This window comes from Archocentrus centrarchus, chromosome 4 (genome assembly GCF_007364275.1).
Source record: "Archocentrus centrarchus isolate MPI-CPG fArcCen1 chromosome 4, fArcCen1, whole genome shotgun sequence".
In the NCBI taxonomy this organism is placed as follows: Eukaryota; Metazoa; Chordata; class Actinopteri; order Cichliformes; family Cichlidae; genus Archocentrus; species Archocentrus centrarchus.
Genome location: NC_044349.1, coordinates 9,722,963 through 9,867,141, shown reverse-complemented (window position 1 = coordinate 9,867,141; position 144,179 = coordinate 9,722,963). Strand labels below are relative to the sequence as shown.

General features: G+C 40.0%; 6 protein-coding genes and 1 long non-coding RNA gene across 9 annotated transcripts; 4 read left to right on the top strand and 3 right to left on the bottom strand.

Moving 5' to 3' along the window:
- The first annotated feature begins 572 nt into the window (after positions 1-572).
- Positions 573-4,170, top strand: dmrt2b (doublesex and mab-3 related transcription factor 2b). The gene is made up of 3 exons (XM_030728171.1): positions 573-962; positions 2,077-2,179; positions 3,081-4,170. Exons 1-3 carry the CDS (start codon positions 573-575, stop codon positions 3,929-3,931), a joined length of 1,344 nt encoding a protein of 447 aa, XP_030584031.1. The 3' UTR covers positions 3,932-4,170.
- A 36,563-nt stretch (positions 4,171-40,733) lies between these two features.
- cfap144 (cilia and flagella associated protein 144) lies at positions 40,734-46,754 on the top strand. The gene is made up of 4 exons (XM_030727409.1): positions 40,734-40,906; positions 44,379-44,438; positions 45,604-45,707; positions 46,649-46,754. The coding sequence occupies exons 1-4, from the start codon at positions 40,786-40,788 to the stop codon at positions 46,742-46,744; spliced, it is 381 nt and encodes a 126-aa protein (XP_030583269.1). The 5' UTR covers positions 40,734-40,785; the 3' UTR covers positions 46,745-46,754.
- A 21-nt stretch (positions 46,755-46,775) lies between these two features.
- ebna1bp2 (EBNA1 binding protein 2) lies at positions 46,776-51,148 on the bottom strand. The gene is made up of 9 exons (XM_030727407.1): positions 50,948-51,148; positions 50,610-50,693; positions 50,239-50,411; positions 48,736-48,859; positions 48,309-48,398; positions 48,090-48,165; positions 47,861-47,951; positions 47,566-47,728; positions 46,776-47,470 (listed from the first exon to the last, which is right to left on the bottom strand). The coding sequence occupies exons 1-9, from the start codon at positions 51,041-51,043 to the stop codon at positions 47,423-47,425; spliced, it is 945 nt and encodes a 314-aa protein (XP_030583267.1). The 5' UTR covers positions 51,044-51,148; the 3' UTR covers positions 46,776-47,422.
- Positions 51,149-84,352: 33,204 nt separating this feature from the next.
- LOC115779542 (uncharacterized) lies at positions 84,353-95,664 on the top strand. The gene is made up of 3 exons (XR_004019903.1): positions 84,353-84,558; positions 90,682-92,148; positions 95,538-95,664. It is a non-coding gene; the product is annotated as an uncharacterized LOC115779542 (long non-coding RNA).
- A 293-nt stretch (positions 95,665-95,957) lies between these two features.
- Positions 95,958-97,777, top strand: tmem125a (transmembrane protein 125a). Its single transcript, XM_030728120.1, has one exon. It carries the CDS (start codon positions 95,958-95,960, stop codon positions 96,654-96,656), a length of 699 nt encoding a protein of 232 aa, XP_030583980.1. The 3' UTR covers positions 96,657-97,777.
- A 3,647-nt stretch (positions 97,778-101,424) lies between these two features.
- ap1m3 (adaptor related protein complex 1 subunit mu 3) lies at positions 101,425-133,742 on the bottom strand. The gene is made up of 12 exons (XM_030728237.1): positions 133,548-133,742; positions 125,068-125,224; positions 124,356-124,423; positions 123,477-123,607; positions 116,677-116,824; positions 115,097-115,223; positions 111,314-111,456; positions 109,724-109,795; positions 109,271-109,429; positions 106,803-106,928; positions 106,180-106,255; positions 101,425-103,337 (listed from the first exon to the last, which is right to left on the bottom strand). Exons 1-12 carry the CDS (start codon positions 133,587-133,589, stop codon positions 103,315-103,317), a joined length of 1,272 nt encoding a protein of 423 aa, XP_030584097.1. The 5' UTR covers positions 133,590-133,742; the 3' UTR covers positions 101,425-103,314.
- Positions 133,743-134,713: 971 nt separating this feature from the next.
- On the bottom strand, positions 134,714-142,855 carry c4h1orf210 (chromosome 4 C1orf210 homolog). 3 transcript variants are annotated; one of them, XM_030728121.1, is made up of 5 exons: positions 142,725-142,855; positions 137,202-137,731; positions 136,816-137,001; positions 135,747-135,860; positions 134,714-134,845 (listed from the first exon to the last, which is right to left on the bottom strand). In XM_030728121.1, exons 2-5 carry the CDS (start codon positions 137,248-137,250, stop codon positions 134,727-134,729), a joined length of 468 nt encoding a protein of 155 aa, XP_030583981.1. In that variant the 5' UTR covers positions 137,251-137,731; positions 142,725-142,855; the 3' UTR covers positions 134,714-134,726. The 3 variants fall into 3 exon arrangements, 2 of the variants coding, with proteins under 2 accessions (XP_030583981.1, XP_030583982.1); XR_004019897.1 differs by lacking the exon at positions 134,714-134,845 and having other exon boundaries at positions 134,852-135,860; positions 137,593-137,731; XM_030728122.1 differs by lacking the exon at positions 134,714-134,845 and having other exon boundaries at positions 134,852-135,860.
- Positions 142,856-144,179: the final 1,324 nt, after the last annotated feature.

The following is a 144,179-nucleotide window of genomic DNA, read 5'->3' as shown; positions in this document are numbered from 1 at the left end:
GGAAATGCTTTTCGCTGTAGATGGGCTTCCCCAAATCTTTGCGCATGGGTCCCGCGCCAGGAGCTCGGCATTGTGGCCCGGTCTCCTATCTACTTCTTCTTGGAAACGGCGTCAGACAGCAGCTGAACAAGGCTTAACATTTCAAACGTCTGGCGGTAGGCTGTAAAGTTTCCACCCTGAAAACAGTGTCATGCGGCAGTAGCAGCAGGTTGGCGCAGGACACCTCACCACATGGGTTGGTGTTATAGGAATTAGTTTTCTGTAAAGCTATGCGCGCAGCCACTCCAAGCCAGGGGCCACACTCACTTTGAATGCCTCGATTTATTTTTACTCGATTAGGAAGGGGCTGTTTCTTTTAACGCCTGTTAAAAAAAAAAAAAAAAAAAAAGTAATCCTCCTGATTTAATTATTATATATTGTTTAGAAGATTTATATTCAAACACCCTCCTATTATAACTAAACTGCAGCGTATTGTGCCTCAAGAATCCTGTTTGAGCATTTGTGTAAAAGTTAACTCAGTTAAAAACCAGCAAAACAGATTAAAAGTGGAATTCCCTTAGTATTAGTCATAGATGTCCGCTCAGCTGGAAGGAGGCCTGCCGCCGGAGACCACAGTAAAACTTGAGGAATTAAAATCTGAAGAAGTTTTTGATGTGACAAGTCCTGACGGATGCGCTGGTCAGCGCGGCTGCCCCGGGGACGGAGGAGAAAATAAAGTGGTTCTGCCCCCAGAGGGTCAGCAGCAGCCGCAGAAGCCTCGCAAGATGACTCGGAGCCCAAAATGCGCCCGTTGTCGAAACCATGGCGTCGTGTCTTGTTTGAAAGGCCACAAACGCTTCTGCCGCTGGAGGGACTGCCGCTGTGCCTGCTGCTTGCTGGTGGTGGAGCGCCAGCGCGTCATGGCAGCGCAGGTCGCGCTCAGACGGCAGCAGGCTGCGGAGGTGAGAAGAACACAAGGGCAGGTCAGTGAAGGAGAAATGATGGAGGAAAACAAATGGCTAAACCATGAACTCCTGTAGGTGATTATTTAGGAGCAAGTTCGCACATTGGATAGTGCATCAAAAGGTGAACTATTTCTAGAGGAAAGTGAAATTAGTGGAAAGAATGAGCTTGATGAGCCCGAAACAGTGAGGGTCAAAATATATGTTTCAATATCACATTTGTATACTTGTCCCTGTATCTGTTTCTATAGAGAGAAGTACATATTCTACATTTTACAGGTGTTCTTTAGAAAAAAACGGTTCACCGTCTGTATTGTGCAGTTAGGACTACTGTCTGCCTTTTCAACCGATACAATGATTATATATAAAGAAAGGCACGACTTTCTAAATCTCAGTAAATGTGCAGAACTGTATGAGGTTGAGTTGCATGTTTTATATTTTAAATTCTCGTATTGTTTTCATTTGACGGTATTTAGATGCAAAAAGTATCCACTCGTTTTTGCTCAAATTTTGAAAATTGTGAATCCGAGCAGAGTGAGCTGCGGCTCAGCTTCCTTTAAAGAGCGCTTTAAGTGGACGATAAGATTTTAGAAAAGTGCAAGGTAAATACCAGCTCAGTCCAGTATATCACAAATAAAAATAAAAGGATATAAATACAAAGAAACAAATTACATATGCTAATTAAAAATAATGAAGATATTATAAAAATATTTTGTTAACATCCCTTAGCTTAATGAGCGCCTCCAAACTTAGTAGTTTTGCAGTTTGGACAAATTTGTTTGATTTTATTGCTGAAGACAAAATCCTTAATGATCAGTTTTTATGTATTTTACATATAAATGTGTGTGCATATATATATATATATATATATATATATATAATTTAGTAAAATAGCAGCTATAGATACAACAAGATACTTAGGTGCTTCTCTATGCAAAATAGCATACCAATTACATGTAGTAGCAATCCTAGTAATAGCAGTGCTCCTAGAGTAAAAAGGACAGATTCTCCCATTCTTTAATCTTCTTCTTGCGTCTTACACCATGTATTATTTCCCCTTTAATTAACTAGGGAATGTCTCATTGTAAGATAATTCTGTCCAAGTGTCTTATTGCTGTTCACATTTTTCTCTCAGGGTAAGAAGGGGGTCAGGTGTGCAGCTCCACTGCGCAGGACGGCATATCAGTGTTATACCAGAGCAGCCGAGTCGAGCATTGTGGCCAAGAGCATCCTGCAGGGTAAAGTTTAATTAATATCTCCTTTATCGTGTATCTCTTTAGTCCCAGATAATGATGCTCTGTAGATGAATGAATCTTCACATATAGACAACTTCTGCAACAGCTGCATTTGCTTTAATGCTTTCAAGTTCATACAACATCGTCAATTAATCACCTTTACACAAAGCATCATCTGCTGGTAGTCATTCACCTGCATGCTGACACGGCAAACTTTTTGCACGAATGCAGGAAGAGAATTGTGTGCAGACATAGATTCCCTGCAGGTTTACCCTAACATTAACCAGTAAAAGCTCAGTTTTAACTGTAACCAAAAGCCAAGTCTTGAGCCTGTTGCTGACCTTGTAGGAAACAGCTTTTTGAGCCCAAATTTAATGTTAGTTCCTCACAAGTCCATCAATAAATGTATGTTTGTCCCCACGAGGTGACAGTGACACCTTCACACATGTGTGTCCCCTGGAGCTAGAGACGTGTACGGTGTACATGTCCAAACACTGTAATTACATCTGCATTTACATGCCCTTTTTTGTACTCAGTGCGCCACCAGGGTTCCTTCTTGGTTGGACTAGACACACTTTATTTATCCAAACAAACCTCCATCATTGCGACTTCACTATTTCATAACAACAGGCCATTATTGTAATACACTGTGTGCATTATTACCTGCTGGCTTGCAGTCAAGTCCTGCTGGAGGCTTTGTCTTCTTTATAGCCCACTCAGTCTTCCAGTGCTCTGAGTAAAGCAACAATGACATGGCTAACCAACTGCATTATTAAAATAATAAACAACAAAGTGTTCAAACGTAAACACAGCAATTAATTGGTTGGAACAATATCATTATCCATAAATTGACTATATAAATGAATGTGTAACAGCAGTAATGCAGCTTTGCTCCCCCATTCAGGTATGAAACCTGCTGTGCCTCCAGAGGACGACACCCCCTGCTGGTCGAAGCAGACACAACGTGACCAAACACACTTTACGTGCCCCTCCATCAGCACCCGGATGAGGAAGAGACGAGCTTTTGCAGACAAAGAGCTGGAGAATGTGATGCTGGAGCATGAATTGAGACAGAGGGAGCTGCAGAATGACCTATTCCCCCCCTCGGCCCTCATTCCCATGCTTCACCCTCCACCCCTGCCCATCTCCCCTGGTCTCCACTGCTGCCCTCCCAGCAAGAACCCCACGACTGCAGGCCCACCCAGCTATGTGCCCATGTGTAAATACAAGCCTTTTTATGAGTGTGACTTTCAGTTTTATCAGTTCTTTCACCTAAAGAGCAGGTCCTCCACAGGGAATGACTATAATGACTTCTTGTTATGTCAGAGCTCAGAGCAAAGCAGACGGGATAACGAGGCACAGAATGGATGGAAGGACAGTGAGAAGAAAACACAACCGGAGTTCATTCCTTCAACATCCAAACAAAGACTCAGAAATGATGGCAAGCCCATGTCATGTGCTAGTCCTGTCAAATCCCCTTCAAAGGCGACAGAAATAATGGACTCAAATGGCTCTTCAGCAGTCACACTTGCTATTTCTGCATCAGATCAGGGTGTCCTGGGTCAGCCAGGCATCAGTGCACCCAGCAGGACTTTTGATCCCAGACCTTTGACAGCTAAGAGCTGGAGCACAGACACTCCTGCCGCCCAGACAGCTCCTCGTGCCGACTCTGTTAAGAGCCCTCATGGCAGCTCAATCAGGACTCCGGCTGTGAGGCCATTACCTTTCTCTGTAGAGGCTTTGCTGAGGGCCTGACAGACAACTGGAAGCAGAGTATAGTGCACTTAATTATGCACAAGCTAAGCTCAACTGTCTGACTATAATTGCAAAAACTGATATTTTGTTGTACAGGTTTGGAAACACTTTTCTGTAAAGTGCCAAAAGGGAAAGATTTTTTAAAAAATTATTTCTATTAAGTAAATCAAAGTATTTGTATTTTTTAATTCCCATGAAAATGTATTTTACTATATTTTATCTATAAAAGAATGACACTAAAAGATATACAGTATATATGTACTACAGCACCATATTTGTATTTACATCCTGGGCTGATCACATTTTGTACCATGCATACTTTGAAAAAGTTTATTGTTTATTATTGTCCTGTCAATAGTACCATAAAAAAAAACGAACCACTCTGCTTGGCCCTCTTTCATCAGTCATACTTTATTTTCTTTGTCCTCAGAAGAAGTGTGGAGTCCAACCATAAAACAAAGTCAATGAAAAAGTCAAGTGGCTTTTGAACTTGTGCCCGTTCCTTATTTTATGCTCTGATTTTGAACTCACAGTATAAGATGGGCCTGGCTCTGCAGTGCCTAAACAAAGTGCTGCTACTCAGAAATCTCTCTTAACTCAGAGCAGAAACTAGCAATGAAAGGACCATTAGGTGAAGCTGGTTGTTTTTCAAGGAGACAGTTAAAGTACAAAAGTGTCCATAAACTGTTTCTGTGACACACTGAATTTATCTACTCCTTTTTACCAAGGAAAAAAATACAGTAGGTATTCAATATTTATCAGTATTTGATAAGCTTTACTATTCAGATGGAATACACATTGCCAATTCTGACATGACTGCATAAAATGCAAAAATATTGATCATGCAGCACACAGTTCAGTATTTCAAACAGTATCATTTTATCACACCAGCAGACTGAGGGGATATGGGAAATGCTCACCAAAAGGTTGAATGGGAGGCTGCCAGTGTTGCCTAGGCGACATTGTTCTTTATTGTATGCTGAGCCTGACGCCAGCCGAGTTTGTTTGAACACGCATTTGATCTATATCCGCTTTTTTACTTTTTTCTTCTTTTCTTTTTTTCTTTTCTCCAGTTTTTTTTTGTTCTGCTCTGTAATCTCACAGAGATGGAGGTCAGATACTTTTGACAACTCGGGACCTTGTGGCGTCAACACAGAGGCTTTGTTTGCGAGTGTCTACCAGCATATCGGAGCGCCTCTCTCCCCATCTTTTCACAGACTTGGAAGGGAGACTGGCATAAAAAAAGAAGATGAGGTGTTGGGCATGAAATCAGCGAAGCTGTGGCGTTCTGTTTTATTGCGTGCTATCTGTGTCAATTTGGCAAAAAATTAAAATCTGCTCGTTCCAGGGAGCACAAATGGCCAATTTCACTAAAGATAAGCATCAGTCACCAAGAGCTGATAATGGCTTCTGTGGAGAATAATACGGAGGATATAAATCAGCTTTTCCTCACCTGGAGGAAAAAAGCCAATTCATTCATTTCTGTGTTTCATTTTGGAGTGTCCATGGCCAAGCTGTGTGTCGGCTTAATAGATAGCTCTGAGATGTCAATCACTTTCCAAAGTTCTTGTTAGGATTAGTCTCAATAATCTGTCCTCTTTTGATACATACAATCTCATGTAGTTTTAACCGTAAATAGGTTTGTACCTCCCACCCCACCCTCTCAAGGCAAAGAAAAACAAAAATCAAACATATACAGAATGATTGGCACATACAGCCTCTTAAACAGGGCTAATTGTTTTGAGTCTGTTTAAAGTAAAGCTCATAACTTGGTTTACATTGTGAAACACAGTGAAAATAAACAATTTAAAAATAAAAGATCTTAATGTCAAAATAATAATAATAATAACAATTTTAAAATATATGTATTTCTTAAATCCACTGGTATCTCTCTACTGAACGGACAAGTCCAGAACTGGAGACTGAATGATCCTGAGTTTTGGGACCTCAGGGTGGCACCACATTAAAAAAAAAAAGACACTCCTGCAGTGCCAATCACTTCACAGGCTCAGGAACACTTCTGCAAACCCACATTTCATTGCTGCATGTTAAAAACCCAACTATTTATAACCCAGATTCAAGTGCCGCTGCCATCCGTGGACCCGAGCTAATTTAAGATGAGGTGAGGCGAAGAAACTGCTCCAAATTTGAAAAGGTTTTTGGAAATTATGAAATTATTCCCTCTCCTAAAGAGTAGAGGAAACATCTGGCATGATGGCAAATAAGAACAGGAGAACAGCAAATGATCTCATCAGTTCCTAAACAGTTCCAGTGTTCTTAAAAGCAGTAATGATGCAAAACAGTCATAAATATGCTCCAGTCCCAACTTTAATAAAATGCTTTGCAAGCATCAATTCAAAGTGACTTTCAACATTTGATATATTGTCCTTGCATGTTTACTTAAGTAAACAAAAGGGGGGGGGGGGGTTGAAAAAAATTGCAAATCACTGCTTTTTATTTTATTATTAATAGTTTATTTTTATTTTAACCTACACAATAGCCCAACTATTTTTTAAAACAACTACCAGCTTATTAAATTTTTATTTTGGGGCAAGGACAGGAAAAATGGAGAAAGAATGTGTGTGTGTATGTGTGTGTGTGTGTGTGTGTGTGTGTGTGTGTGTGTGTGTGGGTGGTGGGGTGGTCTTTGGATTCAGGCCAGTTAGCTGACAAAGCCATTTCAACAGGTTAAAACACGTTTTTGAGTCTTCTCTCCTTAACTCTTGCCCCCCCCCCCCCTTTGGTCGGCCATCTCTTGCACTCCTGCGGTTCATTCTTGCGTTGTGTCTCATTTCCATTTGAGCCAGATCAATTTCACTCAGTCCAGGCTAGAAAAGCGTTGCTTTGGCATTTCCTGTCAATCTGATATTTATATTTTCATCTTACAGACTCTAAGGGCAGCAGTGGTCGCTGTAAACTTCGGAGAAGCCATAATGCAGGAGCCCGAAAGAGCTGATGGAGGAGGGAGACATGGCCAAGAGCAACCTTCAGTTTATATGCATTCAAAAACAATCCAGTTCACCTCCAACCTGTTATTTCACACTCAAAGTTGCTCTTTTTTCCCCTTCCATCTATAACCAAGAATTGCAGTGTGCACCTACACCAGCATAGGCCTGTTCCTGATCTAGCATGAAGCCATCACACTACAGCTGTGCTGTACAGAGCTATCAAAATGATCTTTTTCCCCTATTGCCTTCATTTACCTTACCACCTTTCTATGTTTATGCTAGCTGTGTACACAAGCAGACGTGCAGGGAAGGTAAATTCTCATAAAGGGATTTTTTTTTTTTTTTTTTTTAACCAGACTCCAGTCTCACTTTAAGAACACACTGACACAGCCTGAACTCTCTACTTGTTTGGTATGATCGGTTAGCTCCCCTCTTGGACAGATCATGAGCAACATTTAGTATCAGGGTTCAGTGGAAAGCTTTTGATCGCCCTGCCAGCTCCCCTCATTACAGAATGAGAGTGGGCTGAGAGCATATGTCTTGGCCTGGCAAGGTCATTACCCTTGGCACTTCTAAAAGAGACACAATCTGAATTTAATGGTGTTGTTATGGGATGTGTGGGGAGGGAAAATGACTCTCCAGGTTGGTGAGGATCCTCTGGTTTGAATAGACATAAACAGTTTTCCTGCTCAAAGGTTCTTTAATAGTGATCTTGTTGGTCTGTTAAAAATAAGTACATTAGACAAAGTGTGAAAACTCTGGTATTAAATTTGGTATATTAGGATAATAAATGCAACATTTCAAACATATTTTATTGAACCAAACCTGCAGTTCTACTGCTGTCTGAAGCTTTACTTCCCACCTAGTTGTTCTCACTCATATATCACAGAGATGATAGAATTCTGTAGCTTCCCTATAGACTGAATAATATATTAATTTAGATTCTTCACAGTTTTAATAATCATTGTGGGACAAGTGGTTGATTTAAAATAAAAACAGAAAATTAAAATCCATAATCATGTGGATTTAGTTCATGTTGATACATAGTAATTGCTTTGGTATGAGTGTGGCTTAGGTATCAATCCTGTGACCTCACCTGTTACACTCGGCTGGTTCTAAGTGAGTGTATAGGGAAATCACTTAATCCCTCATGGCATTCAGCTGTGCAGAGCAGTTTGTTGTGCTCCCTCTTTGTCAGTTCCAACTAACCAAAATGCTGCTTTATGATATTTGAATTGAATTTCAATTCTAAATAATTTGATGCAAATCCATTTTTACCCTCGGAGATGCAGTAATTTATAACTTTGGTTCATTTAGTGTGTTTTATTTTTTTCTTGTTTTCTTTTCGAATGAGCTTCGAACAGAGATTGGTCTTTTGGGGTATATCTTATTTGGTTACTAATGCTGGTTATTGAGTTGATTATCAGTTTCAGTGTTTTATCACTTCTGGGTGTTTTCCAAACCTAAACCTCGCTCATTAAAATCAAACAAACAAACAAAAGAAATCCTCATTATAATCCTTCACATCTTGTGTCCTCTGAATACTAAATTAACTTTAGTCCTGGTATGTCTGACTGTAACTAAATTACACATATTTAAAAAGAAACATTACAGAAGTACACATTGCACACTTTTTTCCAATACAAAATCTTGAATTTCCCACATGTCTTATTTGTTTGTCTATCTCTGAGACATGACACTTGGTGTTCTGATTAATGTTATCATTACATTCCAACCTGTGTTCCCTCTATTTATTTTTAACAAGTAGAATGCAACATTGAGTATCGTGGTTCAGGGCAATGCGTTTGTTCTGTCTGCCAACTTGCACTTTGGATTTACTCCTCTCCTACCCTGCCCTACAACAGCCCTGCATGCTCTCTGGTGTTTGGTAGCCAAGCCTGACTCAGAGATACTGGTGTAGGGTTACGTTGGACTTGTGCTTGTCTGTGTAAGTGTGCGTGTGTGTGTGTACTGTATGTGTTACAGACATGGGTGCAGCGATCTTGCTTCGATTTGTAGATACAGACCGACGATGAAAGCATGTTCTGTGCCACGCTGCACGAATCAGCTCACAATCATGACCTCTAAAAATAATAGCAAATAATCTGCTGTTTGACTGCTTCTAAAGCATAACTGGAGCCAAATACACATCTTTGGCTAAAAAGGCTCAGTGTTTCACAGCTTGTCTTTCTGAAAAGCAACATTTTAATCATAGTGGCCCCTTCCAGCCAGTGGAATAATTTATTTAAATGCTGGAGAACCATGCTGGGAATCATTCATGGAGGATTTCCTAAATTTGACAAAGATAACTGAGATCTTTGTGTTTCATTTCTTTATCTGCAGAGTTCAAATCTTGCAATTTTTTTTTTCAAAGTCTGGATAATGGTAAGAAGATATATGATCTCTGCAAGTATCAGACCAGGACGTGACATGAAACACCTTATGAGGGATGGTGAGACAAACGGAAAAACATGACAAGATCGATCACCAGGCAGTCTACTTAAATCTGACCGCACAGAACAGACCGATTTGTGCACTGCAGTCCTTACTTTTATAGCAAGGAGAATTCAACAGAAAAGAAAGAAAGAAAAGAAAGTAGGAAACAGGTTAGTCCATTCTCCATGTTAGTTAAGGTTTTATACAAAGTGAGAAAAATGTTTTCTGACAGTAGCTTCTTATCTTTCACAAAAGTGGTTCTTGTAACTAAAAACAAAAACAAAAAAAAATCAAACATATGTCATTGCTTTGTGAGATTGTTTTACTCAAGCCTATATTTGTTCTGCATGAGCAGATTTATTCTTAAGGATGAGACAATTCAGTTGCATGCAAACTTTGTAACTTTTAAACTTTTCAAACTACTTCAAGGTTGCAAATTCTCCGTGAATTCATACCGATTCTCACCAGAAGACAGAAACAACGAGGCTCTAACAGCAAACAAGAGTCTGCTCTGCCCTGTGACACAGACATTCCTAATTGAATGTAGTTGGGTTCCCGTCTGACCACCGCCACCCTTCATTTAACAGAAGAACAAACATACAGGCTCTCAGCTTAAAAGACATCCCTGTGTGTAACTGAGTCTGCCGTGGTTGGACTAGAAATTTCACAGCTTTAAAAACATCTTTGAAACAGGCAGTATAGAGTTCTCTCCCCACTTACCCCCATCCTGTACTATTTGGGATTTTCCATCCGCTGATGTGGGCGTGTGTACAGTATTTGTGTGCTCGCATGTGTGTGCGTGGAGCGGCCCTGTCACAATTCCAGCGGCCTTGGGGACGACCGAGGGTGCCCGTGGCTGCAGCTGTGTGGCGATCCAGTTACCATCACATGGTGCTGCTTGGCTGCTGAAGAACTACCTCTGCAATATTAGAAACCGAAGGAGACCACAAGACCGGGCTTCCTCTCACCTCTCTCACTCTCACTCACTAGTTGTCTCTGCCTCCAAAGAGCATTATAACACACATTATAACGGCCTGCACCAAGCTAGAAATCCTGTGTAACCATAACATAAAAGTTTAAGTGAAAACTATGCAATATTTAGCATTTGTCAACAACTTATATGGGTTAAGGTGGATGCTAGTGAATGAGGCTGTCTAATCCTTCAGTCCGTTACCAACTGTTTACCCCTTTCCTTCTCATGAATATGATTTTTTCCCCTGCTTATCATTGCTCATCCCTTCCTTGCCCTCAGTACAGAGAATGAGGTGCTTTTGGAGAAGTGGACCCAAATAGAGTGAAGGGAAAAGGGAAATAGCGCAGTAAATCTCTTTCATCAGATATGAATATTTAGCATATAAATACATTGTAATGCAGGTTATAAATGTCAGCACTTTCCGTGGAGACTTTCCAAAGCTTCTAGCTGTGATCAGCTCCACTCAGCTTTAGCATAACCTTTGCAATTCTGAACCTTAGCCTCAGGGCTCTTACTTTTATAACACAAAACCAGCACATGCCAGGCAAGTTCAGGAACTTTATAGACCGAGGGTGGCAGCAATAACATTAATGTGAAAACAGCTCAAACTGCCCCCTTCATTAAAGCAGTGTTTATCCAGCTTGGTTCAGATTTTATTCTATAGAAAATTCTGCAAACCCAAATTTAAACAATCCCACTGACCACATTCTGACTCCCGGTAATCCAATCCACCGCGATGTTATTAGTGTCCCGATCTGTACCCCCCAATATGCTAACATATTGGCACCCTTTAACAAGTGATTGATTATCCCTGAGGCCTATGAGGAAAGGACAGTGGAGTTTAATGACATATAAAACTGTGTTTTGATGTAAGGTTCACGGACCTTTAAGAATAACAGCTGGCACAGGCAGAGCACTGGGAGGGAGTGGCAAGTGTTCAAGGAAAAGTGTCAAGTTAAGATGGCGTGATAGCAGGAACCCTGTGGCTCGCCATAACCCATGACAACCTGCCAAGATCAGCAACATGTTTTAAAGCATTTTACTTTCCCTTTTAGTCAAAACAGATTATGCTCAGAGACGAACCCCTCGACCATGCGAGTGTCTAAGGTATTAAAAACACAGAGGGGAAAGAGGATGACATACAATTGACTCTAATAGCGTTTACAATATAAATAGAGTAGGTAAAAAGATGTTATTAAACCTCTCGAGTTTCAGCAGAGCACGTGTTAAAACCATTTATGGGGAACAAAGCGTCTATTTCAAGTTGCTGTTTTGACTGCTGGTGGAGCAGATGCCACCGTGTCTGTCTCCCCTGCTCATTTCCCTCACGAATGGTTTTAAGATGTTTTTCTGTTTTGAAATGAAACATTTTCCTGAATTCAGACGTGCATCCTCCTGAGAAATACAACCATCACAGATCCTAGAACTATTACCCTTGCTCCCTCTCAGCCAAACATGGTACATTTAAAAATTCTCCGGGAGATCTATCAGGGGGCAAAAACATTAAAACAGTGCATTTTCTTCCCCTGGAATGCAGCATGTAAGCAATGAACTATAGAGCGATTGTTAGAATATGGTCTGACTAATGGAAATTTTTCACTGGTTTCACAAATGCTGTAGTACTAAATCAGAATTAATCACTATAGTTATGCAGGAAATGTACATACTGCAGGTGCAGCACACTCCTAATTCAGTTTACATTATTACTCCTGAATCCTGTACCAGTCCTAGTGGAAGCCATACTTTGAACTTACTACACATATGAGATGGTAATAGGGGCTGATGGAGGAGTGAGCAGAGGGGGATTTTTATGCTCTTGACCACATGACTAAGCTCAGCTGATGTCTATTGCAATCCAATTTGTACCTCTCTCTGGTCCAGTGGACTGCTGACTTTGAACCAACATGATGTTATGAATCATGGATCTAAGTTTAATGATGCTCTTTGAAATGGGCATCAGTGTATAAAGAACTTCCAAAAAGCAAACAGGTGGAATACAAGATACAGGATGAAAGAAGCTCTCCCATAAATATGGTCTGAGGTTTAAATGTAAAAATTAAAAGAAGAGGAAACATGAAATATTAGATTAAGTAAAATGGGACGCTCCACACTGAGGAACAAACTGAAAACAAACACGATATATAAGACGGAATAATTCATGCTGGAGTTACAACTCATTCCCAGTGCAGCACCTTGCGCACTGGGATTAGAAGGAGGCCAAAAAAAATTTTTCATTTCAAAATGTATTTTACACACAAGTTTCAGACACTCATAACATTCATCATAAAATTAATGAATTAAAGTGTGGGTTTTTAGGGTCAAATGATTGAAGGTGCAAATGCTTTGTGAGATATTGCATCACCGTGCCATCATGTAACTTGTTGAGGTCACATGGGTCATGGTGCTTAGGAAGGGATCTCAAGAGGCAGTCATAGATGCTAATAGCTGGTGTCATAGGCCACCACCTCTATTCACTGATGGTCATTCACAATCTTCTCGGTCCACAATGTGATCGTCGGCATTCTCGTCGATGTTCAGCTGAGTCTTGCCCTGATGATCTTAAGACTACCATGACTCAAGTGACTGAGAACCTACACAGAAATAAGGAGTAGTACACAGCCTGTGAAAACAGTTGCATAATATGTCCTAAAGAGATTTCCTAATTAAAAAAAAAACTGCAATAAAACAAATCAAGTAATTTTGGTATGACCACATTAAAGCTGAGGTAAAGTGGAATGAATAATGGTTCAAATAAAAGCTAAATCGGTGGAATGCCACTTCAAATGAGTAATTATTAAACCACAATACCTTGCCTGGTTACAAGGATTGAGCTTCATGACTGCTCCTAAGGTTGGAGCTACAAGTGTTTGGATTTCATGACCCCAGACATTGTGCACAATTAGTAAATGAAATCTTGGGGGAAAAAAAAAAAAAAAAACCCTGTCTGACAGGTTTATTTCTTTCCAACAACATCTTAAATCACAGGAGCAAACCAGCAGTGCTGTGAAACAAAGTGAGTGGTATTCACCGTGATGTGTGTGGTTTGATGCTGGAGCTCTGCCTCTCCCAAACCCTGGTGCCTGAGGAAAATGCAGCTGTGTCTCAATCCACTTGAGTGGAATTGCCTCCTGTTTCAGAGTAACAAGATTTTTCAAGGTGGTGGTGTGTTAGGGGTGAGGGAGAGCAGCATCTGTGGAGGAGAAATTGTAGATTTCCACAACCACGCTTCAAATAAAGTGTTTTTGAGCATGCTTGCATGGATATAGGAGCATGACTGCTGTCATGCTGTCTTGTTATTCAGTCTCTCTTAAGTCTCTCGCTCCCTTTCTCCTTCTCACACTCTCTCACACACAAAACTCTTGTAAGACAATAATAGGAATGAAACAGCACTTTTGTCTTTCTTTTTTAACAGCCAGCTCTGTGTCAATATTACTCTTTCCCTACCAGTGATCACACACAGCTCTATGTCTCAATTTCCTTCTACACACAGCCAGCTCCCAAATCCAACACTCACACAAATGTGCACTCTGTCTTTTTCTAATATTCCCATTAAGTTGAGCGCCTAAGTATCCTAGGTGTATCACACACATACGCACACACACTTGACTGCTACTCTTGCCACTGATGGATTTTTTCCCCAAAATATTTGCTCTGTAACACAAGCCAGTCTGTCTTGTGTTTTCACTTCAAACAAAGCTATTAATCACCTTAATCGCCCTCAATTAACCCCTTATGCCAGATGCTCGCTCTGCACGTCATACCAGTAACTGCTCATTCAGTCACCTCTGCCAAACAGGTGATGAATCACCACCACAAGGCAATCTCCGCCACAGGCTAATTCACATGATATCACCGCTTCAGACGACAAAACATTAGCTGGAAGGAAATGGTGGAAACAGCCGAAAGGGGAGGGGGGGGAGGGGGGGGGACCAATAGAGATTAGTGACACAAAAGGGAAAAGCATGCGCACATGGCTGTATGTATCTACATGTCGTATTTAGCAAGTGAGGGAATCCCTGAAGCACAGAAACACAAAACACTCAAGAGTATAGTGCCAGAAAAGAGAGAAGCACATTTTCACTTTCCAAATTTTTTAAAGCAGTTTAGTTTCGATCTTTACTTTCCCACAGATTTTATTTTTCCCAGCACTGCAGCCAGAAAAACATTAAAAAAGGGAGGAAAACGAAAGAACAATATAAGATAGCGAACAAGACAACACTCCATGAGATAAGTGAGGCTGTAATTTTAGCTTTCTGAGATGTTCACATTTCTATTCTGTTTTCAACGACAACCAAAACTACATCAACAATTACAATTAAATTACTGAGAATAACTTGAAGCAACAATTGCTATGTCGATATAAAAAAGCTCTCTGAATTCATTCTAACAGCTGCCACCAAAACAACCGCGCAGATAATTTGTTCTGACACTCACATAGAAACCACACATACTGGCAACAATGTTGTTTAGCAATACAGAAAATTCATTTAATGCCCTTTTCATGATGTGACACTACTATTAGACACTACTACTACTATGTAGAAGGCACAAAAACACCTTGGTTTAGGAAAACCTCATGGTTTAGGTTAGAAGACCTTGTTTCACGACTAACCATTTGACTACATTTATTGAACATTCACGATTTAAAGGAAAACTGACTTTTGGTTGGAAACAGAAACTGGTCTCCCCCATTAAAGTTTTGTTGACCCATCCATCCACCCTGACCTCATTCCTGTGTATACTTTGAGGCATCAAAATAACTTCACCTGACTTCCTCTAAGATGTTCTCAATGGAGAAACAGTGAAAAGTAAGCAGCATCTCTCTTGGAAGACCACCCTTTTTCAGAGTCCTCAGAAAGAACAGCCGCTGCTGTGCCTTCTTCACTTGTGCAGTGGTGTTTTTGGTCCACTTTGAGGTCCTCTGAAATATGAACTCCCAGGAACCTGATATTGGACACCTGCTCCGTAATCGCACTGTAGATGAGGACCGGAGTGTGATCTGCAAATTGTGACCCTTCTGAAGTTGACGATGAGTCTTTGCAGTATTCAGAGACAGATGATTTTCCGAGCACCAGTCAGCCAGATTCTTTACTTCTCCTTTGTAAGCCCGTTTGTTGTTGTCAGTGAAGAGCCCAATCACTCTTTGACACAAACTTCACTGCAGCGTGTTGTATGTGGGAACACAGTCATGGGTAAAGAGGTGTAAGTTCCTCCAACAGTGTTTCTGTCACACTGTTGGAAGATTAATTAATTTAGTTTCATATTACAACTGTAGGGCTGCACGGTGGTTAGCACCATCGCCTCATAGCAAGAAGGTTCCTGGGTTTGAATCCAGCCTAGGTCCTTTCTGTGTGCAGTTTGCATCTTCTCCCCGTGTCTGTGTGGGTACTCTGGCTTCCTCCCACAGTCCAAAGACATGCATGGGTTTTGGTTGATTGGTGATTCTAAATTGCCTGTAGGTGTGAATGGTTGTCTGTCTCTCTATGTTTTAGCCCTGAAACTAATTGGTGATCTGTCCAAGGTGCATCTTGCCTCTGGCCCTGTGACAGCTGTTTTGGATAAGTGGAAGAAAATAGATGGATGAAATCCAAGTCTACCTATTCACTGCTCAATTGCAGAATTACTAAATGTAACTTACAGTAGCCTGTTTAATGTTATTTAGCTAAGATTGATTAACTAACATCTGTCACCTTTTTAATCCACTACAACGGCCAGCCTTTGTACAGAAATGGTTCAAGTTGGATGTAGGGAAGAAGGGATGTGCTTAGCCTATATTTTTGGACTTTGTGGCATACTCACTGCCAGTGATGATAGGATATTATCAAGAACTAACTACAAACTGTAAGAGAGTTCTATACAAATACCAAATTAAAATTTCTCCTCTGCTTTAAAAAAAAATACTGCAGCACATCAGTTTAAGGCTCAGCTTGACCCATAAAGACACACGGGATAACCAGCTTTTTTTAGAGATTAGGTATGTTACCCACAGGATCAGCTTTTATCCTCGTACTGCTGATTGCTCATTGGGTTACTCGCACTGGGTCTGCTGCCAAATGTTTGATATCCAAGATGGAAGTATGCTCCTTTGAACACAGCTTGCGGCACTCTTCTGCTATAGCCTTGCATGAGCTGGATCACCACAGATGATGCCAACCGTGCTTGTTGACAGCCAGGAAGACAAGTGCAGATTTAATCAGACCCACATGTAGCAGTCCCTGGGTGATATTTACATTGTAGGGTGTAGGTCTCACTTTATGAAACATCAAGGAGAATTCAAAGAATTAAATACTTTAACAACACTTTTAGGACAGAGCAGCTAAACCTAACATGCCTTCAGGAACTCAGTCAAGCAGTTTGGTGCCTTGCTCAGTAGACATGAACAGTTTTAAATATTCAAAGAAACAAAATATCACGTAAAATGCTAATTAGCTGAGCAAGGGATTGCAAAGTGGATAATTCATCACCTGCTTACCTGGTATTAAATGTGCAAAGATTAGAAGGAGCTTTGAATCCACTCCCACCTATCCGAGCTGGGTTTGAAACCATCTGTCAGAACAATAACAATAAATACTCCCACAAATATGTGACTAAAAAAAGAACAGAAAAGTGGGAAAAAACAAAACAAAAACAAAGCAAAGTCAAAATCCACAAGGACCTCAAAACATTACATTTTTGTGACTGCAATGGGTCATATATATATATATATATATATATATATATATATATATATTATATACACATAGTATTGTTTTGCATTTTGCAAATTCCCCTTTACATTGGTCAGTGGGTTGTAAATCTTTAAGCTTCAAGGTGCGTGCATCAACAGATTGATTTAAGAATGCCTTTTTTCATATTGACTCTTGTGCTTTTTGTGAGTTAATCCTGCAGTGCTCTGACAATAATTCGATTCCACATATAATAGTTATATACAGATATGTCTCCCAAGGTGGTCATGTGGATTTTGATCCAAGTGTTTACAGTGGAAATAAATGTCTGATGACTGATGTTCATTATGAATTTGATCGTATTTTATTTTAAACCAGCTTGCAGTACTTTGATTTCCAATTTTGTAGAAAAGTGAGCTTTTGCTTTGAGTCCAGTTCATAATGGATCCACAGTCCATGTCCAGGCGAAACTGATGTAAGTTTAAGGTGGCCTAAATTGGCTTGAAATTGCAGTGTGTGGTTACCACTATTTTCTAACAATCAATCAAACTGATGAGTGTGGCAGAAAAAGCCTCAAAGTCTAACAAAAAAACTGTAGTCATTCCAGATTAGGAACATATTCACAGACAGTGGCTACACTGTTACAGGCAAAAAGAAAAGAAAGATGGAAAGACAGCAGACTGGGAGACAGCAGTGGAAGGATTTAGTTGCGTGTCTCTCCTCACTACGTAACTGGTTATTACAGCAGGGCAGTAAAGGCTTGGAGGCCCCCTGACTATCATTTATCAATCATCATAGGAGGGGGGGAAAGACCTTCTTTCCCTCTGTGAGTTTCCACTTGCAGTAGTTATGTTCCTGAGCACTAAATCACTGCCCTATAGCGAGTCACTGACACCCTAGCAAGAGCGGACCGTGAGTGAATGAATGGCGGGAATTAGGTTGCTGTTAACTCACTGAGCCGAATCACTGACAGATAAATGAGAAAACATAGTAGTGACGGTGCTGACAAATGGGGCCACTTTCCTCTCAGAAAATTAGAGAGCATTATAGTTTGTGGATGGATTGGTGGCAAAAATAGGACTGACGTTACCAAACCCCGCTCAACTTTCAGAGGGTTCAACCATTAGCAAGGATACTAAATAAACTGAGATCATATTGCATGAAAGTGAATGTCAAATATATGTTGTAACACTTTATCTGCTTTAGAAGTGTTTTTTTCTTGGAATTCAGACCATTCTTCTTATGGCCACCAGATATGGCTATAATGGTATTGCTTGCATTCATGTATGAGACGTTTAATGTGAGCATGTTTAGTTCTTACTGTGAATCATCAAAATGAGCTCCTCAAAGAACTTTAAACATCTGATTTGCCATTTTTTCCTAGAAAAAAAAAAAGGAATCATCATCATCATTATCAGCTTCTTTTCTTATGCGCCAGACTCTAAAACAGTGCTTGTGTGTGCAAGTGAAAGCAAATGTGAGGGGGAGGATAGAGACAGACAGATAGAAATGAAGAGAGTGGAGACAGCAAGGCTGCTGATTGTCAGACTGCGTGTCAGACCCGACGCCTGCCCCTCTTCCCCTGCTCTTTCACTGTCATCCAACAATCTGCCCATCACCCCCCAATCTCAGATGCATCACTGTTCTCACACACACAAAAAAAAAATTTAGACTCAGGTACTCTGACTTTTTGTGTGAGAAGAATACGTGTTCAGTCTGAGAAATGTTTTTGCAGCGGCAGATGAGCTTTTGCTGAGATGAAATAATCAAAAATGTATTTAAAAATAAGAAGGGACATATATTTTGAGAGCTGAGAGTGTTTGTTACAAAATAAACACGACCTAAGAGGACCATAAAGATATGTTTCCTAAAAGAAAATTGTTCTTATTTTGGTCTGGTGCAAAGAAGTAAAGGAGACATGGGAAAGATTAGATAATCTTGATCGCTTAGATTCACAGAAATGGATGTTGGTTGTTGCCTGGTGACTCCTTTGTTTATTCTAGGTTTACGCTATCCATCTTCTGTACTAAATATATATCCAGGCTGATGGTGAAGAAGATGAGAAACAGACAAATCATAAAACAAAAGGAATGCAGTTCTTAAAACGAGTCATTATTCTGCGGGAATTATCAGGCCAAGGGCAAAAGGGAATGCTTCTGACTCTAATGAAGAAAGACATTTGTCAGGGGAAAACCACAGAAGCAACCCGCTATTACTCAGCAGTGATGCCCGAAGGTGGGTTTGTTTATCACATGTCTTGTTCTGGGTCCTGCAAAGCCAATGCCATTGCCTGAGCAATATTTGAAAACTCAAACACATGCACGGAGACAAATTTACCTCTGTAAGTTACACAGAGAGAAGTTAGTCTTCCACAGACACGCACTGTCTCTCCAGCTGTGTCAACAGGTGCACATTTATTTAGCCATGATGGCAGTTACATAGGGACTGTGTTTAAATGTGTGTTTTGGGGGTGATAGGTATAATGAGTGTAATTGATGATACTGCTCCACTGGCAATACCTCACGATTTGTCACCACTTACTGCCATTGAGTTCAAATACACAGCATATAACTAATAACTTCCGTTAGCAAGTATACCAATAGTGCATGTAGAGTCATGTGAACAAGAGAGTTTTCACAGAGGTCTATGAAGTGCTATGTACACTCTTACTGCATCCATAGGAATTAAGAGGATAAGTAGCAGCAGCTGTTAATCAAATGCACTTGGTTAACTGATCATTAGCAAGTATGAGCACCTCTATAAAAGCAAACATTTTGGCAGTTTGCTGATCTGGAGCATTCAGGGGGGTGTGCTGACGCATTGTCACAATCTTCACGCGACTGGATGTTCCAGCAAAGATCAGACCAGGCAATGTTCAGAGAAGCTGCAACAAAACAAAACCAAAGTGGAAATGTTTGGCCAAAATGCACAGCGCCATGTTAGGGAAAAGCCAAACACAGCAACAGCACAGCTCATCTGTCAAGTAGGGTGGTAGAAAAGTGAGGATTTGGGCTTGTCTTGCACCCAAAAGACCTGGGCACCTCACAGTCACTGAGTCAACCATGAACTCCTCCAGATACTAAAGTATTCTGTAATCAAATGTGAGGCCATCTGTCTGACAGCTAAAGCTTGGATCATGCAATAGGACAGCAGCAAATCTACAACAGAATGGCTGAAAAAGAAAAGAATCAAGGTGCTGTAACGGTCCAGTCAAAGTCCAGACCTCAACCCAACTGAAATGTTGTGGTGGGACCTTAAGAGAGCTGTAGATAAACTATTGCAATTGCAATGTTATAACAAAGAGTGAGCCAAATTTTTCCACAACAATGTGAGAGACTGATAAAGTCATACAGAAAACAATTGCTTCAAGTTACTGCTAAAGGTGGTACAAGCTACTGAGTCACGGTGTGTACTTAGTTTTACACAGAAACAGTGTCTTCGTTCGTGTGTATAAGAATCTTAGTGAGTGTATCAATGTATGTTTGAACACGGTCTATGTCTGTGTATGTGTGTGTGTGTGTGTGTGTGTGTGTGAGAAGAAAATGAAAGAAATAGAGGGAGGAAGAGAGACAGGAAAAATGTAGCTCTGGGACTGAGCTCTCAACATCTGTCATTTTGGAGAGCATCACAGCTGCCAGGAGGGAATGGACGATAATCCATGTGGGACAAATTCTCACCAAAGAGAGAGAAAAAATAAAAACAAAAGCCCCTCGATGATGGCATTTTTGCTGAAGTGTGCCACTGAGCCTTGCTAATAAATGGGCTTTATTTTCTAATTGGTGGTGCCTCGAAAACCTTGTGGGTTTCAATAATAAAACTTCACACTGTTGTTCCTCAGGGAGAAATTTCCCCTGGACATGTTACTGCTGGGTGAAATTAATGTGACAGTATAATAGTACAACACAATGTAAATAATATAATGTAATACAATACACATCACCTTTGGCACATAGTTTGAAATAAGGGTTTTGGCTTTTTGGGAAAATGATTTCTTTGTGATTTATGCTCTTGTGTGAGATTGATTTTTTACATATTGAAATTTAATTCCAATGCAAACAGAGGTATTGCTCATGTACTGGTTAGAATGGTGAAACGCCACCAAAACTTTTTACTACATCATATACACTCACGTGAGGCAACTGAGTTGTCCTGTTTGCTGTAACACACAAGAAGACCACTGAAAGCTGTATTATATGTCAAAGTGCACACTGTAACCGCATTTTATTGAACCCAAAGGACATTGGGTTTGTGATTTTCATTACACAGTCCAAGGAAAATAAGCAGTAATTAGAGAGGTGTGAATGTTAGTTTGAAAATGAAAATGTGCTTGGTTATGTGTATCCACACATGCTATATATATTTGGTTACAGAAATCGTGAAAGACTCCAGACCTTGCACACTTGCACGCACGCACACACAGATCCAGAGGGAATGCAATGAGTGTGTCTATGCTCTCCAGAGAGATATACAGAGATATATTCTTTCACAAACCCACCCAGCTGTCACATTACTGGCTTCAAGCTGTTACTTGGTAGATAAGAAATTTAAATAAAATGCTTCTGTTACATGAAAAAAGAAGAAAAAAAAAAAAGATCCTCAAACTTTAAAGTTAGTCTAGGAGCCAAACTGTATCTGTATTTGAAATCTGCACACACTAACAAAGAGTGAGCGATAAATAGCTGATTACATGCCATACAAGCCTCTAAGCTGCTGTAACAAACCACAGAGATACAGCAGACTTTGAGCCACCAGTTTCAAGACTTCCGTGTGGCAATAGGTTTCATTTTTTTAATTCCACTGAAATCAGAAAAGGTTCAAATGAAAGTTTAGAGTCCTTTTGATGAAACAGACAAAAAAAATGTAATGAGAGTGTTTTATAAAATTAGGTATACAAGCCGCCCACTGACAGACAAATGAATAGTAGCTGAATATATTTTCAGTACTTGAAGATAATAACTTCTTTCAAACCTGTTTTTGAATGATGAGAAATCTGAATGAGAAATCTAAAGCTTCATTTCATTAAAATACATGTGTTGGCCCTCTCCATGTGCACCAGGAAATGTATTAATTTTACACGCATAGCCCGTTTTTATGCGATCAAGATCAAGTCCTGTCTTGATCGCATAAAAACTGGTTAGCATTTCTTGTCCAGTGTGTTTGAAAGTTTGGGGAACAAAAATTGTTGATAAATCTACAGAATGGGTGGCGTTGTGCCTAAATGGTCAAATTAATCAGCAGAGCAGTAGCTGTGTATGTGTGCGTCTGTCAGAAATGACAGGTAATAATAGCGGCATTATTTACCCCAAACTGATGTTTATCTGCTTATGTAAATTAATCCTTTTGCCCAAGAATTATAGAGCATGCTTATGAGCTCTAAATGTGTTGCATCACCCAATTGATCCTTCATTATCATTATTCCATACAGAAGCCTGCAAGGATCAAAAGGTTTCTACACGTCATACCAGCAAATGCAACCCCACTTTGTAGCGCACACACACACATACACACACAGTCTTGATTGCTGTGCCCTTTGCTGTCTTTAGAGGCCAGTCATGGCAGAACACATGCCCCATCGCTGACATGCCTGGACAAAGGAGGTCTCTCCAGATGAATCTGTGTGTGAAGTGGGGGTCATCGGTGTTGGTTGTAATATAATCTCTGTGTTTGGTTGGTGAAGAGTGACAGAAAGCAAGATGACCAGTGATCCCAGACAAGAATGAAAGGAGGGAAATGACGGAGGAGTTATGTTCGTACCTGGGTGCCACTTTAGTGCAACTGAAGATTATTTTCATTCAGTTTCAAGAACAAATGTCTTAATGCCATTTCAACATGGTTTATCAGGAGTGACTGAACTTGTTGAGTGACCAACACCATCTTCATAACTAGTCATTTGGTTAAATAATGAATCACTCAGACTTAGGAGGTGTTTTTTTGATGGCAAAGTTTGGACTCACGAAGTCATCATTTTTAAACCGACTAACCGATCAATTCTTAAAAGAGTAGTAGATCAATCCTTCAGACATGCTGTTGTCATCTTCTGAATTCTGTTCCCTAATCCTAAACTTTTACCTCTCTCTCTGTCTCTCTCTGTATTCAAAGCAACACAATACAAATGTATATAGCGAAGTAATACATTACTGGCAGCTGCTGTTGTGTCAACAAATGCAATCAGTTAAATATGAAACCTACTACAAGACATTATATGGCTGGAATGAAGCCCTGCACACAAACAGCCTTCACTGTTGTTCCATGTCTCAGCATACAACTCGGTTTGCAAGCACTTTATTTTTTGACACACTACCATATCAGAGACACACACATACACACATAGGCCCATTTTAATGGGAGAGCTGAAAAAGGATGGACTATCGAGACACTGCCAGGTGAAAAGTGTGATGATGGGTTGTTGGCTGCAGCAGTTGGCTGAGTACCAGCAATCCATGTAAAGCCATGTAAGCCCTCCAGGTGTGTGTGTATGCTGGACGTGCATGTGTGTGAGTATATGAAGATATGTATTGTACATGTTCTCAGTCTCAGTGCTGGAAAATGCCAGTCAGCGATTTAACCAACCTGGGAGAGCACAGGGGAATGTTTAACCCGCTCCACACTGCTGTTGCCCCCCCCCCCCCCCCCCCCCCCGGACACACACACACACATACACCCATCCTATTCTGCATGTCGTTGCCACACATCATACAACATACATACCAAATGTGAGCTAAGCCATTTTTCTCCTGATGTTTGCATCTGAAGGAGCTGTGATCTGGATATGGATGAGACAGTTTGTTCGCTTTTTGCAGTTAAGCCAGCACTTTGAAAGCCGGGAATCCTTACTGGGAAAAGTCCTCTGCATCAATCTGGAAGGGCGTGTGAAGACGACAGAAGTGGAGCAATGGCTGACCTACGAGTTCACCTAAAGACTAGCTCTGCACTGATCAATCTCCACTCTCATGGCTCTGAGACACAAATACAACACATTATTTCAGAATAAAGAAAATCAAAGGATAAGCGCGATTTCTGGAAACACAGAAGACAGTCATTACAGTTAAAAAAAATAATAAATCATTGCTACTTTAACATTTCTCTCAACGAATGAGAATTTTTTTTTTTGGGTGTGTGTGTCTGTGTGTGTGTGTGTGTGTGGGGGGGGGGGGGGGGGGGCACGCTCACTATCACTGAGATGACACACCTTGACCACACAAAAATAAAAACATCTGACAAATATGTCCATTAAAGTCTTCTTTCAAGTACTTACCCTGACAGATGAAAAGCAATCTGGATTTTTTTTTTTTAAATGTCTTGAATTTCTTTATGATGGACAAGCTCGATTTCTAGCGGCTACTTCACGACTGACCTGCATTGTGAAGGGCTCCAAACGCTGTAGTTTTAATGAGCTGTCTGTCTGGGAGTCCATTTGGTTTTAATAAGCTCATCAATCTCTATCTGCTCTCCTCCAGGCACAGCCAAATCAAAAAACGATTGTGGTTCCCATCTTTCACCTTACAGTCCGCCACTCTTATTGATAAATAGTCGAGCTTAATTGAAGTCTAGAGAAGAAGTTGTTTATTTTCCTTTTTTTTTGGGCCTGTATTCAGCCTCAAGGTTTTCTGGTTGAAGTGTTTTTGAGACAGACAGTGTCTGAATGGCAGAATATGAAAGAAACGATGAGTTTGTGGGTGGTAGTGAAAGATGAAGAGGAGAAAATGAGAGGGGAATTGCATCACCTTTTCCTGGCTGATGAAACAGCTAAAAACTTAAGGTGATGACACCATGCCTGGCCGCCTCTTTATGAAAGTCTGGTCAGCTATTTTCTTACTCTGCAGCAGATAATGATTATTCAAACAGGGTCTGACAGCACCTGTCTTCATGTATCTCGGTGGAAGCCACTGGAAGCATCGTCTAAAATCTTCCATCCTGTATTAGCACAGATTAAACACATTTTCCAAATATTGAAGTGTCAGTGAGGCAAGCTTTTCCATTTTGGCTTCACAAGCACTTTTTTTTTTTTTTTAACTTTATCACACCATTGCCTAAACTGCCACTTTGAAGTTCATCTTTCATCAAACTTTGGCCAAATTCTCAAATAGCACTTTTCAAATATTTACCTGAATAACAGAAATACTGGGGATTAATTTGGAGAACGTTAGACTTCATCAGAACAACAGCAGCAACACCAAATCGTGCTTTAAATGACTGAAAAAATACAGTTCTTCCTCATTTCTCTTTCCCTCTTTGCTATTTCATTTTGGGAAGAAGAAAGTGAAAATTTAAACTAAAAAACAAAGCATGTTTGTGCAGTTAGATCTTTAAAAGCATTGAAGGTTGCATATTTTTTCTGAAAAGCAGTATTTATTTCAAGAATTTACAATGAGCTGAATTTTTATAAAAGCGGACAAAGAGCTTTATTTTTTTTTTTAAACCACATTATTTTACTCTCGAGAACGCCATGCCAATTTAGATGTCTGTTGTTGCATTGAGACGAGTATCTTTAACTCCCGAAACCAGCTTCTCAAGTGTCAAGCTTCTCCTGGTTCCTCACAAACACGGAGCCACAGCAGCAATTTGACCCCTCTTTTGTCGCTCAAGTTAAAGTGGTAGCCGTTGACAGATTTGACATTTAGCTGGACAAGAAGAGAAAGGGGACCGGGAATTTAGTTCTGATTTCTCAAACTTCCAAAACGATCCACTTACAAATGCAGGTGTGTGAAGGAAACATCCCCTTTTCAATATGTAGCACACCAAGCGTTTAGCAACAAGTTTCCTGTAAAAGTTGCAGTTTTGCCAACCTGTGCAGGTAAAAGCTCATATTTCTGATACATTTTACACTTCCTTTATCTCACTGCTTCTGCAGGTTGCTGTGACAGTGTTGTGAGTCAATTTTCTTGCATGTAGAAATGTAATCTTTTGTGTGACCTTGTGTGAGCCATCATCACACCTTATTATATCTGAGCTGATCCAGACTCAGTGATGCCCAACTCCACCTTGAACCTTACACTGTCTGCCAAGTTATATACGGCCCGTTTTAAGTTTCCTAATTGATGGCTTGACGTATTTATTATCCCAGCATGTCATGGCTGGTTTGGAGTCTTTCACTAAGCCCGTGTTGGGAGTGATTAAGTGGCCCTTTTCACTTTCACTGTCTCATATCCTTGTCAGATGAAAATCTGAAAATCTCCAAGAAGATTTGAAGGACTTTTGCAAAACCACAAGATTATTTTCTAATTGATGCCCGATTATATAAAAAAAAAATGATATCAGTGTCTTACAGCCCCATGAGCATGACACTTCTGAGCTCCTAGAGAATAGTGTAAAAAATTTCTAGTACTAGGAAAAAAAGTGTTTCAGTTTGTTTGAAACTGAAACAGCATAGTGACTGCCTATTGAGGTCTATCTTGAGCCCCTTTCACTTAAGGGGAGTGAATGACTGCCAAGCCGTGACATAGCCAGATCTTTTCCCCAAACAAAGTGGTCTCTTTGGCCAGGCATTTGACATGAGTGATAACCCCATGGCTCTCTCCCAACAGTCTCCCTATTCAAGAGATCTGAGCCATGGACACTTGGGTTTGTGTTATTAGCCCTGCAGCTACAGAGGGTTAATGATGTAAAACCAGTGAGGCAGTAAACATCACAGCGTAAGAGAGAACTTCTTTTCTTAAGCCTATAGGGACACCAACAACATTAGGCATAATTTAGATTTCACCAATTCTTATGGATTAGCAGAAAAATGAACCAGACTGCTATGACAGAAAAAAAAATTAAAATGCTCAAAACTACTGGCTACTTAATTGACCTTAAGATGTCTGCCACCAATGGTGTCAAAGTGTATGTGTGGGAATTGGTAAATGAGAGGCAGTGTTTTGTTACAAGTGCACTGTAAGTGGATATCAGCATAATTAAGTTATGCAAACATGGAATCACTTTAGCATCTTGACTATTGCAAGCGGTGTTGGTGCATGACTTGTTCACTTCTCCTTGCAAACATGCAAGAGACAGGCAATGATCACAAGCCTGCTTTAAAAATGAAATATTTCTAAAAGCACCGAAAAAGTGGATTCAAAAGCAACAAATAATGACAGGGCTGTACACAGCTCTAAGCTCATTCACCTACCTGGGTGAGGAGATGGAGCGTGAAAAATACAAAGCTTGATCCAATGAGTTTCCAAATGCACAAACATTTTTTTTTTAAGCAAAGTTAGTTCCCCAATTTATCATTTCATGCTGAAAATAAGTTTCCAGTTGCAAAAACAAATTGAATGTCATGTCAGTTCTGGCTCCACTGGTTGGACTTTTTAAAACTGCAGGGTTTTTTTCTCTTTCTGGTATGAATAAGTCACTGAGCTATACTTTTATTCTCTAATTTTATATCGTGATATTTAAAGATCCCAACCTTGCATGAATAAAGCTTATCAGCCGTAAATGCTGTAAACCCAGGACTTGGTGACAGTTCTATTAAGTTAATTTCACTGTCAAGTGTCAAGCCCACCAGCAGCTTTTTTAATGATCACAATCAAAGTCCTCAGTTTCAGTTTTCCTCCATGTATCTTTTCAGTGGCACTGATACTGTCTATTGACATTTTTAGAAATAGTAGCTGGTGTAGCTTGGCCTTAATGCTGTGAATATGAAAAATTCCCTGAATGGCACGACACTTAAGCACTGGGCTTAAAAAGCAGTCATTATGGAGATGATTGTCTGAGCACATGCAATGACAGGGATTCATGGCTCACGTCTCTTTCTCAGGCTACATTTACTGGTGTTCCCCAAAATTATTCTCCCACAAGATGTTTAGAAGAGAGGAGAGGACGGCTGCTATTAAGTCTTAATAGCGATCTGTTCTGTTATTTCACAGTAGCAATGAAAACCACTGCATTGAAAATAATGTGCAATCACTTGTTTTAAAAGGGGGATTGTTTCATGTCGTGATGAGACTTTAGTGAGCTGTCAGACCTCGGTGCTGCACAGACACAAGCGTTATAAAACTTTGAAATTGTTTTTCAGTTTCCTGAGGCAACTCTTTCCCCTACTATAAATTAATTTGGATAGAATTTTTCCAAACAAATTAAAAGGTTGGCTATCCCCGCAAACTCATTTCAACTTACTGAAATGAGACTTCCACTGCTTTTGAAAATAAGCTGCACACGTTCTTATCTTCTGCTGCTTCTCCCCAACTTTTAATCTCAAAAAATAACATTGTCTTGAAGTGAAAATAACAGTTGACAGCAAAGTGATTTTGCTTTGAGGTATATAAAAGCTACTTTCGCCTGCTCCCTTATTCACAAGGGGCTGCCACAGTGGGTAGCTCTGCATGTTTATTCTTCTTTAATACACTACAGAAATGTGGGTGGAACTTTTTGTCTATTAACTTGACTGACATAGAAAATATGGTGAAAATCAGTTACAAGCACATGTAGTCATATGAGGAAAACAAATCAAATGAGGGACTGATGTAGGCAAGAAGGTAATCAAACAGGCAGCAGCAGGGTAGCAGTAGTGAAGCACAGAAGTGATTAAAGGCAGGTAACTAGAAACAGGTCCAAAAATAGTTTTGGGTGCTACAACTGCTTGTAAACACGCACAATTTAGCCAAGTGGCACAAAAAAAGTGAACTCTATTTTTGCTAGGAGGTTGATGATGGCTGCCTGAGCAGCAGCCAACTGAGTGGGTCATGATAGCCCCAGTAAAGTAGACAGGAACACAGGAGCTGTGTGCTTAACAAGTGCAACCAGAGGGTGGGATTTTCTTTTACTTGGATTAAACTATTGTTAAAATGCTTGTATTTAATCTTGTGTTTTTAGAGTATATTAAGTAATCATCCTTAACTACTGTATATACTGTACATTAGTGTACAAAACTCTCAAGCCACCCCATATGTCTTTATATTTTGCTTTCAAGAGTCAGGTTTTCTTGTAATTTTCTTAAACTGGTCTTGAGTAATATTCTCCGGAGGTCTTTCAAAGTTTTTCTTTGGACATTGGCTGCTTTTTCACTAATTTTCAGTCCAGTTCTTGTACCTGACCATCTTCAGAAGAATGTGTTTTTGTTAAGCCACTCAACACTGTCCTGTGAATCATCCAAGCATCAAAAAAGCACCTAACTCAAGGGATGAACCAGTTTTATTCTGAGAGATGAACCTGGCTCGTCACTTGATCCATCTATTTTTTGCCAAAGCCTCATCAGAAATGGTCTCAGTGGAAAGGAGGCTCTCAGGAATCCAGGTTAGAAAAACACGTTAGAAAAATACAAGCCTCTAAAATACATTGTTACATAATCATTTTAATCAGTCTGCACGAACATTTTTAGCATTTTAATGTGTAATTATTTGTAATAAATTCAGTTGTCTTCTGTGATGCGTGACTGAGCCAATAAATGTGGATTTCCACCAAGTGGTGCATAGAAAAAGCGATACATCTGAAACAAATGTGTTCAGTCACACAAGTAATTAATATTGATGCCGGAGGAGAGGCGGGACACTCACTCAAAGAAGGTGTATACCTGGCCAGGGTATCTGAACAACAGGAATGATTGTGTGTTTGAGAGCATGTTTCCACTCCTCAAAACAAATCCTTCCATCCAGCAACCCCGCATCACACACCTGCTCACATAATCAGGCCACATCTGGAGCTCTGATAAAAACAGATGAACTACTAACGCATGAGTTTGTTTGTATATGTGCAACTCTACATGTGCAATAAACCCTGGATGAGACTGTCTTCACCAGAAGACCAAACACAAGCATTAGTGGTGATAAGTGAGGCATAGGGACACAATTTCTTCAGCAGATTGATGGAGCGTGAGTCATAGAACACAAGCAGTCTCTCGCATTTAGAAACACTCATGTATTCTCTCATATGCATGCACACCACCCCACCACACCACAAAGAAACACACACAAACCCAGGGATTCTCCTATTTTGCCACCATTTACCCAGCCTATGTTCGTACCTGTCAAGTTTTGTATTTTAAAATACGGCAAATTTTCTGCTGCTGAAAATAGAGGTCACTATATGACATCTATGTCATCACCTAATTTGAATAATTGTTCATTTAGATGTACTTTAGTTGCAATCGAGGCTGCAGAAGAGAGGAAAAACATCTTTGGAGAGACAAAAAAATGAAGAAAAAAACCCCCATCATAAATATGTTTAGAACTACAAATAATCTTTATGAAATAACTTAATAACTTTAATGCTTTGCCTTAGACCCACATTACATAGATCAGTTTTGTCCCGTATAGTTTAGAATATCAAATTTAATGAAAACACTGTGGGGTGAGACTGCTAGCTACATTCAACCCTCCTCCTTTATCTGGGCCACTGTTGCCAACTTGTGTAAGAAAACTTGCTGTCACCTGACTCAAAGGTTGATAAAGGCCGAACCAAGGACCGGGGATGGGAGCGGACGGAGCGGGTGGGTAGGCTCGGTGTTTATTAAGTGAGGTTCGGGGGTTGGAGGGTGGAGGGTGGAGACAAAGTGAGGTCTGGACGACGTCAAAGTGTACGGACACAGTAAGAAGGCTTTATGTCGGCACTAACCTAGTGATACTGACAATTCAGTTTGGAGCGGCACAGGAATGCTTTAAAAAATTGAAAACTGAAAATACAGGAAAATAAAAATACGGGATGACGCCGGGACAGAGGGGTAAAATACGGGAATTTCCCAGCCAAAACGGGAGACTTGACAGGTATGCCTATGTTGAGCTAATCACTTGCTTGCGCTAGCAGCCAAAGAAGAAAAAACCCATCAACATGAAACTCTTCACTCCAGGCCATCGCTGCTAATTAAGACAAGCTTCTGCAGTCCAAAGACTAACATTTATATGAAAAAATGATGGCACAAGACAAGTAATGTTGGAGATTTTTACTCACCTTACTTCCTGGCAGTGAAAGAGCCAAATGTGTGTTGTAGCCCCCCTCTGGCCAACCCCCACAACCAATGACAAACCTTGTCAGGAATCATCTTCACAGAAGTAGAGTTATATGCAGTAACTACAGGCACAAATCCACAGCCAGAGGTTTCTGAAAGTTCTAAATGTGAACATTTCCTCATCGTACAGTTTCCTTTTCTGCAATGCTCAAGGCGGCCTCAGTTGAAAATAATTCAATTTTTGGAACAGTGATATGCTCATCAGTGTTACTTCATGGCAAGAATTCAGATAATGGCTGAGAAGAAAGAGTTTGGCTGTGAACTGCTTACACTCTAAGACTGAAGAAGTCAGATTTTTAACCTAGTGACAATAAGGTGCTGTCAGTGGATACAGATCCCTGTTTTTTTATGCAGAACCTTTTTTGAGGAACCATTGCTCTTCAGCTGTTACCACACAGACAGATAACAGTGCAACCATATAATAAACTGCTTTATCAAAAATTAAAAAAGAAAAACTTTTTCAGCCATACCAGATTTTAGTTATCAGTTGAGGTTTACACACATACCGTTTCAAGCTTGTCATGAGCAAAACGTGCTACCGCTTATCATTTGGCATATTCAAAGGGACTAGAAAAATAATTGAATGATTAGCCCAAAAATGATTTGCTCTGTAGAATTTTTAAAAAAAAATCAAACATCAGTCTGTAACTACTTGTTTCAGCCTAGTCAGCCTTTAAAAAAATGACCAATTGCTTTCTTGTATTGTGTGCTCTCAGCTCCTATTAGGTTTAGAGTCTTGGTTACAGTTTGTATTCTATGAGTTCTTGTACCCCTTCTTGTGTCAAGTTTTCTATAGTCTGTATTTTTAGTTACTCTCTCCCTATTTTATTTTGATAGTATAACCAGCACAACACTAAATACAAGCTCTCTCTTGCCTTGTATTTAGTTTTACTTCCTTGTCTTGTTTCAGCTGTGTCATGTCACCCTCCTGTGTCCACTTCCCTTGATTACCTCACATGTAAGAATCATATTTAAGGTCTCAGTTTGCCTTAGTTCTTAGTTCAACATCAATTGTGTAGACGGCACCTGCAAACACTTGCTAGTGAAACTGTGAAGAGCGTGATGAAAACTGGAAATGAAAAGAGTTGCCCTCAAAATTACATTTGTGCCTTACTGCTGAAACCAACACGTTTCAGAAGGTGCAGCTTTTACTTTGGACGATTGGTCTCGGTTTGTGTCACGTTCTTCACAGCTGAAGGGTAAATAAATATCTTCCTCTAGTGACCAGTAGTTACCATGGGGTCACTGACTGATCTCTAGGCTTGTGTGATTCAGGCTTGAGCAGTCGATTTCACATTGACTAGAAACCTCCAGCAACCACTCACAACTAGTTGGAGAATACTCCTTTTTTTTTTCTAGCAACTGGCTGTTACCAGGTGGTCGCCAACCTGTCTCTACACCTGTGTGAGTGAGGCCTTGGCCTACTGCTTTGCTTGCTGGACAACTATAGGTAGGGGCTACTGAGCAAGCTAAATTTTATTATGGTTAATAAAACTGTCAGTGTTTTTGCACTGTTGGAGGTCTACAATTTCTGCTGTCACAGAACTGACGCTGTGGCCATCTGCAGCAACGTCAATCCTAATCTTTACAGCAGTAATCTGTGTTGCTGTCTGTCCTACCTGAGAAAGTTTTCTTTACTAAGACAAAACAGTAGATTACAGACAAGAGCAATGGTGACACAGAGCTACCATCTGATGAGAAGACAGCTTTCCCATGGCCATGATGTCTCCACTTAGCCCCACACACCTGCATTACTATGAAAACAAACTGGAAAGCGCAGACATGTAAGTGTGTGTTTACGTATGTAGCAGAACATGAGATCTGCTATCACCTTTTCTTTCCAGAGCAAGGTGGACAGATAGGACAGTCGCTCATGGGAGGTGAACGTGAGCGTGCTTCTGCGTAAAGGTGCCCCGTGTCTCCAAACATGACTTGTTTAAAATAGAGAATAAAAATCCATAATCAGATAAGTAAACAACTGCGGTCTCACTGCAGGGGTGGAAAAAAAAAGAAAATGAGAGATAAAGCTGTGATAAATAATCACAGTACGTGAGGAGACAAAAGGTTGACATGAGTGGGATTTTATCTGCTGTTAGATTAGTGTTCTGGTTGATGGGTAGCCACAGATGGCGCAGCCAAGGGGGTCCAAAGGCAAACCACAAAACCACTTTCTCACGATCTTTACTAGACATATTTGTTGAGCTTCTTGTCCCTTCCCATAAAAATTCCTTATATCCTTATTGTAAAAGAAACTTAAATGAACACTGGAATTATTACACTATCCCTAGGATTTACTCTAAATAAATACCAAAGATGCAATGACCTAATCTTAGTTTTCGAGGGTTACCACACTCATTTGGTTTTCACTGGTTATACTGGTGTATTTCAATGAAAGCAGCTCTTTAAAATTCCATTCCACACTTTATTTGAGCAACAGAAAATCAATTTCCATTTTTATTAAGTGGTGCTTGATTAAAAAAAAAAAGGACAGATTCCTTTGAATCTCAGTCACAGACACTCCATACAAAGGTCACCAGTTAGAAGGATGGGGCAGGGGGGAAATGGGGGTGGGAGGGAATACAGAGGGATTTCATTAAGGGTAAAACCTCAGCAAACACTTCCTCCTCTTGAAAAATATCAGCACCTTTCATTAGCCATCATACATGTTAGAGAGGATTAGATGGAGTGTGACGAGACACAGTGTGCACCTCTCATTTGTTTTATGTCAGAGCGGTGGTTGGGAAAATGGCTGAATAATACATGACATGGTGTTTTAATTAGCAGGCAGTGGAGGGCGCTTGCTAATTAAAATAGAGTCTTGTTATGAAAGGTCAGAGGCTGGTGTTGGGGCTGGGAGTTTGTTTAAAAGGGAGCAAGCGATGTGAAGGATAAATGCAGGATCCTGAAAGAAGCCGATCACATTTCAGTTCTCATTCTGTGCGCATTTCTTATCTTTTCTTAGAGTCTGCAAGATCATTTGTAGATTATTTGCCCGAATTAAGTTGAGACAGGGTTTTGATGGTTTGATAAAAGAGCCTCCATTAAAAACGTCTCATTGCGTTTGCTGTTACTCTTTGAATATACTTTCAGATTGATTGTGTGGTGTTGTTCAGACCTACTGTCTTCTCATTTTCTCTAAATTGTATTGTTATCTGAACTGCACACACAGAATAGTTAATGAGTGGACGGAAATGTGCCTCTGGTGCATTCCAGCTCGGCTGGTAGAGTCATTGTGTTTGCTTTCCTCCTAAAATAAATTAGGAAAAAAGGCAGATAATGAAAAGTCACCTTATACCTTAGTAATTTTAATGTTTACAACTAATAGATTGAAAAGCTAATGAGTTCCAGCATAAAGCCTCCTTCAGAGCATAGTATTAGATTCCTTTTTTAAAGGCCTTAAAACACACTCAACTCTCAAAAGCAGAGAAGGATGGTACACGACCAAAGCTGTCAATGTCTGTGCAAATGCGTTAGGTTTAAAGTTTTAACCAAAGTCTCTCAAAGCACGAGTAGTGTTTAAAAGCAGGTCGCATATGTAATACTTGTATACAAGTAGTGAGTAGACCCAAACCCAGTACACAAAGACAGATTGCAAATAAACATAAGGAGAACTTCTTATTGGCTAATGGATTTTAAAAATAAACAAACAATCAAAAAGTTCCAAAAAAGAGTAACAAAGAGAATACAGGTAAAGATTTTAGAAACAGAATAAAACAGGATTATCTGACAAAAGGCAAAGAAAGACAAGACACAGGTGGGAACAGAGCAAAGGGAAAAATAATTAAATCGGAGTGGACAATTACAACAAAGAGAGTTCACAATTTGTGAAAATTGGTGAATAACAGAGGCCTGGACTTTTTTTTTTTTTTTGAGTCCCACAGGGGTCACTATTGGGACCAATTTGTTTATTGGGCACATCAATGGTATATGTAAAAAATCTGATATATTGCAGTTTATTTTATTTGCAGATGATACACATATTTTTGTGCTGGAGAGAATTCACAGTAACCTTTGGAAACTATGAAACAAGAAGTGACTTTTTCAAAACTAAAACCAGCCCCAGTGTTAGGCAATGGCACTAGTTTTTGGACATTATGCAGTTGCACTGTTTGTAAGGTTGGGTTTAAACCTGCAGTCAGCTGAAGCTGAAGAGGTCACTTGGATGAATGATGAAACATTTCTCCCACTGAAAACACTGAGTCCAGATGAACAGAATCAACTTTCTCGGATTTACTTACCCGGATGACGGAGCACGAAGTCTGGGACAACACATACTAAACTTCACTTCAACTATTATGTAAACTTCAGAAAAGAACAATCAGGAAAGTTAATCATGCATTTGGAGGCCACTTTTAAAGTCAAAAAACTTGAAGTTCACAGATCTCATAAAATATATAAAGCCACCAGGAAGGGGTGGGGTGGGACTATAACCTAAGGGGAAAGTTAAACTTGAGGACTCTAAATGCAGAAGAAATAGTGAAATGGTTAATTTCCATTTGTGGAGTTAAACTGTGGAACAGTTTCCCCGTGGGACTACAGCAATGTTCAAGCATTATTCAGTTCCAAAGGTTCTTTCAAAACATGATTTTGGAAGGATGTGAATTTGATCACTGATGGAGCTATCTGTAAAAAGATGAATTAGTACATGTACATATTCTGATTGTTTTATATATATATATATATATATATATATATATATATATATATATATATATATATATATATATATATATATATATATATATATATATATAAAATACAAAATATATATATATATATATATGTTTTTGGACATATGAATTTGGGGAGAGTGTATATAAATGATGAGGGGAAGTCAGGGTGACAATGAATGTGGTAAATTGAGTGCTGAGCATGGGGTAGGAAATAATAAGTATGTGCATACATCTTCCATTTCAGGCTTGAGGTTTGAGTTGTCTGTTATTCCATGTCATGAAACACAGAGCATGTTCCCCCGAAATGAGCTGCTCCAAGAATGTCTCAGGCAGCTGAAGACAGATGGTGTGATGAGGAACAGGAAGACAAACTATCATGGAAGACCAAGCCCCTGCATGGGATGTACCATTGACAGATTGAGGAAGTGACAGACATCAAGAAATCCTACAAGTGGCTAATAAAGACTGGCCTGAAGCACAGCACAGAGGCTGTGATCATGACAGCACAAGAACAGGTTTTAAGCACTAGATCCATAGAAACAGGGGTCTACCACAGCCAACAGGAGCCAAGTTGCAGACTGTGCAATGGTGCACATAGTAGCAGGATGTAAGATGCAAGCTGGGACTGCATACACTGAGGGGCTGGAATAGTGTACAGGAACATCTGTGATGCATTTGAACTAGAAGTCCACAAGTCTCAAAGGGAAACAACACCAAAGATGGTTGAGAACAGCAGGGCTATGGTCCTATGGGACTTCAGGTTCCAGACAGACAAGTAGCTGCTGGACAACCAACCAGACACAGTGGTGGTTGACAAGGAGCAGAAGACCACAGCTGTGATAGATGTGGCAAACTCAGTGGACAGCAACATCAGGAAGAAGGAGCACAAGAAGATAGAGAAGTACCAGTGACTGAAGAAACAACTTGAGCAGATGTGGAAGGTAAAGTCCAAAGTGGTCCCAGTGGTAATAGAAGCATTAGGAGCTGTAACCCTGAAACTGGAACAGTGGCTCCAGCAGATTCCAGGCACAGTGTCAGAGGTCGCTGTCCAGGAGTAGCTAAGATACTGTGCAGACCCCTCAAACTCAAACTCCCAGGCCTCCAATTTGAGCATAACACACACACATATCACCCCCACATTTTAGGCAGGAAAAGATAAGACACAGGTAAAAACAATCAGGGAATCTGTGGGAAGACAGAGAGAGGAGGTTAAGGTACTGGTGACTCACAGGGAAGAGAAACTAAGACAGGAACTGAAAAAAATTCACATCACTTTGTTCAATCATTAATGTCTCTTTTAAAACCATATTAAAGCCAAACAAAATGATTCCTTCTCGCTAACATTCTGGGACAACAGTGATTAGCTCCACTTTCCTAACATGAATTAGTTAACATAAATGGCATAAAATGATTCCTCTCTACCTGCATACTACACAGGGAGAACAAGAAAGAGTTGTCATATTTGATTAAATCACAAAGCATCTGTAGTACCTTCTCTTGGCAAGTAGAGTTTGAACAAACCCACAAACTGGCCTTTGACTGTTCTCTGCCTGAGGAAGTCAGTGGCTGATTTGATGATAACGTGGTCCGACACTGTGACAGGAGCCTGGGAACGAGGCTTGACACCACAAGCCCTCCCATCCTCCTTTATACATATTGCTCACTCTTCCTCGCACACATACACAAACACCACAGGGGACTTGTCACCCACCCACACTGAAATCTACTGCCCTGCCCTTGCACTGTTTGAGTTATTACCTGTTTCTATTATATCTTTCACACAGTGCCAATAAAGCATGAATCAAGTTATGAGACGGGAACCAAGAGCTGAACATTTCAGCCTTTATTAAGCTGTCTGTTACTGCAAGAAGAAGCATCCGCACACATACACACAGAGCTAAAGTTCACACAATCAACAGAGACAGAAACTGGAGAGCGTAAAAACACTGCGACTGCTGCAGAGAAGAGCAGATGGAGCGGTGTGAAGGGAGAAACGCCAGAGGAAGAGGAAGGAAAGGAGGGGAAATCAAATGAAACAGGAAATTAAATAAGATATCCTTATGCGAGGAGACAATTGGGAAGAAGTCATCAGACAGTGTAGGCGGCTGCAGCCTTGAAAGTTTATCCGTGCATTCATGAGAATCACCCAACCAAAAGTACTATTTACAAAATGCGAAAGGAGCATTATTTATGTGTGGTTTGTAACACCACAAAACACAGGGACAGTCAAGGGTGGTACAACACAATGTGAAGAAATGCCACTCTACTTTTTGTTTTGTTTTTTTTTTTACACACACACACACACACACACACACACACACACACACACACACACACACACACACACACACACACACACACACTGCACTTGTCACAGGGTCGCTTTTCTTCTTTGTCATTCTTGTTGCATCCTTAAAAATGTGCTTTCAGTTAGCGCGACACACTCAAAGCCAATAAGCCTTCACAAACATATTTGTGCAGTCACCGGATCGTGCATGTTCAGCAAAACCGTGTCAACATGTTTGTGTTTGTGCATAATTCGGATTCGGAAAGTCCTGGTGAGTGAACCGAGGAAAATGGCTGAACTGTCAGCTGTCGCCCCGAGAGAACATGTACAAACTAAGATCACACTGTAAACAGGGGTGGGTACATTTCCTCAGTGTGGACACGCAATGCAAATGATTCACTTTCACTTTGTTTTCATCAAAAAAAAAAAATAGTCAAGGCAACATAGTGCAGGCAACATACACAGCCTTGAAGAATCTCGAGATTACTTCTTAAAATTTGGATGTGATTAATGGCTACTTTATACATATGCAGTTAAGCTGTTCCCACAACACCTCAGGAGATCCACTCACTCTGCTGGCCAATATCATATATGGCTTTTTCTTTGCCTAGATGTCCAGCATCCAGAAGTCCTTTTTGAATCTGAGACTGGTATTTTGTACATATCATTTAATGATTTTACCAGCTGAGGACCTGTGAGGTGTTTTTTTTTTTTTTATCATAGTAGAGACTTTGACACTTGCCTCAGGTTTGCCTCCCACTTCTATTTCTATAGTTAGCTTGCAGTGTTCTGTAAAGAAAGTTCTGTAATAAGCTCCGTACTATGAATTCTTAAGCTTCCTTGAAATTTAACACTTGGAATAGCATTAATTTTCATAGAACAGTAACACTGAGTTTTGAACTTTTGAGTGACAGATACTCAACTGGCAGATTTTATTGCTTTGTTTCACCGAGAAATTCTCCATTTGTAGCAACCACAGGCTTAAGAACCTACATTTATATTACAATAGTCATCAATGATCATTTGCAATATTTCAGATTAATTGAATGCTGTTTTGATTGAAAAGAATAAAAGAATCTTTTGAATATAAGGATATTTTGAAACTTGTCATTCATTCAGACCTCTTCGTCTACATTTTGATGGGTGTGTTTGTTCCAGGCAAACATTTTCAGCATGGTATAGTGCTTTGGATGAAATCCAGTGTAAACTGGACCTGATCTGATGCAAGGGCATCAGAGGTCATTTGTTATCAGGCAAGAGTCACAAATAAATAAGAAGCAGGCTGGCCTATAGTCAAAGGATGTGCAGGACTTTGGACAGCCTCCACCTTTCCCGAAGGCCTGTATTCTGTAACTTAATTTTTTCCTGATCTGTAGTGAAGAAAAATGCTGGTTCTTATTAAATGTTTGTATTTTGGTTTATAGGATATTCACAAAACAGTAGGTGGTTTATTGCCTGACCCATGGACTATCCTCTTTACTTCCTTTTAAACTGATCCAGATCTGTACCAAAATTTAATAAGCTCCTCCTTTGCCAGTTCATCACAAAATTTCATGAAATCTGACATGCAAGTTTGGTGGGTCACATGGGTAATCTTGCTGATGAAGAAATGGCTCTGAAAACACAGAGAAAAATAGTTATGGACCGTAGTTCACACTGTCTGCTGTGGAATCAATCTCATCAAAGCTCTCTCAGGATGAGAGGTGGGGTAGTCCCTGGACAGGTTGCTAGTCCATCACAAACTCCACAGAGGAAGGCTCCAGCCAACCAGGAGCTTCCAAACCAGAAACTTCTTGAGGTGTTGCTGACTAAGATTAGTCAGCAGTTTCTCTGGGAAAAGTGCTCCACATTAAACATATTCTGAATCCTTGACTAAATTCCAAATGCCTCCTTTAGGCTACAATTTTCTAATCAAAGAAACAGTCTTTTTTGTTTTTTTAGAAATGAGATTAAGTAAAAGGTGTCACATCTGCTCTCTAGGAATATTTCCTTGAAACACTGAAATGTTTTTGAATGGAAGCTTTTAGCTCTTTGCAGTATTCATTATGAGGCGCTTTTCAAAAGTGATCTTGAATAACAATTGCACAGCACAACTGCTAATGTTTTAGACTGCAGAGTTCAGCTTAAAATAATCCAACAAGGCAAAACATCTTCAAAATTTTACATATAGTGTACTACAAAAGTGAGAATATATATTCAAGTGCAGAAATTGGTCTAAAACTGTAGAATCAAATAGCATGCAGTCTAACCCCAGTGTATTCAGTGTATAAATTGCAATGATCTTCATACATGGGTGAACCCCTATTAAACATCATCCAAAATAGCAGTTTCATTGTTTCAAGGATCCAGGAGCCGAGAGGAGAGGTTAAATTCAAGCAAGCAGAGAATTAACAGGCAACAATACAGGCAAGTTCATTGTGTGGGACTTTTTTATGGTACAAATGCCAAAAATTGACAATTAAAAGTTTCTAAACATAATATTGTGCATATGAATATTGTGCATATTTAAAATGGGATTTGCTTTTTGTTTGTTTTTGTTTTTTTATGGTTTGTCAAATTAAAATTCACTTTCTTCTTGACATCACAAACTGAACAATTTAAGGATTTAAAATAATAATAATAATAAAACCCGCCACTTTCAGCCTTGCAGTTCTTCTGCTTTGATTCCGTGTGTGCTTGTGTCCTAAAAGAATAAACGTCATTTGACTAAATAAGCCATCTAATATAACCTGAACCCAAATTATTGATCACTGTTCCAATCCACCATGACTAAATTTGAGCGCACGGCGCCATCGCGTGTTCGAGTCTCACTACTGCAGCCAGTCTGAGAGGGTGTTTCCTGTTGCTAGGTCACGCGCATACACATTAGAAATAGGTTGGCTTGCCATTGAAAGCTTTTCTGCGTGGGCATTTTTATTTTATTTATTTATTTTTTTTTAATAATTATTGACATGGCAGACAAAGACAAACTAGATTTGGTCCATCAGGACGCAATTCACACTGAGAGAGTCCAGAAAGAACAAAGACATCAAAAACTCCACACGGAGTTCAGCATCAATCCCTACAGGAAACGTAAGTAAGCTAATCTGCGCCCGTGCTACTTTTTTTCCCTCTGTACAGATAACAGATAAAGTTCTCAGTCACTTGGAGAAAAAAAAAAAAAACAGTATAAAAAAGTAAGATCTATCACTCATTCAAAAGCGTGAACCAGCAGAGTTTCTCCTTCAATAAGCTTTTGACTTTCACAGTATTTAAGGGAGTGTCACTTGTCAACAGGCCCAAAATAAGAGCCTTCATCAGCGCTTCTAGAAACAACGTTCACGTTACTCTGGATGATTCTGTCTAAAGTGTTAATTAGGAAGTATCAGATATTGAGCTGGGGGGCAGCGCAAGATGGCGGGTTGAGCGGTGGCAAATATTAAGAGCTCGTTGATCTTGTCCCAGACAATATTCATGACGCTGTCCACATAAGAAGGTTGAAATGAGTGCTCCAAGCAGTGGCGGCGCTAGGGGGTGCTATAGCTCGCCCTGGAAAAATCATAGCACCCCTGTAGCACCCCCAAGAAAATAGCTTGTGTCTATGTTGAGAACTGAAAGAATAAATCTTTTATAGCACCCTCTGTAAAATGCTTAGCACCTGCAGAAAAATATTTCTGGAGTCGCCACTGGCTCCAAGAGTCATAAAACCGGCCAAAACACAACTGGACCCCAAAAAACAAGAAACATTGGCATACGGTGAGAAGAAAGGCGGCAACTTGACACCAACTTGTTTTTGGAAAATGAGAAGCAGGTCCTTTTAGCGTTACAAGTGATCAGTCTCTTCTCCAAAGCTCCAGGTCTAAAACTGAATATAAATAATTGTGAGATACGAGAGCCCCCTGCAGTCAATATGCAATATACAGATTAAAAAGGAAGTAAAATATTTGGGCATTGTAGTTTCAAAGGTGTGTTAAAACTAAAATGGTTAAGATCATTTATTAAGAACAGGCACTCTTTTTGGAGCATTATTCCTAATGTAATTTTCAATGTAATGGGTGGAGTAGACTTTTTGTTGCGTTGTGATTTTGATTGGAGCAATTTATCAATCAAACTCTCAGCTTTTCATCAGCAGGTTCTTCTTTACTGGAAATTAATCTATAAACATAACTACTCCTCACAATACATGGAACAACAGATACATTCGACTTTGTAAAAAGTCTCTGTACATGGATGAATGGAGGTCCAAAGGGATTTTGGCTGTAGCTCATTTTATGGATGAGAAGGGTGATCTATTACAGCATGAGGTTTTCTTGTGAGAAGTTAAATGTTAGATGTACAGCTAAGAGGTATACAGCACTAACCACAGCCAAAGAAATTACATTTCACTTCCTCTTCCTCCTAACCCTAACCCAACTAATGAATTTCTGAGACTGAAATTTAATCTGGATATAAACACCTGTGTGTTCTTTGAAAGTGATATCGAAGGCCTGGATCATCCATCCATCCATCCATCCATTTTCTTCCGCTTATCCGGGGCCGGGTCGCGGGGGCAGAAGCCTAAGCAGAGAAGCCCAGGCTTCCCTCTCCCCAGCCACCTCCTCCAGCTCATCCGGAGGGACCCCAAGGCGTTCCCAGGCCAGCCGAGATACATAATCTCTCCAGCGTGTCCTGGGTCTACCACGGGGCCTCTTCCCGGTGGGACATGCCCGGAACACCTCACCCAGGAGGCGGCCAGGAGGCATCCTAATCAGATGCCCGAGCCACCTCAACTGGCTCCTTTCAATGTGGAGGAGCAGCGGCTCTACTCTGAGCCCCTCCCGGATGGCCGCACTCCTCACCTTATCTCTAAGGGAAAGGCCAGCCACCCTTCGAAGGAAACTCATTTCTGCCGCTTGTATTCGCGATCTTATTCTTTCGGTCACTACCCAAAGCTCGTGACCATAGGTGAGGGTAGGAACGTAGATCGACCGGTAAATCGAGAGCTTCGCTTTTACGCTAAGCTCCCTCTTCACCACGACGGACCGGTGCAGCGTCCGCATCACTGCAGAGGCAGCCCCGATCCGCCTGTCGATCTCCCGTTCCCTTCTCCCATCACTCGTGAACAAGACCCCGAGATACTTAAACTCCTCCACTTGAGGCAAGAACTCGTTCCTGAGCCGGAGATGGCACTCCACCCTTTTCCGGCTGAGGACCATGGCCTCAGACTTAGAGGTGCTGATTCTCATGCCAGCCGCTTCACACTCGGCTGCGAACCGTTCCACTGCGAGCTGGAGGCCCCCCCCTGATGAAGCCAACAGAACCGCATCATCTGCAAAAAGCAGAGATGAGACTCTGAGGCCACCAAGGAAGAAGCCTTCCGCCACCTGGCTACGCCTAGAAATTCTGTCCATAAAAATTATGAACAGAATCGGTGACAAAGGGCAGCCCTGACGGAGTCCAACACCCACAGGAAACAAATCCGACTTATTACCGGCTATACGGACCAAGCTCTCACTGTGGTTGTACAAGGACTGAATGGCCCGCAACAATGGGCCAGACACCCCATACTCCCGCAGAACCTCCCAAAGAACACCCCGAGGAACACGGTCGAATGCCTTCTCCAAGTCCACAAAGCACATGTAGACTGGTTGGGCAAACTCCCACGCACACTCGAATATCCTTGAGAGGATAAAGAGCTGGTCCAGCGTTCCACGACCAGGACAAAAACCGCATTGTTCCTCCTGAATCCGAGGTTCGACTAACGGACGCACCCTCCTTTCCAGCACCCTGGCATAGACCTTACCGGGGAGGCTGAGTAGTGTGATACCCCGAAAGTTGGAGCACACCCTCCGGTCTCCCTTCTTAAAGATGGGGACCACCACCCCGGTCTGCCAATCCAATGGCACTGCCCCTGGATCACCTGTTCTTCTATTGTCGGGGTGGTGCAGACTTTCTGGTATGACTTGGAGTTGGCTGCAGTCCAGGGGGATACAGTTACCACAGTTATCGGTCACCGTTTTCAAATATGGGACATTTATTGAGGATTTCAATTTGGACTCTTTTGTCAGGACAGTGTTGTTATTATTAGGGAGATTTTATATTCACAAATGCAGATACCTTAAAGCTAAACCACGTATGAACAGATGGCTTAATGAATTTAGACTCCTGGGTAAATCGCTTAAAATTACAAATGTCAAAAAGCCCTTAAATAGTTGCTCTGTGCAATAGGTTTTATTAATTTAAAGATGACCCCAGTTTAATTTAATTTTTATTTATATATTTATTTATTTTCCTTCTCTCGAGACATAGGTTATGACTTGTCTTTTACTGCATTTATTTTCTCATGTTTCACGCCTAACCTTTTTGCGGTTTTTTTTCCTTCTTTTATGCTCAACCTTATGTATACTGAGTTTATGAATAGCTATTGTTACTGCCTTGTTTGCTTGTACTTATGGTCATAAATAAAGTTTAAAAAAATATATATGTATATATATATTGAGCTGGCCCCTAAAGACACAAGTACTGCACACTTTATAGCATTGCTGTTTCACTTTATACACCTCTCTGCGTGTGTGTTGTCTTCTAGTGCATATCCTGCCAGACAAACCCATGTGTAGGAGACCAACAGAAGTGATTCCAGAGCATGGTAAATTTTCTTTGAAATGAAAATATTAAAATAAAATTCTCTCATCTCTGTGAGTGTGTGTGTGTGTGTGTGTGTGCGTGTGTGTGTGTGTGTGTGTGTGTGTGTGTGTGTATGTATGTATATATATATATATATATATATATATATATATATATATATATATATATATATATATATATATATGCTAAAAAAAAAACCCTTTGAAGATGCATCAGATCTCTATCCTGATATGGACTGGGTAATATAATAAATATTTTATTGATCCTGGGTAAAGGATCGATAAAATAAACATGAAGCCAGGTATTCGTCATGCACCAGGAGAAACCCAGTACCCACTGCACCAGCACAGGGTCTGGCAGTGGGTCCAAGGATTTCATCCTTATACTTAATAGCAATAATGGTACTCTTGCCTAGCCTGTAGGGGTCTGTGCATCTCTCAATGGATATGCCTTCCCAGACCATCCCTGACCCACCACCATGCCGGTTGTGCTGAAAATTGTTACCGGCAGCATATTTTATGGCAAATGCCAGTCGAGCTCCACGGTGCCAGGCAGTGAGCACAGGGTCCACTAAAGGATGTCGGACCCTCAGGCCACCCTCGTGAAGTCTGTTTCTGATTGTTGCAGACATTCACACCAGTGGCCTGCTGGAGGTCATTTTGTGGGGCTCTGGCAGTGCTCATCCTGTTCCTCCTTGTGCAAAGGAGCAGATACCGGTCCTTTTGATAGGTTAGGAACCTTCTACGTCCCTGTCCAGCTCTCTTAGAGTAACTGCCTGTCTCCTGAAATCTTCTCCATGCTCTTGAGACTGCTGGGAGACAAAGCAAACCTTCTGGCAATGACGTATTGATGTGCCGTCCTGGAGGAGCTGACTGTGAAAAACAGTCAGAACAGATGGAGGTAGGGGGTCAGTAGCCTCCACTTATAATAATTCCTGTTTTGGGGGTTGTCTCATTGTTGCCCCTCTAGAGCAGCTGCTATTAATTCCATTAATACGAAAGCAGCTGAAACTGATTAAAAACCCCCTCTGCTACTTAATATCCCAGAAGTTTGACCTGATGCTACACTCTGATTAAAAAGTGTTCTAGTATGGTCGCACATGATGCCACAGTTAGAAAATGTTCTTCCTGTGACATTTATTAGGTCCTTTTTTTTTTTGCCCCCAGCGGATTTCATCAAGGCTTTCCACAAGGCCCACGAAGTTCCAACCAAGAAGTATTCAGTGCCACTCACGGAGAGTCAAGAGATAGGATGGGTGTCAACTCCACTGGTGAGTAAAAGTCTGTCAGTTTATTTAGGAATGAAACTGCAGGACATCAGGGTCCGGTATGGGCAGAAAGCCTGTTATTGTAGCTGGGTAGCCTAGCTGCATTCAAGGTCTACGAACCTGACCGTGTGTGAAAAATTAAATGTGGAGATCCCCGTCGCTAAAGCATGAAGATGTAATGAAATGCCACCTGTATAAATTGTAAAGAATCTTTTTTCAGGTTTCATCATTTAAGTTAACTTGATACTTTCAGTGTTTAGTTTGGCACGCAATGGTGCAGTGACACATTTTTGGTAACAAGAACTCAGTAAAAGTTTGAAATGGCTTGTCCGTAACTTTTTAAAGAGCCAATATTGACACAGCTGGGGTATTTAATGTCTGTAATAAAGTTGCCACGAATGAGTCATGCTGAGTATTACAAGCATGTATTTCTATGGGAGTGCACCCCGAGAACTGATTTATGTTTCAGCAAATGCTATGACACCCAAAAATTACTTCAGTCAAGTTACTGTTATGACCTGATGTCAATTACAAAGAAATTAACTCAAAGCATACTTGTGGAATAACTTGAAAAATATGAAAGTTGTAGCACGCTGCAGCAATGGCAAAGCCAAACACAGGCTTGGTGTTTTGTTGTGCTATTATGTTTTACATTATGTTATGCTTTTGTGATTTTCATCTGTGAAATGTGCTGTATGAATAAATTTTACTCACACTGCAACCAGTTTTTAAAATGTCAAAATTTTCCATATTAATTATAGATGCACTTATTTTAAACTCCTGTCCTGATACAAATGTTTAAACACTGATGCAGATGTTAATGATCATTTGTTCTCGCCTTTTTGCCATCTGTAAATTATGATCTTTTTAAAGACCGTCAACAAGGCTAACAGGGATGTTTGGCTGATGTAATTGTGCAACTCTGTCCATTTATTTCCCCTTAGGTCCCCGAGGCTCGCTGTGACACAAGATACAACTTCTTCAGATTCATGACTGATGTGACCAAACACCAAGAATTTGCCCAACAGACAAAAAATTAAACCATAAAAAGAAAAAAAAAAAAAAAAAAGATTGAACACTTACTGAAATGTATTTTTTCCATCATTCGGGTGTCAGCACAGAAGCTGACCTGTCTTAGAAAAACACTTGCATTGGAAACATTTGCACAGGTCTGTACAAAGCACACAAGCCCATCACATACTAATCATATGAATGAATGGGAAAGGGCAAAACTGACAGCTGCTCAATATTCTAAAATGTCATGTCACAAGGGAGAGAATCAATGAGTCAAGGAGCTGAGTTTGAAAAGTAAAACAGAACACGCCAACCTCAGAAGAGCACACTGTCAGTAGAAGGTACAGATACTGAGGTGTAATCATAAAACCACCTTGTAAAAAACTATAGGGACAACTGCAGCCACAGATACGAATACCAGTGTAGCAATTAACACTGTCTTTCTCAAACTTAGGAAAACAGCTTGTAAAACTATTTTGGAGCAGTCCTTTTTTGGGGGGGGGGGCCTTTCAGGTCCTACAAATGGCTTCCTCAGCAGTCAGAAAGGCCTTAAACGGCACTTATAATGCTCCTCCATATCAATCCAAATGCATCTATGGAAGGCATATAGTACCAAAAAGTGTGGAAGAGCTCATAGTCCCCTAAGGCAAATCCTGCCAAAAAGCAGAGTCCAAAGTCCAGTCTGCTGACCCGCCTGTTCATCTCTACGATCGACCCTTCATCTTCTTGCGCACAGACTTGCCTGGACGTTTCTGAAAGTCAAAGAGAAAGAAATGAGGCATTTTGTTAGATTGATTTTCTACTTTTAGTAAAACAATGGAGTCAAAATACTGTGTGCGCGACTCACATTTTGTTTTCCTCCTTTCCCTTTCTTCCCTCCCTTGCCATGAGCTATTCTGGCACGGAAACTGGACACATCGTTGTAGCTTTCCTTGGTGTTCCACTTCTTTCCACTCTTTTTGCCTCCAAAGCCAAACTTCTGCTCCTTGAATTTTCTCTTATTATTGGGACTGTTTAAAAATTAAAAAAAAAAAAAAAAAAAAAAAAAAAAAGGGGAAATTTGAGTTTCATTGTAAAAAAAAAAAAAAAAACCTAATGAAACTAATGACTACTGTGTGCACTGTAAAAAGTTAAAGCTTTACCCCTTTTTGTTCACTGCTTTCTTTGAACCCTGAGAGGATTGATTATTCATCTTCTGGTCTCCTTCCAAGAATTCCAGTTTATCAGTCATTCCTAGAAAGAGAAGATGTCGTTCCCAGTGCTCAAATGATGCTACTGCATTTCCAACATTGATGTAATGACAAAACAATACAAAAAAGTATTTAAAAAAAAAAAAAAAAAAAGGTCCATACTAAACTTATAAACAATCACCTTTCTGGTATTTCTTTACAGCAGACATCATGGCCTTCTTCTCCTTCTGTCTCTTCTGGATCACTTCTATTTGGACCTGGCACAAAAGTAAAAAAAAAATTTTTTTTAGTCATTTATTAAACTGGTTTAAAGAGATATTTTTAGCCCACATATTGTTAACGGTGAAGAAATACACAACACTAATCACAGTAACAAGAACCTTCAAAGACACCAACAAACCTTTTTGCCAAACTTCCGTTGCTCACGCAGTTTTTTGGCCTTCTCTGACCTCTCCAGAATCATCTGCTTTGAGATCAACTTTTTCCTGATCTAAACAGACCAAAGGAAAAAAAACAAAAAAAAGAAGTACATGAATTTATTCACGATAGAAAGAACAACTAAACTCAGTTCCTGAACCAATATGTGCAATGAAATGGTAATTACGTTCCTATCTGGGTGAGAACTAAGACTTATTCACAGTGATGCTGTAATCTATCTGCTTGAGGTGTTATGGCAGAAGTAAGAAAAAACAGGTAAACACCAGATGCTGCCCTCTTTAGGTGGTTTAAGTCAATGAAAGACCTTTTCCGCTTTGATCTTGTGCATCACAACTGAACTTGTGTCATCCTGTAAGAGACTACGCTGTTGTGATGAAAAACCAGCTCACCTTCTGCATGTGCTGATCAGATTTGGCCATCTCGGCAAAGTAGTCATCGGGCCTCTTAGTGGCTATACCGTGCTTGCTTAGGAGTGGCAGCGCCTCGAGGACTGTAGCCTGAGCTTGACGGTAACTGTAAATGGAGAAAAAACAAACAAAAAAAAAAAACATGAATTGGGACAGGCTCTTTGTAGTGTGTTTTTAAGCAAATTTTTTTTTTAGCTATTCTCACAAACATGCGACACTGTATGCATGTTTGTACCCCATTAGCCAAAGTAATTTATTTCATTTTGCTCACTTGTAACCAAACCACATTTGTATGCATGATTGAACTAAAATATCTTTCTCCAAAATGCAAATATATGTGATGCTTTCAACGATAACAGTGCCAATCAAACCTTTTAACCTTTTGAGTTGAAACTGTCAGAATAACATGCCAGCACTGATCTCATAGCACCAGACTGCAAAAGGTGGCTTTTTCAACAGTTTCTACATTTAAAATAAAGTATTTCAATTTACCCCACGCATCAAGCTGGATGTTCTTTCAGTGTGCACATTCAGCAAATATGTCGGGCTACTTTCGTTCATTTGTGCAATATCTCTAAAATTACAAACATCCTGTCTCAGAGTGATGCCAAAAAGCTAATTCTAGGCTGGACTATTGTAATTCATTATCATCGTGCTGTTCCCTGAAAAGCCTTCAGCTGATCCAAAATGTTGCAGCAAGATTACTGACAGGGACTAGAAAGAGAGAGCATATTTCTCTCACATTGGCTTCTCTTCACTGGCTCCCCATTAAATCCAGAATTGAATGGAAAATCCTTTTCCTCACATACAAGATCTTGAATAGCCAGGCCCTGTCATATCTTAAAGACATTATAGTATCATATTATCCTAATAGAGAACTTCACTCAGACTGCTGGCTTACTTGTGGCTCCAAGGATACTTAAGAGTAGAATTGGAGGCAGAGCCTTCAGCTTTCAGGCCCCTCTTCTGTGGAACCAGCTCCCAGTTTGGATTCAGGAGACAGACACCCTCTCTATACTTAAGATTAGGCTTCAAACTTTTCTTTTTGACCAAGCTTATAGTTAGGGGTGGATCAGGTGACCCTGAACCTTCCCTTAGTTAGGCAGCAATGGGCCTAGGCTGCTGTGGGGTTCCCATGATGCACTGTTCTTCTTCACTCACCTCTTTTCACTCCATTTATACACCACTCTGCATTTAATCATTATTATTAAACTTTGGCTCTCCCATAGTTTGCCTTTTGTCCTGTCTCTCTCCCCTCACCCCCAACTGGTCACAGTAGATGACTGCCCCTCCCTGATCCTTGTTCTACTGGAGGTTTCTTCCTTGTACAAGGGAGTTTTTCCTTCCCACTGTCGCCAAGTGCCTACTCACAGGGAGTCGTCTGATTGTTGGGGTTTCTTTCGAATACAATATAAAGTGCCTTGACACAACTGTTGTGATTTGGTGCTATATAAATAAAACTGAATTGAATTGATGGTCACTTACAAGCACATCTCTCTCTGGAAATCATCATCAGCATCCACTTCCCCACCGGCCAGAGCTGAAGTTGTCCCTTCAACTTGAGGGAGGACATCTGCAGCTGGCAGGTTGGTCAGGCTCAATCTCTCCACCCAGGGAAGATCTTTACGAAAGTCAGCAAGACACTGTTTCAACCCCTCCTGTTTGACAACAGAAATAATAAAATACAAGTAACACTATTATTCACTTAACAGAAAATATTAAAAACTGTTTGATGACCGCATTAACATTATTGCAGTGCACCAGTTGATTAAAGTATGCATTAGTGTAATATGTTACTACCAGAGGAACATCACGTTGACCTGGGAATTGAATTACCGCTGCTCTGGCCCACTCACCACATTATTGGCGAACTTTTTGGGTTTATCCACGAGAAGGTTCATTCCAGGTTTCAACAACCCCTTCGCGAAGGCTTCTTGGAGCTAGGCCATGAAATGAAAATGGGTATACTCACTTTAACTTACTGTAAACAACTCGACATACTACAGCAAGGCTACACACAACCGTACAAAATATGAACTTTAATGCTTTCAGCTCTAAACACCTGACTAGAAAAAACAAAGATTCCGACACTTTTTTTATTATTAATAACAGGTCTCTGTTTTACTTTTTTATTAAGTAGGAGGCACGGCGATGTGGTTAGCTCACGATGCTAGCATGTTAGGAGTAAACTTACCTCATCGTCCGATAACTCACTGTTTTCCTCCTCTGAATCCTGAACGAGCAGTGCCTCCTCCTCTGCGGACTCCATTGTCCTGCAGTCGATAACCATGAAACTGGTATGTGGGAATTATCCGTATTAAAACGTGAAGAAATACAGTTTGGACGGGATGCTCCTCACATGGACCATAAGGAGCCTTTCACGTGGAGAGGAAGTGACGCCACTAAATGTTCCACCAATTCAGTCCGCCGGTGGAAAGACAGTGTAAAATAAGAGTTCCATCACAGAAAATAAATAAATAAAGGAATAAATACCGAAAACAACATGCCTTTGCAGGTGTTAGTTCAATTCACATTAGCTGACAATAAAAGGAGTGATTCTCTAGTTGAAAAGCGGGCAAAAGAAAAAATCATAAATAAGTTTTTGATGCAAATTTTCCGGTGTAACAGCTTATTTTAATTAAATTCCCGTTTTGCCCCCGATAAAAATGTTTTATAATTCTATTATAGCCTTTAAAGAGACTGTGCGTGCAGTACGAAAATACTTTCTATTACTTCTTGTGTGTAATGTCAAGTAAGTCCTCTTAGAGGAGCTGTTGTGCACCTGTGCAGATTGGAAAGCACAGTATGTACGATAGATAGATAGATAGATAGATAGATAGATAGATAGATAGATAGATAGATAGATAGATAGATAGATAGATAGATAGATAGATAGATAGATAGATAGATAGATAGATAGATAGATAGATAGAGAAACCCTCTCAGCCATGCTGTGGGGACTGTACACTTTAAAGTCTAAAATCTATTCAGCGATTCTACTTTGAATATTTATGAGTCCTACTGTGTAAAAGAATCCTCAGGATTTTCACTTGCCACCTCATCTAGAAAGAAACTATCGACATTTCTTTTCCATTAATCAATTCCTGAGTCAATTTCTGTCACTTTGGCATGACTCAGAAAAATGTCTGCAGCGCTGGCCCAGTGTCACTGGAACTGGACATTTTGCCTGTAGGGAAAACCAAGACAGTCCAAAATCTGTTACTCTGAGTAAAGTTTGTTTCTGCATTCATCAGACTGCAAAAAAAAAAAAAAAAGTTATTTCATTATTACTTTCTGTGTGCAGACAGGCATGAAACCTGTATGTGTGTTTAAGATGCAGATCTCTGCCTATGACCTCTTCCTCTTTAATCATGCTAGATCAGGTCAGATTTTACTGGGGAACGGTACCCAAGGAAGTTTATCCTTAAACTCTCCTGTGCACATCACACACATTTTGATGCTTACCTGAGAGACTCCAAGGGATGTACTGTATGCAGAAGCCATCAGCCCAAAATGTCCAAAACTGAGGAGTACGTCTAATGGGAGTCACAATCATTCACTTTAATGTTAGCAAGGGACAGTTTGTATTCATCTTATGTGATCACGTAGCAGTTGTAGAGTAGAGGGCTTGCAGTTAGAGCCAGTGTGCATATGGGCTGAATGCTAATGGTGTGCTTTTGCTCGGGACCATGGAAGTAACTTGATCTTACTCAAAATGTCACTTGAAAGGGATTCACAAGTGGTCAAGCAAGGAGCTCAACCCAACCAAGGACAATACGAAGGGCTGACATGCATTAAAAGTGTGCATGCTAAAACTAAGACCTTACTCTTTCGGGTAGTGAGAGGGTAAAACATTTCTAAATACAATTAATGGTTAGCTGTGTTATCTATATGATGTTTGTGCTGCTAAACAAATACGGTTCCCTTTGGAGAGCAAAGCAATTGCAAACCTTTATTGTAGCCATATAGCACAGAAAGTGATCATCAATAATCAGCATGCTTTTAAGAAGAAATTAAAGTAGAGAGCCTGCTGCAGTTGGTGTAATAACAGTGTCTTTCTTGTTTTTCATTGTTTTATGTGTCGCAGTGTGCACATGATTTTAAAGAAAATGCAAGACAAGTTCTCAACCTGCTTTGCAATACACTGCCATGTAAGAGAAATAATTTTGTGGTCATTACCTGCGTGCCCGCTAGTGTCCTATCTTATGTTATTCTATCGAATGCACTGTGCATCAGAATTATTAACTGAACAAAACAGCTTGTAACATCTTTGATCTTCTCTTTCATAGCCCACTGAAATAAATAAAAACTTCAAAAGACACTGAATCTTGAACTAATGCAGTGTATTAATATTTTTCTTATTTTATGCTAACTTTTTTTCTCTTTACATGACACTCTGCTGCTCTTATCTGTGTTACTGAAAGTTAAATTCATCATCTCTTTGAAGGCTGCTTTTGAGATCGAACTGGAGCAACATGAACAGGCTCATCACAGCAACTGCACTGCAAAAGACATCCAGCTGTACAGGCTTACTGACAGTACTTTGATTTGTCAGGAAAGCTCAAAGTAGTTTTGCAGAAATGTCTTATTTTTATTGACTTACAGTTGTAATAATTAGAACATACAGACATAGTAAAAGAGAAGTACACTTTCTGGCAATTCTAAAATTTTCCATATCAGGGCATGATTAAAAAAAAAAAATCATCTGGTCCTTACTAGGTCTTAAAAATAGGTACAACCCTAGATGAACAACACATGAAATATTACAGTGTCATTATTTATTTAACAGAAACAAAATGCAGAAGGAATATATGAAAAAGTTAACCCCATCATTCAGTAGCTTGTAGAACCATCTTTAGCTGTAACTTGAAGTTGTTACTTCTCTCACATTGTTGTGAAGGAATTTTGGTTCACTCTTCTTTACAATGCAGCTTCAGTTCATTGAGGTTTGCGGGCGTTCATTTATGCTCACCTCTCTTAAGGTCCCCTCACAGTATTTCGATCAGGTTGAGGTCTGGACTTTGACTGGGCCATTGCACCAGCTTAATTATATTCTTCTTCTGGCATCCTGTTGTAGATTTGCTGCGGTGCTTGGGATTGTTGTCATGCTGCATGACTTAAGCTTTGATTCTTTTGGTATACAGAAGAGTTCATGTTTGACTGGGTGACTGAAAGGTGCCCAGGTCCTGTGGCTGCAAAACAAGCCCAAATCATCACCCCATCCACCACTGTGCTTGACAGTGGGTATGGGGTGTTTGCCCTGATATGCTGTGTATGGTTTTCTCCAAATGTGGAGCTGTGCATTATAGCCAACCATCTCCACTTTGGTATGATTTGTGCAAACAACATTTTTCCAGAAGTCTTCTAGTTTGATCAGATGTAATTTTGCAAACCTAAGCTGTGCTGCCATGTTCTTTTTTAGAGGGAAAAGGCTTTCTCCTTGCAACCCTTCCAAAGAGGCCATACTTTTTCATGTTTTCGTACCATCATGAAATTAAGCATTTATCATGTTAACTGAGGCATGCAGAGTCTGATATGTAGTTTTTTTTGTTTTTTTTTCCAGTTTGTCTGAGCATTGTATGGTCTGACCTTGGGGTGAATTTGCTGGGACATCCACTCTGAGACGATTGGCAACTGTCATGAGTGTTATCCACTCAATTCTATCAAATTGTTTGGAAATGGACTTATAACCCTTCTCAGATTGATGGGCAGCAACAGTTGCTTCTTTAAGATCGTTGCTGATGTCTTTCCTCCTTGGCACTGTGATAATTCACCTGAATGGTTCAAACCAGCAAACTGCCAAAACTTTTATAGACTGCTCATACTTGCTGATGATCAGTTAATCAAGTGCATTTGCTTAGCATCCCCTGACCACTACTTACCCACTTAGTTTGCTTCTGCATTTTGGCCTAATTTTTGTTAAATAAATAAAGACACATATGTCCTGTTTTGTAGTTCATCTGAGGTTGTATTTATCTAATTTTATGGCATGCTAGGGACAGATTATTATTTTATTATATTAGAATTTAATGAGTGTGTGTGAATTACCTTTGTATGTCACTCTTGAATAATAATGAGACATTTAGTTTGGTATTACACCATGCAAATTGTATTTATTTCACAGCTCAGCAGGTTAGAAGACTTCCACTATCACTAATACCAGATGGACAGGACAGAAAGTAGACTGGAGACTTCTGTGCTGACAACCACTGTTCATTTGAGATGTCATCGGCCTCTTTCAGTGGCTTATCCTCCTAGTCCTCAAAGCAGAGGCTGTCTGAGCCCCCCTGAGAGTGACATTCATTCTATTCTGATGGAAATCGATATTTACGATTTGAACATCACCATCCTTAATTCTTCCATTCTCTGCATGGCCAGAGCCGTACTCTGAGACATCTTCAAAAGGAAAAAAAATACCATAATTTACATTTCTGTCATTGTGATCGCTTGAGCCAGACAGAAATGTGGTCTATTAAATTCCCATTCTGCTGTCACTCTTCATCTCAGGGCAACAGCCTGCTTCCTGACAGCAGATTGAAAATAAGTTGGATTCACTCTGTCAAGCTCCTCTTTTAGAGTTATTCCTGGCTGCTGGAGGATTGGACAAAAAAATAATAATACACTCATGAATGTCTGGGCCTAAGTTGGACGAGTGGTTTAGCTCCTATGGCACTCAATCAGCCTAAAGAGATTTGGGGATGTGCAAGGAAACAATAGCCTGGATGAACTGCCGGGAATACTCTTTTGGGTCATTTTGTCCTGATCTGTCCCGTCTTGAGTGGATGTTCATTCTCTCTCCCTCCATCAAAACATCTGTGAGATGACTGCTAATACCATGCATTACCCTTGCCATACACAAGCCATATTCTGTTATCTGTCCACTATAAACACAGCTGTTGAGCAGCTAAAATCCATGACCTCCATGGATTGTTGCTCACTCCTCGTCTTTTCTCTTTGCACTTTCCTCTCACCCCTACCACTTGAGGCAGACAGCTCCCTGCCCTGAGTTTAGTTCTGTTGGAGGCTTCTTTCTATTAAAATTGTGTGTTTTTAAAAAAATATTTTTTCTAACACCCTGTTGCCAAATATTTGCAAGATAAGAAACTCTTGGGTTTCTCATAATACTGTTAGAATCTGACATTAAAATGCCAGTAGATAGTTGCTGGTGTATAAATAAGATTAAATTAAATGACCAAAAAGTACTGTACAGCTAAGGCAGATGAGAATTTTTAGTATTGCAGGTATTTGGTCAAAAACCAAATTAATGAATAAGTATAGCCTTGACTAGAATCCACCCTGAATGGAACACGCATATGTAAAATTTTACATAACAATAATAATCCACGCAATGTCCTCTGAGAGATTTCTCTCAAAACCACAAATGTCAAAATTATTATAGAGAACCGGAATCACCACAGTCACCAATGTTGCTCCTCTGGCCAGGATTGGCACGCACACACCCAGCTTCATGTGATCTATACAATACTTACTAAGAGCTAAAAGCCAAAAATGTCACCATGGGGTAAAACAAAAAATACCACAAAAAACACTGGCATTAGCTTTTGAGAATAACATGGTTTATCATCAGCATTATTACCGGTGTAATAATGCCTCAACCATAAACAGGGTGTATATTTCATCACATCAGCATCCATTTTAATTGTCATTCTTAGAAGTAGCCAATAGTGCTTCAGTTCATGTGTTCATGCTATCATAGCTCATCCACCTCCTTCTGCTCAATCTTTAGTCTTTTCTGGGTTACAAGAACAATACACAGTGATGTGTAATTGATGTTACTGCAGGCAGTTGTCCATGTGTTTTGTCTGCAAGGGAATATAGACTGAAATATGCTAGTGAAGAGGAGGTACACTGTGTGCCAAGCGTGAATAAATGAATATTAGCCTGTACTGAATGAACTCCTTTGTAAATTTAAAGTTCAGAAAGTCCCGTTTTAATTGGAGAAAATTCCCATCATCTGATTCAGGGAGGAAGCCGACACACCCAAAGAGAACCCACATAGACACAAGGAGAACACACAAACTCCACACAGAAAGGCCCCAGCCTATTGGTGGATTCAAATCCAGGACCTTCTAGCCACTGCACCACTGTGCTGTCCTTGAAGGAAATGTTTCACAGAAATTCTTCACTCATGGTATACTTTATTAGATTTTTTTAGGGTTTCTGTCACATTTCATGGCATCAGATATGGACATGGGCTGAAAGGCATAGTTCTCACCACACAATGTAATCACAGGGGGCTAATAGAGAATAAATGTTTCCAAAGACCAGGCCAGAAAGCAAGAAGTTTCAGAAAGGTCAATGACCCTGCGCTCCGACCTTGAGTTTTGTCTAAAATGCTGACTGCTGACACTGTGCAACCAACCTTTAAGTCAGCAGACAAGTTTGCTTTAGAGTGAAGAAGCACAAAGTCCATTTGTGCACATTAGTCGAGCACTGATGGAGAGACACTCATGCAGTCCCAAAAGTAACCACTGGCCAGGTGACAAAATGCTTTATAATACAGTCTATACAGTAGCTTCTCAGGTGCTCAAAGCTTGGCCACTAAGTGTTAGAGTGAAAACAAGTAGTCTGTGCTGGGGAGAAATATCCGCTCATGGCTTATACCCTTACGACTGAATACTAAATGCATTCCAGTCAGTTGTTATATCCCAGCTTTCATTGGCCCAGCCTCGGTTTGTTACAGAGAATCAGGCTGAATAGCACTGAGTGATAAGGATCGGAAAGAGACAAATAAAACACTATAATGGGGTCTGTATGGTGGTGAGCTGGTGATGGGGCGCTTTACAGCGCTGCCAGAGCCAACCTGAAGAGGGGCATCAGGGAGGCCAAGGCTGTGTATAAGAGGAGGATTGAGGACTGTTTCCAGAGCCACGACTTCAGGCAGGTGTGGCAAGGGGTTCGGCATATTTTGAACTACAAACCCAGCCTGTTAGTTGATCAGCGTAACATCAATCTGGCAGAGGAGCTGAACAGCTTCTTTGCACGCTTTGAGGTACAGCAATCAGAGACAGCCATCCAACATCCCTCAGCAGGCAGCAGCAGCATCCTCAGGCTGCAAGAGCAAGAGGTGAGGCGTATGCTGGAAACTGTGAACCCCAGGAAAGCTGTGGGGCCCGATGGTGTCTCTGGACGGATACTGAAGGTCTGTGCGGCTCAGCTGGCTGGTATTTTTACCAGCATTTTTAACCAGTCCCTGAGCCAGGCTGCTGTCCCTTCCTGCCTGAAGTCCTCCATTATCGTCCCCATCCCCAAGAAGAACACTATCAGAGGTTTGAATGACTACAGGCCAGTAGCACTAACACCAATTGTTATGAAGTGCTTTGAAAAGCTTGTCCGGGCTCAAGTCATCTCCAGTCTCTCTCCCAGACTAGACCCCCACCAGTTTGCCTACAGAGCCAACCGGTCCACAGAGGACGCCATTGCCACGGCCCTCCACTCTGCCTTCTCTCACCTGGAGCAGGGGGGGAACTACGCTCGGCTGCTCTTTGTGGACTTCAGCTCGGCGTTTAACACCATCCTTCCTGGCAGACTGGTGACTAAACTGTCAGATCTGGGGATACCACGCTCCACCTGTCTTTGGATCAAGGACTTCCTGACAGACCGTTCCCAGAGGGTAAGAGTAGGTCCCCACCTCTCTTCAGCCATCAGCCTCAGCACCGGCTCTCCACAGGGCTGTGTGCTGAGTCCCCTACTCTTCACCCTCTACACACATGACTGCACCTCCATACATGCCAGTAACTGCATCATTAAGTTTGCGGATGACACCACTGTGGTGGGGCTCATATCAGGCGGGGATGAGTCAGCATACCGGGACGAGGTGCAGCGGCTGTCAAGGTGGTGCAGTGAGAATAACTTGATCCTGAACACCACTAAGACAAAGGAGATGGTAGTAGACTTTAGGAGGACAACACATGTCATTCAACCTCTGTTCATCGAGGGGGATGAAGTGGAGCTGGTTTCAGATTTTAGGTTCCTGGGAGTACATCTGCAGGATGATTTGACCTGGAGTATCAATACGACCAGCATTTACAGGAAGGCCCAACAGAGACTGCATTTCCTGAGGGTTCTTAGGAGCAACTATCTGACCCAGAATCTGCTGGTGTCCTTCTACCGTTGCTGTGTAGAGAGCATCCTGACCTACTGTCTGTGCGTGTGGTTCAACAGCTGCACAGCAGCAGACAGGAAAACACTCCAGCGAATCATCAACACGGCTCAAAAGATCATAGGCTGTCCCCTGCCCTCCCTCCAGGAACTGTTCAATGCCCGCTGCCAGAGGAGGGCACAGAACATCCTCCAGGACCCCTCACACCCTGGACACTCCTTGTTTCAGCTACTGCCATCAGGCAGACGTTTCAGGACAATGAAGGCCAGAACAAACAGACTGAGGAACAGCTTTTATGCCAGGGCTATCATTGAACTGAACTCTGTGTGGTTTGGACAGTGATGTGGGGTGGTAGTGCTGACTGTGTGCGTGCGTTGGTGTGTGTATTGGGGCTAGATTCATCTTAATTTACTATTGTGCACTGTATTTTAGTAATCATTTTTATCACTCATATTTTTATTATTTTATTATTTATTGTCTGAGGCACCTAGAAAGGAATGCATTTTAAATTTCGTTGTGCAACTTCTGTGTACAATGACAATAATGTTTCTGATTCTGATTCTGATTCTGATTCTGTATCAGCAACTTTAAATGTACATACATCAATTCTCAGAATCAGGATGGGGAAGTGAAGGAATAATACTAGTCAATGCTAGACAGAAAAAGCAATTTATGCATATGTTTATCCATATGTCATCTAGATTATATTTTTTTCCCCTTTATTACAGATTTAAAATTCAGAATTCTCAAAGATCAGTGATGGGGCTACACTCAAAATGGTAAATCAAAGCAAGAAAAACAGTACAGTTATAGTTATAAACAGTACATTTTGCATCTTCTTTTTTTTATGTGTTTATACTCTTTAGATGAAAAACAACTGCCCTTCCACAAAAACAACCCACAGCTGTTTCTTTCTTTTTTTTTTTTTTTGCAAAAGCAGATTATTATTATAACCCATAATTATATCTTATAGTTAGGGAACTCCAGCAGTGTTGTTAAAATTTCATTTTAAACAAATGTCACAAAACGACGTGTATTCGTGAAATATCACTCAGCAAAGTATGATGTCAGGCTGTTACTGTTGTTTCAGTGCAGCAAAGTCTGTGCAGTGAGGAGGTCAGGCTGACATGCTTAGTCTTGACTTTTTAAAAATCTCTCAACACTTTATAGGGCACCCGTTGAAATACTTTGAAAATCCAGATTTCAACCCTAGAGTGAAGCACATCACAGGACTTTTGTGACCTTTGTCAAAATTTTTCATTTTTTATTACCACACCTCCAGAGGGGAGAACGAGGGTATTGTTTTTGGTACATTTGTCTTTCTGTCTGTGTGTTAACAATATTACTGCAAAACTACCAGTCCAATTCCAATTCCAATTTGTTAAACATGACCATGTGGCTGTTTTAGTTTCTTTTGGTATCTTACATATCTTACATCCCCTTACAGTCTTACTGATAAAAGAAGTGTGCATGTCTTAAGTTATCCTTTCTGAAACATTTGAAAGGATTGAACAAGTGAAAAAGTGCATTTCTACCAAAGACACTGGTTGTTAATTTTTCACCTGGTTGCTCACATTTTTTCCCCCCTAAATTGCATTTTAAAGGGTACTTTAGTAGATTTTTATCTGTTAGCCTTGAATATGTCTTGTGTGGGGTTCTGGGTGCAATCTCATTCTATTCACATGGTGCAGTCTTCTGAAGTTGGGTGTGATAAGAGATCTTTGTAATCAATAATGGAAATTTAGCAGAAGACAATAGAGTGATGAAAGAGGACCAGTAGTAGTGAGTTGAATGCAGTAGTAGCCCCTTGTGGTTTAAAATATTTTTACACTAAACAGAAGATCTGGTTGTGAAAGAGTTGTGAATTTACAAGCACTAACCTGGTGGTGACAAATCACACGTGCACACCAAAGTGAGGTAACTGTGTATTAGCATCTGATTTTGTAAAGCAGACTAGACCAGTAGGGATCTTTTCTTCATCTCTTAATAAACAAGCAAAATCTTTATTTTCATAAGCATACCTAATTCCTAAAGCCTTCCATTCAGTGGCAATATCTTTCTCATATTGCATCACCATCCTCTAATTCTGTTGCTTTCAATGAGCTGGAACATACCTATACAGAGTGAGAAATAGGCTTCACAAGGCAGCATGGTTTGCTTTCAAGGGAGTGTTTCACTCTCCATCCAATTAGTGGTCTATTCCCCCACATGGCCAGGTGTTCTACTGCCCATACAAGCCATTACATGTACCACCACCACCACCACCTCCCTGTGACTTTCCCTACTCATCCCCCTCGTATCAGTTGCTTTCTTCTTGTCTAAATGAAGTGAAAATTGCATACTTGCTATGCAGCATCCCAGTGAATCGCCAAATCAGGACACACACACGCACGCACGCACACACACACACACACACACACACACACACACACACACACACACACACACACGCACACTGTGCCAAATAACCCACTCTCTTTATGAATTGTGAGCTAGCTCTCCTGCTGTATGCTTCTTGTATTTTGTCACTGCTACTTTTGTTTCTTTGCCAAGTATTCTTTAGTAAGAAAAATACATCTTTAGAGTCAACTGATTACACCATTGGGATGATTGGCCTGTTACTCACTTATGTGATCAGGGATGCTACGATCCACCCATAATTCACTATTTTGTGCAATTTTTTTCATTCTCATATGACAGGCAGTCACCTTCTTTCTGCTTCTGGCCTGACAAAAGACATTCAGCCAAATGATTGTGGTGAAAAATCACTATCATGGTATCTAGCTGAATATGTTCTATATCCCAGTCTTTGTTGTCTTTTATCAATGATCAAGATGTTCAGCCTGTTAAAAAAAATTCACCATACCCGATTTAAATTTGTCTGATTTCCGCTCATCCCAGAAGAGAAATTCACGATGTAAAACTCACAAACAAAATGGTCTGCATTCTCCTGGTCACGCTCCTGACCTCCTGTAGGCTTGGGCACTGTGGACTTTCTGGGTTGTTGTAGGAGATACGGTTCTTATCGCTAGTTCCACAGCACAAAAGTCGAGTGAGTTTGAAACAGGGTTATTATAGTTAACGAAAACGAACGAAATAACGAAAACTGAAATTGAAAAAACATTGTCGTTAACTGAAATAAATAAAAACTATAATTAAAAGGAAAAAACGATAACTAATTAAAACTGAATTGTGAGTTTACAAAACTAACTAAAACTAACTGAAATTATCGATAAACTGACTTTCATTTACTTGTTTTTTTGGGGGGGTTTTTTAAGCCTTGTGGATTGATATGAAATCATTGTTTCCGCTCTCCGAGTTTAAGCTGGGAGCGCCACAGGACAACTGTGTGAGTGCGCATGTGCGTGCGCTCGCCGCGCTGGTCCGCAAAGTAATGGCTGCGGTCTGCAGAGAAAGCGGCAGAGTCCCGTATGGAGGTTCTTTGAGTACAAACACCTGCACACGACCACAAGGTAATTAACACACACAATCCAGCTACACAAGCATAAATGCGGACATGAGGTCGGCAACTTCTGTAGCTTGTGTACAGAGGCCGCAAAGACCCTGCAGGTTTAATTAGCGAGCATCTAACCAAGCTAGCTCCAAAACAGAAGCAGCTTCAGGCGGTGAGAACATCAGGATGCAGATGGATTTGACCTTTGACTCCTTCAAAGAGTTTGTTTTTGTTTAACACCACATGTAGGCGTTATTAATCTGCTGCACTGATGCTGAAGTTTATTGTGGAGTTTATTGTAGAATTTATTGAGTTTGGGAGTTCATGTTTTTCTTTGTTTCTCCCTGTTGATGTTCATGTGTGTCCTTAATATTACACAAATTTAGCATGTCTTGTGAACAGTTGGTTGACTATATTTCTTTAAACTGTATCTTTTGTCAAGTTTTCATTACACAATAGTCACTTTTGCGCCTTGAATCTTGCACCTGATCAGGTATGAAAATACTAAAACTAATACTGAAACTAACTGAAACTAACTAAAACTAAGCATGAAACCAAAAATAAAAACTAATAAAAACGAGCAAAACCTCTCTGAAAACTAATTAAAACTAACTGAATTAGAGAAATAAAAGTAAAAACTAACTAAAACTAAACTATAATGTAAAATCCAAAACTATTATAACCCTGGTTTGAAAGAGGAATTGACATTTGCTAATTGCATTTGTTTGAGGTCCACAGTTAAATTGGAGATGCGCGGTGTGACTGGTCAGAAGGGGACCACAGAAGCAGAGCTGGAAGTGGTCCTGGGTGTGCTTGTGTGTTGATATTTCACCTTTACTTCCCTATTATCAGGTAACCTCTATGCTAAAATGAAAACATGTTGCAATCAACCTGATTAAAGGATTTTGTTGTTGTTGTTGTTGTTTGCACCACATGTTAAGACACACTAAATACGCCAATCTCTCAAACCTTGGTGTATTCGTCATGGGGCTGTTATGGGTGTATAAAGAAGCTGAGGTGGCTGCTGAAGTACAGCAATAGAGGATTAATCACTCCTATTCCGTGTGCTGAGTTTGGGGATTTGATCTGAAGAGGTCTCCTGGTGGACGCTAATCAAACATTTAGAGACACCTTCCTCCCTTCTTTGTTTGCTTTCCTCTTTCTCAGCCTCCTCCTCTTCCTCTCCCTCACTCTCCCATCTCTGCGTTCCTCCTCTGTCGTGACACTGATTAGAAGCGAAGAGACAAATTAATCGGGGAGCACCAGGTTGCCAGCTTTCTCTGACGGAGAACATCCACAGAATTTTTAGGGGAAATGCAACGTCAACTTCCATCAGTGCTAAAGGGGTAGGTGTGTGTGTCTGTGTGTGTTGGTGTGTGTGTGCGAGCAAGAGTATGGGAGAAGCGCAGGGCCCATGCATAATCACCTTATTATATCCCTGTGAATGGAATAGTGAATTGATCTGATTAGAGGTTGGATGAGAAGAGAAGGCAAGAGGAGAGGCCTGGCATGCAGAGCAGCTCATGCTGAAAGATGAGAAAAGAGGATTGGAGGAAAGGAAGGGAGGAAAAGAGCAGGATAAAGGAGGAGGAAGAAAAAACAGGAGAAGGGTGGGAGAAGAGAATGGAGGTTAAAAGATATAGAGGATAGAAAAGAAATCAGAAAGAAATAAGAGAGGAAAAAAAGGGGCTAAGGAGGGAATACTAATACTGAAGCCAATAAAACTGTCTGACCAAAAAAAAAAAAAAAAGAAAACATCAAACCAAAGGTCCATTTAATGTGCTGTAGCTGTTGACTGAATTACTTGCTCAGCAGATGGTTTTACTAAAAAATTCTGTTTTTATGAATGCTTGGGTGTTTCGAAGGTCATCAATAGAGTTTGACAGTGGAAAAGGGTATGAAGAAACAGTTTTCCTGGGGATCCTCTGTAGTTCAGCTTGTAGGGTGTGCACTCCATATGAACCTAATGTACTGTGCCATTCAATTGGTCCCTGCTTAATTTAGAAATTAAATGCACTTAATAAACCTTTGTTAACTTGTGTAGCTTTAATGATGGTTCTGAAAGTTAAGCATACACATGTTAACATCAACTATAAGGGACAAAGGGATAAACTGTCTTATGTGGAATTAACCACTACTAAACTGCTCACAGTATATTCAACTCTGGGCTGTTGGTGGATTTCCTCACATGAACTGCTCGCTCAAGGACTTTGACAAAAACATAGTCTCCTTTGACCTTCTTTGGTACAATAACTGTCTCTTAAGATTCACAGATATCCTGACATTTTGCTCTACGTTTTGCAAGTATAAATCAAAATTTAAGGTTTCATCATTCACAGCAAGCTAGATGCCGGTCTAGATGCAGCAAAACAAACTCAAACCATGATTCTGCTACCACCATGTTTAACAGATAGGAAAGGGCTTCTCATTCAAATCAGATTTAGTCCTGTTCTGGTTTCCTCTGAATGCAAAACATTGTTTCAGCAGCCCTCTTTTGTAAACTGCAGATGGACAGCAGCATTCACATTGGAGAGCAGTGACTTTCTTTCTGCAGCCCTGTTATGCAAACCATGTTTTCTCCTGATGGTGGAGTCATTAACATGAACATTATGGCTCAGTCAGACTACAGTAAAAAATAGGACGGCATCCTTCTTGTAACGAGGAAAAATCAGTAGCCCGGTGATTACACTGCAATTACATTTCTTGCGTTCAGTGATCCAACTGGTTGCCCAGAGGTTGAGTCTGCAACACCTTGGCTTGAGGGTGTTGCACACTTGTCTGAAGGTTTGCAAATAATTGCAGCCTAATCTCTCATATATATATATATATATATATATATATATATATATATATATATATATGTCTTTGCAATGGAGATTTGACTCAACTGGTTGCTACGTGGTTGCATTTTAGATATATTCCTATAAAAAAGCAAGATTGCGTAGCATCTATGTCATTTTGTATTTTAAATTGGTGTCTTGCAGCATGTATGTTAGGTTCAGGCCACCGTTAAACAAAAGAAGACACAGAAAACCGTAGTTGATCTTTGTACCTGCAGGGAGAGTCTCAGTCAGCCAACACACGTGTGTGTGTGTCCGAGTGAGAGTCTGACTTCCTCCTTCCTGCTGGCTCTTTTATTTTAGCATCACGTGAGTGTGTGGGGGTGTGTGTATGTGTGTGTGACGTCAGGAAACAGGCGTTACCTGCTTTCCTCACCTGGAGGGTTTGGGTATGTACGAGTATGTTTTGTCCTTACAATCTGATTGTCATGTGCACGTTTATGATGAACACTTCCAACAAACTGTGATACATAGAAAAACAGTTAAACGCTTCTTACAATGTAGATGGCAGTAGATTTGGAAAGAACAGCAAGAGATTGGCATTTTGGGCTGATTTATCTCAGTTAATCACTATGAAATCACAAACAGATTGCATATAATCAGAATATAATCATAATCATTATCTTGGTTGTGCCACACCCTTTAACCACTGTTTCCCCCACCGTGACTGTAGCGTCAGACAATGTGAACTGGGCCTTTAATTGCTTTGACGTTACCCTGAGTTGTTTTTGTGACCTTACAGACTTTTTTACTCTTTGCTCTTTTTGTGTCTTTGTTGGTCAGCTACTCCTGGGGAGGATAACTTCCTGTTGCTCCTTCAGTGACAGACTGCTGCATCCTAAATGCACAAAGGAGCGTTACCGCAGATCCTTCCTCCCAGCAGCTGTAAGACTTTATAACCATCACTGCTCCCAACAAAAACCACAATAGCCTACACAATGTAGGATAATATATAATATACTGTAAATAGTCCGGCACATCATGCACATTGTATATAGTGTTATTATTATTAGTAGTATTAAGGTTAATATTGTTTGTTGATTTTATATATATTCTTTTCTTAATAGTGTGAATTATTATATCTTTATTTATATTTATAATAACTGCGGCTGCTGTTACACCCAAATTTCCCCTCTGTGGGACAATAAAGGCTGTTTCTTCTTCTTCTTCTTCTTCTTGCAGTGCAGGCCCAGCTCTTCAGAGATGGTTCTTTAACTATCAGCTCTTTTTACTGAACACCCCAGAAATATAATTTGTTCATGCTATGATTCATTTACTCAAACATGCATTATGAAGATCAGGCTTTGCTAGAGCTTCTTCTTTAAATTAAAACACTTACACGTGATTAAGCACCTGATTCTAATGTCACCTACAAGCTTACTGCTAATCCTAGAGGTGCTCATTCTCCTTCTCCAATCTAATTCTTAATTTAGATGAAGGAGTTATTCAGCTCTAGATGACTGTGTGCTTGCAAAATTAACTTCCTAAAAGCAATGAACTACTGTGCAACTGGAATTTTTTTTTTTTTTTTTTTGCTGAGACACTCAGATGCTGAGACAAATTGTTTTCAGATTGTTGCATTACCATATGGCTTAACTCAAGATAAACACAAACTGTTTCTTACTCGCTCAACACCTTTGCCTGTCCTATTTTCCCTGCGAAAACTTTGGATTCACCACAGAAAAGTGTGCATCGTACACATGCACACACACATGCACACACACACACACACCTACAACTCACATAAACCAGTCAGCAAATCTCTGGGAGGCATGGCAGTAGATCATAATTAGAGCCAATCAAAAAGAAGCGTACAGCCTGTTACTTCCTGCCAGCCAGCTAGTTAGTCCATCTGGCCATACTCAGGCCTTCTGTGCTCCGTTAACTCTCTCACAACAAGCAAATAGATCACTTTCATTTGTGGGGAATGACTTGAATGCATGTCCTGGCACATGTTTATCACAAGCACATGGGTACTATGACATCACATTTAAACACAAATTAGAAGGTGTTTTTCATTTTAGTACTGGGTTCTGGTGCATGTCTGTGTGTAGAAGTCACTGTTATAACACCGAAAGTGTCACTTATGAGAGTTGCTGATGACATTTTATTTATTGCATTTATTCCTCCCTCAGTTTCTTTCTCTCATCTTTCATTCCGTTTATTAATTTCTTTCCGTTTTCTTTGTTTTCATTCTCTGTCCCCTCTTTATCTCTGTCTTTCCTCTTCTCCTTGGCCTCTCTTCTCCATCCTCTCTCTTTCTTTCAGCATGTTCCTCCCCCTAAATAATTGCCTTGCTCACTGACTCATTGTCCACTCATTTATCTCCCGTCTTCCTATCTTTACTGATTGCTGCTGTGCAAATCAGGTTTCTCTGTACCTTCATGCCTCCCAGCAACTTATTGCTCCATCTGTGTTGTTGTTGTTGTGGCCTTCAGCTTATTTGCAAAGTATATTTGAACACTTTCTGATGTTTTATATTCATGATACTGTTAATGTACACAATGTGGTGTAATTATAGAATAGATAGGTCTAGATAGGTATGCATCTTTTATGTGATTGTAGATGACCAGACATAAAAAAGCTTCCTGTCTATCTTTTAAGACTAACCTTGAGTTCACACAAATTGTGCGCAGAGAGAGTATATTTCATGCTTTTGAGAAAAATGAAAACATAACAGGGCATTTTGTAGAGGCTCATTTTTTTTAAATGTAGCCATTATTTACCATGGTAAAGGCCATTAAGGTTTCAAGCAAGGCACAGGACAGCAGCATTACAAGTTTCAGACAAGGCACATTATCAAGCAAAACCAGAAAAACCCAACAGTTAACAATTTATGAAATGCAATTTCAAGCTAGTTAATGAAACAGTATTCACAAAATATACTCAGACCGTATGCAGGCCATTCTCACCCTCAATACAATCACATTTATGTTTTCATTTAGGCCTTCACTTTAGATCACAGTGATGCATCTCAGTAGGAATGGTGCCCATCCATTTTCTTAACTGCTTATTGAACTTAAGCTCCAGCTCCTCCACCACCCTGTGCTAGCTGTCATGGGGCAAAAGGTGGGTACATCCTGGACAGGCTGACTGTCCGGCACAGAGCTGCAGGAAGGGTGTAAAATTAAAAAAAAAAAAAAAAAAAAAAAAAACAAGTAAATGGCTTTACATGATGTAGCTGCATGTTCCTCTTTTAGAGTCCATCCAAACTTGGGACAAATTTAGACCAACTTTTGAGAAATTTTCAAAAGAAAATGCATATCAATGAATATCAGTGCATTTTTCCAGCAAGAAGATAGGATGTAACATGCAGATTCTAGGTGTGAGCGACCGTCTAAGCTACAGGCAAAAGACACCATGGGAGAAATTTAAAATATAATTGATTAAAATGAAAAAAGCAGCACGGTGGTGTGTTGGTTAGCACTGTTCCTTCACAGTTAGAAGATCTGGGTTTGAATCCACCTTGGGCCGGGCCTTTCTGTGTGGAGTTTGTATGTTCTCCCTCTGACTGCGTGGGCTTTCTCTGGGTTTCCTCCCACAGTCCAAAGACATGCAGTTAGTAGGGTTAGGTTAATTGGTAATTGCCCTGCGACAGACTGGTGTACCCTGCCTCTCGACCTATGACAGCTGGAATAGGCTCTAGCCCCCCAGTGACCCTGAAAAGGATAAGTGGAATGGATGGATGGAAAATGAAAAGGGAAACCGTCCTGGCTACAGTATTTGGCAGATAAAAGTTAAGGGGGAAAACAGTCCAGCGTCTTGCTTGTAAAAGGGACAGAACACACAGTTGAAGGCCAGGGCCAGTTGTGCAGCAGGTCAGCTGCCCCATCTAGAAATTAAATGCACTGACAAGTTCCACAGGGGTCTGTTTAGACCCACCACTGTGTATGGAATAGGTGGAAATCACTTGAGCTTCAGTAATTCTGCCTTCAAGCTGTCGCATGTAGTGGGCCCTGTCCCGCACAGAGGATCAGGATAATATGACCAAGAATTCAGTGGTATCATAGCTGTAAAGTTCACATTATCCAGACAAGAATATTTACTAGTATTGCATTTAATCCAAACCATCTTAAATCTGGACTATAGATATGTAATATTGCTGAACAGAGAAAATGTGACAGCAGTGTTTGCAGTGTGGAGTATTAGTAGACTAGAGTGGAACTGCAGTCAAATACACCTGCCTTCAGCTAACCCAGCCCGAGCTCAACCATTGGCTCACAGTAACTGTAAAACACACAAACACAAAACCACTCCTAAATCAGTTTCAATTGCTCACAGGAAGAGTTAATGTGCACATGATTCCAGTTCACCCTGTTACACAGGCCAATATATTTGGCCAGCAAGGCTGGCATAGATGTCTGTAACTGCATCTTCTGTAGTACATTTTTAGTAATTTATTCAATGCTTTCTAATTTTACAAAAAATCCCATGAACTTTTAAAGTTGTACACTTTATATGTCATGATTTCTTCAGGTGATCTGTTTTGCATGTTGCTTTTAGCAGTTTACCTTCTGTTATGTTCTGTGGTTCCACTTCAAATTACAATGAAAACAATGTGAGTGGAAATCCACCTTCTGCCAAGGTCTGCACTCACACTGATTTAATCCAGCAGAGTTAATCTTGGATAACTTTGACAGGAACTGACGCCTTTGACTAACAGCTCTTATTATAGCTAAGATGTGCAGCATCATTCACTTATGTCTGACCCTCAGTCTGGAAGTAAAACAAACAATAATTATTAGATATTATGAGCTATGAGATGTGTCAGTGGTACAAATACAAAATCACATTCAAATGTAACCAAAACACAAAGGAAAGTAAACACAACAATAAAAGAAATAGAGAAAAGCCCAGGGAGCTTTTGTGACTCAGCTGACAGTTAGCTTGCCAGCTACACCATTTGGTCTACAGACCAGCAAGTACCAAGAGTCTGGTCCCCAACTAGTTCTGTCACTCTTTTAGGAGTGGCACACACCATGAACCTTGTTTTTGGTTCACGAAACTCAGAGAGTTCAGAAAAGCCCCAAACAACTCTAACATAAGCAGAGGTCTAATTAGGCAGAGTAAGGAAAGCCTGTGTGAGCGTGCCAAATCTTTGAAGTGACAAGGCTAAACTCATTAACACAACATTTACAGAAAAAAAAAAAGCATAACATTGCACCATTACAGTTCGTTTTACATTTTAGTCAATTACAGCAACAATGTGGTATTTAAGAGTTATAAATTGCGAGTAGCACAGTGCTACTTTGCTGTGGTCAGCACTGTTGCCTCCCAGCAAGAAGGTCCTGGGATTGAATCCACTGGCAGGCTGGGGTCCCTCTGAGGGGAGTTTGCATGTTCTTCCTGTGCTTGTGTGGGTACTTTGCCCCCCCTAGTCCAAGGCATGTTAGGTTAATTGGCAATTTTAAATTAGACACGAGTGTGAATGATTGCCTCTCTCTGTGTGTTAGCCCTGTGTTTTATCCATCTATCTATCAATGATGGAAAAACACACTGTTTTTGTCATCTAAAAGCACAGTGTTTTACCAGGTAATGAGCTCTCTAGTGAGCCATTGCTGTTTGACTTCACCAATAATGGATTGTTTGGCACATGCTGACTGTACAATGAGTTCATTGTCACTCTTTTCTTTTTCAAATATGTAAAGAAAAGATAGAAATAACAAGATAGAAAACTCTGTTGTTGTTTGGGCAGTCTATGTATTTATTTTCCTTTTTTATACTAATTCTAGAAAAACATGTAGTTAAAAAAGAACTCTAGAACTTTTGGCCATGTGTTCTAAAGGTTGCACTTAAAGTACCTTTTTCAAAGAGATACATACTTTATATAAATGACCATTAGCACTGCTAATTATTGGTTTCAGGTAAATGCCAGGCAGGAGGGGCATCTGTGGTGCTAGATATCTTGTTATGCATACCAAGACTGATACTTACGTCACACAAACCCCAAGCCTCAAAATAGCAGATTTTAGCCAAAGAATTCATGATCAATGGACACCAGCCTCATTTTCTCTCATTTTTAAAATGTCATGAACTGAATAAATAAATTATGTCACTTGAGAAAAAATTTTGACTGAACACTTTTTTATATCTCTGGTCTTACCTGAAACTAAGCAGTGTTTTAAGGCTCTGTTATCAATGGCCACATTTTGAGAGCTCCTGACTGGGCTTTGATCATGCTCAAGTTTAAAAGTCTAAAGAAGGACAGAGAGGAATGAAACATGGAGGCAGACAAGGTGATGGTGGAGAAGCAAAATATCACACAGTCCCAGAAGACAAGAAATCCAACTAAATGATTACTTAGACAATTAAGAGCTTTTATTAAGCAGATGTGACATTACGTTTCTGAATTCTTTAGAATTACCCATTTGCCTAATTAATCGTAAAAAATGAACTGCCAAGAAGGTTCCTCCCACAGTTCAAAGACATGCAGTTAGTGGTATTAGACTGATTGGTGATTCTAAATTGCCTACAGGTGTGAATGTGAGTGTGAACTGTTGTCCATCTCTCTGTGTTAGCCCTGTGACAGACTGGGTACCTGTCCAGGCTGTGCCCTGCCTCTCACCCTATGTCAGCTGGGATAGGCTCCAGTCCCCCTGTGACCCTGAATTGGATAAGAGGAAGAAAATGGATGGATGGATCGCAGTGAATGACGCCTCCTAAAGTCTTGTGACACTGCTGATGTAATGTTACACTCACCAAACACTTTATTAGGTACACTTTGCTGATACCAGGTTTGACCGCCTTTTGTCTTCCTAACTGATTTAATTCGTGATGGCACAAATTCACCAAGCTGCTGGAAACATTTCTCAGAGATTTTTGTCCAAATTGACATGATATTATCACACAGTTGCTGCAGACTTATTAGCTGCACATCTATGATGCAAATCACCCTCTCCACCACATCCCAAATATCCTCTATTGGAATGAGATCTGGTAACTGTGGAGGCCATTTGAGTACAGTGAACTCATGTTCACTGTCATGTTTTTGGTTTCATGTTTCATGTCATGTTCAAAAATCCAGTTTGAGTTTGAAATTTGTGACATGATGCATTATCTTGCTGGAAGCAGCCATCAGAAGATGGGTACACTGTGTCATAAAGGGCTGGACATGGTCAATAACAATACTTGGGTGGGCTGTGGTGTTTAAAAGATGCTCAGTAAGTACTAAGTGGCCCAAAGTGTGCCAAGAAAATATCCCTCAAATCAGTACACCACCGCCACCAGCCTGAATTGTTGATAGAAGGAAGGATGGATGTGTGCTTTCATACACTATTCCAAACTTCTATTGAACAACTTTGGTGAGCCTCTGCAAAGTGCAGCCTCAGTTTCCTGTTCTTACCTGACAGGAGTGGCACTTAGTGTGATCTTCTGCTGTTGTGGTCCATCTGCCTCAAGGTGCTTTATATCGTAAGATAAAGACCCTACAATAATACGGAGAAAACTCCAACAATGAGACGACCCCCTGTGAGCAGCACTTGATTACAGTGGGAAGGAAAAACTTAACAGGAAGAAGCAGTCTCTATGGGGATTTTTTTTTTTTTGGGGGGGGGGGGTCAGACCCTGAATAGTCATGTTTTGGGGTGGGTTTTAATAAATGACTCGACTTGGCACGGTTTGTACACTTTTTTAGTACCCACTCAGCCAGGGTTCCAAGCAATCCAAGGCCATATGTGACGTCAAAGAACAACATGCAGTTGCAGAGTCATGAGAGCGACTCCTTCACCAGAACCAACGCACCATTTTTAAAACCCGACAGCAAAAAACTGGACGCACACAAACCAACAACGTGGTCAAATAAGTGAGTGTAGACATTTCTGTGCTTGGTGGGAGATGAGACAAGAAATGAGAAAGTTTATCATGAGGTCTCCAAGCTAATTGCTGCTCACGGGTACCATCGCACAACACAGCAGTGTAGACAAACGCTAACACACTTTGAGTCGCATACAGATTGCATCACGAGACTTCTGCCCGCATTGCTATATCGACTCCACCCACACTGAGGTGGTCCTCAATTGTGATGGAAACAAAACAAAGCTGTGGCGTGTCGAGTCGAGTCAACCTGCGCTGAGTAGGTACTAATGGAGATGCGGCTATTGTTTTTTTGGACACCACTCAGGCAGCCAGCAATTTAAAGAGAACACAGGGTTGAACATGTCACTCCTGGTCCGATTGGGGAGGGGCCCGGAGAAAATGAGAGTCTGACATTGTTTTGGCAAAGTTACACACCAATTCAGTATTAACGTTAGTGACCTCCAGTTTGCATGTCATTACTGCCAACATGAATTATTATTTTACAAAATCTACATTTATCCTTAGCCAGCAGTTTCAGGGTTCCTAATATGTTGCCTGCTCTGGCCCCTGGAAGCAAATCAACAATGGTCGCCAATAACCAGAGTTTGTTCCTTGGCGGGTGTGTCGCAGAGTGGGGAAGAACAACTGGAGACATGAACGTGAATAATGAGTGGTTATTTGACTTACTGTTGCCCTCCTACTAACTTGAAGCTCTCCTCTCCTCTGACCTCTGGCATCAACAAGGCATGTTTTACCCAGGGAACTGTCGCTCACTGATTATTTTCTCTTTTTCTGTCCATTCTGTAAATCCTAGAGATAGAGACTGGGAAAATCCCAGTAGATCAGCAGTTTCTGAAATACTCAGACCGGGCTGTCTGGCACCAACAAACATACCATGTTCAAAGTCACTTATATCACCTTTCTTGCCCCATTCTGATGCTTAGTTTGGACTTCAGCAGGTTGTCTTGACCACATCTACATGCTTAAATGCACTGAGCTGCTGCCATGATTGACTGATTAGACATCTGCATTAAGAAGCAGTTGAACAGATGTACTGAACACAGTGGCGGGTGAGTGCATGTGAGCATGTCTAATTCAAAGAGAGAAATTTAGAAGTTAAAGAGTGTTTGACTACATTTTGCTTTACTTCCCTATTCCCAAAGATAATACTGGTGTCTGCTAATGCTTGGAATGCAAGATGTCATTTTTTTTGGAGGGGGGGAGGAGATCAGCTCATTGGATCATCTCATCATCAATCACATTTGCACACCTTTCTAAATTCTCCACAAAGTTTTCCCCTTGTTTGTGCTCAATGAGCCTCAGTATCATACATCACAGTTGGCAAGGTGACTGAGCTGCAGTCTGGGTCAGGAATGATGACACTGAATCAGCACAGATGTGCAGAGAAGTGGAAGCACACCAATGTAAAACATGTCCAAGCTGTCAAACAGTTTGAATTCCTAACCATGTCTTCATATCTTCAGATTTGCAAGCCAAAAGTAAAGAGGAATAATTGTGACTATTTAAATGTATTCAAAAGCTTTTATCTTTGGTGCACAGTCTAAAAGGATATCTGACTTGAGGGCTCGGTAAGAAAAAAGGAAAAATGTAGAACATACTGAAAAGGTTAAAATTGATTCTGGCATCAAGAAGTCCATTTAATCAACCTCTTTAAGCAATGCAAACGGTGTTGTACCGACTCCTTGCTCGATACAGCTCATTAATGTTGTCCTAAAACTTTACCCATTCATCACAGGCTTTGTAGAAGTCAGATCCTGTGTAACAAAGCTCACTACTGTCTGCCTTAGCAGTGTGTGTGACAGTCTGGCATTTGCCCTCCATGGAAAGAGCAAGTCCATATTTCATCACCACCATGCTACTGTCTAGCCAGCAGAAATTTACATCCCATCAGTGATCTCTGTCCATATGCGGTTTCTTTTATTTGCCTGGAGAGGAGGGGATCGAGGGCGGTCGTTGATAAGTTAGTTTTTGTTAAAGTGTCACAGACGCTGAATGTGAAAACTGACATCGTTGTAAAATAAATGTGACTTCCTGCTTTCTGTTTTGAATGTTCAGAGGAAGTGTGCATGCTTTTGTGTGTGTGAGTGAGAGAGTCTATACATTCGCAACCACCTCATGATTAAAGATTGTCTCGGAGCAGTGCTGTTGTCATATTGGTTTGTGGCTTTCTCTAATTATAATCCATTTCAACAGCACTGCTCACACTTCATTTAATCACGTCAGTGGATTTGGACACGCTGAGAGCATGGTGTCAGTGAGATAGAAGCGATAACAATGCCTTTCATTGGATACAAGCATTTTCTTTCAATCCATGATTCCTCATCTTAACTTCTAAACTTTTGAATAATGAAGAAAGTATTTTAAAAAAAAAAAAGGTTTACTGACAGCACAGCACTGAAATGACAGAATGATTATTACAATAGGTATGACTGTGACTGTGAGTCATGATAACAAAAAAGGAGTTGGAATTTTTCAAGGTTCATCTAGAGTACAACAAGAAGAAAACAAAGAAAAAAAAAATATGTTGACTCCCAAGAGAATAACTGCAAAGAACTATGAAACAAAAAACACACAAACAGATTTGTTATAAAAGAAAACAAAAAAACATTTCAGCTACTTTATTCCCCAGTTTAAGACTGCGTAAATCATTTTTGGTGAATGTTAAAGTGTTTTCTCAAGCTCAACTACAACAAGGACACTTGCAGTTTAATGTCCTACTGACTGAATGAACGTGCTAAATATTTAGTTTTAAAAAAGTACAATGAAACACAAAAGCAACACTTCTGATTTACCAGTAAAACCAGCATGCAGTCCCACCATGTAGTGATTCATTTCATATAAACTGGAGACACTGTGTTCACATAGACTGTTGGCAGTGGTTGGGTTCAGTCAACCAAAGCACACATTGATGAGTTGTTGATGATCTTTTGGAATAATTTTGGTAGGCCGGCCATTCCAGGGAAGGTTCAGCGCTGGTCCAAGTTTTCTCCATTTGTGGATAATGGCTCTCACTGTGGTTCTCCTGGGAGGCATCTTTCCCACCCAGGTTAGGGCAGCATGAGGCTAACCTCCCCCATTCTTAGTTTGTCCTCTACATCTTGGCCACAAGTTAAGCAGAAGCCAAATTGAATTCTGAATCGATTCCAGTGATAGTTTAGCTCAGTGGGTGAGCAGGTGCCCCTGTGGTCAAGGCAGTGGCCCAGGTTTGAGTCTGACCTACAACCCTTTGCAGTGTGTCTTCCCCTGCTCCCTCCCCCCTCTTTCCTATATTTTCTTCACTGCTACATTATCAAACAAAACCACAAAGCACAGCAGTTAATTCTGCTTTGGTCCAAAGTATTTTTGCTGTATCATTGTCTTTTGAAGTCACCTTGTTCTTAAAAGTCTAAAAGTGATCATTTACATTCATCTCAAAAGAATTTTTCAGTCCCACCGCTGAAAAATTAATGAATTCTTGGCAAACACTTGCCCAATCATTAGAAAGAGCAAAAACAAACTGTTATTGATCAAAGAGCTCATTTTGCTGCTGTTATTGGGCAAGAAAAGTTTCTGTTCCTCTCATCATTGGTGATAGTTTGTATCATGTTGCCAACTTGGGTTATCTTTAATTTAAATGGAAATGAGACTCTGGTCCTTATAGATCGAGGATCAGGTGCCTGATCAGTGCTGGATGAGGGTCTCCTCTCATTTGGTATGCTTATGTGCATGTGTGCGTTTGTGCTTTTGAACTGCTTTCTATGTGGGCTTAAAACTTTCAGGGCAGGTGCATATTTAGAAAGTGAGTGCATTTTGGCCATTCCTCTCATCTAAATGGGCTGTTTGGTGGTAAAGATGCTGTTCTGTGTTAATTTTAATAAATGTTTCAGGTACAAGTTTGTGGAAAGGTTGGAGTTAGTTATGTACTTGTTCAGGTGAAGAAATAGCCTCTCAGAACAAGGTCAGATAACACAACATCTGTTATTTTCAAAAAGTTGGGTTGGCACCCAACCTTTTGGAGCAAAATCGATAAAGAAATCAATAATAATAATAATAATAAAAAAAGGCTACAAAAAAATAAACATTTACATTGGAGAAGTTGCATTCTCTGATGCATGTTTGATACAAAATGTGTTTAATTTGAAAGTGGAGGTGGCGAGTGTTCAATCACAAGTTTAAAAACGTAGCATTAGCTGACATTGCCACTCACATTTCTTTACAGCATACCCCGGGAAACTGGGAGACATGCCCAGCATGCTGTAAAACTCCATTTAAGTCTGAAAGATCCCCTTTCCTTCTAAAACACTGTGCTGAGAAGAAAGAGGATCCTATAATTAAGAATGGACCGTTTCATCTTTATTGATTGTTTATTTGGTTCCCATTACATTAGTTATATCATCCCAATTTAATTCTTTTTAATTCTTTCAACAGTTTGCTAGCACTGATATTTTTATTTGATCTGAATTTACTTTTGTCTTCACTTTTATATTTTGATACTTCTTTTCATGTGTAGAAAGATTTATCCATCCTTCCAGCCATCTAACATTGTTAATTGTAACAAATAAAGAATAAAGTGTTTAACTGTGAACATCACTTCAGATATACTGTCAGCAAACACAACCTTTACTGTAGTTTTTTTTTTTTTTTTCAGGTTGTTGTGTGTGTTATAATTATTTTTATTGCAGATAAAGACAAAGTTGTAGCTGTAGATGTGGGTTTGGATAGGGTTAAGGTGCGTGGTTATGGTTAGATCTGAATACAGCCCAAAACTGAGCAGTGAGTGCAGGTGCACGGGGGTGTGTGTTGATATGTGTGAACAGTTGTTGAAGTGACTGTATTTATTAGTGCCTACATCACTTATATTCATCACTTGCTCCCATATATCAGTGCTAATATTGCATGTCATCTCCTATTTTCTTCTCCACTGATTCCTTCCCTGCCACCTTTCTCCTAATCACAATAAAGATAAACCAAATTATTTTGGTGAAGCAGGGCATTTTTGCATCAAAGTGCAAGACGAGCAACTGTGATTCACTTATTCATAATATATTCGCCTATAGTCGGTTATTTTCCAGAATGAGTGTATGTTTCCTGCCTGTATTTTAGGAATAAATCCGATGTTTTCTTATGGCAGTGCCATCACCATTAACAGATTGCAGTACATCTGTTCATGAGAACACTCCCCTGTTCTCTCAGGTGGGGCTAGAAGTATAATAAACACAGATGGAGTGTTCCTGCCACGGGGAGCACCTGGAGAGAAACATGGTGGCTCTGAAGAGGAACATGATGAAAAACAAGTTATTGAGACTCACAGAATGTCAGCCTCCAGGCAATAAGGCTGTGTGCAGGCAACAGTGAAGAGACTTCCTTCTAAGTTCATTTCTTCTAATTTTCTGAAGTGTGAGTCAGTGCGTTTTTATTATCCAAGCATTTGATACACATGGGTGACCTTTAATTACCAGAGCTGTGAAATGTAAAGGTTATACTACATAGAAAATAGTGACCACATTTGAGTGGAGTTCTTTGAGATTGAGGCATGCTTCAAGAAGATCCGCAGAAAAGTCCCACTTCAAGGTCCAGCCTTATTCTGCATCATATTAAATATCAAAAGTGCGTTTTTTTATTAAATGAACCTTACATGAAATGTGGATTCCTTCACACATAATCAGGTAGCTCTGAGTAACATTTAAAAGTGTTGGGTTGGCTATTTTCAGGTGGAGATGTGGGCTGATCATCTGTCCCTCCGCCTACGGGCTTGCACTCCCGCACCTGTCTTGTCTTATCATTGTATAGTATTTGAAGACCGAACACACTAAGTGCATTTCACCCAGTTCATCTCTGCTTACTGGTTCCCTGCCTGGAGTTTGTAACTTGCTTCCCAGAACACTTACCTGTTTCCTCTTGAGTAATCTGAAGATCACACAGATTTCACTTCTTCTGCCCACTTTCCATCAAACCTCCTCCACCTCCCTTGGATTTCAGCCTACCCACCTCCTACCCCTCCAACACCTCAAACCCTGAACTTAACAAGCAAGATCTCAGAGTTAAATACGTCTCTTGTGCTGGCCATCGCACAGTCTCTCACCTTCTCCGCAGACTTCCCCTGATCTCAGGGTTCCTGCCCTGTTGACCTCCTGCTACCTTTTGTCTGCAATCTGGGTCTGCTCCTTGCACCTACCCAGCAGACTCAGCTGCAGTTCGAGCTGCAGTGTCACATCAGTGTGTTTTGTTAGCGCAACATAAACAGGTTCTGGCTTCAGGATGGAACTAGTGAACAGTACTTTTCAGTCCATAAATTCTAAGTTAACCCCCCCCCTTCCCTACTGGAGCACTAGCCCAAACCAGTACATCCACCTCTAGTTCAGCAGCCCCTTTACAGCCTCACACTCACCATCCTGCTCTCCCCTTGCCCGAGTTATCCAGTCATCCAATCCAGGAGTTGGGTTATTGCAGAGATTTCCTGCTTGTTTTTTAAATGTTCTCCACGTACCTTCTCCAATGACAATGCCAAGATTTCACACATTAGTCTGTTAAAGGATTGTTCTTTTCAGTGGTCAGAAGCTTATATAATAACTAACCCCATTGAATCTGTCACCTACAGTATGCTCAATTTATGAATGACTTTAAGATAGTTTTTGACCACCCACTACATGAAGAAAAGGCTGCCAGCTATTTATTTAATCTGTTGCAGAGGCCGGACCATCATAGCCAGCAATGCTGGCTCCAAGCAAATTTTGTCTAAATTCATTGCTACCCTTATCCATGAAAATTCACTCAACCTTCCATGTCTCACAACTAAAGCAAGTCTCTTCCAGTCCCCTGTGGCCTCCAGCTGAACCCCCACCTCCCGCCCGGCTTGTTGATGATAAGCCTGTGTACAATGTCCCCAAGATCTTACATGTTTGGCATTGGGGTTAGGGCCTTCAATTCCTGGTAGACTGGAAGGGTTATGGTCTGGAGGAATGCTCATGGATTCCCTGCTCCTCTGAGTTTTTCCCTCTTTTTCATCTCTCTTTCTTTCTCTCTCACTCTCTATTCTCAGGTGGAGATGTAGGCTAATCATCTGCGCCTCCACCTATGGGCAGAGCTCCCCTTTCCTGGACTTGCACTCACACACCTGCAGCACAGTGTCTTAACAGCATAAGGTATTTAAACACCAGATTATTGTCTCCACCATGGTGGTAACTTGGCCGTTTCCAGTTTAGCTCCTGTCGTAGTGTGTTTCACTCAATAATTGTTAATCTTCATCTGCTTCCTGGTTCCCTGCTGGGAGTTTCCAGCTCGCTTCCCAGAGCACTTATCCGTTTCCCTCTGAGGAGTCTGAAGATCACAGCCGGCCGCTTTCCTCTGCTGCACGTGGAGCTAGCAATCATGGTGGAAACAAGGACTCTTCTGTTGCTCACCTGCCTGCCCACTCTCCACCAAATCTCCGCTGCCTCCCTTCACTCCCAGCCTTCCCACCAGTGCCTCAAACCTTAAATTTAACAAGCAAGATCTTAGAATTAAATACAGTATCTCTTTTGCTAACCTCCATTCCCTGCTGGAAATCACTAACAGTGTCAGTCCCTCTCTGTAGACCTCCCATGATCTCACCAGTTGTGATTGGTTCCTGCCCCGCTGACCTCCTGCCACCTGCTAATTCAGTTCATTCTGTAAATAAATCTTTCAGACCTTTTGTCAGTTGCCTGCTCCTTGGGTCCAGTTTTTGCAAAATCACAACAAAAAGGTTCTTTCTAAACAGCACTGCAGCAATCGAAGGAGAACGCTATAATCAATATAATGTGCCAGGGTGCTGTTGAGTGTGTTTAAAAGAAAAGTGACCTTTTTTTTTTTTTTTTTTTAAGCAATTTAGTTTTACTTTGCATAAAATATACTGCTGTGAGAATACATCAGTAACATTCTGTTTCACTCTCACGTTCTTCTCTGGAGCCATTTGATGGCAGCCACTTTAAATTCAGTCATTGCTGATATTTGGTTTACTTCAGTAGGGGGGAAAATAATGCTGCTAAAAAAAAAAAAAAAAAAAAAAAAAAAGAAAGAAAATCACAAAAACAAACAAGAGCTGCTAATGTAACCAAATGATAGGCTGCTTTTGTTTTTGTCTGTTACCCCCCACTACAGCCCCTTTACCTCCCAGAGTGAGTGTGCTGGCTGGATGAACAGCAGCGCAGTGCTGTGCTGGGTTAATACATCACCCAGCACCAGTGGTTGAAAATGCAAAAGAGATTTTCTTTTTGAATCATACATTTCAAAATTGCGTGTTACTTCAGCTTGCCAGCGACTCTGTAACTGAAGTCTGATAAATGGGTTAAAAACAAACAGGTCATATTCGTGCTTAATGCCGCTACATCAGAGAAAGATGGTATTCTTTAACTGCACCAGAGACCTGACAGTTTAACCAAAAACATCCTGAAATATTAATATGTGTGAGATTTCTTCTTAAACAGGAGGCACGGTGGTGCAGCTATTAGCACTGTTGCCTCACAGCAATGTTATGTTTTAGTTAAACTTTTGACCTTACAGGAACATTATTTAAAACGATATCCTTTTTAAGTTGTTCGAAAATATAATTACACTTTTTTTAAAAAAGTCATTACAACTTTTAGGTAATATTTGCCAGTGTTGTCAGAATGTTCCCTTCTGGCTGCAATATTATCATTTTAGAGTATTATTTTTATCTTTTAAGCATAGCCATGCCAGTGTGTCTTCAAACTCTAGAAATAAACTGGTTAGATTGCCATGAAAATTGGTGATAGCAATCACGTTCCTCCATTGATTAACTTGTTTTAGTGACCTCGTGCCTTTTACTCTGATGCCAACAGACCAAAATGTAATGTTTGTATCCACACTAATAGCATAATAAGGAAATAAACTTTGTCACTTTTGGACTTTGGCTAAAATGTCAAATCTGATATTTTAAAACTGACATTTTATTCGTCGTTGCCTCACAGGTTTTAAGATTTTAGGGCTTTTCTATGTGGAGTTTGTTCTCCCTTTGCCTGCATGGGCTCTCTTCAGGTATTCTGGCTTCTGGCAGTCCAAAGATATGCTTATTAGGTGAACCGGTGAGTCTAAATTTGCTGTAGGTATAAATGTGAGTGTAAGTGATTGTCTGTCTCTCTGTTTTATTCCTGTGATGGACTGGCGACCTGTCTGGGGTGTATCCCGACTCTCACCCTAGAGCTGGGATAGGCTCCACCCTCCAGCGACTCTGAACTGGATAAGCGGCTAAGATAATGGATGGGTAGCCTTCTTTTTTTAACATGATTTGCGCTTGTGTCATGGAGTGAAAACTGATTTCCCCCCATTTTTTTTTTCACATTACAGCTACATATTACACATCAGACATTGAACAAATCCAAATAATGACATTCCCAAACGGAAACAAATTGGGAACAAATGAGATTGTACTAAAACTGGAATATTGTAGCCATAGTAGTAATCCATCACAGGACACCATGTCCAAACATTAGTGATGGTGACACTGGCTATGGATATCTCTTCACTTTCATTTTTGGGATTAAACCATTTTACTCTTCCACTTTTTTCCCCCACCAGAGGCATAAAATGTTATTTTTACATTAGCCAATTTATGGTGCATCACTAGGCTACAGATGATCTAAATGGATGAGAGGTACTCTCGGTACAGTCCCCCTAAAATCACCCACTAACCTCTTTTGTGTCAGAGATGCTATGCTCAATGTGTTATATCACAAGGCTATTTATCAGAGAGTACAACTGGCTGTGAAGGCACCTTTGTTCAAAAAATAATTATATTTTGCATACTAAGTGTTGGCAACACAGTCTGATGTTCAGGCATGTATAATGTACAGATTAAAAGATAATAAGTGTCCTTGGATCCAGCCCCACTCCCGTACTCACTCTCTTGCACTATGGTATCCATCCGACACATCTATTCTAATCAGCTCCCATATCTTTGGTCTAAAAATAATACTTCTCTCCCTGCACATGACATTCTGTGGTAGCACCACAGTACGAGAGTGACTAACTGTGAATGAAGCACTTGATCTAATTTTGGAATGTAGCCCCAAAGAGGATGAAAATATCGAATGTGAAGAAGACTGCGCTGGAAGCCTGTGCTGGAAGAAGGAAACCTGCTGATGTGTTGAATATGATCCAGACTACAAATGATCAACAGATGAAGAGAGGCGCAAGTTAGCGCAGTGTCGTAATATGTGAGCTGTATGAATGTAGCTCCCAACCATCCATTCAAACCAAACACGTGTGTATTCTGGCTTCAGCAGTTTCCTTCCTTAGAAGAGTCAAATGACAGGGTGCTTCGAATTAAAGTTGGAGGGATGGATGAGTTTCACTTCAGGACACGTGTGGAAAAACTGAAGGCCCAGAGGCAAATCTGAATCAGATTTGTCTTCCTGTAGCTGGTCTGGACTTTGACATAGAGATTGAGACTTTTGAAAATATATTCAAGAGCTTCATTATTTTGTCTTTTGACTCTTTGTTGATTTGCTGAGGCCTCTATGGGGGAACAAATTGAACATAAGAAGGCTTTCTGGGACATATCACAGTATAATAACACAAAATATCTTCTGGTTTTTTTTTTTTTTAATTTTATTTTATTAAAGCATGCCAGTAAACATTAGTCTGGCCTTTAATGTGATCCCTTCTTCCTACTGTGCCCATGCTTTAGGGTATAAGTCAGTCAAGGCAGGAACTGCGCTGATGAAAACAGAATCAAATTTCAACTAAATCAGACACATAAGAAAATCCATATATGTCAAACACGTTATTAGAATAGGAATGGATTTAAACCTATATGGGCTAAATCTTTTCTAAGAAGACCAAGACAGCCTATCACAAATGCAGTTGGCAAAACAATCTATTAAAGCGCTCAATGCCCTACAAACATCTGTCGATGAAGACTCTGCAATATGATGGAGAGTTCCAGAGGAGCAGCTATAGAAATTGCTCAGAAATTTGCTTTCTGTCTTGAAATCAATCACGCTGTGTCACTGCTGAATGATGAATGGGAGAAAAATAAGAAGGGCACCGCATTATTACAACCCTAATGTTAATCAGTTATATTAATATTATACCAATTTGTTAATACCAGCTACAGATATTGATTAGTCTACAGAGACATTTTTCCTCCGTTTGGACTGGAAGGGTTAAACAACTACTGCTCTGTAAAAGTGACAACCCTTCATCACAATCACAGTGAATCTTTTATTTATTAGGAGCAGTCGTACTCCGTTTCATGCGCTGGTTTCTCTCTGGGGACCCATGGCAGTGCGCAGGTCGATTCGCTGACTCTCTGTCCCCTCCCATCGGCGTCCCCTGTCGCCGTGCGCGGCCACACCTGCATTAAACGGGGGAAGTCCGTCCGGTGGAGAGGCAGAGAGACTGTGGGGTTTCACCGAGAGCGGAGGGAGGAAGCGCGGCACCAACAGCAGCTCCGTTGCTTTGGACCCTCTCATCCAAAAGAGGGCTGAAGGTATGCCTCGACATACGGTTGTGACACTTTGAAAATCTGGACACGGGCTGGGAATTACTGAAAAGAAAACGGACCAGCGCGGCGCGGAGCTGAAGGCATTCGGTGTGAACAGCTTAGCGCACAGGTAAGACTGGCTTCCGATAAACAAGCTCCAAAGAGCAAAGGAGTCTCAACTTTTAGAACAACATCAAATAGCTTTTCACTTTATCTGATTTATTAAAAACTTACACGCGACTTATTGTAACTGCTAAATTATCCATGTGCTTTTTATGCCCGAATGAGCAGCAATATTAGACTATCACTGTGGAATTATCATAACAGGGTTCATCTACGCAGTAGTAGATTTCAGGTATATTTGACATTACACCTTCATACTTCATAACTCTCCTTTTTAAGATCTTTTTTTTTTTTTTTTTTTTTTTAGGCTACCTGTAGCAAAATATAAAGGCCTACTTATTATAAATAGGACCCTGCTATAATCTTATGATCTTTAAAGTCTTAGGCACTAAATATAAAACAGCCTCTGTTGGACTTTGTTGTTTGTGAGGACTTACCTAAAAGCTCAGCTCAATCTGTGTGTGTGTGTGTGTGTGTGTGTGTGTGTGTGTGTGTGTGTGTGTGTGTGTGTGTGTGTGTGTGTGTGTGTGTGTCTTTTCAGATACAAAATTCAAGGTTTGCTGATGTCCCCATGCTCTTACCTGAGGCTGAATATCAAAGTGGTATAAGAGTAGTAAAGTATTATGTAGCTGACAAGTTGGGAGATCTAGTTGTGATAAATTTAACTATGGCTTAAATATGTACATTATGGGTGCCTGGATACTGGTGCCGCTTTTTTTTAAACAATAGCTGCATTGTCATGCTTGTGTGTTCTGGGCTTTCCTGGAAGGATAAATAGTCTATTTTACTCTCATGAAAAACAAGGAAGTAATACATATTGACATTATGCCACACTCTAACCTTTGCTCTAGTAGGAAGGCCCACAGTTATCAAGCACATACAGTTTGCTAGATCTACACTGTAGATCATCAATTCATAAAGCTACTCAGATATCAGTTTTGCTGCATTGTGTAAAATCCATAAACCACATCGAAAGGGAGTGTTGCTGAAGCTGTATTCACATTATTGCAACTGCAACAGATCAATATACTGGCCAGGCATGACCCCTGCTGCTTTGCTCATAACCTCTTGATCTGGTGGTACTAATCTAAAGACCAAAGATGAATCGTGGCAGGGCATCTAAATGAGCCTAGGTTGCATGCTGACTGTCAGTCTCACTATACCGAAAGCACTTTAAGGATCATTTAAGATGAGGTCTAACTCTTAAAAACAAGTCAGGCTGAAAACAACATGTGATAGACCTCGTTAAGAAAGAGCCTGAAGTCAACACAGAGTGCAGGATGAAAGGAAGAGAAAAACAAAGTGAGTCAGTGATTGAGTCTGTGGATAACCGTGCAACACGGTGTGTGTTTTTGTGTGTGTTTGTGTGTGTTTGAAACAACACACAAATCAGAGTAGAGAGTATCAGGCGAGAATCTTAAATATCCTCTTTTCTCCAGCGTCAGCAGATGCACACAGTCAGGTATGTAGTGTGGCATCAGCAGCAGCTGTAATGACTACATCCACTCCTGTCCCTGGGTATAATACATATCCATCAGAAAGCATAATGAATCTCATGTAAGGGAAAGATAAGGCTAAACTGCCAGACTGTGTTTAAAAAGGTGATTCTTCTTTTTGGACTCGTCTCAAATTGATGATCATAACTTTATCGTCTTTGCACAAGACTGTTTTTAGAACATTTACATACAGCCACAGTAGCAGCTGTGAGGTTGTAGGGACAGCGCTGCATGTCTGAAAACCACCTCCACCGGAGGGGAAAACAGTGGGCACCACAATCAAGGGCTGAATCACGGACAAAATGACTGCAACTGGCTAAAAATATTAGATTACACCACATCAGGTGATTTTTTTTTTTTTTTTTTTTTTGGCACTCTTAGCTGTTAGGTAATGTTGGCTACATAAGCATGCTACTGTAATTAGCAAAGGCACTAGCAAGCAAAACAATGTCGGTGTTCTAAAATGTCTCTGTAGTACAAGTTGAAGAATGTCAAAATGCTTTAGCTTAACCTACAGAAATATAGTAGCCAAAAATGACACTTTGATTTCTAACTCATCAGTGAGAAAATGCTTGTTGCACACACATAGTGTCAGTATCCTCTATTCTTTACCTATTTTTCCTGCTGAAATCATTCATATTATATTGCCAGAATCCACTTTTGTCTCATCAGTGGTAGGGATTCAACAATCCAACTTTTTCCAGTTCTGATAGAATACAGTGGCTTGGCTTTGGGTATCTGCAGGTACTGAATACTGATCTGATACCAGTATTAAGCACTTTGATGTGCAAGGCCACATCAGGCTTGACTTAAAAACTACTTTCCCACCTTTGTAAAAATATTGGACCAATAGCCATTCCAAATATGGGATCAGCACCTCTCTAATGGAAGGTTCAGGATTCCAGTTTCGCGTGTTGGTAGTGCAATGGTCCACACTGAAACTGTCAGCATTATATATTAATTAATAAATAGCAGACTGAATTGATAGGGAGGCATATTTATCTCATATAAAGTCAGTGGAGAGCCGTGGATTGCTTTTCCCATCAGTGTGGGCAGGACTTTAGCTTTAGTAACTTTCGCCTTAGATACAGTTCCGACATGTTGGTGATTTGTCAGCATTGCAGTGTTTTTAGCTGGTTAACATGTTAATATCCGTTTACAGTTACTAGAAAGATGCCATAAAAACTGACTGTAAAGGGAAGGTCATTCACTCGCCAGGTATTTGCAAGCAGTAGAGACTCCAGGAACTTACAGGTCAAACCCAAGTGGGCTTTATTTACATAGTATTAATTCACACCAACAGCCCTCTCAAGGCACTTTATATTATAAAGCAGAGACCCGATGATCTGATGATCCCATATGAGTGAATGGTTTGCAGCAGTGGAAAGGAAGACCTCCATTTTAACAGGAAGAGAGCTTGGGCAGAACCAGGCTCAGGGGACGGGCAGCAAACTACTGTGACTGGTAAGGGGGTGAGGGGAAGAGGCGATAATGAAATGTGGTGGTATCAGTCTTTTTTAAGGTTATTAATACAATAACTGTAGAACAGCTTACTTGAAACCACAAGTGAGGACACAGAACGTGCATGCAGTATACAGAATGTCAGCAGGTCATCATAGTTGTTAGGTTGATGTCAAAAAAAAAAAAATTTCTTGCCACCTAATATTTCAAAGTTGTACTAAAAAAAGTTTCTTAGCCTAAATAATAAGGTGCAGCTGCAGCATAGAGACATCAGTTCAGGTAGTCAGGAAATAGCCATGCACTGAGCCAGCCATCTCATTCATTACAGTTATCATCACCAGACAGCCAATATCAAATTAAAATATGTTGAATATCACCTCTAAACCCACAAGGGGAAGGGGTCAGGGTTAAAATAAACAAAGACAGGAGATGGGTGGGGAGCCTTTCCCATCGTCAGCAGGACTGAAGCAGAAGGGGACCAGCATGTTAATTGGTGATTTGATTAGCGTTTTAATATTGCAGCTGTGCATGACAAGGGAAAGAAACTGGCTGGCCAAAGGTTCTTCCTCTCTTTTTTTTTTTTTTTTTTTTAATCAACACTCACTTCTCCACTTCTGGGACTGAGGGGTTATTACACAGCTTAGTCATTATGCACGTCATTCAGTTAATTTCCTTCAACTTTCAAAAAAAAAAAAATCTGCATTTCTGGACTCATGGTAAAAGAGACAGTTTGACGGAAGCAGGAATATTCGAGCCATTTTGAATTGCGCTCAGCATTTAAGAGCCCCATTTGGCTCCTATCGTACTGGCTGAATGGGATCCAGAGCCTCTACTAAGCTGATCTAGACTGGTCTACATTTTTGTCAGCAGCAGTGTGCCACTGAGAGGAAGAAGCTCTATTTAAAAAGAGAGAGATACCACATTCCAGATAACAAATTTGTACAAATTGCATTTTGGCCTTGATTGTTAACATGTGTTCATGTCGGGGATTAATAATACTCAGCAATTTTACTGGGGCCGATGAACTGGCACATTTTTAATGTTGGGAATGATGGGATGTAAATGCAAGAGTGAGTGAGGGCGTAATGCCTTCAGAATTTTGAAGAGAAAATGTAAACACCAAAGCATGAAAACAGGTACCGGCAGCTGTGTATATGACACATGTTTGCATGCATTATGCCGCTGGGGCTTTGAGTCAGGCAGGCTTTTACCTGGATCCAGAGGGGGATCTGTGGCAAAGACGAGTAATCCCCCTCCACTCCCACCCCATGCACACCTCTGTCTCCAGAACACCAAAACACCGGAGCAAACAGAAGAGATAAGAAGTAGCCACACTGGTAGTGAGACAGAGAACGATATGAGCAATGTAGAAGAAAGGAAGAAAGGTGTGTAAAGCTATCGAGATAAGGAGGGGTATGAGGAAAACAGATGGGCATGAGTGTGTGTGCTTGGGTGCGGATAAGGTGTCAGGGGGGAAGGTCTTGGCTGGTCGCTGGGTGATATTGTGCCATAAGCTGAGATATAAGCTCATTCGGGAAGGAAGAAAATCACTTGAGTGGAGGCAGTGAGTAAGGAGGAGAATTGAAATGGGAAGTTTGAAGCATCTAAAAATATTAATATCCCTTACAGCGAAGGGTCTGCAGTCACCCTAACTGCTATGTTAGTGATGCTATAAATGCATAAATCAGATTGCTATGTTGACAAAGTTTAACAGTTACCATATTAACACTAACTAATTAGCAGAAAAATTGCAGAAATGCAATTAATTTACAAGCAATAAGTTACCAAATAAGTTACCAAAAAAACTTAATTATTCCCAAATATTTGGAAATTACTGTGGTATAGCAGCCAAAATATGAAAATCAATATAGCTCAATAAAACACAATATCACAGAACAAAATAGCTCGTAAAGATAGATTACACTAAAGGAGGAGCTCAATTTAACAGATAAGAAAAAAAATCTCAAAAAGCTCAATAAATTATAACCTAAATGTAATACAATAAGGAGCTTAAATCTAAAATGAATGCAGGTATTGTGGTATGAGATAGTGACGATCATCTGTGCTCATGGCAGTGGAGCTGAAAGTGAGAAACTGCTCAGCTGCAGGTCCAGTAAGTGGTGCAGAGGGTGGTAAGTACCTGTTAATTATCCATAGTTATTCATCAGAGCTACGGCCATTTGGATGACCTCTGCGTCAGCTGATGGAAGAATCCAAACAGTGCATTGATTAAAACTGGATTCAGATAGCAACAGCTATGATAACTTTCCTTAGCAAGTATAGGCACATTCAAACAGCTAGCTGTTTAAATATTCAGGCCACAGAAACATTCTTTCACAGTAGCATGTTTAGTATTATACCCCTTTTTTTTTTTTTTTAATCACAACTAGTGTAGTCCCTTCACATTTCTTCTTACCACTTAGATTAATGTCCCTGTCCACCCGAAAAGTCCTGAAGCCAGGTACGGTCATACACTGAAGTGTGAGTGTTGCACTTTCTTGCTGCGGTGCTCCAGGAAGCACATCAAACTAGTTCCAATGTGTTCCCTCTGGTCTTAAACACACTATGATTAATTCATTAATAATGGCACTAGATGAAAATTTAAGGCATCAACAAATTGATCATAAATCATTCTGGACGGTACATGAACCAGTTCTCACTGAAATCCATCCAAAAGTTGTTGGGACATTTCACCCAATACCAACGAGTTCATCCTGATGGGTGGCATCAGAGGATCTGAAAATGAATACAGCTACATAATTATTTAAATGTGGACTCAAGTTGTGAACCATCCAACCAATACTGCCATCTCTAAAAACCTACTGCCTGTGCAGCTGAAAAAAACCATTTGTTCCTGAAATAACAAAACAAAAAAAACCCCAGAGCTCTGGTTGCAGTGTTAAAGGGCCCATCTGTGTGTCGTGTTCCTTGATAATGTGTAATATTTTAATTACGCTCGTTAATCAGTTTGACGATCACACATCGGTTTGTAGACTTGAAGCATCTTTAACATTTGAACAGAGTGATTTGCTTGCTGTTAGAGGGATAGAAGCTGAAATTCACTTGCAGAACCAGGAAGGAATGAATATGTAAGCACTTTTAAGGTGAGCCATAGGGGCGAGGTTAAAGAACAGTATGTGCAGCTTATGTAAAAGTCTTTCTTTTTCTCTTAGGTTTCCCTTGTGATCCCTGGCAGAGTGAGGACAGTAATACTGACTCGGCCATTGTCTCATCACTGGTTCCGGACACAGCGAGGCTCCCCGAGTGCCTTGCCTGTCCATTGTGACTAGAGAAGAAACGAAAGATCCAGCTTGTCTGCATAAAGACCTATTCAGCATCATTCTTCTTTGCCAGCCACCTTTGTCACACCGGGAACAAGAGTGAAGTCTCAGCACTATCCTTAACGCCTAGCCTTTTCCTCCATCCTCTGTCCCTTCGCTTTGAACGCCCTTATCCCCATCCCGCTTCCCCAAACCCCTTTCCCACTCCCCAGCCCCAGTTTCAGCCCCATTTGGAATCCCAGATGACTGCTCAGAAACATCCGTTACCCTCCCACTCCACACAAGCCTTCTTTCCTCTCCCTCCAGCCCCCGTGGCGCTTGGCACCAATGCCCATCACATAGACAGATGGAGCCAACCCTGACCCCTCTCTTTGCCCGTGGGGACGCCAAGAGAATCAACGCCTGACTAGAGGAGAGGAGGGCGGGTGCGAGTGTAAAGGGGGAGACAGGAAGTACAGTATTGCTTTGTCACCAAGGCAACACATCGTCCAGTCTCCCATGGACTCCCCTTCAGTCCATCCTGAGGCCCTTGGATAATAAAAAAAATGCACACAGCAGGAAATTCAGCAGCAGGAGCAGAAGGATCTTTTTTTTTTCCTCTAAGTTTTTCCTGACATATTTTTGCTTTGATTATTTGGCACAGATACTTTGTTCTACAACATTGGAAAAAAAAATTAAATATAACAAACATCATTTCAAAGAAAGCAAATGAACCACAAATACTGAAGTAAAGGCTGTCTAAAGTGTTTCTGAATACCACCCGACAAGTTTGGTTTGGTGCCCCAAACTTCTTCTTCCTTCCAGTCTGCGTGATCCAAATGAATTAATAAAAGCTGCAACTGCCTGGCAAACAATATTTCAGTTTTTTTTTAACAGGAAACAAGCCACTTTTCATTGTGCTGTGCTTACCTGAATAAAACAGATGTTTTTTTTTCTCTATGACAGTCAAAAGGAAACACACGCTGGACTCCAGTCAGAGCTTCCTTGGATGTTAATGTATGCTTTTATCTGCTGCAAAATACACCATCCTGCATTACACCTTTGCCAACCACTCAAACATCCACTTCATTTTGGGACGATTGCACTTTCATTCCCCTGACTAATCATCCCACCTGAATCCCTGCATTTTTTTTTCCCGACAATAAGCAAGATTTTGCCTACTCTACTTTCCTTGGATGTTGTTGCTCTCTTCTATCGTACTCTGCTGACCGGCACTCTGATTAGCATACAGTATCCCGACAACCAAACTTTAAAAAGAGCCACTCATCAACAGTAAAACGAGGCACTAATGGATGGTGAAATGAATTCAGCTGGCCAGCATAACAGAGGCGGGAATACCGGAGTCCCAAAGCTTCCCAGGTAATTGGAGTGCAGTATACTGTATTTTACTCTACAGCACAGCTCCTCTTGTGACCTTGCAGGCTGGAAACGTAGAGAAGGCAGAGACAGCGAAAGAGAATGATACTCTGTGTCCCAGGTTTACAATTACAGCGTCAGTGGGATTTTTAATCATTACTCTTGGTGCATTAGCATAACAGAGAACATTTTTACTGGTAGTGTCAGCCGATTTCAGTCATTTCGGTTCTCCTGAAGAACTGAGTGTCCATGACACACTTATTATTCCTGTCACTTAAAAGACAGCCATTCAGACACTGTGTCTTCTGATAAATTGGAATAATAATCACTAGTGTGGCTTTCAAATACTTTCATAAGCTACTTTAGACATCAAGGTATGCTGATTTAATCAGCAGATTTTTGATATGTAAGTACCTGCCAAATTCATAGGTCATGACAAATGTCAGGATTGTCAATCCAAATAAAGGGAGAAAGCAGATTGTCAATAATGCTGATTGTCACCTCCTTTGTTTTTACAGTCAGCGGCAGTAGTACATCTACAGATCTATATTTTATGAATATGCCGAGTATTGTGGGAGTGTGAAAATTGACAGCAAAGGTGTGAAGATTCATTGTTAGACATGCCCATCTGATGTACTGAAGGTTTTAGTACACAGGCGTAAACCGGTGGAATGAAGATGACTTCAGGCAACAGCAATCTTGCGAAATCTTGTGAATTTCCACCTGTGGAAGATGAGTCTATTAACATCTCATTCACAATCTCTATCAAGGTTTTGGATTGACAACCGAAGATTTTTTTCCCCAGCTTTCATTAAAAAAAAAAAAAAAAAAGTCAACTTTTGACATCAGTGACTTGAGTGGGGCACGGTGGAAAAACTGAATAATGTGTTGTGTAAATTATTTGCACCTCTGTGCCTGTTTTCTATTACTTAAAAGGAAGCTGGTACAGAGTTAGGCAGTGAGTCAGTGCTTTTGTAGAGATATTTATGAGGCCAATATGACATGGATGATATGACAGAGTTTAGAGGTCATTTAAGTGATAAAAGAAGAAAGGCAGACAGTCCGGCAGTTCTGTCTCTGCGTGTGTGTCTATGGGGATTCAACTGTGAAAAACAGAACATGAAGTAAGATATACTTGCATCATTAAGGGTTCAATTTCATCTTATGTTGCGTGCCAGTGCCTCCCGCTCCGTCACCCTGTTGTTTGCGTGCTTCATGTTGCTAGGAGCCTAATGAAAGAGAAATAATGTCTCATAAACGAGTATCGTATGAATCAAAGTGATAATTTCACAGCTTTGGATGGTGTTGCGGCATCACATATTGTTTTTTTTCACCCTAAACCATATGTTTCTTCACCTCAATTATTGTGCTATTTCTGTGGCCATGCATGTCAGTGACACTGAGCTCAAACCAGCTGGGATTAATTAGTGAGTCAACACACGTGCACAGGTGCACCCACCCACACACACACAAGTTCATGCACAAAACAACATGCTCAGGTATATCATACGATAAAACAGGTGCTGTTCTTTTTATATCTTCTCTTTTTTCACTATTTTTTTTACAGCTGTTCACTCCAGCCACCCCCCCCCCCACACACACACACACACACACGTATGCTGACACAATCCTCCATCAGATACAGGATGTGAAAAGCTTCCAGAGCAGCATGATGCCAATAAACACCCTCCTCCTCTGCTGTAATTACCTCACTCTTCATTTCACACCTTGTGTGTGCGCCTCATATCTCTCTGTGTCACGGTGTAACTGCTCCGCCTCGGTACAAGGCAGTACCTGTCCATACTATGAAGGAATATGATCTTACATTTTGTTTAGAGTTTTTTTTCTAAACAGCTGATGGGAATTTTTTTTTTTTTAAAGGTGCAATAACAAGTTCTCAAGGCTGAAATCGAGCTCATGTTACGCCTGCTGCGATTGACATATTTTTTTATTTTCCCGAGCAGTGTTTGTGTTAGCTGGATCCACGGCTGCCGAGGACAAGCCGTGACTCCTGTCAGCTTGTGTTGGAGAGTGTGGGGGCCTGTGCCCTGCAAGCTGCTGACTTTGACAGAAATAAAGCAGCCAACAGGTTTTTTTTTAAAGACGAGCCATCAAAAGCCATAACCTTGGGGATGTTTGTTTGTGTGCGCATGTGCTGTTTGTTTACATGACTGCATTATGGGCGTGTAAAGAGGTTACAAACTACAGTGCGGATATTAAATGTGCTGAGGTCAGGTAAAGGCTAAAGGAAGGGATGGTGTGGGGGGGGGGGTATTGATCAAACGATTTCACATTTACTCCAATTTGTGGTAAAATATGTAACAGTACAACACTGAAGTGCAGACAATGCACATGTGAGGGAGAAAAGATGATTTACTGGACTCAAGGTAATAGGAGGATTCATCAAGTGAGGTTGTGTGGGTGTCTGTTTGGAAGGATAAAAAGAAAGAACATTTAGATTCGTGGATTAGCGGTTTGATTTTGCGTGTGTGTGCGTGTGTGTGTGCATGCGTGTGTGGATGGGAATTGTTTATTCTATCGACAGCTGATGCTTCTTTTATCCAGCCGCCTCTGTAGTGGCAACTCATTACCATAGAGATAACGAGAGATAGAAAAGGTTGCCAGTGTCAGCACACCAAGTATTTTTTTTAACATAGGAACTTTGTGTGTATATAATATATATATATATATATATATATATATATATATATATATATATATATATATGTGTGTGTGTGTGTGTGTGTCTGTCTTTAATTTGGCTAGTTTTTATCCACCACTGCAAAGATACACAAACTTAAAATTTTAAAGAGAAACTTGACACCAAGCTGAACACTGTTTGTGCCTGTTGCATCTCAGGTTTCACACAACAGCAGAAAATAAAAGACTAGAAAAAAACTCGTTTGCGAAGAGAAAGCAAAGAACTTCTAGAAGTCAGCAGGGACAGGATTTTAGCTGCTCTGAAGTTATTCTTTAACTCACCTTGCACTGATCAGATCCTTCAGGGTGTGCAAAACAAACAGACCCTTTAAAAACAAGAACGAATAAAAAGAAAAGGTCAAAATCGAGTCCCCATATAAAAAAGTCTGTGCTTAGCAAGACATAGCTGAAACTGGGTGGTTAAAGCACCTTGAGGTGACTGCTGTTTTTATTTGGTGCTATATAAATAAAATGGAATTGAATTAAATTGAAAGTTATTACTTCTCTCCATGTTGCACTGAGGGAAATGATAGCAGAACAGTACCGCCACATGTTTCTGTGCTGTGACTTATTTGTCTGGTTAACAGTTGAATGTGTGTACCAATCAATAATACAGTTATCTAACTAGTTAAGTGGAGAGGGTAACTACACGTACAGTAGTGAATGAACTGTATGTCTATCTTATCTTCCAGGTGACTGCTACCAAACTGCAAAACCAAGCTGACAATTTTGTCACTTTCTGGATTCTTTGCTTCAGAAACTAATGCAGTAAGGACCGTTGGGATCCATCTCTGTATCCAGTGTTAACTACAAGAATTTTCATTCACAGAGGAACACGAGATCCGAGCTGACAGTCTGGATAAAATACAGTACACTGATCTCAGTTCATTATTTTAGGAAATTTGGTGAATTTATTTTCTCTGTAGATTTGCCAAATTTGAAATTTTCTGGATAACTTTGAGCAAATCCTTTAAAACCTCTGGAATCCCTTGCTTGTCCCCATAGACCTGTTATAAGCTTTGGTAAATTAAACAAGGACTAAGGTAACCTGGTGGATTGTTTCCTTTGTGGTGGTGGCATCCTTCCTCAGTGGGCTGGAGAGTCCCATTACAATGTCAGAGCTGGACAATTTTCCCCCCGTGAGGGAAACCAGGGGACCTGAACTGGGCCTTAATGGTCCCGCAGACCCAGCACAGATTCAGCACAGCATCCTAGAGGAGCAAGTGGAGCTGTGGTGGTTCAGAGATCCTGGGAAGTCTGTCCTCTGCTACTGCATCGCTGTGATTCTAATCCTGGGTTGCGGACTGGGAGGCGTCGGCCTTCTTTCGACTACCACCAGTGTCTCAAGTGAATGGAGGCTTGGCACAGGCACTGCCTTGTGCCTGCTAGCCTTGGGGGTCTTGCTCAAACAACTGCTCAGCTCAGCTGTGCAGGACATGAATTGTGTTCGAAGCCGACAGCGGATTGACATGCTAAAGAGCGGCGGTTTATCTGACCTCCTAGTGGTTTTGATTACCGGGCTGTCACTGTTGATTTGTGGAGGGGTTCTACTACGTCTGGCCCTTGCTAACCATATGCCAAAGCCCGGCCAAGCCCTTAATGACATGTATATTTCTGGAATGGTTTTGCTGGCTGGAGGTGGAGCTGCAGTTGTAGGTGTTGGGATATACTGCGTAGTGGTGGTCCTTCTGGAAAGGACGAGGCACGGAAGACGGTTGGTAGACCGGATTTTGCACATCTTCACAGTTTCAGGACATATGGATCGTCACGCTCGAAGGGAGACTACCTCCAGTTTGGCTAACCTTATATGAGATGCAACCCCAGTAAAGCTTTCCTTCTTTTTTTTGCCCACTGGCTCAAATGAATTAGAACGGGCTTTATGCCCAGATATTACAAGACACTTATTTTTACCTCACATGCTTCAGCAGACTGTGTGAGATAAAATAAGTTGAGTTTGTAACACATTCTCAGTGAACATGTTAGTTATTGGCAGTCAAATCTCTGTCATGGAGTAAGGATGCAAAAATGGAAAAGTGGCAGACTGAAGAATTGGATGCTACTGTACATGGCAATGGTCAGCATTTTATCCATATTTGGTAAATGTTACTCCATTCTCATGGGACAAATGCCAAAATAGTGGCAGAAGCTTGGCTTAATAAGACTGTTTGGATACACAATACTGACACAAAAGCATGGAGAAGACACACAAAGCAACAAGAAAGTTTACTCAAGTAGTATTTAAGCCGATAAATTATAAGCACAGTTTTTATCTCGAGGAGAAGCAGGCTACAACTGAGTACGATTAAACTGCGGCGGGAATAAATCCCGTGAATGAACTTTGAGCTTTCCTCCATCTATGTTTAAACTAAAAATGACAAGAACTGTAAGTCTACAACCAAACCAACCTATGTTGTCCTCGAAAGATGACATGAGGGTTTTTTGAGGTCTCATTTGGAGGGCGGCACGTCCAAGGTAATGTATGTGATTTGCATCTGTGACCCATCTTGTCAAAGTGACCTGGGACCACACATTTGACCACCACCTGCTCACTGAGGCTCACGCTGTTGAGGATAAGAGAATCAACTCAGTAGCTCAAATATAAATGGAATAAGACAAATGGGACAGTATGAATATGAAAAAAAAAAAAATCCTCTTTATAATTTGTGATTTATGTCCCATCCTCACTCTGTTCATGTGCAAATGCAAATTTTGCCTATCAGCATATTGGAATGATGAATATGAGGGATTCTTTGGGAGTTTTTTGCCTCAGTTTAATAATAATTTAACATAGTTCATGCAGTAGAAATATAGTGTTTGTGGCAAACTGTCAAAACAAAGACAACATGATTGTTGGAAAATTATATCACAGCACTTTAGAATGTATAATTTGTGTTCTTTGTGCATCAACACTGTACTGTCTTAATTGTGAATCTTGCAGCGCTTTGTTATCTTAAACCAGTGTTAATCAAGATTTTTCATATTGTCACTGCATCACATTCCAATGTGTATTGTAAAACTGTCACGTAAAATAATGTGGAAGTCATGAAGAAGGACCACCGAGCTTCGCAGACTCATTTAGCCTTTCTTTCTTTATTATATGGATTTCTTTCATTCTTCTTAGAGTGCATTAGAGGTCCGATACCACCCACCCATCGCCAACACAAATCCTGCTGGATTAAGACTGGAATAATAGGAGTCAGTGGGTACAAAATCACACTATCTTGTGATGGGATCACACTGGCCACAACAATTGTCAACATGTTGTTCACATTCTCACTTATGAATAGCCTACTCAGTATTCATTACTTCTTTATTAGATGAGTACTCAATGCTGATGGTTTGGAGCACACCCATGCTCACACTGAGCCTTTATTTTGATGTCAGCTACACACTTAAAATTTCAGAGCTACTGTATATTTGTGCTGCTGGTACAACAATTTCAGTACATTTAATATAGGCATGTGAAATTTTCACCTTCATACTGTGAATATTTTCTGAGTTACAGTCCCTCAAAGCACATATGGGATGGGGCTGAATTTTTGACAGTATTTTTTCCAGCGATTATGGGAGATAACCACACAAGATATTTAGGAAAATCATGATTAAGCTCTGTTAAAAACTGCAACCGAATCATCTTTACACCAGCACCAGGTGACAGAATTTAAAGCCGAAATCTGTATGTTCATCTATAATGTTAATATCATGGGATATATTATCAATTCAATAGCAAGACTCCACCAATTTAATGTCTATGACACAGAGTAACAGTGACGAGCACTGGCACGTTAGATGTTTTATCTGTTTTCTGACAAGTCAGTGGGGAAATCTTCAAAAAGTGCCTTTTGGGTAAACTTTCAAGGATCATATCACCATGCGGGACAGTTGGCTGGTCAAAACATGTTGCAGAATATGAAAGGTTTCATTCTCTTTTAGCCATGATTCCTTGTCAAAACAGTTTTCTATTAGTCATATTTTAACACTACAAAGGTAGCTCATGGCGGTGAAATGGAGAAATCATATTGGTCTTCACTTGCTCTTTGTAGCTTTAGATGATCCTGAAAATGTGATCCAAAAATCCTTACAATGCACCTGAGGATCACAGAGGATCTCGGGATAAATGGATGCTCTCCTTTCAGCCTGTTAAGCTTGTGACAGTTTTCTTCTGGGCATGATGGCCTGTCCATTTTACTCATTCAACTAAAATATAGAGGGGAACATCCAGTTGGTGTGACGCTCCTACTGATCTGCTGGCTCATTCTCAGATCATGCACTGATTCAGTTTTGTTATTAAAAACCCATTAAGGTTTGCATACCAAAACTACCACTATTGCACTTCTCCAAGTAATACTCTGGCCTTTACAGAAATATACTTTTAATTTAACCGCAGAGCGTAGTTGGAGGTGTCGTCTGTAGTCTCAGGCACTTTGAATTTATTAGATGTAGGCTATTTCTGGCTCAGATAATAAGGCATAATCATTCCTCACAAAGCTGAGACAAAGAAAAAAAAAAAAAAATCAGTGAAATTAAATCCATTACATCAGGCTGGCCAGTCATAGAATTTCAGTGCGCTCGCAATTGTTTAAACTGGGTTGTCGATACGTCGATGTTAGTTTTTCACTGAATTGGATGACTCCACAATCTGCTGCTGACATTGCAGCATTGTTATTATTTAATCCCTCTTGTTTCCAGAAGTGCAAAGGCAATAATGCCTCTTACTTTTGGAAAAGTTAATCTCGTACTATTAAGACACAATGACAGAACTGGAGTAGCAGATGCAAAAGGTCGTTCATGTTTGTGAAATGTTTCTGAAGCCGTTCAGAGTCATTTGTCACGTTGGCTTACGGAAGAACCTCAAAAAAAAAAAAAAAAAAAGGCCCCGCGTTGTGTTTCTGTTGTGTTTGTATGCAAGTCAGTAACGCCTCTTATCTGTCTGCACATTCGCACAGGCTGTTGCCTTGAGACAAAAGGGGTCACACAGTTAACCATTGTTGGTGTGATGACGGACAGCGAACTGAAGGCACAATGCACAAGGCAGCGATCTGTAGGGGCTGGTATAGACCAGCACCGCTTTCTTTCAACACACACATGCGCACACAAGAAAAAAAAAAATAGCATGGACCCTGCTGGATTTTGACAACACACAGAAATCCTGTGATTCTTACTTACATAAGTTTGTCTTTTGACCTGCAGCAGCCTATACAGCAGCAATGACTGGCTGTGAACCCATGCATGGCAGCCAGAAGAGGTGAGCAGAGCGAACAGGGAGGCAGGTCTGATACTGAGGAGAGAGGACTGAGTGGGAGGAGAGGATTCAGAGCTTTTCTGTCAGGCCAAACAGAAGAAATAATAAAAACCGGACAAATTGTTCTCTGCTATACGGTGGATTCGAAAGGCATTCAGACACTCTTTATCGTGGTGTTACAGTAAATTCATTTTAAAAAAGATAAAATTGCCATTCTTGTCCACAAATCTGCACTGAGGTGAATAATAATAAAAAAAATAAATCAAAACTCTTGTTTACAAAAGTATTCAGATCATTTGCTGTGGCACTCCAGGCTTTGTTCAGGTGTATCCTGTTTGCTTATCATTTTTCCCAGACTGCATTTAAATGAGTCTCTGGTCTGATTCCTAAACCTCGTCATGTCTCTGTAGTGAGACGTGATGAGAACAGTTTAAAGTCACTTTCCATTCAATCTGATAGATCTGGGAGGATCTGCTACTGATAGTGAAACTGCCAAATCCAGATGCAAAGGGGGTTTACCCATAAAGACTCGTACCTGATACGTTGCTGATAGTTTCAGTTCATGCCCTACAGTAACTCTGTCATTAAGGGTAAATTTATAGAGCAAATAAAGCAACGTGAACAGTTTACATTTACAATACAACAGCAAATACGTTCTGAATCAGTTAAGACTAATCCCAGCTCATAGTCTGCTTGTTCAGGTCCTTTGCTCAGTATTGATATGAACTAGTCTGACTTGCACATAGCAGTCCTTCAAATTCAAAATTGGTATGCAATTGTTGCTGCATAAATTTGATCCAGGGCAGCACCGTGGACTGGTGGTTAGCACTGTTGCATCACAGCTAGAAGGTCTGGGTTTGAATCCACCTTGGCCCAGGCCTTTCTGTGTGGAGTTTGCGTGGGTTTCCTCCCACAGTCCAAAGACATGCAGTTAGTGGGGTTAGGTTAATTGGTGATTCTAAATTGCCCACAGGTGTGAATGTGAGCCAGTGTCTACTTAGCCCTCTGAGGTTACTAAAAAATAACACATAAAAAAACTCAATTTTGACTTTCTCTAAAATATACAGTTAGGGTATATTGCCTATGATGATCTCAGTGGGTTAAGGCATGTCACTGTCTCGTGTTAACTTGCGAGCTTTAGAGATGTTGACTGTTTCCCGTCTTCATGCTGAGTTTACTAGCTTAGAGTTTCAGTGTTATATTTAGTATACCGACATGAGAACGGCACCAATTACCTCATTTAACTTTCACCAAGTATTTTATTAGCATATTTCACAAAATGTCAGACTAATCATTTAAAAGAATTGCACTTTAAGGCAGAACTTTTATCTCTGAATATTTATGGAGCATTAATCTGAGATCTGCTCACTAATGTGTCAGACTGTTGATGTTCTACATTTCAGAGCTGACAAACATCATATTACTCTCACATACTACATGCTGCTTTCGGGTGCTCCCATGCCACATGGGGTCACCACAGCGGGTAGCTCCAAATGTTTTCGCAACCCTGCAGGGGATTTGTGTCTCCAGCAGGAATCGAACAAGCGACTTTGTTAACCACTACACCACTGGAGGCACATTACCGTCACTTATTACAATTTAGTGAAATAGTATAATAAGGAATAATGTGCAGAAATGTCCTCTTACAAACAAAAAAAAAAATGATATCCCATAACAAGATACAAAAAATGTTTTATTTCCAAATATATCCCTTTGTTCCCAGTGGACAAACAGTCCTTGATAAATTAATCAAAACACATGATAGCACACACCTATTAAAATCCTCACCGGGGTCTGAAACACATAAAAAAAAAACAAAAAAAACAAAACTGAATGATTGTAATAGGTGGTTTTGTTTGAACAGCAGACATGGTAATAAAATGACTCTTCTGTATTGCAGATGATGTGGTGCAAGGCGTGCACAGTAGAGGGAGTGAAGAAGCATAGAGACCTGCAGAAGCCCCCCCCCCCCCCCAAATAAAAGAATTTTGGGAAACAGAAAAAAAACCAAAAAAAAAAAACATTCAACATTTTGTCAATATTCCCACATTCTGCACAAAAATCTCTTCAGTTTATTTTACATTTGTTCTACCACCACTCCTCCACCCCCTCTGCTGTCCCTCAAAGCCTTCTTTCCACATGGGGGTGACTAGTACAGTATGAACAACAGATATAAGGATGAGAAAACCCCACCTCTGTCATTCCTTCAGTCTGTGCTCTGAACTGCGAGCTGATTTCGAGCACAAGGACAAGGTTACAGGCCCCATGAGAGTGTGTCGACAGTATTATGTTACGCTGCCAATGCCTCTGACAATATTGTGCCTTATTAATCATTGATCTGGTTGCTGGTGTTAATTTCAGTGCACTGGGGGATTAAGTTCACAGTGCTAAGGCTGATGATACACAGGCATCTTTGAGGCAATGAACGTGTTATTCAGAGGGAAAAAAAAAAGCATGCTGTGAGAGGAAAATCAACAACTGAATATGGGTAATAAAGTGGATATAAATGACGGGGGGTCATATGACTGAGTCAAAAACATAAATGTTAAAAATGCTGACTGAGTTTGTGTAGCAGCTAAGATCCTGCACTGAGCAACATGTAACTTTCTCCAAAGAACAGAAAAAAAAAAAATTCTGAGTACAGGGCAGTTTTCAATTTAGAAAAATTACCAGTCTGCAATATTACGGCCCTTAGAGAAATAAGAACTGACGATAAACAATCACAGCTGCTGTATACTGGGACTACATAATCAGTCAGATTACATAGTACACAGCAGAAAGCCATTGGACAAGCTGAGCAGCCCAAATTGACCATGTTTCAAATACTACACTGAAATATTGTTCAACATCTCCCTTTCTCAAGAAAACTAGAAAAGAAAAATGGTTTGGTTCCATAAACATTACTTTAAATGAACCTGGAGGGATGTCACATTAGAAGTGAGTTACCAGTTCAGTTATTTATGTTTTACTGAAGACTTGAGGAAACGCAGTCAAAAATTACAGGTCAGAGTTGATGCACCACCCTTTCCTGTCTGAGTCAAGTCAGTTTTCAAGGAAGGGATGATGTCCTGGAGCCATTCAGAGAGGGGGGAAAAAAATAAAATCATCTGTCCTCCTGCACTTGTCCTCTGCTGCCCGTTGCAGAGAGGAATCTGGAGAAATGGAGGCGAGATGAAGACAGACAGAGAGAGAGAAAATATCCATTCGTCTAGCAGCATCTGTGCCCTTTAGTTCGTCCGGAGCTGGTAATCTGCCAAGAGACGTAACAGCAGAGCATTAACGCACAGCTTACTTCCCCTCAAACACTCCTGCACATCACTACCATTTCATAATGGCACCATTAAATCCCAAACCAAGGTGTACGGAATTATTATGATGCACGTGTGTGCCCCAGAGGGTTCAAAGAAAGATGAAGCAGAAGTATGTGAACATCCCATTTGCATATTTGATGCGCTTTTCTTTTGACACTTTTGAACTTCCGCTTAAGTAAATATTAATGATACAGCATACAGTGATATTTTAGACTGTGGAGTGTTAACTGAGCCAAGCTCATATTTATATTCATTCCAAAAAGGTGAGAATGCAGCCTTTGAATAGATGCTTCCTTGAGGGTGTGTTGCATGAATCCCCTTTATCATAATACTCAAACAACCACGAGTTAAACATCAACAACCAGCTCAGAGAAAGAGGTGAGTTTATGGAGATTTCGAGGGGTCATGGTGAGCACAGATATGCTAGCAATAATAGCAGAAAATAAAGAACAATAAAAATGAGAGTGAAGGGAGTTACAGGAGCTAGAGGAACAAGAGCTCACCCGGCTGTTATATCATGACTTTTGTCTTCTATAAAGAAATTACACAAGTGAGTGATTTTGAGAGATCACTGACCTCGACCCCCACGCAAAACCTCTAGAATGTGTTTGTACCTGGCATTACCAGCCCAACATCTACCAGCATCACTGATGACCCTGTGGTTTAATGGGATTAAAGATCTGTTAGACTAAAAGTAAATGTTACCCTCTGAAAATGTCTTGCAGACAAAGTAACACTGGAGAAAGTAAGACAGGCACGGCTGAGGAGGGATGGTGGACATGCTGGACAAAGGGTATTGAATATGGAGCTGCCAGGCAGGAGGAAAAGAGGAAGACCACAGAGAAGATTCACGGATGTAGTGAAGGAGGACAAGCAGAGGGTTGGGGATGACAGAGGAGGCAGATGAGCCGCTGTGGCGACTCCTAAATCCTTTTATTATAATACAAGGAAATATAAAGAACAGCATCTCCATTAAGAGCTAAAGTGACAACCTGTATCAGTGATGTGTCATGTTAAACATCCAGCTAATGTGCATCAGCACCTGATCATATTCTGACCAGGGACAGTCACATATTAGTGAGCTCATCACTTTGAGTTACTGCTGTACAGTACAACTAAATGCCTGTTCATCAATCATTAATAAGCCAGTAGCTTCAGTGTACAGCATCAGGGTATTATTTAATCAGTGTGAGAGTGTCTGCCTGTAGTGTTGAGTGAAATGTGATCATGCCTGCCTCCCTCTGTGCACTGCTGATGATAACAATAAGAGAAAGTGAAAAGCCACCTCTCCAGTCACCTGAACTTCATCACTCTTCCTTCTATAACTTGTAATCATCTTTTCTCCTTTCGATCCCACTCTCTCCTTTGCTTCTTTGCTGATGTTACAACAAGGTGAAGCTAACCTTGGCATTTGCCAAGTTGCCACCCTGGGAGCCTCCTGGCACCCTGTGGTATCATTCAACCTCTGCAGCCCCTGACTCATCCCTGACAAAGCCAGGTAATGGATATGATTGATGTAATGCAGTCAAGTTCATTCCTGGGGCAGATAGCAGGTATGAAACTTAAAGCTTTCTGGAAGTGGTCCAGCAGAGGTATCGGGCTCCCATCTCCATATCATTACCATTTGCGTCCCCATTGAAACTACTGAGCTTGTATGGAAGATTTTGCTGCAGTCTCATCAACAGGCTGTAGCTTTAAATTGATTTATGATATGTTTAAATAACCACCCGGTGAAGATGTTGCCATGTATTTCAACATGCTTTGCAGGTAACATCTCAAGTTAATGGGATGAAACGAGCTCAAAGCTGACAAACACTTCTTGGTCCTTGTCACCCTTATTGTCACTGGTTGACGGATGCGGGTTCATTCCCAGGGCACCAACTGAACCTAATGATCCAAGGAGCTAGCTTTACTGCACAAATTCGGCTTTTTCTGTTCAAACTAGGATGCTGGTGAAACATGCTACCTAAGCCTCAACAAAGCCAGAAGGTTTCTATCCTTGGCAACCTGCATTTTGTCACTCTGAGCCCCTGATGACATGGCTTGTGGTGATAGAGCCAGGTGATAAATATGATAGAGGTTATCCAGCTGGGTTCATCCAAGGGGCACATACTGAATACTGATGCAGTAAGACTGATTGTGACACTGATCTCTCTCGGACTTAACCACTTAACCAATAAATTTGTGGGTTTTTTTGGTTGAGACGGAGCTGTCAATCAAATCTGAACCAAACACACTCTCACATAGACCTGATGAAGCAAACTTTGTTTTTTCTTTTAGTTTCAAATTCATAATAACCTAAAAAATAAAATTTTTCTTATTGGAAACCTTAACCAACTCCGTAACTCACATTTTAATGTGCTCTTTCTTTCCTGATTGCCAAGACTTTGGAGAGCAATTTCATAAAAACAAAAATGACATTGTTGTTGCCTAGGGTTAGGGTAATCACCGATGACGACCTAGACGTCAGAGGATTAATAGCCATTTCTTTAGTAATGAAAAATTACTGTATTAGAGAATTTCAAATCAAATGGCTTTAAAACCAGAGATGGAGTCATTTGCAGCTATCATACATGAAATATCCAGTTTCATCCTCAAAGGTATTTGTAAAACTCTTTTATTCAGTAACACCATGCTGTGAAATTGTAGCAGTAGGATTGGCATATCCATGTTTAAAAAACAGCAAACCAAAACAGTCTAAGTGGCCAATCTGCAGTGTTTGTGTTCGTTTTTTTATGGGTGAGCTGTAATGAGTTACATTTCCCTGCATTATTTTCTCACCTCCACTTTGCGTGATGTAGCGCACCCATGGCAACGCCTGGTAACCACTCTTCTCTATGATCTTTAGGTAGCGCACCTGGGGGGACATTTTAAATACAGTTATTTCACTCATTCAAACACATTATAAAGCCTATTTTTATTTAGTGGTTTGATGCTGAAATTTACTATAAACATCTTGTCTGCTCAGGTGTGTTCCTGTCAGTTCACTTACAGCAGAGATAAATGATTTCTATCCAGTGAAAATCATGGATCTCTAAATTTTGAATGATTTTATTCATTAATTTTTTTTTTCAGATTAACAGAAGAAATTAAAGAAACCATAAAATCTGAAATGCTTTTCTTGTAAAATGTGTAATTTTTCATGGGCAGTAATAAATGGGGAAAGGTAAAAACTGAAGCACATGAACTCTGATGATGAGGTGGAGCTCACTTATAAATTCCACAAGGAGTCAAAGTGTGTAAGGAAATTGTTAACAAATTGTTAACAAAAGGAACTTCCCTGGACTTAAAGGAGACTTGGCAAGTTAGCGTTTAGTCCAGTATTAATAAGCATTGTCTTGTTGAACATGCAGTTGCACAAGAAAGCAGGGAAGGCAAACTGTGCAAGTGTTATTGCATCCTACCTGAATCCCGGACACAGTGAAATAGGGTATCTCAAAATTAACTGTGATTGGTCTCTTTGCCTCCAGCTCGTCGCTCTCCACGCTGGGCAGCCCAAAGTGTGCTCGCATCACATACTCCTTACCCCCCTAGACACCCACACAGAAAAGAGAAAAGGCCACAGAGCTGCTGGTAAACCATTAAATTTAGTATGATGCTGGTCATAAAGCTCATTTCACAAGTTCAATTCCAAGGTGTCCCACTCCAGTAAATACAAGGTTACCCTATCCAGAAACAAAAACTCTATATTCATGGCAACTGCAGGCAACTCCCTTATCACATCAAAGTGAAGCAGATATCAGTTTATGGGATTTAGCGTCAACCAGCTATGTTACACACATAAAACAGGTTAATTATTATATAAGCAATCGTGCAATGCAGCATTCGAGCACTTAATTCATAAGATTGCTCTTTGGTTGTACTATCTAGAAATCAGTTACGCACTTGATTTCTTTTTAAACATTAAATATAACGCTGTGTTATGTACTCATGACTTTTCCCTGGGTGTACCTGTCACACCCAAAGTCAGCTAAGTCTACTTCCAGCCCCAGCCATCCAGGACCCCTCACAAAATGCTGTATGCAGATTAAATTCCACCCATCCAACCATTTAGAGTGAATTAGCAACAACAGCAGAAGGCATTCTTAGTCATTTGTTTAAAAAACAAAACAATCTATTCTGCTTCATTAGTACTGTGCAAGTGAGTCTTTTTTTTTTTTTTTGACAGTTTTGATTAAAAGTAGCCTGGCAACAAAGGAAAAAACAACACAAGTGTCATTACAATTTTGAAATGCTGTTGTACGCGACATCACCTTTGCCTGCCTGAACCCTGCCCACATCAAACCAGTGAGAAGCGCTCAGGCAGAAACACAAGTACAGAAACACTCTGCTTTAAAATAATTATTCTAACTCTGGCAGAAAAATTGTGCATTCGTGCAGCAAACCATCTGTCACAGGAAGAAGCTGATTAAGCATAATAATCATTTCATGATGTCAGTTCTAAACTTCAATAAAACATAACAACAAAAAAAGAATCCAAAATAACTGCCACTTTTTTGCAAAAAAATAAAAATAAAAAATACTCATTGTTGAACCGAATATAAAAAAATCTTCTTGTCCTTTGCTATGGGAAACCTTATCAGCTCTACCTTTGCTTACAGCTGTTAAGAAATATCCAACAAATGATAAATATGTGAAAGATACATATAGGCATAAAATAGCTAAAGGCAAACTGACTTCTAACGGCTGCATAAACTTTTCTGGTGTTTATAGAAACAGGGTTAGAGGCAGCTGAGTGGAGCTGACAGCTGCTGGACTCGAGCTACACTTATAACTGCTTTTTATTTGTTTCCTTAATCTAAGCCTTGATATTGGAGAAAATATGTCATTTTATAGGGTACAAAGGTGGGTAGTGATGGGGGGAAAAAAAAAAACAAACATCTGCATAGTCACACACAAGTTAGTTAACTATATTTTACAACCGCATTTCCTAACCCTCCTTGACAGACTGGAAATGTAATGAATTACAAAAGGGATATCAAGACTTGACAGATAAAAGAATCTCAGCTCTATGAGTTTTTTTTTTTTTAGGTCAGTTAAATTTTCCTTTGAGCAGTCTATAGAGCAGAGACTGAAGCCAAAGTGGAAAATGGGGAGATAAGATGTGATTGTGTCTGGTTATGTATGCAGGGAGATTGGTGATAAAGTGATAAATGGCTGCTGTCTAATATTTGTCACAACATAACTTTATTTTATGACAGTAGGACTATTTCAGGCTTATGTAGATGCACATTAAGCTGATTCTGCTTTGCTTTTAAAGCGTGACTTGGAAAGAGGGGGAGATGAAAACCTCTATTATATAGTGGATCCATAGTGTGTCCCGAGCCACTACATTTAAAGCAAAAGCAGAATTTGCGCCATCTGCTGTAGGGTTTGAAAAATGGACACACGAGTCTAACGTATATGGGCGCTGATTGTGACTGACTAATGATGAGTTAAACAGCAACAGTATATCTGAATCTACAAATCCCCTACTTGCACATTAAAGAAAGGTGGGAAATGGCAACACATATTATAATCTAAATAATATTTTAAAATTCTTGATATCTAAATCTAATGATAAGTGGAATAACTTTGGATGTGCGGTCATTTGTGAGGGGATGCTGCCCGTGTATTTCAAAACAGATCAAATTTTCTACAGTTCTGCTGTTTCACCCGAGAAGAAATGGAAACCACTTTTAAAAGGATTTTCCAAAAGAGGAAAGCATGTCAGATGTTTTCAGTATATTATGATTTAATCTATTATACAGTGCTACTTGTTGACAAGACCTATTCCTGTGAGCATCTGTGAGGAAAATACTGGTAATGGAAAAAGACAGCATGTCTTTAAAAAAAATTTAAAAAGATAATTTTGTTTACAGGCCACACTAACAGGGAAAGATTTGATGTTCCACTGCACCGCATTCTTCTCGGGCACCCACTTGGCGCTGCCTGTGCTGGTCTTGAACTTGGGTGAGTCAGCATCGCTGGGCACCGGCACCAGAATGGACACATTGTTGGCAGTGGACCGGCTCTTAAACTGACTTTTAGCCTGCAGATGGTGTCAGAGAACAGAGCTCAAATGTCATTCAAGATCTTTACAATAAAAAGAGCATGCACATCCAAATTCAAATGAAGGAAAAAGCTTCATAATTATGCACAGTGTTGTTACTTTGCATCACCACACTGGGAACAAACAGATGGCAAATGGTAATCCGCTTGAATGTGTCATAAATTATAGATAGGCTTCAGTGAATGGACTACTGCACTTTAGAGCCAGATAAGCACATGGCGCACTTTACTGTATGTGTATGTATTCATGAATTTGTGTGTCACTCATCATTACCTTAACCTTGATCTCCACACGGCTGTGAGAGAACTTCTCAATCATACTCTCGATCCATATGAGAGGCTTCACCTGTCGGAGACCAAGAGATCAGCGAGGAATTGAGAGAGTGGACAAGGTCAGAAACGCACAGAGCACTCAGTCGAGTGCATCACTAGACACATCATAGCAAGACAAACAGTGCTGAAATTCTACTTGTACAAGGCTGTAAACAACATTCACACATGTAAACATTTTATCCTGGTTTTCAAAGACCTAGAGGAGTCTTTATCCTGGTTTTGAAAAGTCTGATCATGATATTTAGTAGAAACTGGAATACTTTGACATCTAAATATTTTATACAAGTTTCTTATATTTTCTGTTTGTGCAGAAACTCTTGGCTTCTTGAGATGCAGAAAATTAGCAGAGATGCTGAAAGATCTGGAAACGAATGATTATTGCAAGAATATTTCTGGTATGAAGAAACTGATTTCTAATGTGTTATTTTTTATTTAAACTCATATTCTGAATATGTTTTAAACCAAGATCAAACACCAAACAAGTGGCAACAACTGGCTGAAAAAAAGAAGCAATTGCTGTTCCTGGTATGGCCACTTGAGGCAAAAGAGATTCAATCCCCACAGGCTATGTTAAAAAGCCAGAATTCACAGCAGAAATAAACATGTTTACAGTCTGGTTTTAAAAAAAAATGGTTCTGGTCTACAGCTAATTTTCCCTCTTCTTGACAACTGCTTTTTATAATTCACCTCTTTAAATTCTAACAGTGCATGCATGATTAGGGACGCTGAGTGAAAGGTGAGTGACACCATTTAGCCACCAGCTACTTGTTGGGCATCACCTCGACTAATCTGAATAACTGAATTGGAACCATTTTTTTTCTTCTTGGTAGCTTTTAGAGTATTTTAAACCCGATAAAATGTCAAATAATATGATCTGTGGTTTGACATTTTCAGCAATAATCACTGTTCATCTGTGCCTATGCAATGCACCAGTATTATCTATAGATGCAGCTTGCTAACAAAGCTTGCTAGTGTTAACTGACAACCAGCACTCTGTCCTCTTGAACAAAAATGGTCACTTCTAACTCCAAACTAACAAGTAAAACACTACGCTCAAGGCTCACGGCTAACATCCTGGAGGCTACTGTACATACGTCTTTTATATACAGTCTGTGACTCAAATTGTCCATGTAACTACACTAAATGCTTGAAAGTTTAAATTATGTATTGACAGACCTTTTTAAAAAACAAAAAACAAAAGAAAATCAGAAAGAGTTTGGTAATGCTCTTTGAAAATTTATTTCATTAAAGTGTATTGTGATATATACTAAGGTGAGAAGTTCTGGAATTTGAAAATAAACTTCACTGTTTAACATGACTGTAAGGATCAAGCTTTAATACAAGTACACTACAAGCAGATAGTTTAATGTAACAAAACTATTTAAAAAATGAGCACACATGAATATTAAAGAGGATAAAAAATAAATAAAATAAAGATACACTTTTTAAGTTGTCATGTTATCGAACCTAATGTGAAAAAAATGATCTGTTCTTTGTGTTGGTGGTATAGAGAGTGAAAGCGTGTCCTCACTGTAGTGTTGAGGCGGTAGGACATGAGCTCGCTCTCGCCATCAGGGGGGATAAAAGAGATGGTGCGGTCGTTCTCAAAGCGTGACAGACGGACACACTGATGAAACTTCACATCCTCCAGCTCCACTGTCTTGCTCTTCTCTCCTGACACACACACACACACACACACACACACATGAAAAAGATTGAGCACTTTCTATCCAGCCTTGGGGAAATCAAGGTCAAGGTAATGATGACTGACAAACATTCACTTCATCTCTCTCTCTCTTTCTCTCACACACTCACACACACACACACACACACACACTGCAAGCAGTGTGCTACCAAATCTCTGCTTTCTTCTCATCCCTCCTGAACAATTAGTTTTGCTGCTACACACGAGCACGCACAGTTTGCCTTTGATAACTGCTGCCATTGTTTTCGCCCCCACTGAAAACCAGATTTCTGTAGACACGCTTAAAACAAATATAGTCACACCTACACTGTACACATTACTGTTCATTAATTACTTTATTTCATTTTTAAAATGTGACAAACACGAAAAATGCTCCATGTATTCATTCAGGTGACTTCTTTTTGTCTAGTCCAGTGGTTCCCAAAGTCAAGAGTGCTGCGACCCGGTTGCCTGGGTGGCTTAGTGGTGAAGCCGGCGACCACATGCATATGCCGGGTTGCGGTGCGGGCGGTGTGGGTTCCAGTCCCAGCCCGTTGCCAGTTTGCCTGCGTGTCTTCCCCTGTATTTTTCCCCCATTTCCTGTCTCTCTCCACTGCCCATAAAAGCTGCTGTGGCCAAAAATGCAAAAGTGCAAAAAAAAAAAAAAAAAGTTTAAGGGTGCTGCAACCCACTTAAAAACCAGAAAATCCCATGCTCAATTTCTGTTATTACCAAGCACCCCCTCCCCGCCAGCTGCTAGCTGCTGTCTTGTGTGAACATTGTTGCACTGTTGCAATAGACAGTTACAGTATAAGGTGGATCTCTTTAATGCCAGCATCTGATGTCTGCTGGAGCATGCCCGATGCTCACCTCCACCGTGGTTAATGGAGGGTACTGAGTGGTGAAAAACTGCTGTAATGATTGTGGGCCTGTGGGCCTTCAGCTAAATCCCCCATTCAATAGTGACCTGAAGCTTTTTTCACCTCCTCAGAATGCAACACCGGACCAGCACTAAGGCCTGTCAGAGAGAATGTGTGTGTCTGTGTATATTTGTGTATGCAGCTTCCTTGTTCACGGTCCTCCCTCATGAGTGGGTGTACGTGCATGAGTTAATGCATGCCTGTGTTTTGCAGATCTGTGTGACAAGCTTGTTTCTCTATTGATTTTGCTTGTTTGTGTGTGTGTGTGTGTGTGTGTTGGGGGGGGGGGGGGTGCATTTCTTAATGTGTAAGTGGAGGAAGGCCGAGGTCACGTATAGGGAGAGCCCAACACTCCTTGTTAAGAAAAAGCAGGAAAGCCCTTTTAAAATGTTTCGGTTTTTCGGCTTATGTCTTTTTATGCCGCTAACAAACACACACACACACACACAAGTGTGTTTTGCTATCTTTGTGGGGAATTTCCATTGACTTCCATTCATTTCTACAGCCTAAACCTTACCTTTACCCTTTTCCTAACCCTAACCATCACATACCTAACCCTAACCCTAACCTAAACTCAATTCATACCTTAGCCCTAACTCTGACCCCTGACCCAAAAACAGGGTTTCCCCTTGTGGGGACAAGGTTCCAGTCCCCACAAGGAGCAATTGGTCCCCACAACGTAGTATATGTCAGGAAAATTGTCCCCACAAGGTATTATAAACATACGCACACACACACACACACACACACACACACACACACACACACACACACACACACACACACACACACACACACTTACGCATGCAGCGTTATCAAGAAAGGACAGGTATGAAAGGTCATACAGCATATTCTCTGTCATTGCCTGGACTTGGGGTGCCCAAAAAAGAGACAGGTGTGAGTGTACATGCCAGAGGAGAATGGAAGATGCAGCAGTGTCCCCTGTGGTTCACCTTTACCGCCACTCTCAACATGTCTTTAATGCACAGTAGTAGACAGGAGCAACCTAATCTGTTTTTCTGGAGGTATAGTGACATTTGGTAAATGCCCTAAGCATCTTAACAATGCTTTGGGAGGCCAAAGGAAGATTTAATCACCTTAAATGTGAAGATTCATTGCTCCACTTTGATTTACATGATTGTAAACAATCTTCACATTTTGATTGTCAGTTAAACATAAGTAATTAAAAGATGTCACCTTGGGCATTTTTATGAGTCTTTGACATTTTGTGGAGAAACTGATTAACTAAGGAAATGATAAGAGCATTCACTGATAATAAAAATATTTGTTAGTTGCATACAAACAAGCCTGCAGCTTATAACATCATTATATGGGCTAAGGCTGCTTTGAAAATGTCTGTCATCTTTACACAAACCAGAGTCATGACGAGACCACTGAGAGGGAATTTTAAATAATCTAGAGAACATGTGAGCAGCTGTGGACATTCAAGTGAGATAAAAAATTTCTTTGCTTGACGATCCTTTGGCAGATTTCAGTCAGTAAATAATACAGAAGTGACTTATTTTATTTTTATTTCAGGTGACAATTCTGGACTTCTGCCAGTGGAGGGCAGCATTAAATGATTTATAATTCCTCATTTTTTTTGTCTGCATCCAACTGTGACTAAAAAGTACAAACCAAGCAACTATGGTAATCCAAATGACTGGGAAATGATATGTAAAACAGAACCGTAGGAGATGAGAGTGCAAAACACTTTTTAATATTTAACATTCAGTCGGTGTGTTTGTGTGTACGCGCGTGCATGTTTGCATCTGCCAGTGTGTTTGTTTGATCATTATTTCTGATCATTATTTCTGGGGATATGTTAGTTCCCAGACTCCTACACACAGCGGGGGGATTGTGGGCTTCATAGGATAGCCATGGACCCTCACCTTTCATCTGTAGGGCTGTAGCCCGGGGTGAGGATTACCACAGAGGCAAAGAGGCTAGACAGTGAAGGAGCCTTTCCCCTTCACTAGGGAACAGTAGGGGGGAAGAAATGAAAGCAAAGCAGAGGAGGAAGAGGAGATGGAAGATGAGAATGTGCAGGAATAGGCGAGGGAAGACGTAGCAGTGGGAAACACTGATGGAAAAATTGGTAGGCAGAGAGGGGGAGGTAGAGGTAGGATGAGAGCTATGGATGGGATTTAGACAGAAAGAGGAACTAAAGCGTGAGGGTGAGTTGAAGGGGAGAGTGAAAGCCAAGAGCTCAACCAGCAAACATAAAAAAAAAAACCCCAAACCAAAATAGAAAATGTATCAACATGCAATAAAACACAGGCTTTCTGGAAAACATTTCACCAGCTTGCGATCAAATCAACAGTTCTAGAAAACAGATTTCCACCAAGTGCTCAGTGTGTAAAATGTGTATTATTTGCATTTACAAAATATGGTTAAAAGGGGATTAATATCTTCATTTGATGAAATTTGACCTCCAATTTGATGGCAATCATAAACACCAACATCCTATAATAATATTTAAAATTACTGTAAACACATGCAGATCCAGCTGCAGTTAAATTACCCTCACAGACTTCAAATGTTAAAAATCTTACATGTGCTGAATGTTGTTTTTAAATGTATTATAACAGGATAAATCCCTAGATATACAGAAATTATGATTCTGCTGTTGTCTACTGCCTATATGCGTGTTCGCCTCTGTAATAAATGCTTCTACAGACAGAAATGGCTGAGTTTGATTGTTACTTACTGCCCGTGAGCTCAAACAGCACTTTATCATTGAGGCCCAGTCTAAGTTCAGGCATCCCCGACAGGACCACTTTGAGCTTGATGCTGCCCACTATTTCACTGCGTAGGACACTCCCACTGGCACTCACCTATAGACAAAAAATAAATAAAAGCATTTAAACATTAGGTTTTTTTTTCTGCTTGTAATACAGCACTGCAATGTGTGAATATATAAGCTTTATAATCAAATCTGCCCCTCGCAGGCGTGAAACACCCAGTCTGATGATTAGTGTGCATTTTAAGAGTTACACTTTGCAGATAAGAAGTAATAAGAAGAACAAATATACATGCTTACAAAGCAGGGAGAAAACAAATAAACCTAACCATTCAGTGGATGCACACAGTCTGAGGGACAAAACAGAAAGTCTTTCAGCATGCAGTGTGAGAACTTTAAAACACTGGTGTGAAGACTGCAAAAAAAAAAAAAAAAAAAGGCCCCGGTCACAGAGAAGGAAGTGGTTACTGGTCTCTAGTAGTGTGAATACCTGCAGGAAATTAGTTTCAATTTGACTCAAAAATCTGCAGCAGCAGCAGCAATGCGAATTGTCCTTGAGGTGTTGCTTCAAGGACGAGGCGTGTGAGAGAAGAGTTGGTTCTTTTGTGCGTTTAAAGATGCAGCATACTCATGTATTCAAATGTATTCTTTAGCTGCAGGAAATCTTAGATGTTAATAAAAATATTAAATCTTCTAATTGGGTCGTGAAGCCTGATAATATCACATTTGCACACTGTGGTATTACTGTCCATTTAAGCTCAGGGGGAGGTAAATGTAATAACTGTAAAGAAAGAGAAAATTACGATGCAATTAAATATATTGGAGATTAGCATTTCTACACTTCTTGTTACGAAAAAAAAACTATAATAATGAGAAGTGATGATGTTCTGACTGCTGGAAAAACATGTAAACATGTCCCCCTGCTTTGTTTGAAAACTGAGTATCAGTTAAATATTTTGTGAAAATTTAACATGTTTTTCCAGCAGTCAGCACATCATGAACAGAGTAGAAATGTTGTACAGTCATCTCACTCACAAGAAACAGTGAGTTGACGTGTCCTGAGGTACTCTGTCTGCTTGATTTACTGAGTCACCTTAGAAATAAACTGAGTCATTCAATGAAAGCGCAATGAAAATATACTCGAAGAGAATTGATGATTATTGATATTGAGACAATTTACTCAGCGATTCAATTCAAGGAAAGACAATTTTAGCGCTGACACACACCCACTAAGCCTCGAGGAAACCATCTATTCTGAACTGTTTGAGAAAATCCAGCTATTTTAGACAATGGACAATTATAAAAAATGGATAATAGTGTATGAACAATGTAAGAGGTGACGGTGAAATGAATATGAGAATCATGTGGTTCTAAGTGTTTTCTATTACATATTTTATTTTACTTTCTGCAACTTTATTCATTGTTAAAGAAAAAACATAAATTAAAGCAAAAAAAAAAAAAAAAAGCCATATTATATATAATAATACTGCTGTGAGGAAAATGAATATTCTTACTGTGCAGCTTTTGGTGTCATAATATTGACTCACCAGGAGATTTACTGACTCTATAACATCCATAAAAACTTCATTCTTCCTGTACTTGATGCCCTCTGACCGCCAAGACACAGCATTGGTGACAGTAGCAGGAGGTCGCGGTGCCCCGACCTCTAATTTATGGCCCTGCTGCGTGATGTACCTGAAGGACACAAAGGCAGAGAGAAGGTGTAACGCAGCTCAAGCTGTGTTCAGAGTCAGTCTGTAATCCTGCTGAGTGAAACCCATGAAGAACATTCATCAAACTAGTTTGAAAAATAACGGTCACAGCCCCTCATAAAGGTGTCTGGGAAAGAGACGGCACTTTCTAATTTTGGAGAAGCACCATGATAAACGGCAGCAGCCTTAAATTATAATTTAATCTCCTCATCTCCTCTGAAGACTGACAGCTTCACAGAGGACTAAGAACAACAGTGAGATCTTTAACTTAAAGATAACTAAATGGAAAATGGGAACAAACAGTGTGTTTATCTTGCAAGACGAACCAAATCTCTCTTGAGGAATGTTTTTTATACTTTGCATTAATCACACCCCATGACTTCAAAGAAATGAGTTACTCGAGTGTGGCTGACTTAAAGGAGCTTTGTATTTATGTTGTAGGAAGATTATTCATGGACGTAATTAGAAAACAGATTTACATAAATCAATTGTGACTGTAGCCATGGAAAATAATGTGATACATGCATCTGTTTACATGAGACTAAACAATACCATATTGGTTGGGTAAATAAGAACCCAAGCGTCAAGTGTCTTAATGTGTACTGGGCCATGAGGAAAGACTGGGACAGCTGTTACATGCTCAGACTTTCAAAGGATTTGAACCTACGATGGGTAACGCATCATGAAGCAAGTTCATCATTTTTCTTGGTATAAAACAAATTTTCTCTGTATCTTGAAACTGTGTTAGGATCGACCGAGATTATTACATTCTTTGAAAGGTTAGAAACCTTTTATTAACACAATTTAGGAAAACTGACGTTCTGAAAGAGACAACTGGTCTAAGCTGAACAACTGAAGCAAATGTAAGTGGCCAGAAACATGAATCCAACATTCATGTTTCTGGCCACTTTGCTCATTTGCTCAGTTTTCAGCTCTAGCTTTAATGCCACCAACCTTTAGCTGCTACTGTATTCACCAGCTAATCACTCAATTTATCTATCAGCTGTTTGGCGCTGGAAGTTAAATTACAGTAATTTTTTTTTTTTTTTTTTTTTATTCAGCTTACTTAAGACTGGTGAAACTGAATCAAAGCTTCAGATCTGAAACCAAAACAATGCAATGAAATGAAAACAAGGTAAATCATACTTGAGTAGAAGTCTGGCACTTGGGTGATAGTATTCTGGACCTACCATTGCCTCATCTTTCTTCGCCAATCTGTAAAGGTTTGTTTTACCAGTCCTCTTCGACTCCAGGGATCTATAATGACTTGTCATGAGAATAGGAGGGAGCTGTACTATGATAAACATCATGTGACCAGGGCTGTTTTACCCAAACACCTGCCCCCCCAATCACTGTTTACTTCTCAGTGGCCTCATTTCCACTGCAGAGCTGTCTGGATATTTAGGCCTCCAAATCATTTTCCCCCAGAATATGAAGTGTACACAATTATTCCAGTTTAAGGGTTATGAATTATTTTCACATTTGTAAAATAGAAAAGTCTACTTATATATCCAATAAAATTATTATATTAATATATATTTATATTTCCACAACAATTGAAGAACTCAAGCAATTTTGGCAGAGGGGATCTAATTTACAAGTCATGGTACTTTATAAAAAATATCTGCTTACACTGAATTCTATCAGTTTCTTTGACACTGGCACAAAAATGATTGACAGGAATCCAAAGTGCACCCTCCGAAGCAGTCTCATCTCCTCCCTCTGTGTTCATTACTCTGACACCTTCTCCTCCCCTGTCTCCTCCTCCATTTTGCTGTCTCTCATTTTTTCTTTTCCCACCCAGGGCTTAACGTTTTCCCTCAGATCCAACCACATAGCTACCTGTTCCAGGTGAATTTGCAAACCTCAAATTTCTCTATTGCTTAAAGGGAGAAAAGCGAAAACTCCAAGGAACAATGCCATTTTTATAATTTAAATCCATCTTTTGCAGCTTCATCTGCACTTTCAGGAATATCTTGAATGTAACTTGTATTATTAGTGGCATCTAATAATACAGGTTACATTCAAGATGATCCAACCATTCGACAGTACTGGGCAGCACTATGGTGCAGTAATTAGCACGGTTTGAATCTCCTGATTGGCTCGGCTTCCTCCCACAGTCCAAAGACATTCGTGTTCAGTTAACCGGTGAGTCTAAATTAGCTGTAGGTAAGAGCTGTAGTGCTTGAAGTGCACACAGTTTCTATTTTCTACCTTTTATAAGCCTGCAATAAATATTTTTTCTTAGTCTCAATAAGGCATTATTCCTACTTAACTGCATTTTGTCATATTTTATTGTATATGTACACATAGTGATCGGGATATCACCACATTTAAAACCTACATGGTGACTTTATTACTCTAGCTGTTATAAAGCAAAACCACCATTCAGTTATACTTGTGTATTCAGCCATTTGGTGAATTTAAATCTGTTTTAACTCTTTTAGTTCTCTTATGTGCCACAATGTTCATTAGCTGGTCATTATTAAAACCAGTGATTAAGACAATTACATTAAATGTTTTTTTTTTTTGCATACTTAAAAACTCAAAGTCTTTTCATTGGAATTATTTCTAGCTACCTATGAAAGAATATTCTTTATACACTTAAATTTGCTTACTATTTTTTGTTCCACGAATTGTTAATTTGAAATATCTTCTTTTTTTAACCAGATGACACCCTGAAAGTAACTTCCTTGTAAAGCCCTCCAAAACTGAAAGGAGTTGCAGCAGTTGCAAGGCAGATCTCTGCTGTCAGTTTTCATATTCTTATTATAAAGCTATTCAATTCCAGCTGTTCTAAATGGGCTTAACTGTAAGAGCACGGCATAATGTAACGACCCATGAAGGGAGTCAAATCCTGCTAAACAAAAAGGGCCTTGCTTTCACGTAAAATGTACATTTTCTATCTAAACTACAAAAAGTGCCAACTAAACAAGATTTGGATTGATTGACGGATTGAGGCAGAACATTTTCTGTATTTTCTGCCCTAGTTCCTCCAACCTAGTGGGTCTTGAATGCTTGCTGACATGTAGGAAAGTCTGTAAGTGCTGAGAGATGAAAGGCGGCGACAAGCGGGTTTGGGGTTGATGCTGGATTGTTTTGTTGCTTTGCCGTTTGTTCTGTTTTGCCCTGATTCTCCTCAGAAATGCTAATGAAGGGATCTGGAAGCTGATTTGGCAGCTAACAGATGGATTAGCATAACAATAACAGTCAAAGGAAACACACACATATACACAGACACGCCTACGCGCATAAGAAGGTTTATACAAACATGCACACATGAACTCACATGAATTCACGTGCATACGCAACCCTGCAGTCACACTTACATCCACCCACATAGACACACATTTATACTCTTGCCAGGTTGGTTGTGTTAAAATCTAAGAGAAAAGCAGTGTTTTTGTGGTGGTTGGGGGCATGAAAAGGTCAGAGAACTGCAGTAGCCTGCAGACAGAGAGCCACAGTGTGTGTGTGTGTGTGTGAGTGTTTGTGAGTGAGTGTGAGAGAGATGTCAACTGTGTGGCTCCTTGGGGAAGAGAAGAGCAGGGATTTTCTGTCTGAGTGTCTTGAGTGTGTCCAGCTGATGGTGTCATTGTATATGAGTGCCAACAGGAGCCTGGTAATTATCAACGCTACTCAGACTCACACAAACACACACAGAGTGCATAACTACACAAACACACACACACACACACACACACACAGACACACACAAAACCAAAGCCAAACCTCTGTAAAAAAGCACACTAAACATCAATCCCATATTACTAGCAACAGCAGATCAAATCAGGCCTGAGACATAAAAAAAGAATAAATACACTATGCAAACGTGAACGTTTCTGATAAAGCTCCCTGTTAATAAAGAAGGTGACAAATTGTTACAGCAGAAGCAGCTAATTGCAATGAAAAAAAATGTGTGACAAATTGCATGTGCAATATATTGACAGCAAGATAAAAATAATACAATAAAATGTACACACTAAGCGATAAGCCTACGTGCCTGTGGTACTGCAGGCTTTAGAGTGAATGTTGAGCCTTCTCCTGGAAACAAATGTCTCTCTGTGGAGTCATGAGGAGGGTAAAAGCAAAACAACCCTGTGTACAGCTAAAACACAAAACACAAGTGGTCCAAAGAATAGCAGTTGTTTCACTTCATTTCACTCACTGAATAAAGATGTGCCATTCATTACAGTTTTGGTTGCCAGTTGTGCTCTGTTGAACAAAAAAAAAAAAAAAAGGCCTAGAGCACTTCAAACAGAATCATCATTTGCTCTTATTCTCTCTCTCCTGCTATCTTGCACCATGAAATATAAAGCTGTTATCTCACTGAAAAAAACTCATGTTTTGTTCCCTGATGGATGACACACGTACCACTTGAGCAAATGTGGCTACATTAAAACCAGACAGGAGCACAGCAATTATGGCCTTTGAGTGTGTGTAACTTTAACCTCATCAGCCTGATTGGTGTTAATTTTAAATGCCATGCAGTTTCGAGATTGTCAAATATAAAAGCTAAAAAAAAAAAAAAAAAAAAAAGGAGGAAAAAAAAAAAAAAGCACTTTCTACAAACCCTGTACTTTCAGCGCACAGAATGTAATTTTTGCCACAGGGTGTCTCTCTGGGAAAATATCAAAAGGCACAGTCTGATGGTGTTGCAAAGCAGCATGGGATAATGTGAGTTGCTGCCTTTACCGCAGCTGCTTAAGAAAACCTGACGTGACACAGGCAGTCGGGTTCATGAGCAAGCTAATGTATTAAAGTTTTATTGTTACCTTCATGCTATGTAATTTTTTTATTTTTATTTTTGCTTTTAATGAAATAGGCACAAGCAACATTAGCTAACTAATGTTATTGTTAACAATGCCACTGGCAAGAAACTAACATTCAAAGCAGATTTACCCTGAAAAAAAAATAAATTAAAAAAATTTGGTTTCTCTGGATTTTGAAGATTGTTAGAAACATTCAGAATAATGTAAGCACAAACATCAACTGGACACTGGCTGCTTTTTCCTTGTACCTGACCATTATCAGAGGAATTTTTTTTTTTGTTTGTTGAGCCACTTATTACCGACCTATGAATCATTCAAGCATTAAAAAGGTTCCTAACTCAAAGGATAAACCACTCTACAAGGACAACTTAAAGAACCAATTTTAAATGGTATCTTTAAGCACTTTGTTACTAGCAGCGTGTTGTAAAAACACATATTTTGTACCCATTTCTTTAGTTGAATCTACAAAAAAATGCCAAAGATAACACAGTTTGACAAACATAAAATAGTATTTTTGCACCAAAAAGGTGATTCACAAAGAGCTGCACAAATGGAGGACAAAAGAAGAAGTGGCAGGACTGAAAAACTATCTTCAGCAGATGAACAGTATCAGAAAGTCACATCCTTAAGAAATAGTAAAAAGTCCAGCAAAGGCCTAAGAGATGCAGCTTGACCTTCAACTGATCTATCTACTTTTCACTGAAGCATCATCAGAAATGGTCTCAGTGACTGTCAAGAAGCCATTCTTAAGGAAGGAAATGGGGAGAAAAGGCTGAGGTATGCCAAATTAAATGGACTTGTTCTTATATAGTGCTTTTCTACTCTACATAAGCACTCAATGCAGCATGTTTCATTCACCCATTCACACACACACATTCATACAAGCACTTTCTGCATCTAAGTGTTTTCTAGCTAACATTCACACACACAATCACACTACAATGAACGCATGCAGACTGGAGCAGGCAGGGATCAAATGACCACCTGCTCTACCTCCTGAGTCACAGCCACCCCATCATTACACATTTACACAAGAACTGCACTCAAAATCAGTGCCAGCAGGTTTGATGGAGTGATGAATCCAAATTTGAAAGTACTGGTTCAAATGGTCCTCAAAATGTACAAAGGAGGTTAAGACAGATGTACAACACTAAGTCCCTAAAGCCAACTGTAAAACACAGTGAAGACATTTCATGGTTTGGGGCTGCATTCCAGGGTGTTGTAGTCAAAATTAAACCAATTTCTGTCAGAATTGATGGAATTATGAATGTAGAGAAGTACAGTCAGATTTTGATCGACCATGCAATACGATCAGGAAAGGGTCCGCTTTGCAACACTTTCACTTTTCACCATGATAATAATCCCAAACACATTGCCATTGCAGTAAAAGCATACTAGGATAAAAACATTCCCTGTATGCCTATATGTTGTCAATACATAAAATGGCAGTAAGACACATAATTTTAAATAACTCGATAAAGCATTATCATCACTTTGACCTTCAGATCAATTTACTGACTGTGAAGGAGAGGTCAGAGGTCAAATGTTACTTGACATTTTAAATCTCTGTACGGCACTTCCTATATGTTGACAATACACACCACACTTGTAAGAATCATAGTTTCAAAGTTATAAGGCTTTTTGTCAATTTTGGACCAATAAATGGTTAAGTTGGCCTTAAAGACCTTGGTGGATAAAAGCCAAATTTGAATGGATTGTTAACATGACCCCACTCTTGCTAATACTGTACGTCATTGGTCTGGCTGTTTTTAGACAACTAAAGCAGAAACATTACATACAATATTGGTCATTCATATGTAAAATACTTCCTGCAGAGTCATTAACATGAGTGATTTGTCTTACTCTTGTAGGATCTTGCTCTCAGTTGTCTGAGGAAACCCAAAATCCATCACCTCATCCATCAGCTCGTACACAGTCACAAAGTTGTCACGAATACTCTCCTCCTCGAGCTCTTTAAAGTACTCTTTAAATACCTACAGACAGAAACAATTTTTACATTGTGTCTTGGTAGGGAGAGCAGAAACATGTATGTTAATATGCATCTACTGACCCATGGTGAGATGGGTTTTTATTTTTAGATATCAGTGCTGAACAGACACATACAGGTATAAACAACAGATACACTTCATAATGTCGTTTATTAAGACCACTGAGTATTAATTTCTGATTATTGGCAGGTCATTATTAAAGTCATATAATCTCACCACCTCAGACATAACTGTGGTCAACCGTTTAATCTCCAGGTAACAGAATACAACACAGCTTGTAATTTATGCAAGCAAGCTGGTTACAGTTATTCATATAGCAAGGCAAGCTGTTTGTTTATCCGTCTGTCTTCCAGCAGAATTATGCAAAACAGCTACTAAGCCACATTTCCTGCTGGAAAGGTAGAGGTGGAGATCAAAGGAGGAGCCTATTACAATTTGGTGCAACTCCAGGTCACATTCTTATAAATGAAAAGAATCTGACATGGATGTATTCTCTGAGTGCCATTCTGGTTTATACCGTAGATGTTGCAAAGTACTTTGCAGCAAATATAAAAAAAAAACCCAGAAAGCATAAGACTGCTGGTGCAGAAACACCAACTTTTCCTCCATTTCATCAATAGAATCAAACTGGGTGTGTTGCTAACACAGAAACAGACAACTTGGGGATGCAAATGCAACTTTTCCTACCTTAGGATAGAAGCTAAAAGGTATGAACTGTAAACATCAAACTCACCTGTACTATTTTATAAAGGAATGAGTATACAAGAGCAGCATTGGCATTCTTCTTGGTCATCGCCACCACTGAAAAAAAAGACTGTTAAGAAACAACTTTATATCTACGAGAGACAAATTTTTCTGAATCTGTTAGAAAAAAAGAGGGTATGAAGTAGGCATGTTTTATACTTTGGATACTGGGAGTAATTATGAGATGAATGCAGCATAATTGAAAGTTACCAGAATGCGTGAGACTTTCAAGCAACAGAAAACATGTCCACAGGGAAGTAGACAGCTCAGCTGTGTAATGCAGTGCACTGGGAATACTGCTAACAACTGGAATAGATTGCTGAATTAATAATGTGTAAGTAACCCTGAGTGTGGAATCTTGCAGCACAAAAAAAGAGGGAATGTGTTTTAAGCAGACGGTGAATAACACATCACAGTGAATCGGTGTTCAATTTTTTAACTGAAGAAGCTCAGAAGCAACCTGAAACACAGGACTTCTTATAGATCTGTCCTGGAAAGATTAAGGTATGTGTATTACATGCTGTAAATGATTGATGGGAGGGCTGTCACGTTAAAGTACAAAAGTAGGAATGTCAGCCAGTCTGGAAAACTATACTGTGGTAAAGTGGTGAATTCGCATAGATATTTATAGTGTCTGCAGTGAAGGCTTTTCAGCTGGCGCCACAGTGCACATCATGCAGCAGTAAACTCTCTTTGGATACGGTAAAGGTTGTTGTGTTTGATCCACATGAAGTGTGTGGAGCCATGGCTGATCAGTGGCGACATCTCAGCGTCTTCTTCTCTCTTCATCAGAATGGGCATGAAATGGTCTATCTGATTCATGTCCATGTTTCCCATGTAGTTCCGGCAAATCAGAACCTGGATGAGAAACAATGAAACACAAGAGACAGAGGAAGAGGATAATATTATAGAGGACTTAGTCATTAAATATTTATAGCTTTTGGCTAAGATACCAAACCTGCACTCAATCTTAAAGAAGCTACAGGAGCCAATGGCTGACCAAAGAAAAACCCCAACCTCCTGGATGGAGGTTATATATTTTCATCCTCCATGGAAATGTGCAAACTGTGTTTCCAGCTTGAATCTCTCCTTTGTAGTTTTAATGGACTGATGGATATCCGATCATGAATGATGAATGACCAACTTCTCAACATGAAAGAAGAATAAGAGCAGACCTTAGAAAGGCTCGGAGGTTTCTCCGGTTTGAAATTATAGCAAAGGCATGCAATGTCCCTGAGCCCTAGTGGTCCAAAGTACCTCCTGTAAACCCAACATTGCATGTTAATCCTGGCTACAGACATCTGTTGTATGTCCTTCTCCTTTCTGCCAACTGGCAAATAAAGTCAAAATACTCAAGCACAAATTACTAAAGTCTAATTTATTCTTTGCTCTTATAAACATCCATTTGTTATGTATGTGTCACATACTTTAGTTCATGACTAAAGGTGTCCAAAAAAAATTGATACTAAAATACTAATACCTTCTTTGCAATTAGATACTCATTTGCAACACTATCGATACCTCCAGCAGACAGACAACTTCACACAGCACTGCTGTAGATAGGCAGGTACACAGCCCTTTCTATCACTAACAGGTTAAGTAGTTGATATTCACAACACTCAGTTCCTGTTTCAACAACACTGAAGTACAAGCAATTATCATAAATGTTAACCTAGCCGGCACACACGTTAACCTTTAGCTGTTTATATGTTAGCAATCACCTGATTGCAGCACTAGCCGTATGCTAAGTCACCACTGAGGTTGCGGCTAGCAGCTATGGCTACTTAGTAAAATGATAACATTAACGTCTGAGCTAGGCAAATGTTATCAGTCCTGCCTGCATGTAATGCTAACAGACTGTGTAAATAGGATAAAACAATTATTTGTGTCTAAAAGAAACACAATGCTTTTAAAGTCCCAGACTGAAAATGAGAAAAATCTACCAGCAACTAGACAGAAACAGTGGAAGCCCACCTTACCAACTCTATGTGATCGGTAATGTGCCACATCATCAGACAACCAATAAATATTGCTGTCTTTTTTTTGCCCCATCTACAAGAGCTTGAACCGGTTTGTAATAAAAGGTGGGTGTGAGCTTAGACACACAGCCATTAAACTGGTTATGTGACTACAATACATGTCTTTGTACAGTACCAGTCAAATGTTTAGACATGCTTATGTCTGACTGGGACTATATGCCTAAAAGCAACACAAAGTCTTATGACTGCACATAATCTATTCTTTTCAAACTACTGTCACCAGAGACCCTGATATATTGACTTTACTTCAGTTGATTTTATAAGTGAATTGTTGAGTCTATAAAAGACACAGTGTCTTTAAATCAGAGACTGAACTAGTGAACTACATTCTGAAAAGAAAAAAATAAATAAATAAAAACTCCACTGCGCTGTGGACACAGTGAAAATAAAACACAGCAGGAAAAAGAACAATACATAACTGAACCACGAAAAAGATGACCCAGAAACTCTTCTAACACTGCCAGCAGCATTTGGTTTAAGTCAAGGATGTAAAATGATGACTGAAGTGTTCATGTTCATATCACAGAACGCCACAGTCTTCAATACAGTTTTAAACTATGTTTGAGAACGTTTTTCAGATGTGATCTGTATCAGGGACTTAGAAGGAGGGGAATTACATCAGGTTCTACCTTGAGACTTGAGACTATTGCAAATGTTGTAACATCTCCAAACAGCATACAGTGGTATTCAGAGATAATGACAAGATTTACTTCATTCAGCCCAGAGAAAGCACCACACCTCCTAATTTTAATGGAAACACACAGACACACACAACAAGATGAGTCAGCAGTCTTTCTAGTCTCCGGACACACACAGTGAAGTGAAGAAAGAGATCAAAGCTTCTACGCTTCAGGGATCTAGATGGTGCGCGCACACGCACGCACACACACACACACACACACACACACACACACACACACACACACACACTCACAGCTTTCCGCCTTCTTTAATGGAGGAGCCTGTGTTGCACAAGGGTCACAAAGGGGCAGATGCAACAAAGACAGGAGGAAATAAGAAATAAAAAAAAGGACATTCCAGCAAAGTAAAGTAATCTGGGGCAGAAGAAAGATATGAACAGGCCACTGATCAGGTTCTGTGAGAGGAGAACGCACACAGGCAACAGTTCAGAGGTGACCAGACAGAGAGTGAGATATAGACACGTCTGTATCAAAGCCCGTGGAGAAGTGTCCTTTGAATTGCCAGTTTTAAAATCAAACCTTGATAGAAAAACACACCAGCAAACTAGCCTCAACAGCAGGTTTACTGTGTGGAGGTTATAATCATTTTTTGGTTATTGCATCAAAAAAAGAAAAATGCTTTACAAACAGAATATAGACCACAGCTGATTTAAGCATTTCAAATATGAAGATTCACTGATTTTCTTGGTTTTAGATGACTGCGTATAACAGTTTGGCTTGTTGGTTGGGGAAAAAGATTTGAATTAAATTCATTTAAAAGATCCATCCATCTATCCACACACCCACCCAATTGCTTCCACTTATCCAATTCATGGTTGCGGGGAGAGAGGCAGGTGACACCTTGGACAGGTCACCAGTCTATCGCAGGCCTAACACAGAGATACAGACAACCATTCACACTAACATTAGCCAATTTAGAATCACCAATGAACTTAACTCCACTAACTGCACATCTTTGGACTTTGGATTGTGGAAGGAAGCTGGAGTACCCGAAGAGAACCCACGCAGACACAGGGAGAACATGCAAACGCCACACAGAAAGGCCCTGGCCAGATGGGGGATTTGAACCTGTGAGGCAGCAGTGCTAACCACCGCACCCACCCCTAAAAGATAATCAACAAATTCACTGATAACATCAATTATAACATGCATCAGCCCACTTGAAAAATATGCCCATAATAAAAAAATAAAAAAAACACCCCAAATATAACCTAAGACTTACCTCCTACTGCACTTACAAGCCAATGGCATAAAGAACATTAAAAAAAAGGTTAATATAATAACACCAACATATAAACTGCAAAGAATGGGCCAATGACACTGCTAGAAGAAAACAACCAGCACGGCACGTACAGAAGTTAATTTCTCTTTGAGACAATAATTCAATAAATCACCAAGATTATCACTCTTTTCATTTACTATGTGATGAGTTTCTTATTGACTGCTTTATTCATCCATTTCCTTCTTTTAGTGTATTGATGTGTAATTTTTCTTTAACTAAAAGTGCATCTGAGAGACATTCAAATCATCCGATTATAGAGCTGATTCTGAAAATAACTGACATCACCATAGTCTGCGGTAACAATTATGGCTTAGTGCCAATCACAAACATGACTTAGGAAAACTTTTATTTAGTCTTTAGGATACGGATGTGTCAACACATCACTGTCATGTCACTCTGGTTCGAATGTGTGTCAGTTAAACTCAAATTCCAAAGGAAAAAAAAAAGCGACAGTGCAGGGTATTCAGCAGAGATAGGAAACCTCGTGCAATCAGTTAGCATATTTCATGCCCCAAAGCAAAGCACAGCTACTTAATAATCCAGGTCTCTTTACAACCTAGTGGGGAATGTATCCCCTCCAAGTTAATCCACAGTAGTATCTGCTCAAAACATATTCTGGTAGGTTTTGCTGAAATATCAATAAGTATTACAAATATTTTTACATCTCGTTGTTTTAAATGACATTCAATTGTGTGAGGGAGCTCAAAGTCATTATGTAGAAATTAGTTAAATTAGTTCAAAAACCCAAAATGGTTCATCAGTAGGAACAAAAAGAGAGAGCACAAAAGGGAACAAAAACAATGGGAGCACGATATTAAAATTGAAGCATAAAATGAAAGCCTAAATTATAGGCAATTAGTCCTATTATAAATTAAATTACATGTGGTTATCCATTGTTACAAGATGTGGTGATCTATTCTTTGTTTAATCTACAAGAGTAAAAGCAATTCTTAGTGTTATAATTGACTTTTACAAACACAACAAGGTATTTATTATCTGTTAAAACCACAACCAGTCATAGAAATCAAAAAAAAAAAAAAAAAAATCACTGTGGGGATTTGGTGACAGTTTGTTTCTGGGTCACACAAGGTAATCAATGACTGTTTACAATGTTTGAAATCAATAGAAAGCACTCACTGCTAACCTCTAAAGGAATATGGCAGCCCTCACTGGGCTGTATGACTGGAACGGAAACAGGAACAAAAAGTAAAACAAAAAACAAAATCTAAAGTCAGTTTGTATCACCCATCAACACTCTCGCAAATCAAACTAAATCCACTAAGTTCAATCTGACTATGAGATAAATTCTTGTACTAAAATAACTTTACAACAATAATCCAAGATAGAAAGTTGAATTTTTTTTAAAGTGTCAGAGCTGTTAGGAGTTAACAGTAAGAGACTTGCAGCTGAAATAATAAAACATTGAAAAATACAAAAAGACGGCACTGAGTTGGTCCATTAAACATTGTTAATACAAGACCTCGAGAAAGAGGCTCATTGCAGCTGCAGCATTCTCCGTCCAACAAGACTAAGAATCTACAGACATAATGGCAGCTCTATGAAGCCTGAATGTGCTGACGCTTAGTGGGTATAATGTTTACTATATTAATCTCAGTTTAGTGTGCTAGCACGCTAATACGATAACAACATGAAAGAGATGATTATGTTGATGAGAATGTCATTTGTTTTGCATCTAAACTGGTGGATAAATTACAAAATTGACCTGTTTATGTTGCTAAATGGAACAACAAATTTACTGCATTTCATCTAATGGGAAGGACACATATGTGCTCTAAATTGTAAGTCATTACACTAACTGTTACACATTTTGCTAAGAACCACAAACTGCCTCTTGTGAGAGAAAAATGGGGTATCACCAAAGCCATGTGCATTCATCCTTTGGGGTCCATGAATGCATCTATAAATTTTGAAGGCAATCCCTCCAGTAGTCTTTTCTGAATATTTCAGCCTGGACCAAAGTGCCAAACAATAAAGTCCAAAATTTTCATCCAGAGAGCCATGCCACTACTCTCAAAGTTCAGAAAAGTTGAAGCAGTTATTTCACCTGTTGTCATTTTAAGTGGCTGAATTGACTTTCGATGGTTTCTTGTCACCATACCACTGCTGATCGATTCCAGTATGGATGTCCCTTAACGAACTCAGCTGTTATTGAAGGAATCTTGCTCACTGTGTGTGTTCCTTGAGGAAAATTTAACAGCTCAGTTAAGAGAAAAGGTTACAGGGCCGTATGGTGGTGAAGTGGTTAGCACTGCTGCCTCACAGCAAGTAGGTCCTGGGCTTGAATCCACTGGCTGGCTATGTCCTCCCTATGGAGACTCTGGCTTCCATCCACAGTCCAAAGACATGTATGGGTTAGTTTAATTGGCAATTCTAAATTGGCCATAGGTATGAATGTGAGTGTGAATGGTTGTCTATCTCTCTGTGCTAGCCCTATGATAGACTAGTGTCAACTGGGATGGGCTTCAGCTCTCATTCGCTGAGAGTCATTGATGCATGAATGGATGGATGGATGGATAGACAGTTATCGGAGAAACCAGTAACCACCCATCCATCTATGAAAATTATTCAAAAATGTTTCCTGGAGGACCCTTAATAGAAGAATCCATACCATAGCGTTGCTAAAATCAAAAAGCTAATCAAAATTAGTCATTCCTCTAACAACATTTGCACATTACCATTTTAATATTGATGAATGTACACTGTCCTACATAACTAAACATCAAATACAAAACTAATAGCTGTAGCTTCTTGAGCAACACCACTATATATCTAAAGATGTTAGCCTCCAGCTGTTGTAATGTGCCATTCCTCATAACAATCCAAAAAGTCAGCTTGGGCATGCTTGCTCATTAAAAATTCTATTGGGAATCACAGGGAACAAATGATGCCACGCTGATTTCAATAGCCTGACATTTAAGTCTACGCAGCAAGTCCCAGCAGCCAGCCATGTGCAGCCTAGTGCCCATGACCAGGCACTAAAGGGGTGGGGCGGGGTGACACACTTGAAAACACATCAAAGCTACTGACTTTTGCAGTAGCTGTGGTGGTTTTTAAATATATCTGTGGCTATGTAAAATTAAGCAGGCTGCCTATCTGTGCATAACTGCTCTGGGTTAATGTCTACAAATTACTTTTAATATTATTTTTATCTAAAGTGTCATTGTGAATATCGTCACCCTTTTCTGCATCTTCAGCTCAGTTTAAGAGATTTGGTTCACAATTTTCTGCTACAACAGAGAACCTCATCTGGTCAGGACAGAGAGAGGGTGAAGACTGGAGGCAAAGAGATACTACTGACTTGCTCCAGGGCAGAAATAGATGGATAGATCGCAAGAGAGGGAAAGAGAAAACCTTTAATCTGTACAATCAGGCATCCAGCCTATGAGGGACTGATCCTTCTCCCTAATGGGTAATGTTGTCAGGCGTATAAGGCTTCTTCAGCACTTTTTTAGGCCCAACATAAATTAACTCTGTGAGGTTTGGATAAAGAATCATGCAAAGAAATAAGAAATTTTGAAAACACTTCTAAAACAAAAAAAAAAAAAAAGATAATACAATGATTAACCAAAACAGCGAGTACTACCTCATTCATGATCCTCATGCCTTTCAGTAGCATTTCCAGAGACACTGTTTCATTGCCCTTAACGTAAGTTAAGTGAAAACACTCAAGATACTCTTCAATGACTGAATTTGGGTCATCTATGATTTCAGGTGTATATTTATATGTGATATTTTAAATCCTAAAATGTTTCCTACTGTTACTTTGTCAAACTACTTGACCTACAACCTTTCATAGTGTTTTTGATTTCTTCTTGTTTTTTTTCAGGAAATGGGCAGTTGGTGGGGCAAGGATAAAGGAAAGGTCACAAGAGAAAAACACACACACACATACACACACACACACACACACACACACATATATACACACACATATACATATACATATATATATATATAAATTTACTGCTGCTTGAACTCTGAGGCTAACCCTTTTGGATAAAAATCCCTGTAAAACTATAACTAATTACATTATAACATTTTAGAGTTGCTGTCATAGACAAAGGAAAGAGTATAAGTATGATAAACAAAACAGGGCCATTAAAAAGTGTTCCTCAATATAATTTAATGGTGTCATAAATGGCCCGACTGTCATTTTAATCACTGAAATAGCTTGGTCAGGTGGCAGACTAAGCCTAACATCATTGCTTTGTCTAACTAAACTTATCGTTAGAACTGAAACAACTGATCAGATGACTCAGTATTTGGTGAGTATTTTTTTCTTGCAAAAATATATTAAAAAATACACTTGCTCCAAGTTCCTAATGTAAATGTTAGCTGTTTTTCTTAAGCTTGTATAACAGCAAAACAAACAGTGTTGGGGTTTTAATGCTGCCACATAAAGCAGAACAACTAAAAACATCACGTTGTGCTCTGGGTAGTTGCATTTTCTGACATTTAGGGTTGAATGATTAGATTGGATTGATTGAGAAAATTGGCAGATATTTCATAATATATGAAATACACAAAAGCAAAAAATCCTTACCTTTAAGAATCCAATTATATATATTTTAAATCATCTAGACTTAAACAGCTAATTGATGACTACAAATGTACAAATAAATGAAATTTCACCTTGAGATCACATAACCTACAAGTATTTTTAGTTGGGTTTGTCTCTCAAGATGTATTTCTAATATATGTCATCCTCATATCCACACACGTTCCTATTACATTAAATTAACCACTGTACTTTTTAATTAGAAAAGCATGTAAGGGATAACAAGAGAAAAGTTTTAGACCTCGAAATAGGACACATCACGTACAATAAAGACTGCATCGCTGCACAAGAACAAGCCCTCTGTGTGTGTACTGAACATCGGTGAAACGAGTTTGGCAAGTTGAGCTTCTCTTCCTGTCTGCTCTGTAAGGGTGGTGTAGTTAAATTAGCAAAAGAGTTTTCGGGAAATAAAAGTATGTGAGGCATATGATACAGCTGAAAATTACACCAACAAAAATGACAATATCCTTCAACTGAGTGACCGTTTTGTTTTTGTTTTTTTAAAGCAAACAGTTTTTCTTGAGGCAGGTGCTACGCTGATAATGTTAACTTCCTCACCAACAAGTCGCCACAAACTTACCTTTCCCTTCAAGTCGAGGATAAATATCGCTGACGCCGACATCTTGATACAGACAAATCCTCGAGAACAAGAAGTAGGTTAAGTAATATCTGGGTCTACTGTAAGATATGGGTCACTTGAGTGGAATACGACTCGCTCCCATCATCCTCGTTCCTCCTCTCCTCCTCAATGTTCGGTTAACGCGTTTCGCTGCGGCTCGCCGATTTTCCGGACAGTAGCATCAAGCTAGCTCCGATCACGGAAGTACGACTTCCGGTTATTCATTTACTTTTTTATTTTTTAATGAATAATTCCAAATGCCTAAAGCAAATTAGATTCCCCTTTTAATTTTTGCTGTTCTTCAGAAATAATGAATTCACTTGTAGTTTTGATAGCGGACATTTATTTAAATAAATAATATTTGTGCTTCCGTTTTTTTTCTACGCTACTTGCAGGAAAAAAGTTGTGCTCTACTGATATTATGATGATCTTATTAGGTTATAGATTAAAATATCCGACAGTATAAAAATAATCTTTTGCTGATTAAACATGATAATTAGTAGTGGTAGCATTGGTATTTTTACATAATAATAATAATAATAATAATAATAATAATAATTATTATTATTATTATTATTATTATTATTGATTGTTCTGAAACATGGGACACGCCCATCATAGTTAACAACGCCGAATTCTCGTTTTATTTTTGAAGACAGGATCGCTTTTTTTCCGGTTTCGGTGTGAGCTTCACACGTCGTGTTTCCGCCTTCAGCTACACGGACCTGTCAGAGCGCTCTCATCAGCTGCGTGGTCTGACGGGAGCCGAATCGCTGGAGGCCTCTGCTCGAGCCGCACTGTCAGGCTTTATTACGATTGTTTATGACAGCGTTGCCAAGTTTAAGAGGACAGGTGAGTTTAATGATTTTACTTTGAGTCCAATGAGACAAGCAACAACCAAGAATTAATGGTGGAGAAACAGACCTCAGAAATAACCCCAATTGATTTGATCTGAAAATACATGACCGACACAACAACAGCAAGTGTTTTACATACAGGCATTTTTTTCCTTTTTTTTTTTTTTATTGAGGTCACACTGAATCTGCAGACAAATCCCAGTCTGGTTTCTTAAAAATGGCAGTCAAAAGGTGAAAAGCAATTACAAGTATATAAATGATATAAATGAGCTGCAATGCGTTTTTATTGTAAAACTTTACTTTGACGGATGCGACAGTGATACTGTAACAGCACAAATGAAAGATGTGAATCTTCTTGTGGTTTTCTTGTAAAGCAACCCATCTGCCAGAAATAATACAGTCCTTCCAAAGAAAATCAGAAAAAAGAGTGTAAAAGAAAGCAGTGCAATTGTGATACATTATATACTATTATATACTATACAAAAGTACTCTCACTGAGCAAAGCAAGATATGCTCTCATTGTTAGTCTTAGTTAACTCTGGTTATGCGCTCCCATACAAAGGTAATTTGTAGTATGAGAGCTAACAAATCAACTAATCAGTTAGTTTAAAAAAATTATAATAATTTTGGTGTGTGCTGTATTTAGCACACTCCAAATGCAAGCATAATGGTTAAGGGTTGGTACAACAACGCCTGGGCACGACCTAGTGTATTGATGTGTACCTAGGCAGGTTGTCACTGATCACTCACTGATTCAGCTATGAGCTAACTGACAGAAAGGTAAGTTAGAGTAAAGGGGAAATAGGCCTCAGCACACTCTCAAGTCTACTAAGGAAGAGAAAGAAATGGAGTTATGGAAAGGGGGAAAAAATCTGAAATGATGGTGGGGAAATTGATATATGTTGCAAATAAAGCAATTTTGCATGGACAAGTGGTCATGAATAGTTTATCAAGCTGATTTCAGAGGATGGTGAACAGTTATCCCTGCTAACAGGAGTAATACTAGCTTTTACAGCTGAAGGTTTACTTAGGATATGCTGACCCCCCCAATTACTGCTTTTTGTGCATTTAATCGGTTGTTAACAACTGATTAATTTTTAGATAGAAAAGATGGAAACACAAGGAAAAGGAATAAATGGAGTGAAACTGGTAGCTTGGTTCTGGCTCAACAACTAAAAATGTCGGTTTAGAAGGTGTGGATGGAGATGTTCCTGCTAAGCAATGCTAAACTCAATGTCATCAAACTCTTCCTCTGTGTCCTCATCTATGTTCTCAGCTGCTCTCTCGGCCCTCTCTCTCTCACTTGTTGGGATATAGTTGTCCTCAATGAAGCCGTCATCGTCCTCTTCGCTCAGTGGAGGCATACAGTGATGGTCCATTCCAAGTCCTCCATGCATATTAAACCCCACCTCTGATGCTGGAAACGGTGAGAAAAGAAGAAGAAGAAGAAAAGCCCCACAACCATCAATCACTGAAAGGTAAGTCCAGTAAGTCATTATTGTTATCAGTGTTTGCAAATATAAAAAGACTCGCCTTGTAGGTAAACAGAACACAGAGAGCTTTTCCATCATCAGTTTCTACAAGCTTTTAATTGCTGTAGTTTTATCTGCTCACAAGCACAAAGCACATCTTTTAAACGTGTCTCTACAGCTCGTTGAAAGATTTTCAAAAATAGAATTGCTTAGTCTCTTTTTGTGTCAATTTTCAGTGTGCATTTCTCATTTATGGAAACATTATGTAAGCCATTCGCGTGGACCTGACATCGCAGTTGTATAAGATGTACAATAATTAATTGTTAGCAACACCCTAGCCCGTATTGTTTTCTGTTAACTGGATTAGGTGATATATTCACCACTTGGGGGCAGCTGAATGCACTGTAAACACAACATTGGGCACTGATCTTCAGTCCTGTTTTTGTCTTTTTAAAGCAGAATATTTAGTCATTGTTTTTGATGTGTTTAAGTCTCCATCAACTTCTAAGGAGTGATTATTTTTCATCTGCTTTTAATTTTTGTTTATCTACAGGTTGTTTTTTTTTGTCCACATGCAGCAGGGCCAGAAAACAAAGACAATGAGCTGGAAACCACTGTAGACCTGAGAGTAACTGCAGAGGCAGGTTATAATTCCAGTCGTTCATCTTATAGTCCTATTGTCGATTTAAAAAAAAATTGATTAGTGCAACTTTAAGCTGTGACCAAACACACTATATGCACAAGTATACTTTTTTATATTTCTGTTTTTGTTGTATAACGCTTTGTTATCCAAGCTGTTGCAAAGATGTTCACATAATCACCACTGTTTTCATTGTTGAGTGCACAAACAAATATGCCAGCATATAGTAATCTCTAAAATGAAATTGTTAAAAAGCAAACCTGATGGGCCACAGTGGCTAACAGAATCAGCCTCCCTCAGCCGTGTGTGTCTGTAGCTGGCCAGGAAGCGCCGAAACACCTTGTATTTAGCCATAATGGCAATGATAACGTTGACGAAGATAGCTGTGACCAAGACAGCCACAAAGAACTCCCAGCGGTGACTGGTCTGATTGGCTATCAAAGTGCCTGTAAGAGAAGGCAGTGAATCAAATTCCAGCATTGTGGTTTTGAGGCAGCACAACTACGGAAAGAACCTAGATGCCCAAACTAAGCTTCAATAAAGGGTGTCGTATATTCACCATCCTCTGCCTTTAGAGCAGATTTTGAGACAAATTTCCTGCTGATATACTTTCCATCTGACTTTGCTGAAACAGCTGAACTCTTACCATTGTTTGATGCCGTTGGTAAAGCGGTCTCATTTAGTGATGGTTCCATCTAGCTTGGCCTCTTATTCGTGCAGTCTCTTCTAGGAAGAGACCTCTAGTTTGTGGCTCAGTTTGGTTCTTGTTGAATGAGGCTCTTCTCTTGCTCTGGGGTACCATTAACTCAAGCATGAAACCGTGGATTGCAGGCGAATCAAACACATATGTCGCTCTCTTTCTACAAGATCTAGCAGACCCTTGAACTCCTTTTAACAGAAGCTGGAAGTTTTCCTTTGTTTATGTTAAATTGTCTTAATCTGGTTGAAGCTAAAATAGGACCTGGAGGTGATGCTGTAGGGCTGGCATCTCCCCAGATGAGGGAGTTAGTTGTCTGTTGACTACTGAGGAGTTTAACCTTTCAGAGCTCAACTTGGTGGCAAGATTGAGTGAAGGGAGATTCTTCAGGTCAGTATTAGCTGAATGGTGCTGGTATCCTAATCCGTGCATGCATAAGTTGAATTATGAGTCACACACCTCTTGCTGTAGACACAGATCTAGAGAAAGCAGAAAAAAGAAGAAAAGAAGTAAGAATATTTTTGTTTTACACACTTGCCTACAAAACGCATCTTGCAAAAGTGGGAGAAAAAACTTCTTCAGTTATGTAGCTCACCAGCAAATGATACCCATGTGCATTTTTTCCTTTGAAATCTTTGTGCCGTTAAATGCATATTTCATAACTAAGCCACACAAAACGAACATGAGCAATCAAATGATTTAAATATTTCAAGTATCTATGAAGAGTGAATGTGTCATCATAAAAAAGAGATCTTTTAAAGGCTCTTTAAAATCCAGAAATTATTACTGAGTACGCGCTCTCAGGAGCTCAGGAGGATATCATCCACAACAGGAAAAGTGTGTCACAAACAGGAAGTCCCACATACCATAGAACCTTCCTTCATAGTTCTAGGCTACACAAAACACTGGAAAAGTGAGTCATGTGTGTGTGTGTGTGTGTGTGTGTGTGGAGAGTGTGTGAAAGAATCTGCCTTTGTATGTTTATCGGCTCCCTACAAGAAAAGGACTTCAGATTTAATGGGAAAAAAAACAAAAACATATATACATATATTATATATATATATAAATATATATATATATGAAAGAAAATTCCATCTAATTTGAGCAACATGAGAAAAGAGCAGTATCTTGGGATATCTTTTCCATTTGTTGTGTTTAGCATAAAGAAATAGGGAACAGCCTGTCTAGTCTGGCTGAAAGACTACAGAACCCTCTACTGGTGTCTGCAAAGATCACAGTTTAAAAAAGATAAAAACAAATCCTAGTTTTAAATAGATTAAACAAACAACTTATTACATCTGTGATTCTCTGTGACAGAAGCAAAATAGCCATTTCCACCCATTTTTGTCCAAAACCAGCTAACCAGCCGGCAAATTTTACAGAACAGGCACTACGCACTGGATTATAAACCCCCATGGTCTGCTTGGATTCAGGAAGTCATGCCACACTTCCACTTGTTGTATTATTTTGTGGACAGCAACACATCAGTGATGTTCTTAATGTAAATACAAACCTGTCATCCACAAGAGAACCTTTATGTGCAGCTATTTGCAAAATAGACACATATTTGCATGCACGGGTCTACAAGCTGAGCCCCTGTATTTACAGTGGAGCTGTGAAAATGCAGTCAAACAAGTTATGTTCTTGTCTATGTTGTCCATTATTAACTGTTTTTTGCTAGTGCCTGTATTTTTATCTTTGTGATCTGGATTTTTATACAGGGTCAAGGTTTTTTTTGAAGAACAAGGTTCTTTTTCTAAGTAGATACTGTTCCATCTAAATTCAATACAGAAATGTGTCTTAATTAAATACAAGTAGCAACATTATTTTAGTCGTGCATTAATAATTTTAGTCAAGTTAAAGCACAAAATTATCAAATTGCAATGAAAGCAACAGAAAGTAACAGAAGTATTTTACATTTATACTGTAATGTTCTGTATTAGGATTATTGATGCACTAGCATGTTAGCTGCATTTAAATGGTGATGCTGGTGGAAGAACTGCTTTAACCAGTAACATCATGTATCATCAACATCAACGGTTTTGCTGTATGCATAATAACCAATAAACACAGTTCACGGATAAATGTGACAGAATGACTTGGCTGTCAAAATGTAGTTGAAGTATAAAATGTAATTAAAATGACTGATGGTTCAGTCTTACTGGAGTAAAAATAGGACCGGTGATTCCATTGAATTTTTTGACATTTGGTGACTGATTGCAAGTTGTAGCAACCAAAACCAAAGGCAGATTGGGAGGCAATCTGTCTCCAAACAATAGCGGTGTATGTCGGAGTGATTGCAGTCACTCTCGTACAGATTGGTGAAGGTTTGTAAATAATTGCCACCTAATTTATAAATGCAGACATATTGCCAGAACGTTGCCATTGATCTGAGTCTCGACTTAGCTGGTTGCCAAGCACTTACGTCATTTTGCAGTTAAATTGTCAACCAGCAGCAACTACATCACTATTTGTGGAGGAATTAATGTGAATTTTTGTGTATCTATACAATGGCAGATTTGCAATAGACAGCAACAGATTTGTGATTTTTGCCAGCTCATCACAGTTAATCACCATATTACCACAAACAGACTGCATGTAATTGGCAGCTTGACCGCATTCAGTTGCAAACTCATAGCAGAGTGATGCCGTCTCAATCCCATTTTATTGCCCTCTTGTTGCACCAAAGGTGCTTTGAAGATGGCAGCTGACTGCCAGTGGTGGTAGACCTGGTCCCCGCCTTCACAGTAACTATTTCAAAACAATGAGCTCACAAGTTCAGTGCACACATTCACAATAATTTTGGCCATGCTTCGGTCTCCAACAACTGTATCCGCTTGTGTGACTGTAGCAGAAACACCAAATGGCAGGAAAAAAATATGACATGTAAAGTGTACCTAAAATCTATAGTTTTCTTTTTTGCAAACCAACTAACACATCTTACTTTGGCTTGCAGAGTTGCTGGACTGATTTATACTCAGCAGTCATGGGAAGTGGTGAAGTAGTCATGAATATTGCAGCTTGATGTTATTCTAATGCTCAGTGCTTCTCATTCACACTAGCAGACTGACCCACTGAATTTAGGCCTTAGTGGCTGAGTGATTTTCTCCTCCACCATTAACTGGAGGAGCATAAAGCATTGTTTCACATGTTGTGACAAATGTGACTTTGGTCTTTGTTACTTTGCTCTTTCACTAGCTTAATAAAAAAAAAAAAAAGTTCAATCCAACTATGTTTGATTTCTTAAATAATGGCCCCTCTGTCTTGACAACATGTACAATTAATTTACTGCCCCCCCCCCAAAAAAAAAAAAAAATCGTGGTGCTTGCTTTAATAGGCACACTTAAGATTTCTGTGTTTCTTGCTCACTTTCTTGGCTCTGAGGTGATTTTTCACAGCAAGAGAGCTCCGGCTGCTTTGCGCTGGCCATTAGGCCACTTCCCCTTCATCTTCTCAGGCTATTCTTTTCACCAGTGTTGGCTGTAAACACACCGGCAGGGCTGTCTTTATCTCTTCCCGTTCTGTCCTCACACAGGCACAGCACAGCAAAATCTACACATCAGGCAGCACAGGACCCAGAGCCAAGAATATCTGTGCCAAAGAGTTATACTGTGCACTGCCGCTGTACATTTGTTTGAATTTCTATGTGAACTTGCATGTGTAAAAAGGCTACATTTGCATGTTGGTCTGCGTTCATCTGTGCAGGAGGCGTCATTTTTTTTTCTCTGCCATACTTTGTTTTAGTTCTCCAAATTGTGAGTCCAATGTCAGTTTGTAGACACTAATGATGGCTGCAGGATGTGAAATGCTCTCTCTGTCATCAAACTGAATTAAACATAAAAATTATATTCCGCTTATGTAGTGCAACGAGGCTCCTTTGAACAGACAAACTGTAAGCAGTTTTATGTTTTCAAATTTGATTACGCAACGCGAGGTGACACCGAATTTTATGTTAAACTTCTTTCAACTTACATAACAAAGAGCCAGAATCAAAGACAAAAAACATGCATTTTGAGAAGTGCTCATCACAAAATGGATTTACTTTTCAATTCACACTTTACGCTCTCTGCCTGGCTGGAATGATCACAGATATTTATATTCAAACCACAAGCCGTCCTTTGGGTGACCCTCACCCCAACAATCCACAATGCAGCATGCAGGCCTCCCTCTTTGCCTCTTATCCCACTGCCAAGTTTTGTATTTTTGTTTTCCTTTGAAATGTGTGGAGAAGTCGGGCCATGCTATTGTTTGTCGCGGATAATAGGCATAAGATCTAATTGAGCAGTGAGTTTAAAAAAACAGCTGGCAGAGACATTGTTTGTGAACCTGATTATTTAACACATTTACTGGAATTATTTTAGTATGAAAGCTACGCCCTAAAAAAAAAAAGATGTGTACTGTGCTGTTGTTGCTGAGCTACACCAGGATCATAATAGCTTAATTTATTTTTCATTTTTTTGTCTTTTGATCCTGGAATAATGGCAGTGTCAACGGAGAAGCCTCGACAACACGTTGACTAAAAACAAAGCTTAGGGATGGCTGATTAAAAGACGCTAATGAACCTGCATCAAGACCAAAAACTATGATAGTTGGTATTTTTAAATGACCTTTATTAAACTCCACACATTCAAAGTGAAAAATTAAAGACACATTTGATTATAATTTTACCTAAACAAATCACTGACATAAAACATACCTACACCCAAACCTGTAGATTCACCTTTGGTTAATAATGGGTGAAAATCAATAACCTTAGCTATCCTTTGCTAAAACTAAAGCTATCACTTCATAAGCCCTCACCTGACTTATCCACAAAGTCAGCTGTCTCTCTTTGGCAGAGAGTGGAGTGCTGGCAGGTCTTACAGCACACAGTTTACCAAGCTTGTAGGGTTTTATTACAAACAATATTTCTAGAACTACACACAGCATAGATACTTTTTTGTACATCCATTTTGGAAATGCACTCAAATTCTATGGCGCAGTAATCTTTTATATACTAAAGCACAGCAGTTAGAACTCAGGTCTGAACAACAGCGTGGTTACTGCTGTTTGAGTTTGTAGGGCAGTACAGGTCATAGAAATGTAAACACACTTTGATGATGTGTTTTTCTTCTGTATTGAGAAAGAATGGCGTGCTGCAGCACTAAATGACTGCAGTGTAGAAAAAATTGTACAGATTTCCTCTGTTAATGAAAACCAGATTATTCTTTTGATATGCTTACGATTTTTCTGGCAATGCCTGCTTCAGACTGTCCTTTTTCTGTCGAAACCAGTCAAATAATAAATCTTAGCATGTTGGACTTTATGGTTTGGAGCATTTTCAGCTTTTTTTTAAAAAAAAAAATGTTTTTATCACATTGTGACGTTGCACAATATTCAGAAATAATTATAGTCTCTGTTAAAAACCAAACCAAGTCTGTAGAAGACACTGATAATCTCTCTCCCCTAGAAGCTGCTCATTTCAAGTCTTACCTGGACACCTGTCAGTGTAGCTCTCCGTGGCTCACACATTTCACATCAGCCTTAACCACCTTTTCTGTTGGCTTGTCTATGAAATGCAGAAATGTTGTGCAAAGGTTGAAGAGGTGTGCTCAGTAGCTGCTTCCGAGAAGATCAAGTTAATGGTTAACTTTGTAACTAAGGTGTGCTCTCCCCCGCCTCCTGCCTCTTTTCTGTCCAATGGCAAAGCAGACCTGGTCAGAGGCAATGTTGTCACTTTGTGCTGCCAAACCAGGAAGAGACTATGACTCGTGAGCTATATGCATATTTTTTATATGTAAATACCCATGCTCAGGTGCAACTGCAGAAACTGGTCTAGCCTGATTTTTTTTCACAAGCACAGCTATTGTGCTGCTGTGGATACAGTTCCATCGGGAATCATAATCTAGTTTCTGCTTTATAAGTGACCTCTTCTTGTATAGTGTAACTGTCATTAAATTGCTACTAATTAAAATGCAAACTATTGTCTAAGTCTTGGTTAGATCAGAAAGGAAATAAGACAAGATACATTTTGGGTTGACGAGTTTTGTTTATGTAAGACATGAAGCCTGCTGGAGAGAACAGACCTCTGAAAGGCTCTGAAAGGAAACGCGAGGTGACCCTGAAAACAATAGGGCCGCTTCCTGGCCACTCACCAGTGCACTCTGCATCTTTACATCTCCCTTCCTTACTCTTCCTCTTTCCCTCCCTCCATATGTTCCAGGACACTTCAGCGGAATGTCTTGGAGCTGGTGACATGGATGTAGATGGGTTGGGTCAGATTGTGTACATTTTCACTATAGCTGCTAGGGGCTGTTCAATGTCACTGTGCGTAGTCAGTGTTCTGTCATCTAGTATATTCTGCAAGGACCTGACCTTTGAATATGCCTAAAGATGTACTGTGGGAAAATCAGTTAACTGCAGTAGCAGCAAAGAGTTAAACTGTGATAAGAATATTGTAAATGGAGGTTCCAATATTAACAAATTTGTTTGATCATTTGGTATCAGAAATAACTTTCAGCTGTTGGTAAATGGACTGACACTTATATAGCACTTTTCTACTCTGAGCACTTTTTACTAAAAGCATCATTCACCCAGTCACACAAGCGCTTTTTTCTGTACCTAAGTGCTTTGCCTAACATTTGCATACTCAATCACACGGCCACATCAGGGGCAACTTGGGATTCAATGTCTTGCCGTGCGATATTTTAACATGCTGATTGGAAGAGCCGGGGAATCGATCTACTGACATTCCGAGTGGTATACGACCCACACTACGTCCTGAGCCACAGCCACCCCAAAACTTACAAACACTTCCTGTACATGCTGAATGGACACATTATTTCAACTCTGCTTTGTCGCTTTTGGATAGAAAGATAGATACTTTATTGACCCCACAAGGGAAATTATTGTTACAGCAGCAAGAAAATAGCACAATCTACAATAACT

Bases quoted from the DNA above. Each gene is read 5' to 3' on its own strand.
- tmem125a (XM_030728120.1), top strand. From the start codon at position 95,958: ATGTCAGAGCTGGACAATTTTCCCCCCGTGAGGGAAACCAGGGGACCT.
- dmrt2b (XM_030728171.1), top strand. From the start codon at position 573: ATGTCCGCTCAGCTGGAAGGAGGCCTGCCGCCGGAGACCACAGTAAAA. The intron at 963-2,076 runs GTCAGTGAAGGA...TTTTTCTCTCAG, and splicing joins TGAGAAGAACACAAGGGCAG to GGTAAGAAGGGGGTCAGGTG. The intron at 2,180-3,080 runs GTAAAGTTTAAT...TCCCCCATTCAG, and splicing joins GGCCAAGAGCATCCTGCAGG to GTATGAAACCTGCTGTGCCT.
- ap1m3 (XM_030728237.1), bottom strand. From the start codon at position 133,589: ATGTCGGCGTCAGCGATATTTATCCTCGACTTGAAGGGAAAG. The intron at 125,225-133,547 runs GTAAGTTTGTGG...TTTCTCATCCAG, and splicing joins TCCTCGACTTGAAGGGAAAG to GTTCTGATTTGCCGGAACTA. The intron at 123,608-124,355 runs GTGAGTTTGATG...TTCTGTCTGTAG, and splicing joins TCCTTTATAAAATAGTACAG to GTATTTAAAGAGTACTTTAA.
- ebna1bp2 (XM_030727407.1), bottom strand. From the start codon at position 51,043: ATGGTTATCGACTGCAGGACAATGGAGTCCGCAGAGGAGGAGGCACTG. The intron at 48,860-50,238 runs GTAAGTGACCAT...CTCCATTTACAG, and splicing joins TTCCAGAGAGAGATGTGCTT to TTACCGTCAAGCTCAGGCTA. The intron at 47,729-47,860 runs GTAAAGCTTTAA...ATTTTTAAACAG, and splicing joins AAAGCAGTGAACAAAAAGGG to TCCCAATAATAAGAGAAAAT.
- cfap144 (XM_030727409.1), top strand. From the start codon at position 40,786: ATGGCAGACAAAGACAAACTAGATTTGGTCCATCAGGACGCAATTCAC. The intron at 40,907-44,378 runs GTAAGTAAGCTA...GTTGTCTTCTAG, and splicing joins CATCAATCCCTACAGGAAAC to TGCATATCCTGCCAGACAAA. The intron at 45,708-46,648 runs GTGAGTAAAAGT...ATTTCCCCTTAG, and splicing joins GATGGGTGTCAACTCCACTG to GTCCCCGAGGCTCGCTGTGA.
- c4h1orf210 (XM_030728121.1), bottom strand. From the start codon at position 137,250: ATGGAACCATCACTAAATGAGACCGCTTTACCAACGGCATCAAACAAT. The intron at 135,861-136,815 runs GTTTGCTTTTTA...CACCGTTTCCAG, and splicing joins TAGCCACTGTGGCCCATCAG to CATCAGAGGTGGGGTTTAAT. The intron at 134,846-135,746 runs GTGAGAGAGAGA...TTTCTTTGGAAG, and splicing joins GGACAACTATATCCCAACAA to GACTGTATTATTTCTGGCAG.